Genomic DNA, 144,179 nt, shown 5'->3' with positions numbered 1-144,179 from the left:
TATTTGGCTACTAATGATGATATTCACAGTCCTTGAGTCTTGACCATTGGAGTGGCATGCTACAGCTAACTCCATGGTGGAAACAGAGAAGTCCTCCGCGCAGCACAAGAAGGAAGAGACAAAACTTCGGATGGCGCAGCTAGTGGAAAAGCACAGGAAATAAGAAGTAGCAGCTAAGGCCCAATCAGTGCGCGATGCTACGAAGTTGGCAAAGTAGCAGAAAACACCAGATGAAGAGCGCGAAGGACAGAAGTCACCTTCAACCGAACTAGAGACAGACACAGAATAAGGTGGTGTGGACTCGTAGATGACGTCCACCCAACTCAAACGTCTGCCACCACAAGAGCAGGTAGGGCCGTGAAAGAAAAACAAGGCCTCGAAGATATCTTTCGACCCTATCACCCTCACTGAAGGGGATTTGCATGATATCAGCAAAACGGTGAGCGATGTCACCGTGGAGGCCCTCTAGCAATTTGAGGAACAACACTAGTTGGTATTGGGGGCTCTCTAGACACAAATACAAGGGATGTAGGTGCACACTCCACAGGTTGGCACAACGTCCACCAGTGTCGCAGTCGACACTTCAGCTGCCAAGGAAATGTTGCGCACCAGGGTGACCAATACGATAGTGCTACCAGATGGGGCACTTACTACAGAAAAGGAAGCCGATAGACCCATGGTGAGTAGTTTAAAAGGAGTAGTATTGAACATGGCTACACTCCCTCAGGAGACGCTCTATCTCTTACAGGATGGAGTCATCACAAAACTTTGGGCCAGGGAGAGTCGCGCTCTACAGGTAATGAGCGAGCAACGCATCAACATTGAGTAGTTGAGACCACAGCGCAACGAGGTAGTGGAGTAGAACAAATAGATAATGCAGGTTATGGAGGAAGCTTGCCAAATGGTCCTGGAGCTGGCCATTCAAGAAGAGGAACCGGTGGAGGCGCGTGTCCATAAGCTAGCCACAGGGGTGTGCAATGCAAGAGCAGAAATGGCCAGGGTTTAGCTGGAGCTGAATCTGCAGATCGTAAAACCACAGTTGAAGGCTCAGCCTTCAACTCCGCTGAAGGTTAGAGAACAACGTACCACCATGGTCACAACAGCAATGGAGGTGGTTGACAATACATTGACAGACTGCACGAAGTTGTTCGAACAATCATTCGAGGTCCTAGCTGTTATCACTTAGGTTGTTCCCTTTGACTCCCAAGGGAATACGGCTGAGGTAACCACAAACCAATCTTTGGATTGCAGGTCCTAGCCTACCTGCAATCAGAGAGGGCTCTCTCTTTCTAATTTAGCTTTGTTTTGGGGATTTTAGGCTAGATATGAAACACTGAATTTTGTTTGAAGTTTGGTTGAATGATATTTTCTAAAGAGGGGCATGCAATACTCAGAGAGTTTTACTCCATTGGGCAATGGGAGTCCATGATTGTAAGTTGCTTGGGGTATGTGATAAGGATAGTGTTACTGCAGAGCCAGATAGGTATTCATGAAACAAACTTTTGATTTAAAGGAAAAACAGTAAGAACCGACACAATGAAAGGCAATGAAGATTTCTTTCACTATGTAAACGAGTATAAAGGGTTGAATATTTATTCAAGAGTAGTTAAGAATTCCTGAATAGATTTCACCATGTAAACTTAGAGAAAATGGGAGCACTCAAGAATTCCACATTTATAACTAGTTCTGAAGAAAACATAATTAGCAACAAAGATTGAGTTTAGGGTGCCTCAATGGAAAAATCCTAAACAATTCTTTTTCCTTACTGCTACGAGTATTAAACATATAATATAGATGGTTTCAGCAAACAGAGAAAATATAAAACACAGTTCAGAAGAAACTTATTGTATCATGAGATAACATGGGAATCCTGCGGTAGCCAACAACCTCATCACAACATGTCCAAGCAAAGCCAAATTGAACACACCAACAGCTTTTTGTATTCAACTCTAAGAAGGTACAGTGGAGCTCTCCAGAATAAAATCAACAACCCCAAATAAGTTATGTGTGGGGATATATATACAAAGTGTTTCACAAAATATCCTAAAGATGAGTCATTAACTCATAACTTTCTTACCAATTTTCAAAAATAGTAGATACAACAGTTATTGCCATTAAAATAGACAAACGACAGCTGTTCATTTCTGTCAGAGTTCTTTGACTTTGCAACCAACTGGGTCGACCGAGTGCTTGCATCCATTTTGAGGAACTTCGCCTTTTGCTGCTTTGCCATGGTGTGACTGCTTTTGCCTCGTCACCTGCACTCGTTTATTTGTGCCAAGTCATTATCCTTGTTATCCAGTTGCTCTTTCTATTGCCACCCAGGTAGATTGAACATGTGAGTCTTTTTGAAAAGGCTGACTCGAGAATGATCAAAAAAGAATCTTAACCAAAATTTGATTTATCAAAGTAATGTTTCTATCATGCCTCTCCACCAATCTTCAGTAGGCAATTGGTGTCTCTGTATTTTAATTAGAGTCTCATCAGCTTCAGTATATTTGTAGTAATTTGGAGGTACTTCAAAAAGGTGCTTGATCTCATGCTCAATAAAAAACAAATTTTCCAACTTTTCATAGAGAGTCTGCCCAGATGGGGGCCCTGTTTCCTCTGAACTGCTTGCGGATGCTGTTATTTGATTTGTTGCATAATTGTTGACCCTCTTGGCATAATTTTCATGTGATAACAACCTTCCTGCACTAGTTACCAAGCTGGGAAGACCTCTGTTATGCAATGCTGTGATTTTTGCAATAAATTCATTTACCTCTGTCTGCATTTCTTGACACCTTCTGTCCAATGTTTGCACATAGTTCCTCAAGGTAAGCACCCTCTTTATTAGTAATATGGTATCAGTTCTATCTCTGATACCCATTCTTGCTAGCTGAAGGCCAGTGCGATTGTTAAGCACTTGAATCATTCTGTTGGCTATTTCAGGAATATTTCCCAGGGATGCCCGGGCTCTTTGTCCTTCTGCTTTTGCCCTGCTTAGGAGATCCATTTTCTCATGGATAGTTTCGATGGACTGCCATTGGTCTGTAATGGATTGACCAATGTTGGCCAACAGAATCTTCTTGATTTCACTTATAATTTTGTCCAAAGTGAGCTCTTTTTCTAACTCCTTTATCCTTTTCTCAAGAGCTCTTATCTCCCTTACTCTTTCAGCCAAATTCTGCTTAGATTTGTCATATTTCTCTTCAAGCTTGGCTAATTTTTCTTTACCCTCTTTCAGTTCAGCCATCTGTACTTCTAGAGCTTCAAGCTCCTTCATCATGTTCTGCATGCTGAGGCTGGGTACCTGTTCTGATGCTGGTGCTGAGCCTGAGGGGCCTGCCTCCGATGTTTGCCCGGTGGGAGGAGCTGGTGGAGTTATTATTTGAGGAGTATCCTCAATATTTATGACTGCTGGTGGAGGCTGAGCTGCTTGCCCTTCTGGCCTTTGTCTTAGGGTCGCTTCTAAAGCACCCTCTATTTCTACCAATCTCTTATGTAAGGTCAAGAGTAGAGCAACCACATCTTGATATTTCTTTTGTTCTGCAACCCCTTCAGTCTGAGGGTGATGGGTAGGTGGTATCTTGATCTGCTTTCTCAAAGCTGCTATATCCTCATCCTTCTTCTTCATCAAGGCCTGCACACCCTTAGGATCATTTGGATCATGTCCTAGTTCTATAATAATTTCTTCGAAGGACTTGATTCTGTTGTCCTTGGCTTGAGATGATGCCTTTTCTAGCTCCAGCTGAGCAACAATACTGTGTAGAGAATTGTGTAACTTGTGTGCCAACAGAGTTTTATCAGCCAAGGTTGAGTAGACCATCTCCCCGGTTTGCTTGTGTAGCTCAATCTGATCCATGGGGTGGATGTCTTTGGCAAACACTTCCAAGTTGGTTCTGATGTAGTCTGCCGCTGATTGAGGATGCTGCATGGTAGGTCTAAAATGACTGAGAGCCATCTTCCCTTCTTGAATATCATAGGCTGACATGAGTCTCTCCTGATTGGTTGGTGCCATTATGAGCAGTTGGTTATAGAGCTGGTATCTAACCGGCTCATTCCTTGCTTTTATGTCTGTGAACTGCTTTTTTATACTAGATTCTGCCTTGGTTCGCTGCCTTAAAGAACTTACTTCTGGTCCTCCTTGCATTTCTTGCTCTTGCTGTAAGGAGCTAGCCGATGTTTCGATGCTAGGAGGGAGCATAGCATCAGTTGGTCCTTCAGGCATTTCCTCCTCAGAGAAGGGATTGAGTCTTTGCCTTTTCTCACCTTGCTGATCTATTGAAGTGGTGAGAGGAGTTTCCTCTTGCCTATCCCTTTTCCTCATTCTTTCTTCATTTGCAGGTGTCTGTAAAATTGTAGTTTCAACTGTTACCTCCTGCCTTGGAGAGATTTGCTCTTGGGTTTGCTGCTCTGTGGAGGCAGGCGCTTCAGCCATTTCTTCTTGCTGCTCTACTTGCTACTCCAAATTAGGAAGTGATTCCTCTTGTTGTACTTCTTTGCTTTTAGCTATGTTTGCTGCTTGACCATTTGCTTTGGCAAATTGCTGGGGAACAGTGGAAGATGAGGCACTTTCTCCAAGATGCCGAGGGGTTGGAGACCAAACCTGTCGAAAAATATTCCAAGTCAACTGCCTTTTCTAAATTCTTAATTGCTCTTTCTGCTAATTCTTCTTCAGAATAATCCTCCACTAATGTGCCTTCTTTCCACTCTAGTTGATTAGCATATTTTTCAATTTGTGGAATGCTGAAATGATCATAGGTAGCAAGCCTATACTTGATTCTTCTGAGGCTTATGAAATGATTAGGGTCATATGGTGCCCATTAGAAGCTTGTTTTGAGTTGGAGGCTTTTTAGGATCTTGTCCGCCTCTCCCCAGGCTTCTTCCCTCTTATTAAATATGAATGGACCCAGTTGGTGCTTAATTTTCAGCTGTGCTTTCTTATTTTTGCTATGAAAGTGTACCATGTCTGAATTGCCAAATTGCCGGAAGTACTCTAGGGCAAAAAGTCTCATGGGAACGTACTTTGGCAGTCTGTATGGGGCTAGCTCACAGCCATATATTCTGATAACTGTGTGGTCTTGGTAGAAGTACCAATCTCCAATGCTATAGTTCTTTGACAGCTGGAGGATCTTCTGTATTTCATCAGTGAGTCTAGGAGGAGGAGAACTCTGTAGCAGGGACAAGGCTGGATGAATGAACAGATCAATGAACTCACAGTAGTTGTATGGAGAGTAAAAGATATGGTGACAGACTGGTGTCCAGTATATCACTGACCTGCTGTTTCCTTTTGGACCCAGCTTTTTGAGAAAAATAGGGAAACTGTCAGGCTGATTGTATAATATCAAGTGATATATGTATGATGTAAATTTAAATACCCTCTCTCTCTCCAGATTCATGAATTGCTCATGAATTCTGTCAGGAATAAATGTGGCATAATCATACTGGACAGCAGGGGGCTGTCCTGGAGTGAACATGGATAGCATTACCAAGACTGTTTCATCCACATATTCACTGGTATTGTAACCCAGGATGTAGGATATCATATCCACTAGCAGCCTCCTTGTTTCATTGAAACAGACATGTAAATAAGGAGGAGGTTGCCGGGGCTAATAATCTGGCTGCATGAACAACTGGCCAATCCTTGTGACCTCTGAGCTGGGCAGCTTGGCACCTTGTTTGAGCAGAAAATTCACAGAAAGGGGCACCAGAGGTTTAGTTGGCTCAAAGCTTAGCATCTCATTTATGGATTGAGGAGTGATGTGAAATAAAATAGTCCCAGATGGAGCCAAAAATGCTCTTTGAGTGGGTTCATAGTGTTCACAACACTAATGGATGAATTCTGGGAACACATTCACTTGTGGAAGGTAATAGATGGGCAAGTTGGACTCCTAGATACCTATGTCATCAACACCACTTATGTGTTTCTTCTTCAGCTCACAAATGGTTTCTATGTGATATTTGTTGCTTATTTCAACCGTTTCTTTGATTTGATAATCCCGGTCAGCAAGGGCCAACCATTCTAGGTTCTTATGTGGAGCATTCAGAGGTGCAATGTTTAATTCCACAGGGGCCTCCATTGATTAGTTGTCACTTGGAGTTGAATTGTACTTGACTTTTGAACAAAGGTAACACTGAGCAGTGGATTTGAAGGATAAAGCAATTTGCGGAGAGGAAAAGGGGTAAATTGGGTGAAACAGAGGTAAAAGGATGCTGAGAGAGGTGAAAGGATGAATTATAATGCAGTGGTTCGCCTTGCGAAGTGAGGAATGCTTGACAGAGGGTCTGAGCCAAAATGGTGCAGTGAGTGCGGGAATTGAACGGGTATAGAGCCAGGACGCCCCTCTGATAAACTTTTAGTTTAGTTTTACAGTTTCAGGGAAATTGACTGGTTAATTTTGAACTTTTAACAGTGGAGGACTGCAAACTAGGTTGCGCAGAGGAATGGTAAATACCTGGCAATTACGCAGCTGGTGGGGTGATGACAGTGGTGAATCCGCGGTGGCAACAGCTCAAGGTTCAAATTTCTGGAGGTTGGCGAAAACGTCGTAAAATGATGCAGGCGGTAGGGGAAAAGTTAGGGAGTTATATAGTAAGATTAGAGGTTAATATGGATTTAATGGGTGAAAGAAGAACTAAAGGCTAAGCTTAGGAATTAAACTTGGTTTTGGAAGCATATGAGAGTGGGGAATGGTTTTACACAGGAAATGTGGCTTTCTTGTATGATGGAGACCAACACCTTGGCTTGATGTTGCTGCAATCTTAGAGTGATGTTAGGACTGGATGAGGAGATCCCACTGGTCCACTGAGGGGATGTTAGAAAGAAGTATTGTGAGGAATGATGGGGAAATTAGACATGCTTCCATACTTTGTTATCAAGATGTTGAGTAGATATCTCTATTCTTGGCAATATATGCTTTCTTTGTCAAGGCCAGCAACATGAAGGAAGTCAAGCTTCTGCAACCCCTGTCTACCTACCCATCCTAGTACCTAGCATTTTTTATTACTTCAAGGAGGGTGCATTTAGACTTGCAAACCCTCAATTGCTCTTTTCTTTTTCTTTTTCAAATGCCTTTCTATCTAAGACTACCCTTGTTACTTCCAAGGGCCCAGATTAAGCAGTTGGGCACCTTTATTCTCTACCTAGCTATTAATTTGCCAAGACTAAACTGTTTGGACAGATTCTCATTCTCTATTCTACAACATCAATTTAAATATGGCATGACCTAGATTACACTGTTGGATCACCCATCAACAAGTAGGACATGAACAAAATTGTTTACAGATGTGTTTTACACACAAATATGGAATCTTTGCATCATCAAAGCAGAACATATTTGGAATTTCCCCTGCCAATCATGATATATGAAACCTATTGGTATAGGAGGCTAACAATGGCTCCACTTGGGGATGGTTTTTCCGTATGAAAGACCAAGAACAGCAGGTCAGAATGCCTTGGTCCTTGCCCTCTGCCAAAATCAGGAACTTTTGCTTCCTAGATGACCAAAATTGGAGTTTTGCCAAGCAAAACAAAATAACTTGAAGTAGTACCTTTTCCCTTGATCATTCCCAAAATTTGTGAAACTGGAACTCTATTTTCCTGCTGAAAAAAAATTACTAAAAACAGCTACTAATGTACAAGGCAGCCTTGGGTTATATACATGGAAAGTAGTCAAAATAGTGCTTTAACATTCGGCCATTCACAGGGCCCTCCTCAACCACAGTGCCATCCAGATTTTTTAAGAAATATGTGTTGTTTCCTTGCACTGCTTGAATAACAAAGGGTCCTCTCCAGAGGGAGTCAAATTTGCCATGTTTTCCCTTGTCCTCTCTTCTTGAATCCCATCTCAGTACTTTATTCCCAATGAAAAAATCCTCTGCTTTGGTTCTTTTGTCAAAAATTTTCTTGAGTTTCTCTTGTAGAACCTGAACCCTATTGTACACTTGGTCTCTAGTCTGCTGCAAACAGATGGTTTGATTAACTCTTCTTTGTATATCATTGGGCTCAGCTAGAACTTCTTGTAGTAACTTGATGACAGGAGCCCCTAGTGATGAGGGAAACTTGGCCTCCATACCATAAACCAACTCATATGGGCTGGTCCCAATAGATCTCTTGGTCATCAATCTGTCTGCCCATAAGGCATTTACAAGCTTTTTGTGCCAATTTTTCTTGTTTTCCTCCAATATCTTCTTGATGATGTTAATGAGGCTCTTATTAGATGATTCAGCTAAACCATTGCCTTGAGGATAGTATGCTATGGAGTGGCCCAAAGTGATATGAAACTTATGGCAAAAGTTGACCATTTTTGTAGATCTGAAGGCAACAGCATTGTCTGTAATGATCTTTTCAGGGCAACCAAATCTGGACAAAATATTAGTTTCAAGAAACTGAATGATAGTGGATTCATTTGCTTGTCTGCATGGAACAGCCTCAATCCACTTGGTAAAATAATCTGTGGCTGTTAAAATCCATTTATGCTGACCTGAAGATGAAGGATGAATCTCCCCAATAAAATCTAAGCTCCATTGTTGAAAGGGCCTCTCTGTTGAAATGGGCTTAAGGGGTAATGGTAGCAATTTTCTTTTGCCTTCAAATACCTTACACTTATGACATGAAGTAACAAATTTCTTGACATCTGCAAATATAACAGGCCAATAGTAGCCAGCCGTTAATATCTTATCCACAGTAGATTTCCAATACAGATGTCCTCCACAATCCCCTGCATGAAAATCTCTCATAACACTGTCAGTTTGATTCATAGTTAAACAATTAAGCAATATTCCTTCGTGATTTTTCCACAATAAGGCACCATCTGCAACACAAAATTTAGAAGCTTTCATTCTTAGAAATCTGCTTTTAGTTCTGGAAAACCCTGGGGGAGCACACAGGTTTTGGAATACACAACAAATATCAGCATACCAGGGGGATCGTTCAAAGGCTATATTGATCTGTGGAGTCGCCAACTCCAGTTCATTGTCCAGTTCATTGATGTCTAAGGCCTGAAAATTTGTTTCAGACATTAATTTGGCTAAACCCTGTCCTTTTATCAGCTTAGTGGGTTTTATCTGAATATCATACTCAAGAATGCTAGCAATCCACTTGCCTCTTTTGCCTTCTAGCCCTTCTTGAGTCAATATGTTTTTTACAATAGCATTTGGCACATAAGCAGTGACATGAGAGTATAGAATATAAACTCTAAAATCTTTAATGGCCTTAACCAGGGCATAGGCCTGCTTTTCCATGATCTGATACTTCAAGGGTGCATCTCTAAGGGCTCGGCTGAAAAAGGCAATGGGCTTCTCATTCCCTTGATTATCCTTCTGCAGTAAAACAACAACGATAGTATGTTGGGAGGCAAAGGAGAAAATAATGAAATCCCTATCAAATTGGGGGCTTGTAAGGACTGGGGTTTGAGTCAAGGCGGTCTTGATGCCCTCAAAGGCCTGTTTGGCCTCCAACGTCCATTTCACTTTGGAATCTTTTTTCAACATGTGGTTTAGCAGCCTTATCAATTCTGCTAGGTTTGGGATGAATCTTCTTAAAAAGTTGATTTTTCCCAAAAAGGCTTGCAATTCCTTTACATTTCTTGGTTGTGGGACTTGTAGAATGGCTTGAATCCAGTCTGGATCAATTCTAATCCCCTCTTTTGAAATAATGTGGCCTAGCAGTTTACCCTCCTCTAGACCAAACAGAGACTTTTTGGGATTTAAGGAAATTCCATACTTCCTACATGTCATGAATATTTGCCTTAGGTGTTTAAGGTGCTCTTGGTCAGATTTTGAAAAAGGGGTGAGGTCATCCAGGTAAACAACTAGGAAATCATGTATCTCCTTGGCAAAGGTAATATCCATTGCTCGTTGAAAAGTAGCCCCTGCATTTTTCAGTCCAAAAGGCATTTTGACATATTTGAATGTTCCCCAAGGGGTTGTGAATGTTGTTTTATCCTGATCATCCGGGTGGACCAGGATTTGATTAAAGCCTGAAAACCCATCAAGTAATGAAATTCTTGAAGCTCCCACCACTCTTTGTAGGATGTGATCCATTTTAGGTAAGGGGTAATTATCTTTGAGGGATACTTGATTCAAATTTCTTAAGTCAACACAGAGCCTAATTTCACCTGTTTTCTTCCTTGTAGGGACAAGATTAGAAATCCACTCTGAAAATCTAATGGGTGCTATAATACCTGTTTCAAACATTTCTTGTACCTATTTCTCAATCAAAGGGAGAAGAATTGGGTTGATTCTCAGTTTCTGCTTGAAAGGCTTTTGATTTGGTTTGAGAGGAATAGTATGTTGAATGACTGAAGTATCATAAGATTTTAAATCATCATAACTCCATGCAAACACATCTTAAAACTCTTTAAAGAGGTCAACATACTTCGGCTTCTGATCAGGGGGCAAAGACTTTGATAATTTTGTTATCTTGGGCTTTTCAATTGTTCCAATGTTGCATTCCTCAATGGCAGCATTTAGGGGCTGCATCTTTGGTTTCGTAGGAATATCATTTGAGTCAAACATGTCTTCCAAAGGAGTCAGGCCTGTGGGTAAAAAATTGTCTTTTAATTCTATAACTTCAGCCTCTGCTCCTGCTATTTCATCAAGATTGATTTTTTTATGCTCTTGCACGTTCTTGTTACTAAAGGTTGTTGGATGAAGTATTTGGCTTGCTGTTTTAGCTAATATAGTTGTTTGACCTTGATTGCTTTGTTGTTGTGAGTCATTTACAACATCAGCATCAATATTTAAACTTGAAAATTCTTGTTGCAAAGTTAAAAAGTTGTTTATCTGTGTATCATCTTCAAATACTTGCCAGTCTTTGACATTGTTTGGGACAGAAGGTCTGTGCTTTACCTCAGCTATGAAACAGTGATTAGGCTCAAAGGGCAATTTACAAGTGCTAGCAAACGTAGCTAGACTATGTGCATGAAGGTTGTGAGTTCTGGAAATCTTGCCAAGTTGGAATTCAGTAAAAGTGTTGAGTATTTCAGTAGCAACAGATCTGTATGCTCTCAGTCTGCTGTCATTAGTGACAAAATTTCCTTTCATTTGTTGGATAATGAGGTCAGAATCTCCTAGAATTGACACTCTTGTTGCCTGTAAGGATTTGACTAATTTGAGCCCTAATAGAAGGCCTTCATACTCCGCCATGTTGTTAGTGCATCTGAAATTTAGCCTATAAGCATGACCCTCTGCATGATCGTTTTGCCTATTGTGGATCCATACCCCTGCTCCTGCTCCTAATTTGTTAACTGAGCCATCAAACTCAAGGTACCAAAGGATGCCTTGATCTTGGGCAGTATTAGGAGATTCAGTTGACTTTGGAATGGGCAATTGAGATTCTTGTTTTTTATGTGATTGATATTTTAAAATAGTTTCAAGGTTTTGGGAAACTGACTGCTCAATTGTGAGTGTTTCTTGTTCCATGACCAAAGGTTTATCATCAGGTATAGGGGAAGCATCATCATTAAACAGGATAAAAGAATCCATGTCAGAATGAATTGCATAAATAGGAAAGTTTTGGGGTTTATCCTCACTGCTCACCACATATTTCATCAATGTCTCTCTGTACAGTCTCTTTGGTTGCCCGAAGACTGATATGGTCGCATAAGACAGGTCTAATTGGAGGGATCCCTGGAGTTTGGCTCCCTAGGATCTTGACAAAAGCATCCCATACTTAGGTGGGATATCAGCTACAACCACATCCATCAGGATAGTTTTATTTGGGTATTGGACTAGAGAAACACACAAATCTTTGATTAGGCCCAAACATTTGACCTGGCTGGAGTCAAATGAGAATAAGTCCTTGTATGGTCTTGTAATGTCCAAGTTTAGTTTCTCCATTACAGATTTAGGCATGAGGTTATGTGAGGCTCCTGAGTCAAACATTGCATTGTGTAAAATATTGTCATGGATGTGTAGACTGACATAAAAGGGTAAAACTCCTGTGTTCATTGTTTTTACATCAACTTCTGGACCAAAAAGTAATTCAGGTGTATCATCCAATACATTTACATCATCTCTATTTTCAAACATTTTGAGGGAATTTTTAATTTGCTATTTATACACATCATGTTTGGCGAGTTCTGAGAGAGGAATGGTTATCTTCAGTTTGGCAATCTCTGCCTCGAGATCAAAGGGTTTTTCAGATTGAATTTTGATGTTATGAGTAACAGACTTTTCTTTTTCAACTGTGTTTTTAGTGACTTTGTCATGATTATCATTTTCCTGTTGGAGTATATCTGTTTTGAAACTTTCTGTGGGGTATTATCAGGGTTGTCTTGTGAAGAAGATGTTACCCATGGCTGCTTTTTTGCGGGAAATGCCTCAGTCACATCCTCTACTGTTACTTCTTTTGGGTATGGATTTATTTTGTCAACTGATTCTACAAGGATAGCCTTTTCCTTTATCATCCTGGGCTGTTTGGTATCCTTTGTCTTGGCCGGTTGAGGGACATCTATGATTCTGCTTCTTAACTTATATTGCTTGTGAACTTCATAGACAGCTGTGTCATAGCCTTCTTTGAAGTCAAATGACTCCCCTGACTTGGTTTGAAATTGTTTGGTATCATTATCCTCCTAGTCTTCTTGTGTTAGGAAAACCTGCTGCTCATTATCTAAGCCCATCAAGTTGATGTGAGTGTCATCTATTGGCTCATTCGACGTTGATGCTTCAGTAAAGTTTTCTTGGAAGGGAGGTCTTATATCTTGGTCCAGGCCAGCCCTACCAGCATTTGTGTTCTGGGTTTTCCTAAAATTTGGGCTCCTTGTAGTATTGGACTGTTGTCCTTCCCATGAAGCTCTTCTCTCTACACTTTCTACTCTGTCTCCTAGTCTTTGCATGCCAGTGATAATAGCATCAAGCTTTTGCTCTAGGGCTGAGGGTTCTTCCTTGAAGGTGGTTCTTCTTTCCATTCTGGCCCTATTTCTTTTGGCAATTAAGTTGGCTTCTACACTAACAACAAAATTTTGCATGTTTGCAAGAGTTTGAGGGGCTCTTTCCTTTAATTGGTAGGCCATATCTGGGTCAAATCCATCAGGGAATTTATACAAGGCAAGGTCGGGTGGCGGCCTTAAATTCTGTGGTATTGCATTGTAGACATTATTGAATCTGGCACAATACTCCAGGACAATCTCCTGTGGGCCTCTTCTAATTGTGTCATACTCAGCTAGTATGTGCAATGGGTCTTTCTTTTTCTCCCATCTGTTGGTAAAGGATTGATAAAGCTCATCAGGAGTAGTTATAGAATTTGCAGCAAGTGATCTGAACCAAGTTCTTACATCACCTATTAAACTTTGAACAAAAATTCTCATCCTCACACTGTCATCATCTATTTCATAATTCTCGAAATAGTCTTGCATTTTCTTGGTATGCTGAAGGGCTGTGGAAGAGCCAATGCTGTCAAAATATGTTATTTTGGACTGATAATCTTGAGGCAGAGCCCCAGGATTAGCAGGTAGTTGCAAGGGCGCATATCTATTAGCCATATTCACAGGGACAAAAGGAACAACGGGGACAACTGGAACAATGGGGATAATAGGGGTAACTGGAAAAGCAGTAACTGCTGCAGTGGTAGTGGTAGTATGTGGAGGAAATGGAGGTGTAGAAGGGGAACTTTGAGATGTGGATGATGAGCCAGGGGAAGGAGGGGATGAATGAAATAAAACCTTGACAGGGGTTGGAATGCAGACTGGGTTAACTGCTTCAGGAGTATTGTCAGCAAAATCTCCTATTTTCTCTTGCTTGCTCAGGATCTTAGGGATTAGGTTCGGATTTTCAAAAATAGCAGGAGGATTTGGATCTAGGTTGGACCTTGTATAACGAGAATTATTTTTGGGAGCCATCTTCCGAATATGTTTTGGTATTTTCTGGGAATGCTTTTAGGAGTAACAAGGAACTGAATGAATTTTTAAACAACTGTATAAAGCTTTAGGACTGAATAAAAGATCAACTAACACAGCTTTCATGTACACCCAAAGATGCGAAGCAAAGATAGCTTGTCAGATTATATATAGGAATATCGAGTAGGCAATAGTTTAAACATTTGTTTAGTCCCCAGTGGAGTCGCCAATAATGTTATCACTCAGGTTGTTCCCTTTGACTCCCAAGGGAATACGACCGAGGTAACCACAAACCAATCTTTGGATTGCAAGTCCTAGCCTACCTGCAATCAGAGAGGGCTCTCTCTTTCTGATTTAGCTTTGTTTTGGGGATTTTAGGCTAGATACGAAACACTGAATTTTGTTTGAAGTTTGGTTGAATGATATTTTCTAAAGAGGGGCATGCAATACTCAGAGAGTTTTACTCCATTTGGCAATGGGAGTCCATGATTGTAAGTTGCTTGGGGTATGTGATAAGGATAGTGTTACTGCAGAGCCAGACAGGTATTCATGAAACAAACTTTTGATTTAAAGGAAAAACAGTAAGAACAGACACAATGAAAGGCAATGAAGATTTCTTTCACTGTGTAAACGAGTATAAAGGGTTGAATATTTATTCAAGAGCAGTTAAGAATTCCTAAATAGATTTCACCACGTAAACTTAGAGAAAATGGGAGCACTCAAGAATTCCACATTTATAACTAGTTCTGAAGAAAACATAATTAGCAACAAAGATTGAGTTTAGGGTGCCTCAATGGACAAATCCTAAACAATTCTTTTTCCTTACTGCTAAGAGTATTAAACATATAATATAGATGGTTTCAGCAAATAGAGAAAATACAAAACACAGTTCAGAAGAAACTTATTGTATCATGAGATAACACGGGAATCCTGCAGCAGCCAGCAACCTCATCACAACATGTCCAAGCAAAGCCAAATTGAACACACCAACAGCTTTTTGTATTCAACTTTGAGAAGTTACAACGGAGCTCTCCAGAATAAAATCAACAACCCCAAATAAGTTATGCGTGGGGATATATATACAAAGTGTTTCACAAAATATCCTAAAGATGAGTCATTAACTCATAACTTTCTTACCAATTTCAAAAATAGTAGATACAACAGTTATTGCCATTAAAATAGACAAACGACAGCTATTCATTTCTGTCAGAGTTCTTTGACTTTGCAACCAACTGGGTCGACCGAGTGCTTGCATCCATTTTGAGGAACTTCGCCTTTTGCTGCTTTGCCATGGTGTGACTGCTTTTGCCTCGTCACCTGCACTCGTTTATTTGTGCCAAGTCATTATCCTTGTTATCCAGTTGCTCTTTCTATTGCCACCTAGGTAGATTGAACATGTGAGTCTTTTTGAAAAGGCTGACTCGAGAATGATCAAAAAAGAATCTTAACCAAAATTTGATTTATCAAAGTAATGTTTCTATCATGCCTCTCCACCAATCTTCAGTAGGCAATTGGTGTCTCTGTATTTTAATTAGAGTCTCATCAGCTTCAGTATATTTGTAGTAATTTGGAGGTACTTCAAAAAGGTGCTTGATCTCATGCTCAATAAAAAACAAAATTTCCAACTTTTCATAGAGAGTCTGCCCAGATGGGGGCCCTGTTTCCTCTGAACTGCTTGCGGATGCTGTTATTTGATTTGTTGCATAATTGTTGACCCTCTTGGCATAATTTTCATGTGATAACAACCTTCCTGCACTAGTTACCAAGCTGGGAAGACCTCTGTTATGCAATGCTGTGATTTTTGCAATAAATTCATTTACCTCTGTCTGCATTTCTTGACACCTTCTGTCCAATGTTTGCACATAGTTCCTCAAGGTAAGCACCCTCTTTATTAGTAATATGGTATCAGTTCTATCTCTGATACCCATTCCTGCTAGCTGAAGGCCAGTGCGATTGTTAAGCACTTGAATCATTCTGTTGGCTATTTCAGGCATATTTCCCAGGGATGCCCGGGCTCTTTGTCCTTCTGCTTTTGCCCTGCTTAGGAGATCCATTTGCTCATGGATAGTTTCGATGGACTGCCATTGGTCTGTAATGGATTGACCAATGTTGGCCCACAGAATCTTCTTGACTTCACTTATAATTTTGTCCAAAGTGAGCTCTTTTTCTAACTCCTTTATCCTTTTCTCAAGAGCTCTTATCTCCCTTACTCTTTCAGCCAAATTCTGCTTAGATTTGTCATATTTCTCTTCAAGCTTGGCTAACTTTTCTTTAGCCTCTTTCAGTTCAGCCATTTGTACTTCTAGAGCTTCAAGCTCCTTCATCATGTTCTGCATGCTGAGGCTGGGTACCTGTTCTGATGCTGCTACCTACGTTGTCCCTTCTGATGCTGGTGCTGAGCCTGAGGGGCCTGCCTCCGATGTTTGCCCGGTGGGAGGAGCTGGTGGAGTTATTATTTGAGGAGTATCCTCAATATTTATGACTGCTGGTGGTGGCTGAGCTGCTTGCCCTTCTGGCCTTTGTCTTAGGGCCGTTTCTAAAGCACCCTCTGTTCCTACCAATCTCTTATGTAAGGTCAAGAGTAGAGCAACCACATCTTGATCTTTCTTTTGTTCTGCAACCCCTTCAGTCTGAGGGTGATGGGTAGGTGGTATCTTGATCTGCTTTCTCAAAGCTGCTATATCCTCATCCTTCTTCTTCATCAAGGCCTGCACACCCTTAGGATCATTTGGATCATGTCCTAGTTCTATAATAATTTCTTCCAAGGACTTGATTCTGTTGTCCTTGGCTTGAGATGATGCCTTTTCTAGCTCCAGCTGAGCAGCAATATTGTGTAGAGAATTTTGTAACTTGTGTGCCAACAGAGTTTTATCAGCCAAGGTTGAGTAGACCATCTCCCCGGTTTGCTTGTGTAGCTCAATCTGATCCATGGGGTGGATGTCTTTGGCAAACACTTCCAAGTTGGTTCTGATGTAGTCTGCCGCTGACTGAGGATGCTGCATGGTAGGTCTAAAATGACTGAGAGTCATCTTCCCTTCTTGAATATCATAGGCTGACATGAGTCTCTCCTGATTGGTTGGTGCCATTCTAAGCAGTTGGTTATAGAGCTGGTATCTAACCAGCTCATTTCTTGCTTTTATGTCTGTGAACTGCTTTTTTATACTAGATTCTGCCTTGGTTCGCTGCCTTGAAGAACTTACTTCTGCTCCTCCTTGCATTTCTTGCTCTTGCTGTAAGGAGCTGGCCGATGTTTCGATGCTAGGAGGGAGCATAGCATCAGTTGGTCTTTCAGGCATTTCCTCCTCAGAGAAGGGATTGAGTCTTTGCCTTTTCTCACCTTGCTGATCTGTTGAAGTGGTGAGAGGAGTTTCCTCTTGCCTATCCCTTTTCCTCATTCTTTCTTCATTTGCAGGTGTCTGTAAAACTGTAGTTTCAACTGTTACCTCCTGCCTTGGAGGGATTTGCTCTTGGGTTTGCTGCTCTGTGGAGGCAGGCGCTTCAGCCATTTCTTCTTGCTGCTCTACTTGCTGCTCCAAATTAGGAAGTGATTCCTCTTGTTGTACTTCTTTGCCTTTAGCTATGTTTGCTGCTTGACCAGTTGCTTTGGCAAATTGCTGGGGAACAGTGGAAGATGAGGCACTTTCTCCAAGATGCCGAGGGGTTGGAGACCAAACCTGTCCAAAATATTCCAAGTCAACTGCCTTTTCTAAATTCTTAATTGCTCTTTCTGCTAATTCTTCTTCAGAATAATCCTCCACTAATGTGCCTTCTTTCCACTCTAGTTGATTAGCATATTTTTCAATTTGTGGAATGCTGAAATGATCATAGGTAGCAAGCCTATACTTGATTCTTCTGAGGCTTATGAAATGATTAGGGTCATATGGTGCCCAATAGAAGCTTGTTTTGAGCTGGAGGCTTTTTAGGATCTTGTCCGCCTCTCCCCAGGCTTCTTCCCTCTTATTAAATATGAATGGACCCAGTTGGTGCTTAATTTTCAGCTGTGCTTTCTTATTTTTGCTATGAAAGTGTACCATGTCTGAATTGCCAAATTGCCGAAAGTACTCTAGGGCAAAAAGTCTCATGGGAACATACTTTGGCAGTCTGTATGGGGCTAGCTCACAGCCATATATTCTGATAACTGTGTGGTCTTGGTAGAAGTACCAATCTCCAATGCTATAGTTCTTTGACAGCTGGAGGATCTTCTGCATTTCATCGGTGAGTCTAGGAGGAGGAGAACTCTGTAGCAGGGACAAGGCTGGATGAATGAACAGATCAATGAACTCACAGTAGTTGTATGGAGAGTAAAAGATATGGTGACAGACTGGTGTCCAGTATATCACTGACCTCTTGTTTCCTTTTGCACCCAGCTTTTTGAGAAAAATAGGGAAACTGTCAGGCTGATTGTATAATATCAAGTGATATATGTATGAAGTAAATTTAAATACCCTCTCTCTCTCCAGATTCATGAATTGCTCATGAATTCTGTCAGCAATAAATGTGGCATAATCATACTGGACAGCAGGGGGCTGTCCTGGAGTGAACATGGATAGCATTACCAAGACTGTTTCATCCACATATTCACTGGTATTGTAACCCAGGATGTAGGATATCATATCCACTAGCAGCCTCCCTGTTTCATTGAACCAACATGTAAATAAGGAGGAGGTTGTCGGGGCTAATAATCTGGCTGCATGAACAACTGGCCAATCCTTGTGACCTCTGAGCTGGGCAGCTTGGCACCTTGTTTGAGCAGAAAATTCATAGAAAGGGGCACCAGAGGTTTAGTTGGCTCAAAGCTTAGCATCTCATTTATGGATTGAGGAGTGATGTGAAATAAAACAGTCCCAGATGGAGCCAAAAATGCTCTTTGAGTGGGTTCATAGTGTTCACAACACTGATGGATGAAGTCTGGGAACACATTCACTTGTGGAAGGTAATAGATGGGCAAGTTGGACTCCCAGATACCTATGTCATCAGCACCACTTATGTGTTTCTTCTTCAGCTCACAAATGGTTTCTATGTGATATTTGTTGCTTATTTCAACCGTTTCTTTGATTTGATAATCCCGGTCAGCAAGGGCCAACCATTCTAGGTTCTTATGTGGAGCATTCAGAGGTGCAATGTTTAATGCCACAGGGGCCTCCATTGCTTAGTTGTCACTTGGAGTTGAATTGTACTTGACTTTTGAACAAAGGTAACACTGAGCAGTGAATTTTGATGGATAAAGTAATTTGCAGAGAGAAAAGGGGTAAATTGGGTGAAACAGAGGTAAAATGCTGCTGAGAGAGGCGAAAAGGATGAATTATAATGCAGTGGTTCGCCTTGCGAAGTGAGGAATGCTTGACAAAGGGTCTGAGCCAAAATGGTGCAGTGAGTGCGGGAATTGAACGGGTTTAGAGCCAGGACGCCCCTCTGATAAACTTTTAGTTTAGTTTTGCAGTTTCAGGGAAATTGACTGGTTAATTTTGAATTTTTAACAGTGGAGGACTGAAAACCAGGTTGCGCAGAGGAATGGTAAATACCTGGCAATTACGCAGCTGGTGGGGTGCTGACAGTGGTGAATCCGCGGCGGCAGCAGCTCAAGGTTCAAATTTCTGGAGGTTGGCGAAAACGTCGTAAAATGGCATGCAGGCAGCAGAAAGCTCTTCAAATGAAAAATGAGAAAAAACATGACTTTTGCGCGAAATATGGAAAAATCGATTTTTGGCGCTTTTTATGAATGACGTCAGCATGACGTCATTGGTCCGGTCAGGGTACGGTGGGATGACGTGGTGACGCATGACTGGGCTGAGGTGGACGAGTGACGGGGCGGCCATGTCGGATTGACGGATAATATAGGCGCTGACATGACCTGCTGACGTAACGCTGACGTGATGCTGGCATGGGCTGGAAAGGAACGGCGGTAAGCGGTTTTATCGGACCGCTTTTGGTACGGGCCCGGTATTTGTCGGAAGCCGCCCGATACAATCAGGAACTGACACGCGCCCCAGGGAATACGTCAGCCGACTGACAATTTCGGGCGCTAAAGGCCGGACGGCGGGGGTGGTCCGAAATCGCCGAGGACCGTCGGATGGGAGGGCCCGGATCCGACGGATGACGGACAGTGCAAGTGCCAGCACGATACGGCGGGATCCGGCGACCTTTTTTAATTATTTTTTGTTTTTTTTTGGTGAAATGCGCCGAGATATAAAACATTGGATAAACGGCTAGAGTGGGTTTTTTGCAAATTTTTAAAACCATCGAGAAGGAACATGAATTTACAACTTGTAAGGTGGGTTAGGGCTATTAAATCAACCAGATGTTAATTTAATCCCCAAATATAGTATGAACATCAATCTACATTAGATTTCAACTTTATTATACTTTCACTCTTTAGGGTATATGGCTAAATTGCCCAAGGGGAGGATATATACATATTTTGGGATTTTTTGCATAAAAAATGCTATAATACTAGGGGAAGGGGAAAAGTTAGGGAGTTATATAGTAAGATTAGAGGTTAATATGGATTTAAAGGGTGAAAGAAGAACTGAAGGCTAAGCTTAGGAAGTAAACTTGGGTTTGGAAGCATATGAGAGTGGGGAATGGTTTTACACAGGAAATGTGGCTTTCTTGTGTGATGGAGACCAGCACCTTGGCTTGATGTTGCTGCAATCTTAGAGTGATGTTAGGACTGGATGAGGAGATCCCACTGGTCCACTGAGGGGATGTTAGAAAGAAGTATTGTGAGGAATGATGGGGAAATTAGACATGCTTCCATACTTTGTTATCAAGATGTTGAGTAGATATCTCTATTCTTGGCAATATATGCTTTCTTTGTCAAGGCCAGCAACATGAAGGAAGTCAAGCTTCTGCAACCCCTGTCTACCTACCCATCTTAGTACCTAGCATTTTTTATTACTTCAAGGAGGGTGCATTTAGACTTGCAAACCCTCAATTGCTCTTTTCTTTTTCTTTTTCAAATGCCTTTCTATCTAAGACTACCCTTGTTACTTCCAAGGGCCCAGATTAAGCAGTTGGGCACCTTTATTCTCTACCTAGCTATTAATCTGCCAAGATTAAACTGTTTGGACAGATTCTCATTCTCTATTCTACAGCATCAATTTAAACATGGCATGACCCAGATTACACTGTTGGATCACCCATCAACAAGTAGGACATGAACAAAATTGTTTACAGATGTGTTTTACACACAAATATGGAATCTTTGCATCATCAAAGCAGAACATATTTGGAATTTCCCCTGCCAATCATGATATATGAAACCTATTGGTATAGGAGGCTAACAATGGCTCCACTTGGGGATGGTTTTTCCGTATGAAAGACCAAGAACAGCAGGTCAGAATGCCTTGGTCCTTGCCCTCTGCCAAAATCAGGAACTTTTGCTTCCTAGATGACCAAAATTGGAGCTTTGCCAAGCAAAACAAAATAACTTGAAGTAGTACCTTTTCCCTTGATCATTCCCAAAATTTGTGAAACTGGAACTCTATTTGCCTGCTGAAAACAAATTACTAAAACAGCTACTAATGTACAAGGCAGCCTTGGGTTATATACATGGAAAGTAGTCAAAATAGTGCTTTAACATTCGGCCATTCACAGGGCCCTCCTCAACCACGGTGTTGTCCAGATTTTTTAAGAAATATGTGTTGTTTCCTTGCACTGCTTGAATAACAAAGGGTCCTCTCCAGAGGGAGTCAAATTTTCCATGTTTTCCCTTGTCCTCTCTTCTTGAATCCCATCTCAGTGCTTTATTCCCAATGAAAAATTCCTCTGCTTTGGTTCTTTTGTCAAAAATTTTCTTGAGTTTCTCTTGTAGAACCTAAACCCTGTTGTACACTTGGTCTCCAGTCTGCTGCAAACAGATGGTTTGATTAATTCTTCTTTGTATATCATTGGGCTCAGCTAGAACTTCTTGTAGTAACTTGATGACAGGAGCCCCTAGTGATGAGGGAAACTTGGCCTCCATACCATAAACCAACTCATATGGGCTGGTCCCAATAGATCTCTTGGTCGTCAATCTGTCTACCCATAAGGCATTTACAAGCTTTTTGTGCCAATTTTTCTTGTTTTCCTCCAATATCTTCTTGATGATGTTAATGAGGCTCTTATTAGATGATTCAGCTAAACCATTGCCTTGAGGATAGTATGCTGTGGAGTGGCCCAAAGTGATATGAAACTTATGGAAAAAGTTGACCATTTTCTTTGATCTGAAGGTAGCAGCATTGTCTATAATGATGTTTTCAGGGCAACCAAATCTCGACAAAATATTAGTTTCAAGAAACTGAATGATAGTGGAGTCATTTGCTTGTGTGCATGGAACAACCTCAATCCACTTGGTAAAATAATTTGTGGTTGTTAAAATCCATTTATGCTGACCTGAAGATGAGGGATGAATCTCCCCAATAAAATCTAAGCCCCATTGTTGAAAGGGCCTATTTGTTGAAATGGGCTTAAGGGGTAATGGTAGCAATTTTATTTTGCCTTCAAATATCTGACACTTATGACATGAAGTAACAAATTTCTTGACATCTGCAAATATAACAGGCCAATAGTAGCCAGCCCTTAATATCTTATCCACAGTAGATTTCCAATACAGATGTCCTCCACAATCCCCTGCATGAAAATCTCTCATAACACTGTCAGTTTGATTCATAGTTAAACAATTAAGCAATATTCCTTCGTGATTTTTCCACAATAAGGCACCATCTGCAACACAAAATTTAGAAGCTTTCATTCTTAGAAATCTACTTTTAGTTCTGGAAAACCCTGGGGGAGCACACAGGTTTTGCAATACATAACAAATATCAGCATACCAGGGGGATTGTTCAAAGGCTATATTGATCTCTGGAGTCGCCAGCTCTGGTTCATTGTCCAGTTCATTGATGTCTAAGGCTTGAAAATTTGTTTCAGACATTAATTTGGCTAAACCCTGTCCTTTTATCAACTTAGTGGGTTTTATCTCAATATCATACTCAAGAATGCTAGCAATCCACTTGCCTCTTTTGCCTTCTAGCCCTTCTTGAGTCAATATGTCTTTTACAATAGCATTTGGCACATAAGCAGTGACATGAGAGTATAGAATATAAACTCTAAAATATTTAATGGCCTTAACCAGGGCATAGGCCTGCTTTTCCATGATCTGATACTTCAAGGGTGCATCTCTAAGGGCTCGGCTGAAAAAGGCAATGGGCTTCTCATTCCCTTGATTATCCTTCTGCAGTAAAACAACAACGATAGTATGTTGGGAGGCAAAAGAGAAAATAATGAAATCCCTATCAAATTGGGGGCTTGTAAGGACTGGGGTTTGAGTCAAGGCGGTCTTGATGCCCTCAAAGGCCTGTTTGGCCTCCAACGTCTATTTCACTTTGGAATATTTTTTTAACATGTGGTTTAGCAACCTTATCAATTCTGCTAGGTTTGGGATGAATCTTCTTAAAAAGTTGATTTTTCCCAAAAAGGCTTGCAATTCCTTTACATTTCTTGGTTGTGGGACTTGTAGAATGGCTTGAATCCGGTCTGGATCAATTCTAATCCCCTCTTTTGAAATAATGTGGCCTAGCAGTTTACCCTCCTCTAGACCAAACAGAGACTTTTTGGGATTTAAGGAAATCCCATACTTCCTACATGTCATGAATATTTGCCTTAGGTGTTTAAGGTGCTCTTGGTCAGATTTTGAAAAAGGGGTGAGGTCATCCAGGTAAACAACTAGGAAATCATGTATCTCCTTGGCAAAGGCAATATCCATTGCTCGTTGAAAAGTAGCCCCTGCATTTTTCAGTCCAAAAGGCATTTTGACATATTTGAATGTTCCCCAAGGGGTTGTGAATGCCGTTTTATCCTGATCATCCGGGTGGATCAGGATTTTATTAAGGCCTGAAAACCCATCAAGTAATGAAATTCTTGAAGCTCCCACCACTCTTTGTAGGATGTGATCCATTTTAGGTAAGGGGTAATTATCTTTGAGGGATAACTGATTCAAATTTCTTAAGTCAACACAGAGCCTAATTTCACCTGTTTTCTTCCTTGTAGGGACAAGATTAGAAATCCACTCTGAAAATCTAATGGGTGCTATAATACCTGCTTCAAACATTTTTTGTACCTCTTTCTCAATCAAAGGGAGAAGAATTGGGTTGATTCTCCTTAGTTTCTGCTTGAAAGGCTTTTGATTTGGTTTGAGAGGAATAGTATGTTGAATGACTGAAGTATCATAAGATTTTAAATCATCATAACTCCATGCAAACACATCTTGAAACTCTTTAAAGAGGTCAACATACTTCGGCTTCTGATCAGGGGGCAAAGACTTTGATAGTTTTATTATCTTGGGCTTTTCAATTGTTCCAATGTTGCATTCCTCAATGGCAGCATTTAGGGGCTGCATCTTTGGTTTCCTAGGAATATCATTTGAGTCAAACATGTCTTCCAAAGGAGTCAGGCCTGTGGGTAAAAAATTGTCTTTTAATTCTATAACTTCAGCCTCTGCTCCTGCTATTTCATCAAGATTGATTTGTTTAAGCTCTTGCACGTTCTTGTTACTAAAGGTTGTTGGATGAAGTATTTGGCTTGCTGTTTTAGCTGATATAGTTGTTTGACCTTGATTGCTTTGTTGTTGTGAGTCATTTACAGCATCAGCATCAATATTTAAACCTGAAAATTCTTGTTGCAAAGTTAAAAAGTTGTTTATCTGTGTATCATCTTCAAATACTTGCCAGTCTTTGACATTGTTTGGGATAGAAGGTTTGTGCTTTACCTCAGCTATGAAACAGTGATTAGGCTCAAAGGGCAATTTACAAGTGCTAGCAAACGTAGCCAGACTATGTGCATGAAGGTTGTGAGTTCTGGAAATCTTGCTAAGTTGGAATTCAGTAAAAGTGTTGAGTATTTCAGTAGCAGCAGATCTGTATGCTCTCAGTCTGTTGTCATTAGTGACAAAATTACCTTTCATTTGTTGGATAATGAGGTCAGAATCTCCTAGAATTGACACTCTTGTTGCCTGTAAGGATTTGACTAATTTGAGCCCTAATAGAAGGCCTTCATACTCCGCCATGTTGTTAGTGCATCTGAAATTTAGCCTATAAGCATGGCCCTTTGCATGATCGTTTTGCCTATTGTGGATCCATACCCCTGCTCCTGCTCCTAATTTGTTAACTGAGCCATCAAACTCAAGGTACCAAAGGATGCCTTGATCTTGGGCAGTATTAGGAGATTCAGTTGACTTTGGAATGGGCAATTGAGATTCTTGTTTTTTATGTGATTGATCTTTTAAAACAGTTTCAAGGTTTTGGGCAACTGACTACTCAATTGTGAGTGTTTCTTGTTCCATGACCAAAGGTTTATCATCAGGTATAGGGGAAGCATCATCATTAAACAGGATAAAAGAATCCATGTCAAAATGAATTGCATAAATAGGAAAGTTTTGGGGTTTATCCTCACTGCTCACCACATATTTCATCAATGTCTCTCTGTACAGTCTCTTTGGTTGCCCAAAGACTGATATGGTCGCATAAGACATGTCTAATTGGAGGGATCCCTGGAGTTTGGCTCCCCAGGATCTTGACAAAAGCATCCCATACTTAGGTGGGATATCAGCTACAACCACATCCATCAGGATAGTTTTATTTGGGTATTGGACTAGAGAAACACACAAATCTTTGATTAGGCCCAAACATTTGACCTGGCTGGAGTCAAATGAGAATAAGTCCTTGTATGGTCTTGTAATGTCCAAGTTTAGTTTCTCCATTACAGATTTAGGCATGAGGTTATGTGAGGCTCCTGAGTCAAACATTGCATTGTGTAAAATCTTGTCATGGATGTGTAGACTGACATAAAAGGGTAAAACTCCTGTGTTCATTGTTTTTCCATCAACTTCTGGACCAAAAAGTAACTCAGGTGTATCATCCAATACATTTACATCATCTCTATTTTTAGACATTTTGAGGGACTTTTTAATTTGCTGTTTATACACATCATGTTTGGCGAGTTCTGAGAGAGGAATGGTTATCTTCAGTTTGGCAATCTCTGCCTCGAGATCAAAGGGTTTTTCAGATTGAATTTTGATGTTATGAGTAACAGACTTTTCTTTTTCAACTGTGTTTTTAGTGACTTTTTCATGATTATCAATTTCCTGTTGGAGTATATCTGTTTTGGAAACTTTCTGTGGGGTATTATCAGGGTTGTCTTGTGAAGAAGATGTTACCCATGGCTACTTTTTTGCGGGAAATGCCTCAGTCACATCCTCTACTGTTACTTCTTTTGGGTCTGGATTTATTTTGTCAACTGATTCTACGAGGATAGCCTTTTCCTTTATCATCCTGGGTTGTTTGGTATCCTTTGTCTTGGCAGGTTGAGGGACATCTATGATTCTGCTTCTTAACTTATATTGCTTGTGAACTTCATAGACAGTTGTGTCATAGCCTTCTTTGAAGTCAAATGACTCCCCTGACTTGGTTTGAAACTGTTTGGTATCATTATCCTCCTGGTCTTCTTGTGTTAGGAAAACCTGCTGCTCATCATTTAAGCCCATCAAGTTGATGTGAGTGTCATCTATTGGCTCATTCGACGTTGATGCTTCAGTAAAGTTTTCTTGGAAGGGAGGTCTTATATCTTGGTCCAGGCCAGCCCTACCAGCATTTGTGTTCTGGGTTTTCCTAAAATTTGGGCTCCTTGTAGTATTGGACTGTTGTCCTTCCCATGAAGCTCTTCTCTCTACACTTTCTACTCTGTCTCCTAGTCTTTGCATGCCAGTGATAATAGCATCAAGCTTTTGCTCTAGGGCTGAGGGTTCTTCCTTGAAGGTGGTTCTTCTTTCCATTCTGGCCCTATTTCTTTTGGCAATTAAGTTGGCTTCTACACTAACAACAACATTTTGCATGTCTGCAAGAGTTTGAGGGGCTCTTTCCTTTAAGCCATATCTGGGTCAAATCCATCAAGGAATTTATATAACGCAAGGTCGGGTGGCGGCCTTAAATTCTGTGGTATTGCATTGTAGACATTATTGAATCTGGCACAATACTCCAGGATAGTCTCCTGTGGGCCTCTTCTAATTGTGTCATACTCAGCTAGTATGTGCAATGGGTCTTTCTTTTTCTCCCATCTGTTGGTAAAGGATTGATAAATCTCATCAGGAGTAGTTATGGAATTTGCAGCAAGTGATCTGAACCAAGTTCTTACATCACCTATTAAACTTTGAACAAAAATTCTCATCCTCACACTATCATCATCTATTTCATAATTCTCGAAATAGTCTTGCATTTTCTTGGTATGCTGAAGGGCTGTGGAAGAGCCAGTGCTGTCAAAATATGTTATTTTGGACTGATAATCTTGAGGCAAAGCCCCAGGATTAGCAGGTAGTTGCAAGGGCGCATATCTATTAGCCATATTCACAGGGACAAAAGGAACAACATGAACAAAGGGGACAACTAGAACAATGGGGATAATAGGGGTAACTGGAAAAGCAGTAACTGCTGCTGTGGTAGTGGTAGTATGTGCAGGAAATGGAGGTGTAGAAGGAGAACTTTGAGATGTGGATGATGAGCCAGGGGAAGCAGGGGATGAACGAAATAAAACCTTGACAGGGGTTGGAACGCAGACTGGGTTAACTGCTTCAGGAGTATTGTCAGCAAAATCTCCTATTTGCTCTTGCTTCCTCAGGATCTTAGGGATTAGGTTCGGATTTTCAAAAACAGCAGGAGGATTTGGATCTGGGTTGGACCTTGTATAACGAGAATTCTTTTTGGGAGCCAGCTTCCAAATATGTTTTGGTATTTTCTGGGAATGCTTTTAGGAGTAACAAGGAACTGAATGAATTTTTAAACAACTGTATAAAGCTTTAGGACTGAATAAAAGATCAACTGACACAGCTTTCATGTACACCCGCAGATGCGAAGCAAAGATAGTTTGTCAGATTATATATAGGAATATTGAGTAGGCAATAGTTTAAACATTTGTTTAGTCCCCAGTGGAGTCGCCAATAATGTTATCACTCAGGTTTTTCCCTTTGACTCCCAAGGGAATACGGCCGAGGTAACCACAAACCAATCTTTGGATTGCAGGTCCTAGCCTACCTGCAATCAGAGAGGGCTCTCTCTTTCTGATTTAGCTTTGTTTTGGGGATTTTAGGCTAGATATGAAACACTGAATTTTGTTTGAAGTTTGGTTGAATGATATTTTCTAAAGAGGGGCATGTAATACTCAGAGAGTTTTACTCCATTGGGCAATTTGAGTCCATGATTGTAAGTTGCTTGGGGTATGTGATAAGGATAGTGTTACTGCAGAGCCAGATATGTATTCATGAAACAAACTTTTGATTTAAAGGAAAAATAGTAAGAACCGACACAATGAAAGGCAATGAAGATTTCTTTCACTGTGTAAACGAGTATAAAGGGTTGAATATTTATTCAAGAGCAGTTAAGAATTCCTGAATAGATTTCACCACGTAAACTTAGAGAAAATGGGAGCACTCAAGAATTCCACATTTATAACTAGTTCTGAAGAAAACATAATTAGCAACAAAGATTAAGTTTACGGTGCCTCAATGGAAAAATCGTAAACAATTCTTTTTCCTTACTGCTAAGAGTATTAAACATATAATATAGATGGTTTCAGCAAACAGAGAAAATACAAAACACAGTTCAGAAGAAACTTATTGTATCATGAGATAACACGGGAATCCTGCAGTAGCCAGCAACCTCATCACAACATGTCCAAGCAAAGCCAAATTGAACACACCAACAGCTTTTTGTATTCAACTCTGAGAAGGTACATCGGAGCTCTCCAGAATAAAATCAACAACCCCAAATAAGTTATGCGTGGGGATATATATACAAAGTGTTTCACAAAATATCCTAAAGATGAGTCATTAACTCATAACTTCCTTAACAACTTTCAAAAATAGTAGATACAATAGTTATTGCCATTAAAATAGACAAATGACAGCTGTTCATTTCTGTCAGAGTTCTTTGACTTTGCAACCAACTGGGTCGACCAAGTGCTTGCATCCATTTCGAGGAACTTCGCCTTTTGCTGCTTTGCCACGGTGTGACTGCTTTTGCCTCGTCACCTGCACTCATTTATTTGTGCCAAGTCCTTATCCTTGTTATCCAGCTGCTCTTTCTATTGCCACCTAGGTAGATTGAACATGTGAGTCTTTTTGAAAAGGCTGACTTGAGAATGATCAAAAAAGAATCTTAACCAAAATTTGATTTATCAAAGTAATGTTTCTATCATGCCTCTCCACCAATCTTCAGTAGGCAATTGGTGTCTCTGTATTTTAATTAGAGTCTCATCAGCTTCAGTATATTTGTAGTAATTTGGAGGTACTTCAAAAAGGTGCTTGATCTCATGCTCAATAAAAAACAAATTTTCCAACTTTTCATAGAGAGTCTGCCTAGATGGGGGCCCTGTTTCCTCTGAACTGCTTGTGGATGCTTTTATTTGATTTGTTGCATAATTGTTGACCCTCTTGGCATAATTTTTATGTGATAACAACCTTCTTGCACTAGTTACCAAGCTGGGAAGACCTCTGTTATGCAATGCTGTGATTTTTGCAATAAATTCATTTACCTCTGTCTGCATTTCTTGACACCTTTTGTCCAATGTTTGCACATAGTTCCTCAAGGTAAGCACCCTCTTTATTAGTAATATGGTATCAGTTCTATCTCTGATACCCATTCCTGCCAGCTGAAGGCCAGTGCGATTGTTAAGCACTTGAATCATTCTATTGGCTATTTAAGGCATATTTCCTAGGGATGCCTGGGCTCTTTGTCCTTCTGCTTTTGCCCTGCTTAGGAGATCCATTTGCTCATGGATAGTTTCGATGGACTGCCATTGGTCTGTAATGGATTGACCAATGTTGGCCCACAGAATCTTCTTGATTTCACTTATAATTTTTTCCAAAGTGAGCTCTTTTTCTAACTCCTTTATCCTTTTCTCAAGAGCTCTTATCTCCCTTACTCTTTCAGCCAAATTCTTCTTAGATTTGTCATATTTCTCTTCAAGCTTGGCTAATTTTTCTTTAGCCTCTTTCAGTTCAGCCATCTGTACTTCTAGAGCTTCAAGCTCCTTCATCATGTTCTGCATGCTGAGGCTGGGTACCTGTTCTGATGCTGCTACCTGCGTTGTCCCTTCTGATGCTGGTGCTGAGCCTGAGGGGCCTGCCTCCGATGTTTGCCCGGTGGGAGGAGCTGGTGGAGTTATTATTTGAGGAGTATCCTCAATATTTATGATTGCTGGTGGTGGCTGAGCTGCTTGCCCTTCTGGACTTTGTCTTAGGGCCGCTTCTAAAGCACCCTCTGTTTCTACCAATCTCTTATGTAAGGTCAAGAGTAGAGCAACCACATCTTGATATTTCTTTTGTTCTGCAACCCCTTCAGTCTGAGGGTGATGGGTAGGTGGTATCTTGATCTGCTTTCTCAAAGCTGCTATATCCTCATCCTTCTTCTTCATCAAGGCCTGCACACCCTTAGGATCATTTGGATCATGTCCTAGTTCTATAATAATTTCTTCGAAGGACTTGATTCTGTTGTCCTTGGCTTGAGATGATGCCTTTTCTAGCTCTAGCTGAGCAGCAGTATTGTGTAGAGAATTTTGTAACTTGTGCGCCAACAGAGTTTTATCAGCCAAGGTTGAGTAGACCATCTCCCCGGTTTGCTTGTGTAAGTCAATCTGATCCATGGGGTGGATGTCTTTGGCAAACACTTCCAAGTTGGTTCTAATGTAGTCTGTCGCTGATTGAGGATGCTGCATGGTAGGTCTAAAATGACTGAGAGTCATCTTCCCTTCTTGAATATCATAGGCTGACATGATTCTCTCCTGATTGGTTGGTGCCATTCTGAGTAGTTGGCTATAGAGCTGGTATCTAACTGACTCATTCCTTGCTTTTATGTCTGTGAACTGCTTTTTTATACTAGATTCTGCCTTGGTTCGCTGCCTTGAAGAACTTACTTCTGCTCCTCCTTGCATTTCTTGCTCTTGCTGTAAGGAGCTGGCCGATGTTTCGATGCTAGGAGGGAGCATAGCATCGGTTGGTCTTTCAGGCATTTTCTCCTCAGAGAAGGGATTGAGTCTTTGCCTTTTCTCACCTTGCTGATCTGTTGAAGTGGTGAGAGGAGTTTCCTCTTGCCTATCCCTTTTCCTCATTCTTTCTTCATTTGCAGGTGTCTGTAAAACTGTAGTTTCAACTGTTACCTCCTGCCTTGGAGGGATCTGCTCTTGGGTTTGCTACTCTATGGAGGCATGCGCTTCAGCCATTTCTTCTTGCTGCTCTACTTGCTGCTCCAAATTAGGAAGTGATTCCTCTTGTTGTACTTCTTTGCTTTTAGCTATGTTTGCTGCTTGACCAGTTGCTTTGGCAAATTGCTGGGGAACAGTGGAAGATGAGGCACTTTCTCCAAGATGCCGAGGGGTTGGAGACCAAACCTGTCGAAAATATTCCAAGTCAGCTGCCTTTTCTAAATTCTTAATTGCTCTTTCTGCTAATTCTTCTTCAGAATAATCCTCCACTAATGTGCCTTCTTTCCACTCTAGTTGATTAGCATATTTTTCAATTTGTGGAATGTTGAAATGATCATAGGTAGCAAGCCTATACTTGATTCTTCTGAGGCTTATGAAATGATTAGGGTCATATGGTGCCCAATAGAAGCTTGTTTTGAGCTGGAGGCTTTTTAGGATCTTGTCCACCTCTCCCCAGGCTTCTTCCCTCTTATTAAATATGAATGGACCCAGTTGGTGCTTAATTTTCAGCTGTGCTTTCTTATTTTTGCTATGAAAGTGTACCATGTCTGAATTGCCAAATTGCCGGAAGTACTCTAGGGCAAAAAGTCTCATGGGAACGTACTTTGGCAGTCTGTATGGGGCTAGCTCACAGCCATATATTCTGATAATTGTGTGGTCTTGGTAGAAGTACCAATCTCCAATGCTATAGTTCTTTGACAGCTGGAGGATCTTTTGCATTTCATCGGTGAGTCTAGGAGGAGGAGAACTCTGTAGTAGGGACAAGGCTGGATGAATGAACAGATCAATGAACTCACAGTAGTTGTATGGAGAGTAAAAGATATGGTGACAGACTGGTGTCCAGTATATCACTGACCTCCTGTTTCCTTTTGCACCCAGCTTTTTGAGAAAAATAGGGAAACTGTCAGGCTGATTGTATAATATCAAGTGATATATGTATGAAGTAAATTTAAATACCCTCTCTCTCTCCAGATTCATGAATTGCTCATGAATTCTGTCAGCAATAAATGTGGCATAATCATACTGGACAGCAGGGGGCTGTCCTGGAGTGAACATGGATAGCATTACCAAGACTGTTTCATCCACATACTCACTGGTATTGTAACCCAGGATGTAGGATATCATATCCACTAGCAGCCTCCCTGTTTCATTGAACCAGACATGTAAATAAGGAGGAGGTTGCCGGGGCTGATAATCTGGCTGCATGAACAACTGGCCAATCCTTGTGACCTCTGAGCTGGGCAGCTTGGCACCTTGTTTGAGCAGAAAATTCATAGAAAGGGGCACCAGAGGTTTAGTTGGCTCAAAGCTTAGCATCTCATTTATGGATTGAGGAGTGATGTGAAATAAAACAGTCCCAGATGGAGCCAAAACTGCTCTTTGAGTGGGTTCATAGTGTTCACAACACTGATGGATGAAGTCTGGGAACACATTCACTTGTGGAAGGTAATAGATGGGCAAGTTGGACTCCCAGATACCTATGTCATTAGCACCACTTATGTGTTTCTTCTTCAGCTCCCAAATGGTTTCTATGTGATATTTGTTGCTTATTTCAACCATTTCTTTGATTTGATAATCCCGGTTAGCAAGGGCCAACCATTCTAGGTTCTTATGTGGAGCATTCAGAGGTGCAATGTTTAATGCCACAGGGGCCCCCATTGATTAGTTTTCACTTGGAGTTGAATTGTACTTGACTTTTGAACAAAGGTAACACTGAGCAGTGGATTTTGAAGGATAAAGCAATTTGCAGAGAGAAAAAGGGGTAAATTGGGTGAAACAGAGGTAAAATGCTGTTGAGAGAGGGGAAAGGATGAATTATAATGCAGTGGTTCGCCTTGCGAAGTGAGGAATGCTTGACAGAGGGTCTGAGCCAAAATGGTGCAGTGAGTGCGGGAATTGAACGGGTATAGAGCCAGGACGCCCCTCTGATAAACTTTTAGTTTAGTTTTGCAGTTTCAGGGAAATTGACTGGTTAATTTTGAACTTTTAACAGTGGAGGACTGAAAACTAGGTTGCGCAGAGGAATGGTAAATACCTGGCAATTACGCAGCTGGTGGGGTGCTGACAGTGGTGAATCCTCTACGGCAGCAGCTCAAGGTTCAAATTTCTGGAGGTTGGCGAAAACGTCGTAAAATGGCATGCAGGTGGCAGAAAGCTCTTCAAATGAAAAATTAGAAAAAACATGACTTTTGTGCGAAATATGGAAAAATCGATTTTTGGCACTTTTTATGAATGACGTCAACATGACGTCATTGGTCCGGTCAGGGTACGGTGGGATGACGTGGTGACGCATGACTGGGCTGAGGTGGACGAGTGACGAGGCGGCCATGTCGGATTGACGGATAATATAGGCGCTGACATGACCTGCTGATGTAACGCTGACGTGATGCTGGCATGGGCTGGAAAGGAATGGTGGTAAGCGGTTTTATCAGACCGCTTTTGGTACGGGCCCGGTATTTGTCGGAAGCCGCCCGATACAATTAGGAACTGACACGCGCCCTAGGGAATATGACAGCCGACTGACAATTTCGGGCGCTAAAGGCCGGATGGCGGGGGTGGTCCGAAATTGCCGAGGACCGTCGAATGGGAGGGCCCGGATCCGACGGATGATGGACAGTGCAAGTGCCAGCGCGATACGGTGGGATCCGGCGACCTTTTTTAATTATTTTTTGTTTTTTTTTGGTGAAATGCGCCGAGATATAAAACATTGGATAAACGGCTAGAGTGGGTTTTTTGCAAAATTTTTAAAACCATCGAGAAGGAACATGAATTTACAACTTGTAAGGTGGGTTAGGGCTATTAAATCAACCAGATGTTAATTTAATCCCAAAATATAGTATGAACATCAATCTACATTAGATTTCAACTTTATTATACTTTCACTCTTTAGGGTATATGGCTAAATTGCCCAAGGGGAGGATATATACATATTTTGGGATTTTTTGCATAAAAAATGCTATAATACTAGGGGAAGGGGAAAAGTTAGGGAGTTATATAGTAAGATTAGAGGTTAATATGGATTTAATGGGTGAAAGAAGAACTGAAGGCTAAGCTTAGGAAGTAAACTTGGGTTTGGAAGCATATGAGAGTGGGGAATGGTTTTACACAGGAAATGTGGCTTTCTTGTGTGATGGAGACCAGCACCTTGGCTTGATGTTGCTGCAATCTTAGAGTGATGTTAGGACTGGATGAGGAGATCCCACTGGTCCACTGAGGGGATGTTAGAAAGAAGTATTGTGAGGAATGATGGGGAAATTAGACATGCTTCCATAATTTGTTATCAAGATGTTGAGTAGATATCTCTATTCTTGGCAATATATGCTTTCTTTGTCAAGGCCAGCAACATGAAGGAATCAAGCTTCTGAAACCCCTGTCTACCTACCCATCTTAGTACCTAGCATTTTTTATTACTTCAAGGAGGGTGCATTTAGACTTGCAAACCCTCAATTGCTCTTTTCTTTTTCTTTTTCAAATGCCTTTCTATCTAAGACTACCCTTATTACTTCCAAGGGCCCAGATTAAGCAGTTGGGCACCTTTATTCTCTACCTAGCTATTAATCTGCCAAGATTAAACTGTTTGGACAGATTCTCATTCTCTATTCTACAGCATCAATTTAAACATGGCATGACCCAGATTACACTGTTGGATCACCCATCAACAAGTAGGACATGAACAAAATTGTTTACAGATGTGTTTTACACACAAATATGGAATCTTTGCATCATCAGAGCAGAACATATTTGGAATTTCCCCTGCCAATCATGATATATGAAACCTATTGGTATAGGAGTTTAACACTAGCCACCCTGCAAGAGGACCTGAATGTAGAGAACTTAGAGACAAAGGCGCACGAGCTGCAACAGAAATACAATGAGGTAAAAGGGACTGTGCAGACAGTTGCCCTTACACAAAGGCTTGCATGGATGCAGCAAGCAAAGGAACTCAAGGAATAGGTGGACGACGCTCAGCACAAAGAAGCAGTCTTGAAAGCATGCATACAACCATGGATCGATGAGGCTTATACAATTACAGCCTCCATTGAAGCAAAGCTCGCGCAACTGCAAGCAACTTAGGAGAATATTTAGGGCAGTAGTTCAACAACAACGGTCATCGAACAGTGCATGGAGGAAGTCTAGCAGGCAGCCGCTCAGTGCGCTGCCGAACTTGCAGCGATCCAAATAAAGCTGGGAGGTCTTCGCGCTAAGATCTCCACACCTACAGAGTGACTTGAGGGCGAGTCACAATGTTTGTGTTGGGGGCCTATTGGGCACGGGATCCCCCAAGGGCAGCTTTGGGGCTCAGAGCCCAGATTTTGGTCCAATTTTGTAATTCCAATGTGAAGACTCTGCATTTTGTGGGTGTGGAGCGCGTAGTTGTTAAAGAGTCATAGGGTTGTCCACCCTTATTTTGATAATGTAATGTCGGCTGTAGAAGACCTACCCATGGTCCGCGGACCATGGAACTGTATAAATAAAGTGAACCTCTAAGTATTTAAGGCATCTAAGATCAAATAATGAAGATGTATGCGAGATAGCTCTGAAGTGTAAGTCTAAGTTTTGGGTCGTAGCGTAGGTAGAGGATCTGCAGTTGAGTGCACAAAGGCCTAGAAGTCCACAGCTAAGTGTGCAGACCCATGCAACTGAGTGCGCAAGGTGAGTCAAGTCTGTAATCATCTGGAAGTATTAATAAAGAGAAGTTTCTATTAATTATGCATCTTTATTTCCTGTTTATGCATCTATCATATTGGGTATGAATTTCACTTCTAATGCTTATATGATGCGCGAATGTGTATAACTATATTAGTTAAGTGAATGCAAGTAAGAATATCTGTTTACGTGAAGATAATTAAGATCTATAAATAAGATAAGTAAGATACTTAACATAGTTTAGGAGATATCGTTGTTCGCTGCCTTAGCAGCGCGAAAGGACTTTAGCCCTTGGTTAGGGCTGCGCAGAAGCCGATTGTAACAAATTGCGAAGGTACTAAAGGGTGGAATAGAGCGCGAAGTGACCTGCGTGAAGGCAGGTATAGTTGGAATAAACCAACATCACAACCATCTCAAGGGTGTGGAAACTTGGTTCTAGCATCCCCCCATACAGCTTCGGGTGAGACTTCAGTTCGCGCTCCGCGGGCTGATGCCAAAAGGGCCAGTAGTATAGGGATTTGTTTGGCTACCTAACGCTGAATCCAGGTCAGGCCCCCATAAGCCAACAAATGGTTCCATTGCCAAGACCAGAATCTGCATAAGAAATGTGTGATGTCGTATCATTGGAATCCAACTAAGAAAGAAATCGAAGGTTGGTTGGATAGAAGAATTCACAAGTTCACGGCGCAGGAGAACAGAAACCCGCGACTATCAAAAGAAGAGTGGCTAGACAACTACCTGTATACGGAGATCCATGAAATATTTTTCACGTCCTTCCCTACTGAGCTATACGAGTGGATCACGAAGCTAGCAGATAGCCAAGGAAGGTTGAAGCTTGATGGTCTTATTGAGTGGACCCCAGAGCTAGTGCGAAGGTTGGAAGCGTCGGAGGATAAGATCGCGTGCATCGTCAATCATTGGCTCGATCGTATTATAGGAGGATTTGTTATTGAGTTCGCGGTCGACACCTCACTCAGCTATAGTGAGGCAGAGTGACGCTTTCTCAAAGTACCGCGAGGTAAGTACGTAAAATCTTTGAATACTTGGATTAAAATATTGTTGTGCAAAAAATGGGTTCTGTAGTTACCTTGATGTTCGGGGCTACGCAAAGCAGAAAGGTTTACAGGAACGAAGGAAATAAGGGTCCAGAAAATAGCCCCTTGATTTCACCTCCACGAGGGGATGAGGAAGAGCTCGCGAAGGTCTCTCTGTGAAGTTCTATTCATCTGAGAAGACAAAGAATTTCGCGAATAACACCCTCGCCCACACCACCACCGACTTCACCGCCATCACCTCCATCTTCGCCCGTACCAACTCCACCACCACCGTGATTCAGTATGGCAAACACAGTGAAGTTGCCTGTGTTCAAAGGTTTGGGAAATGAGGATCCAGACCAATTCTGGTTTGTTGTAAGGGTTGTATGGGAAGCGCAAGGTGTTATAGATGACCATATAAAGAAAGCGACACTAGTATATTAAGTACTTCAACAATAACCCGAATGCGAGAGTCGCGGATATCCAAACAACACTAAATAGAGAATTTAGCAGGCCTAAGTCTGAAGTGCAGTCAATTGTGGGATTTAAAGAGATCATGATGCTACCAGGCAAGACTCCTTGGGAACTAGATCAGAGGTTGAAATGTATGATCCGTGAAACCAATATGACTCTGATGGATGGACAACATCGCGAGTGGTTTGTATCTTCGCTACTACCACACTTAAGGAGTGCACTATCGTAGCAGAAGATAACGACTCAGGCAGAGGCCCTGGAAATTGCCATCAGACTACATGAGACACCGATGCAAAATCCTAACCTAGGAGTTCAGCAGATCCACGCGCAGCTGAAGAATCTTTGCCTTGAGATGTAGAGTCTGAAACAGGACAGGACGGTTCGATTAGAAGTGCGCGAAGAAGTATGGTGTGTAATGCAAGAGTTGGGGTCATGACAAGGACCATTGTCCGATCTTTACAAATTACCTTGTAGGAGGAGGATGGATGCCTCTAAGGCTGGAAGCTCAAGTAGGACCTAGCGTAGCACCTACTCTATGGTGCACGATCTATCAAATAATCGGAAAACATGCCACAGATAACAACCAGTTGTTACAAAAGTATACACAAACTTCGCAACATTTGTTCTGTATCTTTTGTAGTTTGGTGGGACATGACGAGCATATTTGCAGAAGCTATGAATCAACGATGGATAAAACGCCCGCCTACAGGGTTCAGGTTGAAATGTGGCCCCTTGACCAGAATGCAGGAATGGCACGGATAGGATTTCAGGGGCGCGGACGAGGCCGAGGTGGAGGAGGACCTGGTAGAGGTCGCAGACAATTGATTTGCTATAATTGCGAAGGACCAAGACACTATGACCGTGATTGCACTTATCCATCACGCCTGTCATGCAATTATTGCACGCTGTTTGGTCATGAGACAGAGGATTTTTCTACGCTGATAGCTAGGATACATGACAAAGGAGAACTATCACCTCCCCTAACTAAGAACCTGCAGATGATGAGGTCTGTGCTGCACGAGGAAGATCCGAACATGAACATTGTGCTCCGAAGTGGAATCATGACAGGAGATGACAAAGGGAAACAACTAGAAGACAATACTTTGGTTTGCAAAGCCTCGATGAAAGAAGCCGAGTTTGATTTAGAGTGTGCTCAGGAAACCTTCATGGAAGCTAAGAAGAGCTTCGCTGAGGCCTCCACTTCAGGAAGCAAGGATAAACCGGAGCAGGAGATGGATCCCTCCATGCTCACAACTTTCCTGGAGGCCTGTATGAAGTTACTGTGCGATAGTAAGGTTGTGAAAGGGTTACAGGAACTCATCAACAGATGCGCTGGGACCGCGCCAGGAGAACTGCGTGTAGCCCACAAGATCAGAAAGCATAGATAAGGAAAGGACATGAAATGAGACTCACCACGCAGATTGGAGAATACAAATTGGATCAAGTCATCCTGGATTTGGGATCAGATGCGAATGTTTTGCCGAAATAGACATGGGAGCGAATGGGGAGACCTGCACTACAATGGTCTCCAATTCAGCTAAGGATGGCGAATCAGCAGAAAATAATACCCATGGGGCGATTGTAGGGAGTAACCATGGATATTGAAGGAGCGAGCGCGCTCACGGATTTTGAAGCAAAGAGATTGTTGATGACAACAATCCCTACCCCGCGTTCCTGGGAATTGACTGGGCTACTGATATGAACATGGTAATAAATCTGAAGAAGTGGAAGATGATCTTTGAGAATAAATCACTGCGCATAATTATACCCCTGGACCCTGCTGAAGGATCGCGCTATATGGAGCCAGTCCATGACTATGAAAATGATGATGATCTGGACTGTATCTATAAGATAACAACGCAAGACCAAGACTAAGTGAATCCCACCGCGGATGGGAAGATTACACGGTAGCGCGAGAGCTCTTGCACTTCGGATTTTGATGAAGAAATAGAATGATGGTAGAGTCAGTTACATGAAATAACTACACTGAATTGCAATTTGATGACCAGGTCATTGCACTGTGTGTCGACAGAAGTAAGATATCTGCCTACTTGGGCGCGGGATCCCCGAGGGGTAGTTTTGGGGCTTAGTAGCCAGAAGAAAGTACTTGGGTTAGCAAAGCCCCGGCGAAAGAAGCCGTGTTTGATTTGGATCACGCTTGGGAAACCTTCATGGAAGCTAAGAAGAGCTTCGCTGAGGCCTCCACTTCAGGAAGCAAGGATAATCCAGAGCAGGAGATGGATCCCTCCATGCTCACAACTTTCCTGGAAACTTGTATGAAGTTACTGTGCGATAGTAATGTTGTGAAAGGGTTATAGGAACTCATCAACAGATGCACTGGGACCACGCCAGGAGAACCGCGCATAAGCCGCTAGATCGAAAAGCATAGACAAGGAAAGGACATGAAATGAGACTCACCACACAGATTGGAGAATACGAAATGGATCAAGTCATCCTGGATTTGGGATCAGATGCGAATGTTCTACCGAAATAGACATGGGAGTGAATGGGGAGACCTGCACTACAATGGTCTCCAATTCAGCTAAGGATGGCAAATCAACAGAAAATAATACCCATGGGGTGATTGTAGGGAGTAACCCTGGATATTGAAGGAGTGAGCACGCTAGCGGATTTTGAAGTAAAGAGATTTTTGATGACAAAAATCCCTACCCCGCGCTCCTAGGAATTGACTGGGCCGCTGATATGAACAGGGTAATCAATCTGAAGAAGCAGAAGATGATCTTTGCGAAGAAATCACTACGCGTAATTATACCCCTGGACCCTACTGAAGGATCGCGCTATACGAAGCCAGTCTGTGACTATGAAAGTAACGATGATCTGGACTATATCTATAAGACAACAATGCGAGACCAAGACTGGGTGAATCCCACCGCGGATGGGCAGATTACATGGGAGTGCGAGAGCTCCTGCACTTCGGATTCTGATGAAGAAATAGAACTATGGTAGATTCGATTACATGAAGTAACTACGTTGAATTGCAATATGATGACCAGGTCGCTGCATTGTGTGTCAATAGAAGTAAGAGATCTAGCTACTTATGATGGTCTAAATGAGGTAGATACCTTCTTGGATGCATTTGAAAGGGAGGTGCCAGAAAAGCAACGCTTCCAGGCCTTGGACTAGATACTGCGCGCTATGCCTGCGAGATGGTGGGGTACACACAAAGAGAGTTTTGATGATTGGCGCGAATGTAGGAGAATGATGAGAGTCTAATTTGGGAAGCCTAAGATGTGATGTATAGAAAAGCATTATGGGCAGGATGATCTATGGATGCATCTGGCAAAGTGGACGCAACCCTATGGAGAAGAGCCCCAACCTGTGCAGATGCACATGTACTCTGCGGTAAAATACCTGGTCAATAAGCATGTGTTGGGGGGGCAAATTTGCAGATGGCTCTTAATGTTGAGAAGACATTGTGTAGGAAGAGCAATCGCGTAGAAGATTTTGTGCGCAGGGTTTTGGTGGCCAACCCTTCATCAGGATTCAAAAGCATATTGCAAAGCGTGCGACGTATGTCAGATAATAGGTAGGCCATCGCGGAGGGACGAGATGCCTTTGAATCCACAAATGGCGTTGCAACCTTTCGAAAAATGGGCAATAGATTTTGTAGGACCCATCAAACCTCAAGGAAAGACAAGCGCGAGGTATATTATTACTACAATGGAGTACTTGACTCGTTGGGCAGAAGCGTAGCTGGTGAAGGATTGCACATGCGTGACGGCCGTGAAGTTTCTATTTGAACATGTACTGACGTGATTTGGATGTCCGAAGATCTTGATGAGCGATCGTGGTACACACTTCCTGAACGAGATGATCAGTGCACTAACGAAGGAATTTCATTTGTATCACCAAAAGAGCACACCTTATCACCCACAGGCTAACAGGACAGTAGAAGCATTCAACAAAGTATTGGAGATCGCGCTAACCAAGGTATGCAATGTGTAGTGAATTGATTGGGACCTATGCATACCTGCAGTGTTATGGGCGTATCGGACGACATGCAAGAAGCTGATGGGAAAAACACCTTTTATGCTTGTCTATGGAGTGGAAGCTGTAATGCCTATGGAATACATCGTGCCTAGTCTGTGCATAGTAGTGCTCATAGGTATGATGGATCGCGGAGCCCTAGAGGAGAGGCTCGCGCAATTGGATGAGCTTGAAGAAGAACAATTTTTGGTTGGATTTCACCAACAGATCCAAAAGTAGCGTGAAAAGGCATGGCACAATTGACATATTAAGCTGCGCACCTTTAAGGTGAATGATTTGGTGCTGTTGTATGATAGTAAGTTTGATAAATTTCCGGGGAAATTCACAATGCATTGGCTGGGGCCGTATGTTATTAAGGAGATTACCGACGGTGGCGTGGTCCAGTTGGTTAGGCTGAATGGAGATCCCTTCCTAGGAAAAATGAATGGCAGTTGTTTGAAACCATACACAGGTGGCCTGGCCATCTGACTAGCTTCCAGAAGCATAGTCTTAGCGCTCCAGGTAGCTGAAAGGAAGCATGGGACTATAAACTACTCTGCTTGGGAACTGAATGATGTCAGGACTGCACGCAGTAGCGAAGTGTCACAGGGTTTGCGATAGCATGAAGATAGCTGCACTGGCCCACAGGTCGGACGGAAAGTGATCTTTAAAGCACTATTCATGATTTGATGCATGGTTTGAGGTCAAATGGAGTGGGCGACAGGCATTTAAGGCGAACTTTATGGGCTAGATTCTTGAAAATCTACCACCAATCTAACATTAATGGACTTAATGTGGGGGGAACAGTTGAATTCAAATTCAAAAGCCCCTATAAATTACAAGTGGCTGTCCAGCGAACAACACTTGCAATTTGGAGAATTGAGCTGTTGCGCTATCAACTGTGTATGTAACTTTCGAACTTTGAGGCTTTGAGAGCAAGTTCAGTGTTTGAAACATTGTCTCCTGACTAGAATGATGTCAGCATCCAAGGAAGCCATGGACACAAGAGTAGTGATAGCCGAGGGAGCCGCGCAGGAAATTGCGGAAGTGGAAGCCCCAGAGAGCGCTGGAATAATCATTGACGTCCCTAAATCACCGCGAACATAGAGACCTAAGAAGGATAATCAGGGCATGATACCGGTGCGCGTCTTGCCCCGAAATCCACTGAGGACCAATCTCACGTTGCAGGAAAAGGGGAAGGCCATTAATCTGGAGGCCGATGAGGAGGAAGAATTTGAAGAAATCCTAGTGGAGGAGGAGGATGTAGAGATGGACGTTGAAACCCAGGGTGTGAACCCTATGACACGATTACCTGAATATGTTCCTCCGCACAAGGGTAAAGCCAAGGTGCCAAAGGATATAGATGAGAGCAAGAGCTCTCTGTAAACTTCGCTACTCATAGATTGAGGGACCGCACTTGGGATGGGTTCCCATGTTGAAATTTGAAGATTGGGACCTCACAGACCATGAGAAGTTCCCGCATTTAGTGACTACAAAGCTAATGAGCCAGAAGATAGATGCGCCAGCTGGAATGATTGAATTGGAGCCGCGAAAATGGCTCATAGGTGTCGAGAAAGCAGGGTTGCTAAACCTGCTCTGGGTGCTGCATTACCACCATGCCCCAGTGACTGTTTTCGTCATCAGGCAGCTTCTCTGCTTGGTGCATGATGGGTGCTTGTGGCTAGAGGAGCCCATCCCCATCATAGACCATTTGATTCACCAAATTACACGGCTACCTTGCTCAGGGGAGGATCCAACAAACATTTCAAAGGGAAAAGGTGGCGAGTTGGCGCTCGCGGAGGCAATGAAAAAGAAGTTTAAGTTGGAGAGGAAGAAGTGAGGGTATGCCATCTCCAGCATCAATAACCCTGCAATCAAGGTCGTTACACAGATATTGGCCGAGAAGGTGATGCGGAAGTGCTGCGCGGATAAGGTGCCAACGCCAGTGGTTGCACTAGTGGTGCAATGCGCAAAAGGGGTCTCGTTCAACTAGGTGAACTATCTATGCGGTGAGTTCCTTATGAACTATCGCGAGGCACAGGAGCAGGGAAAAACATTTCATTATGCATGGCTCTTGTTGTCGATCGTATTGGTGGCATATGAGCTACCTGAAGATAGCCAGTTCCCTTGGGTTGTGCTGGACCTTCCAGAGGCAGTGAAGTACGCTTCGTTGTGGGTGACCAAGGACGCACAGTGGATCAGAGAAAGCAAGATATTTTGGGTGCTAATGGAGATGAACATCCAGATGGGGATCAATAGCAAGCTGCGGTTATCGCTCATCGTCTACAATAGTTTGCAGAGCTTTGCAGAGTTCAAAGCAGATATCCACCATGTCTTCATTAGTGCATGGAAGGACCCTACTAAGACATGGCACGATTTACTCTATTTGATGACTGATGATGTGATATTCGTAGTCCTTGAATCTTGGCCGCCGGAGTGGCACACTCCAGCTGACTCCGCGGTGGAAACAGAGAAGTCCATTTTCAGCGCAAGCAGGAAGAGAAAAAACTTTGGATAGCGCAACTGGTGGAAAAGCACAGGAAATAAGAAGTAGTGGCTAAGGCCCAGGCAGCGCGTGACACTATGAAGTTGGCAAAGCAGCAGAAAACAACAGACAAAGAGCGCGAAGGATAGAAGTCACCTTCACCTGAACCAGAGACAGACACAGAACAAGGTGGCGCGGACCCGCAGACGACGTCCACCCAACTCAAATGTCCATGACCACGAGAGAAAGTAGGGTTGTGAAAGAAAACAAAGGCCTCGAAGACATCTTTCGACCCTATCACCCTCATTGAAGGGGATTTGCATGATATTGGCGAAACGGTGAGGGATGTCACCATGGAGGCCCTCCAGGAGTTTGAGGAACAACACTAGTTGGTATTAGGGGCTCTCTGGACACAAATACAGGAGTTGCAGGTGCGCACTCCACTATCTGGCATTGTGTCCACCAACCTCGTGTAGGTTTTAACCCCGTACATAAATTACCTGCATAAGAATTCTAAAACACAAAAAATAAACAATGCGAGAGCATAACACATAAAACACATATACACAGAGATTTTCCCCTGGATCCCAAAACTGGGACTACCAGCTTGATTTTTCATTATTTTCCTTTCAATGTTACAATACATATTTATACATGCTGAAGCATCCAATACCATGGACCAAAAACTATTGCGTCTAACACCATGGACCGAAAACCATGTGCAAAAATCATGCAGAAAACCATAGGTAGGTCTTCCCCACCTACCATAGGGTCCAAAAAACAAAATTCTCCAAGGTGCTGCCCCGGAGCCCATAGAGGGTGGTTACCTGCACCCGTCAAACCCGCTTTGACCCCCCCGCTCCGCAATAGGCATAATGAAGGGGGTGCTCCGCCCCCCCTCTAACCCCCGGTTAACTACGTGGGCTAGTCGTGGAAAGAATATAACACAACCCAACATCTTGCAGTCGGCACTTCAGCTACCGAGGAAATGTTGTGCGCCAGGGTGACCAATACGATAGTGCTACCAGATGGGGCACTTACTACAGAAAAGGAAGCCGATAGACCCATGGTGAGTAGTTTAAAAGGGGTAGGATTGAACATGGTTGCGTTCCCTCGGGAGACGCTCTATCTCTTGCAGGATGGGGTCACCGCAAAACTTCGGGTTAGGGAGAGTCACGCTCTACAAGTAATGAGCGAGTAGTGCATCAACATTGAGTAGTTGAGCCTGCAGCACAATGAGGCAGTGGAGCAGAACAAACAGATAATGCAGGTTGTGGAGGAAGCCTACCAAATAGTTCCAAAGTTGGCCATTCAAGAAGAGGAACTGTTGGAGGCACCCGTCTGTAAGTTATCCATAGGGGTGCGCGACACAAGAGCAGAAATGGCTAGGGTTCAGCTGGAGCTGACCCTACAGATTGCAGAACTGTAGTTGAAGGCTCAGCCTTCAACTCCGCCAGAGGTTAGAGAACAACGTACCACCACAGTCACAACAGTAATGGCAGAGATTGGCAGTGCAGTGACAGACTACATGAAGTTGTTCGAACAGTCATTCGAGGTCCTAACCACCCTACAGGAGGACCCAAATGTGGAGTGCCTAGAGACAGAGGCCCGCAAGCTGCAACATAAATACGATGAGGTAAAAGGGACCGTGCAGATGATTTCCCTTACACAAAAGCTTGCACGGATGCAGCAGGAAAAGGCGTTCAAGGAACCGGTGGATGCCGCTCGACACAAAGAAGCGGTCTTGAAAGCGTGCCTACAACCATGGATCAACGAGGATTATACAATTATAGCCTCCATTGAAGCAAAGCTTGTGCAACTGCAAGAAACTCAGGAGAGGATTCAGGGTAGTAGTTCAACAGCAGCGGTCATCGAACAACACATGGAGGAATTCTAGCAGGGAACCGCTCAGTGTGCTGCCGACCTTGCAGTGATCCAAACAGAGCTGGGAGGTATTTGCGCTAAGATCTCCGCACCTGTAGAGTGACTCAAGGGTGAGTCACGTTGTGTTGGGGCCCTGTTGGGCGCGGGATCCCTCAAGGGTAGTTTTGGGGCTTAGAGCCCAGATTTTGGTCCAATTTTGTAATTCCAATGTAAAGACTCCGCATTTTGTGGGCGCGGAGCACATAGTTATTAAGGAGTCATAGGGTTGTCCACCCTTATTTTGATAATGTAATGTCGGCTGTAGAAGACCTACCCATGGTACGTGGGCCATGGAACTGTATAAATAGAGCGAAGCTCTAAGTAGTCAAGGCATCTAAGATCAAATAATGAAGATGTATGCGAGATAGCTCTGAAGTGTAAGTCTAAGTTTTAAATCATAGCGTAGGTAGAGGCTCTATAGTTGAGTGCGCAGAGGCCTAGAAGTCCGCATTTGAGTGCGCGGACCCCTGCAGCTGAGTGCACAGGGTGAGTCGAGTCTGTAATCATCTGGAAGTATTAATAAAGAGAAGTTTCTATCAATTCTGCATCTTTATTTCCTGTTTATGCATCTGTCATATTGGGTATGAATTTCACTTCTAATGCTTATATGATGCGCGAATGTGCATAACTGTATTGGTTAAGTGAACACAAGTAAGAATATCTGTTTGCGCGAAGATAATTAAGATCTGTCAATAAGATAAGTAAGATACTTAGCATAGTTTAGGAGATATCGCAGTTCGCTGCCTTAGCAGCGCGAAAGGACTTCAGCCCCTGGTTAGGGCTGCGCGGACGCTGATTGTAACAAATCACGAAAGTATTGAAGGGTGGAACCGAGCACGAAGCGACCTGCACGAAGGCAGGTATAGTTGCAATAAACCGACATCACAACCATCTCAAGGGTGTAAAAACTTGGTTCCAGCATCCCTCCATACTGCTTCGGGTGAGACTTCAGTCCGCACTCTGCGGAATGATGCCGAAAGGGCCAATAGTGTAGGGATTTGTTTGGCTACCTAACGCTAAACCTGGGTTAGGCCCGCATAAGCTAACAACCATGTGGAGTGATGATTTCATATTGGAGGTCGGCGTATTGTAGGTTGAGGAGGTCGACACTTTGTAACACTTGACACTTGAAAAAGTTTTGATAAGGGGTCTTTGATATTGGGCTAGCACACGGTCACAAAAACTCAAAGAACTAAGGGTGTTAAGCGCTTAATAAAGGAAAACTAGTGCTCGATGGGAACAAAAATGCTCTAGCACCTCAAGGCTAAGGGGCAGGTCATGACCCTCGGTCCTATGGTGAGAAATGTGGGAAGGGTTAAGTGGAATATGCTCATCACATCAGAGGTCAGAAATTAGAAGATTAGAATATTGCACCACTGTGAAGATTGCGATATGGAATTTCTCCAATAAGCATGGTACAAAAAGTTAAAGGTGTATGGGTCGACGGCTGTAAGAGAACAAAGGAGTTGGTCTCAGGAGTAATGGTGACTGTCAAAGATCGTTGGGTCAAGGAAGCAAGGACCACGATCTGCAGGAAAGAGTGTTGGGTCTGCCTTGAAGTGATACAAGCCATCTCTGTGCTCCGACGCACATCTTCAGTGAGATAAATGGAGGTATGGGACTCAAGAAGCAGTGTGTAGGTCACATGAGAATTAATTTCTCAGCATGGAGCTCCACGCAACTAGGCAATGAAAGACTCCCAGGTCAATCTCTATTTATGCACCGTGACAAGAAACCAAGAGTTTACCACTCCTAGCTCCAGAGAGTGGGGTATTCAAGCAGTTAAGGCAAAAGCGATAGGTGAACCGACCGAACAACTAAAGAGGAACATCATGGAAAAGACGTGGCTTGATCGGTGGCCATAACAAGAATTGACATGGATATATTTTTCTATGGTCATCATTAAGTTTTCCCATATTTTTTTATTTTATACTTTGTTGCATTTTAAGGAAGCAATCAAATCTGTTGTAATCATTTTGGGCAGCAGAGCCATCGCATGCTGAGACAACTAGTCGATTAGACTACTGGAGCTTGGCTGAAATATTTTGTAACTATTGTTCAAAGCTCCCCTCTCCTTATAAATAGAGGGAAGAAACACTTAAACAAGGTTCAAAATTTTTTGAAAGAACTTTTGGAAATGGCCTTTTCCTGTTTTCATGAGGACAATGTTATGAATCTCGATGTATGTATGTTTCTCAGAAGATTAATACAAGATTTTTGGTGATTCCAACTTATTAGATTGCAGTATGTTCTTCTCCCTTTTTGTTTTCATATATGTTAAATATTCTTCTCATATTTCATGTCACGTAGCTGCTAGACATATTTCTCATTAGATGCAGATTCATTTTGATCAAGTTATTGATGGAAAATTCCTGTATAAGATTCATTTCGATCAAGTTATTGATGGATAATGCCTGTATTGATGTGGAAATTAAGTCTTTAAAAAGTGCTCCATGTATCTTAGCATTCCATAAACATTCCCTTTCTCTCGTTTCTCTCTAAATCCAGATATATAGAATTCTTAAAGTTTAAGCTCTGTATGATGGATTTATCCTCTACTGTATTCTACCATTACATCTATCTTAACAATTGATTTGCTGCAAGCTCTCAATCTGATTTGGCCACCACTGACTGAGGATTATTTCCTATGTATTCTTGCATGTACGCTGGTTCATATATTGTATCTTTATGAATGGTTCTGAATCAATCCTATTTGAATTACTTGTGAAAAACTATGGTGCTAGAAGTCCTTAAGGAAAATTTGATAGCAGTAATTAAGATGTCCTAGGCACTGGTCTCCTATCAACCCAGAGGTTATCTCTAGGAGTGGCAACATCTTTCTGGCGATGTTGTCGAGGAACGAATCAGAATATTTTTCTCTGGGTACGATAATTTTTACATTCCCTCTGTCGGGTGAGCAAGGGAAGTGTGGATTGAAGATCTCTCACCTTGGCGACTCCATTTTTTGAATCTTATTGTAAACACCTTGGCAACTCCACTATTTGAATCTGATTGTAAACACCATGGTGACTCCACTGTCTATATCCTTATTTGGTCATCTGTCTTTCAAGTGGCATCATACTCGCTCTAATGCTAAACAGTGAAAAACTTCCCCTACATTTGAACTTGAGATCACTCACCTAAAGGAGTTTTTGAAATGGCCATTGTTAAAGTTTAAGCTCTGTATGATGGATTTCTCCTCTACTGTATTCTACCATTACATCTATCTTAACAATTGATTTGCTGCAAGCTCTCAATCTGATTTGGCCACCATTGATCGAGGAGTATTTCCTATGTATTCTTGCGTGTACACTGGTTCATATATTGTATCTTTATGAATGGTTCTAAATCAATCCTATTTGAATTACTTGTGAAAAACTATGGTGCTAGAAGTCCTTAAGGAAAATTTGATAGCAGTAATTAAGATGTCCTAGGCACTGGTCTCCTATCAACCCAGAGGCTACCTCTACGAGTGGCAACATCTTTCTGGTGCCATTGTTGAGGAACGAATCAGAATATTTTTCTCTGGGTATGATAATTTTTACATTCCCTCTGTCGGGTGAGCAAGGGAAGTGTGGGTTGAAGATCTCTCACCTTGGTGACTCCATTGTTTGAATCTTATTGTAAACACCTTGGCGACTCCACTATTTGAATCTTATTGTAAACACCATGGTGACTCCACTGTCTATATCCTTATTTGGTCATCTGTCTTTCAAGTGGCCTCATACTCGCTCTAATGCTAAACAGTGAAAAACTTCCCCTACATTTGAACTTGATATCACTCACCTAAAGGGGTTTTCAAAATGGCCATTCTTGCATTCTTGGCCAACAAATTTGCCCCACTAGATTTTTCTTCTATTGTTGGTTATCCCCATCATGTCCCTTCAGTTCATGAATGGTATACCTATTTTCCTAGATTCAGTGGAAACACAGATAGAAGGCTAGACCAACACCTCAAGGATTTTCATGAATGCATGGAACAACTGGGTATTGTTTTTGAAGATGTGAAAATGAAATTTTTCATGTATTCTTTAGATGAAGATGCTAGAGTTTGGTACAGAACAATACCTCATGGTAGCATATCTTCCTTAAAGAGCTTTCACATAGCATTTAATCTTTTTTGCAAAAGATTATATCCACCGGGTGCTCTGTTTGAAGATTGTTGTGCACATTTTAATGTTGAAAATATTTATGAGGTTAATGATCTTGCTGAAGATGCTTGTGGGGCTTAACTCCAAGAAAACATACTTGCATCAAGAAGCATCACCCAGTGATCAAGAAAGGGAAGAAGGAGACATTATCAAGCTGCAAATAAACCCTCAGAGATCTTATTCTGCCGAATTTGATGATTCTCCTTCTTATGATTTGTATGACTCTGATGGGATGTTGAGAAATGTAGGAATACAACAGTCCCAGTCATGGGAAGCTGCACAAAAAGAGGAGGCCCACCAGGAGGTTAATAAAGAGGCTCTAGTTTATGATCCACATCCTTCAAATGGAGAACAAGTTTAAGAAGCTGATATTAAAGTCGATAAAGATTCTTCGATCTATGATTCAGATGATTCAAAGGAGGATGAGATTGTTGCAAACTGTCAAAGGGATCTTCTTACAAACAAGTGGGGAGAATATTACCAACAACAACTCCTTCAAGAGGAGCCCAAAGTTGAAGAGCCCAACAATGTCGATGGTTGCCTATTACAGAAATATTCCTCCTTGGAAACTGTTCAAGAAAGGGAGACAACCATAAATGTTTCTCATCAGTTCCATGATCCAATAGTTGACTATATGGCATCTTTCTTTGGTTAGCAATCGATCTCAATTATGGAGTTCATGGAGGATATTAAAAGAACTGAGCATCAAATATCAGTTTGGGGGCAGTGGTGCATGCCTGTTTTAGTTATTGACTTTTTCAAGAGAGTAATGACATAAGGCCTAGTACTCAGATGTTGGATTGGTATCATTGGAAGGTTGACCTCACTTGGGTGAATTGAGCCCTATGCATAAGTAGGGGTTGTATACAAATAAGATCACTATGTGAGTGTTTAATTTCTAGTTCTTAGAGTTTGTAGTTATGAATTTCAATTTATGAGGAAAGGACTCCTAGTAAATAAAGTTCCATGGAGATTTTTTGGTTTTATAAGTTCAATCTATTTTCAACTCCATGCCTAGTGGTGAAGACTACTAGTTTGCAGGTTCTCAGCACCTTGCCAACAAGGAACTATCCCCAATTGGAGCCAATGTTGTCACTTACTGCAAAATTTTTCGAATGGTGCCAAATGATGTCAAAAGAATGCAAAAGAGTAGAGACGCTTGCATTCATCCTCCAAGACACAAAAGGACTCAATGCCTACATCAGACCCACTCCATTGGAAATTTCTTTGAACAAGCTTTCCAACGATATGTGGAAGTCCAAAAATGGACTCCTAGATAAAAAGATATGGTCTACTGAAGTTTCAAGGATTGAAGCCTTAGGAAGGTCCATAATATTGGAGATCGCATATTAGAGGTCCAGAGATATCGATGATCGCAACATCAGAGCATCAGAGATATTGATGATTGCATATAGGAGGTCAGTCATACCAGCGCATCACCACATCAAAGCACTAAGCATATCGGCGCATCCCATATCGAAGGTCAAGAGACATCGAATATTGGCAGTCACAACATCGGAGCTTGGAGGAGATCAACACATCAGAGCATTAGGCATATCGGTGATCGGAGAATCAGAACTTTTGAATGTGAGAAAATTTTAAAATTTGCAACATGGATAAAGCGTTGATAGTGTTAAAAACTGCTAGGAACACTGATAAAGGATTAATAAAGAATTTCATCGCAAAACCAAAGGTGGGCAGGTCCTTTTCTCTCTCCTCTAGCGGGACACGTGGTGACATATGATTGGTTCCGATCAAGCTACAGTGGCATCTGATGTCAGCATGATGTGGCAGTACAGAAGGACATGTGGTAGGCAGTTTTGGCATTTTGAGGGGGCCTAAGGGGACAAATCTATGTGAAACGTGTCACCACTCATGAGGTGCCATGTGGAGCGATGACGTCATATCAGAGGTCGACGTATTGGAGGTTGAGGAGATTGACTCTTTATAACACTTGAAACTTGAAAAAGTTCTGATAAGGGGGCTCTGATATTAGGCTAGCACACGGTCGCAAAGACTTAAAGAACCAAAGGAATTAAGCACTTAACAAAGGAAAAATAGCCCCCGATGGGAACAAAAACACTCTAGCACCTCAAGGCTAAGCGGCAAGTCATGACCCTCGGTCCTATGGTGAGAAATGCAGTAAGGGCTAAGCGGAAGGATATCATCACATCAGAGATCGGAAATTGTAAGATTAGAATATTGCACCACTGTGAAGATTCTGATATGGAATTTCTCCGATAAGCATGGTACAAAGAGTTAAAGGTGTATGGGTCGGCAGTTGCAAGATTGAATGCGGGAACAGAGGAGTTGGTCTCAGGAGTAATGGCGACTGTCAAAGATTGCTAGGTCAAGGAATCAAGGACCATTATTCACAGGAAAGAGTGTTTGGTCTGACTTGAAGTGATACAAGCCATCTCTATGCTTTGACACACATCTTTAGTGAGATAAATGGAGGTATGGGACTCAAGAAGCAGTGTTTAGGTCACTTGAGAATTAATTTCTCAGCATGGAGCTCCATACAGTCAGGCAATGAAAGACTATCAGGTTGATCTCTATTTCTGCACTGTGATAAGCAACCGACAATTGAGCGCTCCCAGCTCCAGAGAGTGGGGAATTCAAGCAGTTAAGGTGAAAGTGATAGGTGAACCGGTCGAACAACTAAAGAGTAACATCATGGCAAAGACGTGGCTAGATCGGAGGCCATCACAAGAATATGCATAGAGATATTTTTCTATGGTCATCATTCAATTTTTCCATAGTTTGTTATTTTGTACTTTGTTGCATTTTAAGGAAGCAATCAAATTTGTTGTAATCATTTTGGGCAGCAGAGCCATCCCACGCCGAGACAACTAGTCGATCAGACAGCTCGAGCTCAACTGAGATATTTTGTAACTGTTGTTCAAAGCTCCCCTCTCCTCATAAATAGAGGGAAGAAACACTTAAACAAGGTTAAATTTTTTTGGAAATAACTCTTGGAAAGGGCCTTTTCCTTTTTTCATGAAGATAATGTTATGAATCTCAATGTATGTATGTTTCTCAGAAGATTAATATGAGATTTCTGGTGATTCCAACTTATTGGATTGGAGTATGTTCATCTCCCTTTGTGTTTTCATATATGTTAAATATTATTCTCCGATTTCATGTCACGTAGCTGCTAGACATATTTATCATGAAATGTAGATTCATTTTGATCAAGTTATTGATGGAAAATGCCTGTATAAGATTCATTTTGATCAAGTTATTGATGGAAAATGCTTGTATAAGATTCATTTTGATTAAGTTATTGATGGACAATGCATGTATTGATGTGGAAATTAAGTCTTTAAAATGTGCTCTATGTATCTTAGCATTCCATAAACATTCCCTTTCTCTTGTTCCTCTCTAAATCTAGATACCCAGCCCTAGAAATCAAATCCATACAATGGTGGAGGGGGGCACCAGTGTTTAGCGCCCCCCAAGATGATAAACATGAGCTTTCATGTTCCTTGGTGTAGGGAATATCAGAGATAAGCCAACCTTGACTTAAGCCTGAACCAGAGCTCGAAGCCCGAAGCGGGTGCGTAAGCATGGCTCGACTAACAAGAAAAGAAACTTCCTATTGATGAAGCCAAAACTTATGATATTGAATCAGTTTATGCTTTGTATGATGGATTTATCCTCTATTGTCTTCTACCATTACATCTGTCTTAACAACTGATTTTCTGTAAGTTCTCAATCTGATTTGGCCACCACTCACCGAGGATTATTTCCTGTGTATTCCTGCGTGTACGCTCGTTCATACATTGTATCTTTATGAATGATTCTTAATCAATCCTATTTGAATTACTTGTGAAAAATTGTGGAGCTACAAGTCTTTCAGACAATTTTGACAGCACTAATTAAGAAGTTGTCTCGAGGAGTGACATCAAGTAGTATACCCAAACCCACTTCTACGTATCTCTTCATGGATTTCCATTTCCTGTAACAGAACTTTATATGTGGGCATAAGTAATGATTAAGAGCTATCCTAATACTAATGATATTTTTGGAAGAAAATCTTACTCCTGACAAGTCGAAACTTGAATTCTCCAAGTGATATATAGCAATCATCGGGATTTATGCCTATGATTCATTTTTCCTTAAGTCAGGAATAGTTCCATTATGACTATCCCTCTTTGTAAGAATAGAAATTGTGGCTCTGTACAAGGTAATTTATTGTGCGATGGCCTTGGAGATGAAATTGAGGGAAAAAGTGCACTGACAACACCAAGAGCATACTTGAGGATCTATGCTGAGACCCCCTGTCATGTATGGACAATCCCAAAGTCCATGTAAGAAACATTTTTTTCCTTTTTAATCCTACAAATCATTCGGCGCAGCTAGAACATAACCTACAACCTTCATCTTCCCAGACAACCTATCTAATAATGCATATGTTTCTTGTATTTTTGTGTGTGATTTGTCTCTAACATAAAGAAGTATGAACCTGTGCCTTGAAGAATGGTTTGTCATATACTAATTTACATATTGATTATACCCATATACATAATAACCAAGACTACCACTTCCATTGCCATACTCAAAAGAGTAACCACAGTAACGATCAGTAGTGTAGACCAACTCTGAAATTTGATTTACCGAAACATAGTTGTTTTGTATTGATGATCCAATTTCACACGAAGATCCTCAATGCTAAATAGTCAAGAGATTCGAAATCATGTGATTCAATCCTGTGCTGGAAATGAACTACCAGATGTTTTGAATGCACCATGTTCAATATTAAGGGTTCTACTAGAGGTTGCCTCACACATCCCATATAATTGTCTCCACTCATTCGAAAAAGAACAATTTCATACATGGGTTTAACCCGCTTCACCACAGAAGGCTGAGAAATTGGGAGCCCAAAGAGCTCGGTTGAAACACTCCCCTTTTTCTTTTCTTTTTTATTTGTCGATCATACATAAAAATCATACCTCATAATTCTCATCACGCTCCACTCGACATGCCTAGTCTCTTAGGTTCCATTTCATTAATGCATATTGCCTATATTAGGAAGAATACCCAGATAAATTTAACCTTCTCGAATGGTAATTAAAAGAACGATTGGAATTTGTCCAACGTAGACTGAAAGTCACTCTACATTGCCTCTTAGGACACGAATTCTCCTTGTTTGAATATTCTCCATAAGTGGTTTCCTCCTGGCAGATCTAAATTGATTCCAATCCTGAAAGAGATTGTGTCAATTCAATTTTCACCATGGATATTACCATGAGTTCACTGAGGTGCTTCATTTCAAATACCTCTGACATCTATTGCTTGATTTCATCACCTGTAATTATCAAATCATCTACATATACTGAAATCAACACGATGCACCCTTGTTCATCTTTCATGGTGTAAAGATTAGGGTCATTCTTACTTCTATTATAGCCAGCGTGCAGAAAAAATGAATCAATTTTTTCATACCACAACCTGGGAGCTTGTTTTAGTCCATAAAGTGCTTTCTTCAATCTATAGACTAAATGTTCTTTTCCTTTCTGGACAAACCCTTCCGGTTGCTCTAGATAAACCTCTTCTTTTAGTTCTCCATTCAAAAATGCAGATTTTACATCTAGTTGGTGCATCATCCAATGTTTCTTAGTAGCTAAAGCGATTAACATTCTGATAGTGTTCAATTTAGCTACAGGGGTGAAGGTTTCTTCATAGTCTATCCCTTCTTTTTGTGAGTACCCCTTTGCTACCAACCTAGCTTTTAGTTTTTCTATAGTTCCATCTGCATTAATCTTCGGTTTATATAACCATTTACAACCTATGGTCTGTTTTCCTCTAGGAAGTTCAACCAATTCCCAAGTGTTATTTCTGATTATTGAATCATATTCCTGTTCCATGGCTGTTTTCCATTCACTACATTCATTTGCTTCTTTATAACTAGATGGTTCAACCACATTCATCATACTAGTTATAAAAGCATTTTCCCTATATCTTGCAGGCATTTGAGCTTTCCTACCTGATCTCCTGAGTGGTGGGGTGGTGGTTTCAAACCTTATTTGATCATCATTTATTTCTTCCTGCTGCTGCTGTTGTTGTTGTTGTTGTTGTTGTCATTGTTGCTGCTGTTGTTCATCCTCTGCCTTTGTCTGCTACTGACCCTGATTGTTCTCTGCTTCTTCTTCCAAAAAGTACGGAATGTCCCATTCCTCATAGTGCTCATCAAGTTCTTCATTATTCTGCTCATTGAATTTAACATTTGTACTACCAAAAATCTTGTGAGTAGAGGGATTAAATAATTTGTATGCTTTATATGACGAACAATACCCTATAAAAGTACATCTGATGGCTTTTGAATCTAATTTTCTTCTATCTTCCTTTGGAATGTGGGCAAATGCTTTAGATCCAAATATTCTTAAGTGTTTTACTGTAGGCTTATATCCATATAATGCTTCAAAAGGAGTTTTAGACTCAAGACTTTTTGTAGGACTCCTATTTTTCAAATAAACTACAGTATTCACTGCTTCAGCCCAAAAACCATTTGAAAGATTCTTACCTTTCAACATACTTCTAGCACATTCCACGAATGCTTTGTTTTTTCTTTCTATTACTCCATTTTTCTGTGGAGTATGGAGTATTGTAAACTGCTGCAAAATTCCATGATCTTTACAATATCTGATAAGCTCATCCTTCCTGTATTCTCCCCCTTGATCAGAGCGAAGAATTTTTATCTGTTTCCCTGTTTGTCTTTCAATCATATTTTTAAACTGCTTAAAGTATTCGAATGTATGGCTCTTCTTACTTAAGAAATACACCCAAGAAAACTTCGTACAGTCATCAATAAATAGTAGGAAATACAGTGCACCTCCTAATGATTTTGTCTGCATGGGTCCATAAAGATCTGTGTGCACTAATTCAAGTATATCCCTTTGTTTCTTTTCTACTCGAGTAGGGAATTATTCTCTATGCATTTTTCCTAATGTGCGGGCATCACAATCATTATGTACGTGCTTTAGCATAGGAAGATCTCTTATCATTTCCTTCTTTTGTAGTGACAACAAATCATTGTAGTTGATGTGGCCAAATCTCTGATGCCAAAGCTCTTCTGTAGTCACGCTCACTGCTATCAATGCTCGAACTGGTGCAAGTCTCACATCCAACTTGTATAGACCTCTGTTTGGATTCTTGTAGCAATTGTCTTCATGCCATCTAGCGAATCTTTTATATAATAGTTAGATTTAAAGAATTCAACTTTCAGATCTTGAACTATAATCATGGATACAGAAATCAAGTTCTTTGTTATACAAGGCACATACATAACATTATAAATTTGTTTAATATTACCATTAGGTAGAATGACAGAAACTTTCCCACATCCTTTGATTTGATGACTTCTGTCATCACCTAGGTAAATCTGCGCGCCTTCGTTGATTTCTTTAAAATCTTCAAGCCAGTGCTTATTCCCTGTCATGTGTGTTGACACTCCTGAATCTACATACCAGATGTCTGCATCAACATTTTCATCACGATTTGCCATGAATAATCTGAAATTATGCACCTGATCACCATTCGCGAGATGACCTGCATGTCTTTTCTGCTTCTGCTATTCTTCATGATATTTCTTTTTCCTACACTCCCTGGCAATATGACCCAGTTTTCCGCAATAAAAACATTTAGTTTCAGAGTAGTTCTTATTCGGATGCATACCTTGGGTCTGATTCGGTCTTTTGTGTGAGTTTGCTCCGTTTTGTTGTTGTGGACTTCCTTTCCCTTTGAAGAAGTTTTTCTTCGCCATCAATGCAAGATCGGCACTCTGGGGCTTCAGAGACGATCTTCTTTCTTCTTCCTGCATCAATATTCCTGTCAGCTCTTCAAATTTCAGGATTTTCTCTCTGGCATTGATCCTAGTGATGAACATTTGGTAATCATCAGTGACACCATTCATTGTAATAGTTACAAGATCTGTATCATCAATTGTATGACCAATGTCTGACAATTTGTTCTTCAGATCCTTGATCCTTGCTACAAATGAAGCAATTGTTTCATTCTCCTCCATCTTCAGGGATAGGATCTTACTCTTGAGGAACAAAAGACGATTTGAATTCCTGATCTCATACAACTCCTTTAGAATTCCCCAGATCTTGTTAGCTGTCTTACATTCTCTAATGTGAGGTATGATGCAGTGTTTCACTGACATCTTCAACAATGTCCTTGCTCTACCTTCTCACTTTTCCCAATCTGGGATCGATGCTGATCCAGCCGCGGGCTCGGCTCATCCCCATTCGCGATCGTCCAAGCACTCTGCACTTCTAGCAGAGTCTGCATCTTGAATTTCCAATTTGCATAATTGGAACCATCAAGCTTGTTATGCTCATTCAAGCATGCTTCAAACATATTGTTATTCATCTTGGCGATTTAAAAAAAAATTCAACAGGTAAAAGATGTTAAATTTACCCCAGATTTGTGACAGAGACAGATCATTGTTCTTCGCAACACACCTGCAGATCACCGTGGCTTCCTTCTCAACCTCCAGACAACCTTCTGTTGTCAGCTACAACCTTGTTCTTGGCTTCCCCACGCAGCTTCTCTGACAGCTACAACCTTGTTCTTGGCTTCCCCACGCAGCTTCTCTGATTTACACGATCGTCGCAGATATGTCTATCTTTTCTGCGACGTCGTCGTAGCTGTACACGAAATACCTGCGATGGAAAAGATTAAAAATATGCGTGAAGGAGCTACAGTGCACTCGTCGCAGAGGTACACTCACAACCAGCGACGATTTCGGATTCGTCACAGTTATCCTCCTCACAACTGCGATGATCTCGGTTCAAAGAACCACCCACCAGCCAGCGTACAGGTTCCTCAACCCTGACGCTCTGATACCATGATAAAAATGGTAATGTTTGTATTAAAGAAATAAAACCCACTGGTCAGCTCTACGAAATAGAGTCTGAACCTACATTGTTCATGCACATTACACATTAAATAGAAAACATGGTTTTAGGGAAGTTAAAAGAGCATCCTAAGAAATAGAAACTAATTCCTATCCTGAGGTTACGTGAACCAATTCTACCTATTCTAGGATATTCTCCATTATCTTCAACACTGCTATTATTAATATTATTATTAAAAGATTGTAAAGCCACATTCCCTTTCACAGATTTTGGGAAACAGTTTTCTAACTTTGTTTCAACTCTGCGCTCTCTACGAGACTTCTATTAAGCCACCAGAAATGGACCCGAGAGAGGATCCGGCGAATATATCATTAGGGTTTTGATAGTGATAGCTCAATAGAAAATCGATCTCTTAAAAATTTCGATATCGAAATACAAAAAAATAGGAACTATGTACATAGTATTCACCAAAACTACGATTGATTCCCAGCAAAGGAAGGCTTTGCACCTCATAGACCTTTTAAAAAGCCATTAGGTTTGATTTACTCCACCACATTTCAACTACAAGGTTTAAATCTGAACATGCCACTTCTGATCAAGAAATGAATAAATATGCACCCAACGGTGGTCTGAAAATAAATGGCTTAATCACCTAGTATTACATTTTGAAAAGAGAAGTCTCGAGGGTTGCATGGTGCAATTCGATGGTAAACCTATCTACGATATTGACAACGAATACAATACTCTACGATATTGACAACGAATACAATACTGATCTTATGGGAAATTTTAATCCCCGAAAGCATGGGCGTCTCCTGCTCTCGCTTTCAACAATGAGACACATTTGGAGGCAACAAAACATATGAGATCCATGGCATACCACCTAATCCTAACTGTTACGAATCTTTGTAACCAAATTAACAATTCCATGCCATATACTATAGTGCTCGCAAAAATTATTTAATTGGACCTTAGTGATGTTATTTTCGAGGAGAGTTCTCATTGTGTTGGTGCACCAACGAAGACTGGTAATAGTTATTTAAATTTTGATGTTGAAAACCTACAATATCCCTAAGATTACCTCAAGGACAATGTAATTGGAGCTACAGCCGTGTCTTTTAGTGTCTGTCATGCAAAGCATTATCAAAAGCAAAGTTTGCAATCTTAACATGGCGTTCGATATCTAACAATGAATTTTTAGGCTTAATATCACAATGAAAAACACCATGCCTCCTCTACACCATATGTGCCCCAACACCTCATTCTGCATTAATCACTATACATAAGTTCCTCCAATGGGAACATAAATGTTCACCGGAAATGATCTTAACAGGTAGAACCAATTTCAAGACAACAAAATTTATATCTAAAGGTTATAATGCGTGCACCAAATCACTCATAAGATAATGCATGGAAAATGCAATTTTCCTTTGACAAAGTCTTGATTGCTACATCCACACAAAGATAACACAAATATTTTAACGCCTTAGCAATGAGACATCTCCTTTATTATAGCGACAGTTGATAAAATTACCAAATAGATTAAAACGTTTCAAACATCGGTGACATAAAACTCAAACCCCGTGTTGCTTCCATGGTTAACACCGTCACCAATTGAGCACTGCCCAATTCCTCACACATTGTTATCTAAAACAAAAAAAATATTCTATTTCCAGCAATCATCATGCCCAATTTTAACTTACTCACTTTATTGATGCATCATTGTTATCTAGAAGAAGATATTTCATTCCGAAATTATGTAAACAGTTATTGTACACTATGTATTCTTTTTTCCCAGTTTATGAGACACCATATAGCAATACCAAGGAAGGAATTAAAACATGTATTCCACAATTTTCAAGTAAGTACAACCATAAATTAATGGGAAGTTGTCTATTATTTCGTGAATTTAACCCGTGGCTAAATTTCACACGAAAACTGCCAAATTCGAGATTAATTCCTCGAAAACTCTATCAGATACCTTGTTGTGGTACCTCCTCTCAAATTGATGGGATTTTTTTTTGTCATTTCACCATTGTGACTTTTTTCAAACACAGGGTAGAAAATTTGTGAACTTGCAATTTTTGGGCCTAGTTTAAACCTAGCGCTGAAACTTGGCTTTAATACCACTCTGTAATGTCCTCGGTACTCTATCGGGAAACACCGCCCATCAAATACTACTATAACCTTTAGTATATAATTGTGGAAGTGTTCAAATTAGTTTTCTTCTAGCCTGAAAACTAGACCTATCAATACAATTAAATATGCATTGCAGTACATTACGCCATATAAGCAAAACCGAAGTTAGGATTACAATCAATAGTCCACAAATTATAATGCTCCGCACACACATAGAAATGCAAGATACAAAAATACCTTAATTGTACAACTTAGGGTTACATAATGAGGCACAAAACATATGACATATATATATATATATATATATATATATACCCTAGAATTAGGGTTTCTCCCTATTTTAACTCAGCAATATCCATCATAGATATATAAACTCGTACATGTAAATCAGAGATACTTATCTGTATAAAATGAGCCTGACTGTTTCTGACTCTCCATGTTCCACCCATCCATAGACCTAGTGGTTCATAACCTCAACCGTTGGGTCACCCTCGAGCTAGGATGACAACTCCAAAGGCAACGGTAACCAAAGAAATATCCATGCCTCCATGACCAAGGTGCCAACCTGACAGTCACATTGCTCCAAGGCTCCAAACACCCTCCAAGCTAATTACCACGGTGCTAACCCAATAGTCATGCTACTTCAGGGCTCCAGGCATCTTCTAGACCATAAACTGATATTGAGTTCCCACCAAAAGTCCATGGACACTAAGCCATAGACAAGGTCAACAATCCCTTGGACCACCAAGCTCCCGGAGCCAGCATTGGAGCTCACATCATAAACAAGGTGCATCCATACAACAAAATTAACTTAATAATGGTGCCTTGACTAGTCCAGAGTCCAACCCCAGGACTCACTAGCCATCAGTGAATCTCAGATTCCAACTCGGACTCACTGACTAATTCCCCCTCTAGTCATCCATCGTTGAGCCCCTTAATTTGTAGGTAAACTTAACCTTTTATAACTGAAAACAAACAACATTTTCCTTTTTATTTGGACTTGCACCCCCCATACTCATCTCCATGGAGTGGGCTCCACAACCAGCCTTATTTTATTATTATTATAATATTTTATTACATTAATTACAATCCAGGATCTAAGGCCTCATAGTTGTTACAAACTTATCAATATCGGAGCATGCTCGCCCCACAATATATTTTACTTCATTACATGGGTATGCCAGCCTCATAATATCATTCCAATTCACCCACTTAAATAATAATATTTAATTAAATTATGAACAACGGGGATATTACAAAATACAAGTGGAGTCACCTAGTTGGATAACCTTGTAACCTTTGTTGCTACCTTTTGAAGTAGCATTGTATCAAATATAATATGCTTACAGATTTGATTTTCCTTGTGCACTCAAGTATATTGGAAGCCCTATATGAACTTGAAACTTGACTTAAACCTCTCATCCATCCTATTGCTATAGAACATGTAGAATAACACTTGAGGATATTACTCTTCCATACCAAAGAATCATTTAGTACGGCTAAGGGTACACTTTATTCTCTTTAGTTGGTACCATGAAACATGACGAAGTACTATTGTTGGAAACTCTTTGATATATTAGATAGTTATAGCATTTGACACACCATTGTCTTTTGGAACTTATAAACCCTATCCTAGACAACATAGGTAGTAAAATTTCTACATAATTTAGATATTAGGTATTTTATCATCCCATTAGTGTAGTATTACTTAGACAAGAGTAATACCCGTATCATAGTTAAACAAAAAAAACATTTAGTTATTGCTAACACCAATGTGGAAGACATATCTCACGAATCTCCCAATGTGCGACATTGATCATGTTGATATAACTCTATAGCAATTTTTTTATTGGATCCAACCCTCTTATTATTTTTTACCTATCTCAATAAAATCCTTGCATTGGTATAATTCTCAAATAATATTTCTACTGGACCCAAAGATCCCATGGTTGTTGGTAAGAACTCTACCATGGATACTAGGATCGATATATTTGACACCAAGACTAATAACACCAACTTCATTATCCAAGTACATTGTACCCAAATATTTGAAATCAACTCCAACATCTAGACCTTAAAAATCAAATTGCTCTAACCATAGATATGCAAAAATAATGCAATCAACCAAGAACTCATCTCTTATGCCAAGAGACCAATTAACAAGAATAGAAATGGGATCCACATAGTAAGGAATCCTCCAAGGACAATGTGCATCATAATAGCTCACCTTTTGGATAACAAAATGTGGCATGAATACCATAAAGTGGATATGAACAAATTTGATGGTTACTAACCAACCAGGTGGTTTCCAAATGGAACATTATTTCTCCTTCCAAGGTATAGCTAATAACCTAATGAAACTTAGAGTGGGAGTGTTATACTTGGATAGAAAATATTAGCAATGGTGGAAATCGAATAAAAAATCCTATGGAGGGTACGTTTCTTGGGCCTAATTCATTATAGTCATCTACGCACAATTTGAAACAAACACTCATTATTTGGGAAAGCATGATTGAGTTACACCAAATCGACATTGTAAAATTTTATAAAATCCTTTGACCAATTAGAAATATACATAGATTACATGACCAATATGTTTTTTTAAATAATGTTTCATTAGTGGCATGAAGGAGATGATGTAAGCACAACTCTACATGGCTAACCCAATGGTTTGGTTCAAGGCATCTCAATGCACTAGAGAATCTCAAGTGGTGGCCTATGCTCAAAACAAAAACTCAATTTATTACCAACTCCTACCCCTCTTTAACATCTATAAAACCCCCCTTTGTATCTTACAAATCCAAAATTTGACCCAGGGAGAAGTTGTAGAACACTAATAAATCTAGCTTTGTTGTAATTGTGATGAGATCTATTTCAAAAGGAACAAATGTAAAGAACAAGAAATGTTTGAAATGGATGTGTCCCACCAAGACTAATGAAGACATAATATAAGATGACATTAATAAGCTAGATTTCATAGAAACCACCACTACCCATCATGAAGAAAATTCCCTAGGTCCTCCTCACGAGGAACCTCAAACTGGGTATCCACGCTTTATCTAAAATTTTAGCTCCCTAAACCATGAACTTGATTGGCTACATTAAACACCAAAAGTGATTACCTTGATTGATAACAACAACACCCAAAAATTATTGAGGAGTTGCAAAACAAACCCATTGTTATGTAAATGTGATGCATACTTTTCAAATTATGAATCTAATGTAGGTATGCTGAAATGTGATGGTAAGTGTGAGGATGCAAAACTTCAAATGAGGGACTATCAGCTCAAATCTCACATGCTTGGTATTGACACGGTAGGTTGTAATGTAGTGTTTGATGCATAATGGTTATGCACTTTAGATCATATTACCATGGATTTCAAGGAATTATACAGAGCTTCATTACGGATGGTCTTCAACATACACTCCAACTTGGGCTTATGTTTGGATTCCCTAAAATTATCATCATTGACCATATGGAGAAGCTCTTGAAGAGAGGCCACTCATGAATTAATTCCCTACTTAATTCCAGGTTATGGAAAACCCCCCATAGGAAATTCCCTTGATTTTCAGTTGATCATAACCAAACATCAACATGTATTTGAAACACTTTGTGACTTACCCCCTTCATGTGGTTAGCACAATCATCATATCTTGTTGATTCCAAGTGGTCAACCACCCAATATGCATCCTTATAGGTACCCTTTTGCACGAAAAAGTAAATTGAAAATATTATTCTCCCACCAATCCTTACTCATTCCATGTGGTTGTGGTATTGAAGAAACAAGGAAATTAGCACATGTGACTTGATTTCCATGCTCTCAATAAGTTGACCATCAAATAAAAATTTCCTATCCCAATTATTGATGATATTTTGTATGAACTTCATTTCAGTAGATTGTACCTATGTTTAAGATACCACCAAATATGAATGAAGAAAGTGGACATCCTTCAAGTAACATTTTCTACACATAAAGGCCATTATGAGTATCTAGTGATGCACTTTGGGTTTTACAATGATACATCCCTCTTTTGGAGCCTCGTGGACAAAATATTCAACCCTTCTTGCATAATCGCGTGCTTGTATTATTTGTTAATATTTTGATTTATAGCAAAATAGAGGAAGCACATTGGAGCATGTTGTGTTAGAAATTATATATTACAAAGTAATGGAACACATAAAATATTGTGTAAATACAAATACATAATCACATAAAACAAAAGAGACACAGATATACATGGTTCACCTAATTTGTGCTACGTCCACAGAGAAATAGGCAGTCCTTCCTTTTATATTACCCAACAAAATGAAGAGATACAACCTATATAAGATCTTTTGTAATTTCCTCTTCGCTCTCACACAACCTCCTCTCTCTCTCTCACTCAGAATGTTCATACACAACCACAATACAATTCCCTCATATAACCCAAGGGTTTCCTTCTAGGAAAAAAACCCTAAATTAACATAACTTCTACTTTCAGATCATTTTCCTAATGAATGACCCAAATTGACTACGAAATTACAATATTTTACAAGACAATTTTTCATCTATTTTTAGGTTTGGGGGCGCTGCCCTTGAAACCTTGCCAAGGGGGGGGGGGGGACTCTTTAAAATTAGTCATATCCCCCCTAGTGGTTATCGTAAGAGAGGTGTTGCTTCCCCATTTAGGAACTAGGGTCCAACGTGGTGAGACCTCTAAATCAAGAAGATAATTAGGCTCCACACCCAACAATCTCCCACTTGGAGACTGATTATAGAAACACCATCGCTGCTTCATTTGCTAGAAAGTTCTTCCACTTTTGACTTGGTTGTTTCTCATCTTCATCATCATACTTGAAGACCAATTGAAACTAAGCAGAATCTCAATTTCTCCCTGGTTACAACTTTTGTTAGCATATCTCCAGGATTCTGGCTAGTGTGTATTTTTTCCAGCGTCAACTGTCCATATTCCAACACTTATCGTATGAAATGGCACTTGAGTTGTATATGTTTAGTCTTGGGATGAAATGATAATTTTTTTGTAAGATGAATGGAATTATATCTGTCATTGTATAACATGCTCATCTGCTTCTTCTTGCCTAATCCATCCATAAGCCTTTGTAACCAAATAATTTCTTTACTAGCCTATGTAGCAGCAACATACTCTACTTTCGTTGTTAACAGTGAAACATTTTTTTTCCATTTTGAAACCCAACTAGCAGTTGTTCCACCTACATTAAACACATACTTTGTGGTGCTCCTCCTGTTATATCTATCACCTGGCATATTTGCATAAACATATCCCTATAGAGAAATTTTTGAACCACCAAAGAATAATGATTGACTTGTGGTACCTCTCAAATACCTAAGAATCCATTTCACTGCCATCCAATGTTATTTTCCTGGATTGTTCATATACCTGCTTACAACTCCCACTACATGCGCAATATTAGGCCTTGTGCATACCATTGCATACATTATGCTTCCAACTGCTACTACATATTGAATGTTTTACATATAATCCATCTCTTCCTGAGTCTTGGGACACATCTCCTTACTTAGTTTGAAATGGATAGCCAAAGGTGTACAAATTGGTTTTGCATTCTGCATCTTTCCAACACATTTTCTATGTATTCACTATGAGACAATGTTAATTGTGAATTTCCCTGTCTCTAGCTATTCTCATACCAAGGATTTGTTTTGTAACTCCCAAATCCTTCATTGCAATTGAATTTGCCAATTTTCCTTTGAGCACATTTATTTCCTGCATGTTAGACCCTGCAACAAGCATGTCATATACATACAATAACAATATAATATAGTTTCCATCATTTTTCTTTTTAAGATAAACACAATGGATTTTTAAGATAAACACAATGGTCAGAGTGACATCTAGTATAACCTTCTTCAGACACAAATTGTCAAATTTTAGATACCATTGCCTTAGAGCCTATTTTAAGCCATACAAGTTCTTCTTCAATTTGGACACTAATTTCTCCTTCCCTTTGACCTCTACCCTTATGGTTGCTACATATATATTCCTTCCTCCAAATCCCCATGGAGAAAGGTTACCTTTACATCTAACTACTCAAGATGCAAATCTTTGCTACTACTAGACTTAAAATAGTTATGATTGAAGTCATTTTAACAACAAGAGAAAAAATTTCATCAAAGTCTATACCTTTCTTTTATTCAAACCGCTTCACCACAAGTCTAGCCTCATACATTTATTTACCTCCATCATCTTCCTTCAACTTGTAAACCCATTTATTTTGCAATGTTTTTTTACTTGCAGGAAATCTGACCAAGTCCCAAGTCTGGTTATGAACCAAGGAGTCCATATCTTCTTTCATGGCTACCTCCAATTCTTCCTGATTTCTATCTGCATTTCTTCTTCATAACATTATGGTTCACCAGAATCAGTGAACACTACATAATATAATGAAGGAGAGTATTGTTCAGGGGGTCTACTTATCCTGGTGGATATTCTAACACCACTTTTAGGTGTTTGAGGTGCTTGTTGTTTTTTTGGTTGTGGTTGTTCATCATTATGATTTTCAGGCACCTTTACTTTTTTTATGATCTCATCAAGCACTTTGTCTTCTTTGTTTTCTTTTTCATGTCTCTTTCCCTGCATTCGATCCTTATACAAGACCTTTTCTTTGAATATGAAATCTATGCTCCTAATAATTTTGTGATTTTCATAATCATATAAGCAATAACCAAAATCGTTTACACCATATCTAATAAAGGTACATTTCTTTGATTTTGCCTCAAACTTTGTTCTATTTTCTATATTGATGTGGACAAAGGCTTCAAACCGAAATTATTTAAAAATGAGTAATTTACCTCTTTACCTATCCATTCCTCCTCTGGAATACCACAATACAAGGAACTTGAAGTCCCTTCGTTTATTAGATAAACAAGAGTATCTACAACATCTGTCAAAATTTTTAAAGGAAACCTTGCATGAAATCTCATGCACCTTGCACGCTCCGTGATTGTCCTCTTCATCCTTTATGACACACCATTTTCATGTGGTGTTCCTGGAACTGTCTTATCTCCGTGAATTCCACACTCTGAAAAATAGTTATCAAACTATTTGTTGCAGTATTCACCTCCATTGTCTAATCTAAGACACTTCAAATTCTTTCCTGTCTCATTCTCAACCAAATATTTACGTTTCTTGAAAGTATCAAATACATCATATTTGTTTGGAGTACAATAAATCTTGGTTTTCCTAGTTGCATCATCAATAAAAGTAACATAATAGTGAGATCCACCGAGAGATGATACCTGAGTAGCTCCCCATACATCCGCATGCACAATCTATAATTTTTTGCTCTTATTTTCCTTCCCAACTCTAATAAATCTGACTCTCTTTTGTTTTCTATAAACACAATTTTCACAGAATCCAAATCAAAATGCTTCAAACCTGGGAATACATTTCTTGAGTGAAAAATTTCCATCCCCTTCTCACTCATGTGTTTGAGCCTATGATGCGAGAGTGTCGTATCTGCTCTTGTGGATGTTAAAGCACTAACAGAATTAGAAATACTATTTCATAAATACAATGTACCAACATTTTCTCCTTTTTCTATTACTAGGGCTCCTTTAGTGACTTTCCAGGTTTTGTCTGTAAAACTAGTTACACAGTCGTCACCTCCCAATTCCTTGTTGAAAATAGATTTTTCTTCTCATCTATAACATGCCTTGTCTCCTTCAATAACCATTGGTTTCCATTACATTTCTTTATAAAATCATTCCCCATTCCAACAATTTTACAGGGCTTATCATCACCCAGACGAACTTTTCCAAAATCGCCTTGAACGTAGTCATGAAAATGTTTCCTATCAGGTGTGGCATGGAATGAGGCCCTTGAATCTACCATCCAAGCATCAATAATATTTTCTAATTAAAAAATCAAAGCATCTTACAACACATCACCTATCACATTCACTTCATGATTGTTCTCTTGTTGTCCATATCCTTATTTTCCCTTCCGAGATTTGCAATCTTTCTTCATGTTTCCTTTCTTCCCACATTTCCAGCACACTATCCTTGATCTGGACTTGGATTTACTTGTTCTTGACTTACTATGATTTCCTGGGCTCCTTCTTCTTTTAATTTTTCTTCCCCTAGTCTCTGCAATCAAAGCATTACTTGATGTCTCATCGGAGATTTTCCGTCGCATTTTCTCGCTAAGGATAACACCAACAACATCATCAAACTTTAAAGTATTAGATCTAGAGATAGAGTTACTAATGGCCGTAACTAATCCATTCCAAATTTCTGGCAATGGGCACAGAAACAATATGTCCCTAACTTCAGCATCAAAATTTACCCCTATAGAACTTAAACTGGTTGGTAACCGTGTTAAATTCATTTAAATGATCAACAACAGATCCACCTTCTGACATCTTCATATTAAATAGACACTTCATAAGAAATACCTTATTTGAAGTCGCTGATTTTTCATGTAGTTTTTCTAATGCTATCACTAAACCTTTTGTTGTCGTTTCCTTTGAAATGTTGAATGCTACCGACATTTCCATACATAGCCATATTGTTCCTAGTGCATTTCTGTTGAGAATCTCCCATTCTACGTCCGTCATACTCATCAACTTCTTTGTTTTTCTGCTCAATGGTAGATACAAATCTTTCTGATACAGATAATATTCCATCTATATCTTCCATGGCTGGTAGTTTTGGCCATTAAATTTCTCGACCCTAAACCTAACATCTTCCACCATTGCTCCCACTCGAATTAGGAACCCTTCTCTCTTGTGAGTTTATTAGCCAAATAGACCTTTAGCTTTGATACTAGTTGTTATAAAATGATATATTACAAAGTAATAGAACACATAAAATATTATGGAAACACAAATACAGAAATGAATAAAACAAGAGAGACACATATATACATGGTTCACCCAATTTAGGTTACATCCATGGAGAAACAACTAATCCTTCCTTTTATATTATCTAGCGAAATGAAGAGATACAACCTACAACAAATCCGCTATAATTTCCTCTTTGCTCTCACACAACCTCCTCTCTCTCTCTCACTTAGAATGATCCTACACAACCGCAATACAATTCCCTTATATAAACCGAAGGTTTGCTTCTAGGGAAAAAACCCTAAATTAACATAACTTCTACCGTCATATCATTCGCCTAATGAACAACCCAATTTGACTACGAAATTGCAATATTTTACAAGGCAATTTTTCATCTATTTTTAGCTTCAGGGGTGTTGCCCCCGAAACCCCGCCAGGGGGGGCTCTTTAAAAGTAGTCGTCGTCCCCCCCCGACGGCTATCATACGGGTAGCGTTGTCATCCAATTTAGGAAATGGGGTCCAACGCAGCTAAGACCTCTGAATCAAGAAGATAATCAGGCTCCACACCCGACATGCTAAGAAATCCTTATAACTCCTTTAGGATAATTAATTGTTCCTTAAATGTTCCACACACACTTTTGGCACTTTAAAGGTTGAATAATTGGTTCATAATGTTAGTAAGGACAAGGTGCAAGTGGATCCCAAGAAAATTGAGGCTATGAATGATTATGCACACCTTGAGATATTGAAAATGTTAATGGGGTTTCTTGGAACTTACAAGGCATTGTAGGAAGTTTGTGAAGAATTATGGGCAAATTGCAACACCCTTAACTATCCTATTAAAAAGGAATGCCTTTGTATGGGGTGAGGACCCCCTAAGAAGGCCTTTCCATCTTTAAAGGGATGACCCTGAAGGCTTGAACACTAAGAGAGAGGAGATAAAGCACAAAATATTTCTTGAAACTATTCTAAAAAAACATTAATATGAAAATACACACACTGAATACATCACAATATATGAAAAGAAAGATATAACATGATTATTGAGGAAAACCTTTAAAACTACATCGTGTGTACAAATATTTCCTTTTCAAAAGGTGGGGGGTTGTTTATATATATATATATATATATATATATATATATATATATATATATATATATATATATATATTATATATATATATATATATATATATATATATATATATATATATATATATCTATATCTATATTTGGTATTGCTTTAAGTTACATTCTTTTATCATTAGATACCATGGGTAGATACCACTTTCCACTTGGATCAATCCTGCCCCCTTAAGAAGCAATGGTCCGCATTAAATCAAGTTCCCTCATGAGGAGCTTCTACGAAATGTGGCTCCTGGTGAGCACATTGCCTTAATGAAGAAGATATGAGCCATTGAAGAGAATATTGTGGTTAACCCATAACAGTGGGTTTGTCGATAAACCATAACCAAGGGTTGTTGAAGATAAGGGTTTTGTGTGATTGACCCATAATTGTGGGTTTGTGGATGACCCATAACCAAGTGATTACAATGTTCCAAGTTCCAGTGAAGAAAAGAGTTTTGTGTGGTTGACCCATATTCATGGCTTTGTCGATGATCAAAAATCAAGTTGGTGATGGAAAGTTTGGAGAAGGGTTTTGTGTGATTGACACATAACTATGGGGTTGTGGGTGACCCATAACCAAGTGTCGTTGAAGATAAGGGTTTTGTGTGGTTAACCCATAACCATGGGTTTATGGAAGAACCATAACCCAATGATTATAATGTGCCTAAATCCAATGAATACAAGGGTTTTCTATGGTTAACCCATAACCGTGGGTTTGTGGATAACCCACAATGAACACAACAATGAAGTATAACATATATAATGTCTTATGTGCTTTATCACTTTGAAACATTCATACAAATCCAATCGAAGGCCTATTGATGGTTTTTCCAAAAGAAAGACCAAATGCATTCCTGATAGAAATCCTGATACTTCGAGGTAGATATGAGACAATCAAGGTAGTCAACAATGGCTTCCTGTATCAATGGATGGGTAGTATAAGCACTAAAATTCAACATAAGTATAGCCATGTTTAGGACTCTGAAAAGGAATAATGTAATGGACTCTAACAAATTCCTTGTAGTAATCATTTGGTAATTTTTGGCATCCATCAAGTATGGTAGCAAATGGAATAGGAATATTGCTAGTACATTTTTTCATGACCTCAAATGTTTTCTCCTAGTGTGCAACCATTTACCTATATCTATTCGAAAAATGTGATGATAAATCAGAGTGATTGATTTTGTTAACATCATGGAGTTTCCTATCCAAATGATATGTGAAATACACCGAATAAGCAACCCGAACATATAAGGATGACTTGAAATGCTAATAAATCTAGTTTCCCATGAATATATATTAGGTTGATCCAGTCTTGCACCCTCCAACAAATTAAATGTTAAGAGACAAAGAAAAATGATGGATATAAAAGAAAAAATACAAACAAGTTGGTGTACCCAAGGGACAATTTGGAATGTAGAGAGATAAAGAAAAAAAGAGGGATATAAAAGACAAAAACCACACAAGTTGGTGTATCCTAGGGACACTTTGGACTTGAAATAATTTCACCGCATTGCATATGTGATTGATAAAATAAACCACTGTAGTGGCTACTGGAGGAAGTGACACTCCCCTTGGCTACAAAAAAATGTTGTTGTAATTTCATTTCCCACAAATTCGAATCCACGTTGCACAGTGCTATAAGATTTGCTCAACCCCACCATCAAAGATATTGTTTGCTTGCCTAGGATCAATCATGGTCCCCAAACTTGAAATCAGGAAATGGCACAAAATATCCATTATATTATGGCAACGAGATGGTCTTTAGGTGGCCTTGACTATATTTTATTCCCTCAAATCCACTAAAGCACAGTAAGTTCATTGAAATCCAAAGCGGAATCCATCTCAAACAACCTTCCCATTGAGCACACAATGGGTGGGAGAAGCATATATAATTGGTTAACATCATCGTCTCATGCGAAGGCATCCATATTACCATCAGTGGAGTTAATCATTCCTTTCATCCTTTTGGAGAAAGACTATCATCCATTATTTGGACTAGGTTACTGTTATCAAACTCACAGAATTGTTAAATTTTTGACAAAATTACTATTATGTTTATCACAACTATCTAGTTCTTCTTCAATGGCTGCAAATTGACCCCTTTGCAAATATGAGATTGAAATGGACTCAAACCTTGGTTTCCATGGAGTTTTAACCTTCTCTATACCACTGATCTGAGAGGCTTGAAAGTCGAGTGAGGGGAGAAAATGTAACAACCCTGGTGAAAATTCCATGTAATAAAGGTTAATAAAGGCAAAATAATAACTACAGAGTATGGGACACTTATTCCAAGTTGAATGTTGGGAAAAAATTCCTAGTGTGGGTGTTCATTTGGCTTATTATGGCTAAGGAAATTGGCAAAGGCAATGGCTAAGGCATTTGGAAAGTAAAAGTGGCATTAATTAGCATTTTATTTATGCCAAAATAATAAAGGTTAGGAGAAAAGAAAGGGGAAAAGTCACAGGTTTCATGTGAGGAAGAAAATGAAGGAAAATAATGGAAAATGAAGAAAATAGAGGCCTAATTAATAAAAAGGCTTATGAGGATTAGTTGGTACCTTTTTGTCAGTGTTACCTTTTGTCAGTTCAATTTTGGAGCTCTCTCTCTATTCTCTCTCTCTCGCACTCTTGGACACTTAGAGTTTTCTTGGAGCATTTCAACATTGGATCAAGAAAGGCAAAGGAGGAAAAGAGGAAGCAGAGATCAAGCAAGGAAGAGCAGGATCAAGCAACTATAGCAGTATTTTTTGTTGGTATTAATTTGCATGTGTTGTTTCCTTGCTATATTTGGCATGCATGGTGTTTCATGTGTGTTCTTAGTTCTCTTTCTATCATTGGCATGGGTTTTTCCAGGTGTGACAATGTTTTTTAGCCTAGCCTTTCCATTTCCGGATAGCCATGGTGTGATGGGGTTCTCATGTTTTGGTTGAGTTGGATTGTTGGATGGATACAAAGCCAAGTGAGATGGATCTTTGAATAAAAGAATAGATGGCCTAGTAATCCTTGAACTAGAATGTGGGTTATAGTAAAGACAGATTTTTTGTTGCCTTGGTGGGCCTAGGAATCCTCGACTGGTGAATGGTGGGATATATGGTAAATCCTAGAGTTGGATGCTCTCCATGAAGCCTAGTAATCTCAGGATAGGATATGTGGTAAATCCTAGAGAGTGGAGTCTTGGTTAGGGCCTAGTGATCTAGTGTGGATTGCGGTAAATCCTAGAGACTAGGAGATAGGACAATTCCTCACGGTGTAGGTGGTGAAATCTGGTGGCATCCATGCTTGTTTTGGCCTAGTGATCTAGTGGAGATCATGGTAAAGCATGTTATTGCATGTTTATTATTTTGGCCTAGTGATCCATAGTGAATTGCGGTAAATATTGGTTTCTATTTATGAGGTGAGGTGGTTTAGCCTCCGGATTCTCTGGTCAGTTATTTTGGTTTGAGTGCCACATTCATGCTTGGAATATGGGACGGAAGTGATTGGCTAAAGAGAGATTTGGCTCAGCCAATCTACGGTTGGGTGGAACGTGGTAGTCCCATACCGGGTTGGCTTTTTCATTCATTAATAAGAGGTTCTTTCCTTGGTATCTTATGTGTAAATGTACTTTTTTATATGTGGATTATATGGCTAATGTATCCTTGATATTTCTGTTGTTATTATGCTGGTTATAAGCATGCATTATGATGGTGATGATGTATGGATCTCCTCATGTTTTGATTTGTAAATGAATGAACAATATGTCTATGACCTAATAGATGATAACGCAACTAATGATATAAGGGAAAAATGTTTCTTAGTGATTCTCACATAAGTATGAGACCCCTATGCTCATATCTGTTGTTTATACCTATAGATTACATAGTTGTGACATGTTTGATGAAATTCCTATCATGGCTAGTAGGGGTCATCAATCTCCAAGTGGAATCAAGAACTATCAGAGAGAGGACACTAATCAAAATCCCAGAAATTGACTCACCCCCCTGCAATCATCTATATATGGATCCCTCATCCAAGAGATCCAGAAGGCTGGAATTTTGTATCTTGTAAGGAAGTGATGTTGGTTTTTTGGTGGAATATCATAATGTTGGGTGATCTAAGCTTTTCATGAGGTGAAGCAGGGCTTTCATGCTGGGAGGATGACGCTAGGTCAGAACAATTGGTTGTAATCCTCTTTGCTATTCTTGATATTAATAAAGCTATTCAAGTTTTCCTCTGCATTCTTGTATGTTTGATGATATATGCATTTGTGTGGTTAATATATATTTGGTCCTATATTGTTTATGATTGTAGATCTCTGTTCTTCGATAGTATTATGCTGCTTTGATTCCACAGGTGCTCTTTGAAGCTGGGTAGACGAAGGCAAAGTGGCAAAGATCTGTCAGAAGGGAGAGGAACCAAGCAAGGAACTAAGCGCAAGACTGGGGTTGGTGTCCTTTGTTCCCCTCTTATCTACTTCTCATAAAGGAAAGCGAAAGTAGTTTTAGTTTGTTTGTTTCTAAGATAGCTACCAGTCTTAGTGGGACTAGCAGCTCCGACTGGACACTAGATTTCCCGATAACACAATGGCAACTCTGCTAGGGGGCGAATAGATTATTTGCTTGTCTATATTTGTTTGTTTTATAAACTTACAGACGGAGCCTGAAGTCAAGCTAGCTAGTCTTCGAACTGCATTTGCTATGCAAGTGCAAAGTAGATCAATGCTGCTTCAGTCTATCTCCAGGTTTTGTTTATAAACTGAACGATTGATTTTCAAACATTCTAATTGCCCTGGTGGTGGCTCTAGTAACCTCATTAGATCAACCCCTGTGATTTATATTTACTGAACATCATTAGCTCGGCCTAAATCCTTGAACTGAGCCGCAAACTGTGACTCGGAACCCAGTTGAAGTCTCGTCCTTGGACCATTGCACTTTCTCCTCTTGGGAATCAGGATGCATCGCACCTCCCGTGTGCAGTAGGTGCACTGCATCGCACTTTCCCTGTGTGCAGGTGCGCTGATTAGACAAGACCTCTTCTGCCCTCAGATTTTGGTTTTTGTGTTCACTCTCTTCAGCTTTATTCAGGAGTTTTGTTGTCTGCGATCAGTATACCACTGTAGAAACTCCCTTCTTTTGCATGATTCCGCCTCCATAGTACAAAGAATTATGAATGTTTTTATGTATTGTGTGCCATTTACAGTTCTCTTTTACAAAAAGTAGCATAATCAAACTGTCATATTTTGATTTGAAAGTGTCGCAAGTGTCATTTTCAGTCAAAGAAAAGAATTCTATTTTTCTTGATGGTCAATTATACAGTTACTCTTGTATTTGATTTGAATTAGTAGCTTTTCAAGTGTCGAAAGTAGTTTTCAATTCAAAATATCAAAGTGTCAGCATTATCTTCCTTTCGTTTTTGAAGAGAAATTTGTTAGTACTGTCGCTTTGAAAAGATAATTCAGAATTGAACTTAGCATTCTTCTTATCATTCACACATTAAGAAAGATGAAAACAAATACATGCATGTGCATTTTCATTTAGACTACTTGTTGGTTTGATTTAGCACAGTGCATCTAGTGTGTGCTCTCTTCTCTATGTTGAAAGAATATCATCTCTCTTTATTTAGTAGCTAGGATTTTCATTGCAAAAAGAAGATTAAACGATTGTTTATCATCGTAGATTGCATTTTAGGAATTGTATATCTACATCACGTGGTGAACCTGAAAGGAAAATTTCTTAAGAAAGATCAAATATAAAATAAATTTAATGAACCTAAAAACGCTTTGGAACCTAACGCACAACATCTAGAAGTCTAGGCTAGAGACGTATTCTAGCGTCGTAAAGCCCGGTAACTGTCGCTTTCACTGTTGGTTGGGTGATTCCTCCTCTTTGAGACGACAAGTGCCAGCACGGACTCATGCTCCCACGTACCGTCGAGTATATATTGGGAGACCACAATAGGCTATATCCTTTATCCATAGGAAGCCGTGTCTGCCGCCCTATCGATCACAATGCACTGAACACAGCATTCGGGAATAAAAAGTATTCTCCAGTTTTGCGATTGGTTTGGTAATCCCTCTGTCTAGATTTCCAGAGTAGTCTCTTTCATTCCTTTTCAGACTCCTTAAAGGAAAAGGTCCATCTGAGCACTTGTCACTTTAGGCTCATTAAAAATTGAAGGCGACTAGAGTCATCTTTTGTTTTTTCTCAACTCTTAAAAATTGAAAAAACAAGTTGTGTCAAAGCGTCTAAAATTTATTTTAATCGGAATAATATCACCATTCCCATGTTGGTCTTAGGTTGAGAAAAATGGAGTCCACCAACCAAGGATTTCCCCTTGGAGGAAATCCTAGTCCTTTCTCCTCTTGGGGAGATGTTGGTGCACCTCATATGGCCACATTGTCACTTCCAGGATTGACGATTGGCTTGCCAATATGGCTCTTCTCGACCTCCGTCGTTCATAACACCGTGATTCCTGAACAATCGAGTCAACAACTGGATGATACTAAAGTTACCCCCCAACCTTCTACTTCGTCCGATTCTCCCTCTCCTCCTTCCTCTTCGCTTGATAAAGCTGGTAAAGCCAAAAATCAAGTAACTAAGAAGGAGAAGAAAGGGAAGAAGAAGAAGGAGCCAAAGGCAAAAAGGGGTAACCAGGCATCGTCTAGTGAAAATCCGCACACTGCACCGTCCAAGCCTAAATCTCCATGTGTCATTTGCAAAGGAGACCACTATCATCGAGATTGTCCTTGCATCCCTCAGATCTTAAGGGACTGGTCTCCTCGTCAATCCGATGTCATCAACCTTTGAAGATCATTTCGAAAGTACACCATCAACTAGTGAAAGCGAAGCATTTGGACAAAAAAGGAAATGTAAGTTTCCTTGTAAACTGTGTGAAGGCGATCACGTCGTCCACCGTTGTCCCTTCCTAGACGAAGCTAAAATAGTCTTGGATGATGTCCTGCTTCACCGCTACGGCTTCCTCCTGGATACAAGAAACTCTTGCCGAGTCCATCACTAGTTGAAAATCCGACCGACACGCCATTGTGGTCGGTCGAAGCATCTATCATTGAAGATAAAACCGCTGAATCCATACCAGATGAAATTCAAAAGGTTGAGGCGGCAGTCAACCCGGTCTTGTCTTCGGAAGGTCCATCTTCAGATGACACAATCATTGAAGAGAATGAGAATGACACCGTTCAAATTCTTTTCGTAAACACAGACTCTGATGAACATGGGGTAGTCTACCCGTTCCTTTACCGCAGGAAGGAAGTTTGTCAGAGTCATATCCAGCCGTCTATCCGGTCCCACCTCCAAGCAGCCTAGTCGTTTCCTTCGATTGGAATCTACTAGGCAGACCCCGGGTACTGGCTAATGTACCATTCCGAATCATTGTACAAGCTTACAAAATGATCATGGTCGGTACCATCATAGATGAAGGGGCTTCTGTGAGTATCCTTTCCTCAACTGCTTGGGAAGCACTTGGCTCGCCATCGCTTCTGCCTGAGATGAGAAATCTGACAGGCTTCGACAAAGGAACCAGTCGATCGTTAGGGATCCTTCCCAATGTGCCCATAATGTTGAGGAGGAAAACCGTTTACATGAACGTAATGGTAGTCCAAGGACCTCTAGATTATAATCTACTCCTTGGACGCGACTATATTTATAGCATGGGAGCCATTGTCTCCTCACTCTTTAGAGTAATGTGTTTTCTGCATGAAGGCCGAGTGGTCAAGCTTGTAGACCAGCTTTCGTTCCCCGGCTCACACATAGCTAATAGTCAAATTCCATCCCTAAATGGTCTTTTCACGCAAGGAATGTCTCATCAATCTCCAGTTTGTCCACCTGAAGAGCGTGAGTGATTCGGGAGGACATGACTGAAACTCGGGGAGCATGCACCTTGGTCTGTTTCGGTAGGAAAACCTTGGGTATAGGGTAGGTTTCCGCAGAGGATATATGACTAGTCTGACACACCCATCCGTTTAGGAAAATGGGATTAGACTGGAATAAGATTCCTTCGTCAAAGTTATGTGAGTGGAGGCGACCGTGCCACTCACCTTTGTCTATTTCGGTAGACATCGCCAAGGAAGTGTTTTGTCTGCAACGCGGATGGAGCAATCTTATGGTAACCTGGAAACTCTACTTCGCTATGCCTGGGGGCATGCAAACCTTTTTGACTGAAAGTAAAGAGCAACCATTTATTTTCTTAGTTTGTAGTTTCTCAACCCTTTAAAATCATAGGATTGGTTGTTCCTAGCTTGCATAATGAAAGGATCCGGAGCAAAGTTTCGAATGGTGCAAGCTCCCTAAAAATTGAACCTATCGATAAGACATCCTTATTATACGACTGGCACGAGCAGTTTTTATGTGAAGTTCAAGCTCGTTAAAAATTAAACCTTAGCAATGAGCAAATGTTTCCCCCAGAGTTTAAGCTCATTAAAAAATGAACCAATTTCCAGTAAATAACCATTGTGAATGCATTATCATCAGCTTTTGAGCCCTGGTCATGTTCTTACCATCACCTCCACTCTGTTTTAGCCGATCATTCACCTCCATTTGATTGTTTACCCCTTTTGAGGAACAACTGCGACGAGTGATCCTGTTAGCCATCCTTGTGACACTGCCGTGATTGGAAAATTCCAAACCTTACCTGGAATCAGTTGCTACCTGAAATTATCACTCGTTCCTCAAAAGACGAGTCTTATTTAAGCTCTTTTCATCTGACTCGTAAAATATGAAAATATTGTTGAGCAATTGGCATCTCCAGCTCGTTAAAGCGACCAGAAGTGCTATCCCTCCTCTAAATTTTAATCTTTTTGGACCCGAGGGATTATTACACAAAAGGATTGAGCGCTTGTTTTGTTCGGCTCGTTAAAATTACCAAAAATTCATCCCTTTTGTATTATGTTATACTTTTTCGGACTTAAGGGATTATATGACGAAAAATTATTATTGGAGTTTCCTTTACGTCCCTTTCAAACTCTCTAAAATTGAAAAGGACAGAGTTATATTTGTCATTAAACTCGTTAAAACCAAATAGCGACAAACTTGTCCATTCAGACAAGAATGAGTTTCACTGTCGCTAGGCTCGTTAAAACATAGCGATGGGTTTTCCCGAAGGGAAAATTATAGAACAAGCATATGTTATCCTCCTAAAGCTTGATAAAAATAAAGAGGTACTGGTCAGCAATGACTGGGGAAAATTGGGAAGAAAACTTGAAGAAACTTTATTGGTAGCAAGTCGCTCTTGAACATGACACTTTCGCTCCACATCCGAGTCGGGTTGGGTTGTTCCGTTCACCAGTCATATCACCATTGGTCCACTGCACCATCCATATTTGGGGTTAATGTTAGAAAATTATATATTACGGAGCAATGGAACACATAAAATATTGCAGAAATATAAACACAGAAAACGCACAAAACAAGAGAGACACAGATATACGTGGTTCACCCAGTTTGGGCTACGTCCACCCCGAACAGCTAGTCCTTCCTTTCTATTATCCAGCAAAATGAAGAGACACAACCTACAGCAAATCCGCTGTAATATCCTCTGTTTTCTCTCACAGTCTCACCTCTCTGTTTCTCGCTCACAGAATACACATCTATCACACAGCCTCAAATACAATACCCTCATACAAAGAGAGGGGTTGCCTTCTAGGGCAAAAAACCCTAAACTAAACATAAGTTCTACCGTCAGATCATCTTCCTAATGAATGGCCCAGATTGACTAGAAATTACTATACTTTTACAAGGCAATTTTACAGCTGTTTTTAGCTTCGGGGGCGCTGCCCCCAAAACCCCCCGCCAGGGGGGGGCTCCCAAAGGTCGCAGCCGCCCCCCCCTGGACCCCCCCTGCAGTGAACATTTTACGGGCGGCGTTGCCGCCCCCATTTCGAGCTGGGGTCCTATGTGGCGATACCTTTGAATATAGAAGATAATCAGGCTCCACACCCAACAGTTAACGCTACTAATCCATGTTAGTGTCGCCAGTATGCTCAAGAGAAGTCGCTCAGATAATTCACCTGTGTCTCATCCGCTGCAATACATTCACGCTCCATTCTTTCATGACCGCCACCCTGAACCCTGTATCATCAGATCGTTTTCACCTCCAAAAATAATTTACTCCATTCCATGTCATAGATATGGGATTCATTAAGGCCTTCCTACGATGGGTCGCTTCTTGTCGACATCAGCTCATTATCCAAGAAGTCGACTTAGGGACAACCCTTTCAGTACTTTGAAGCTTGCATGCCTCAATGGAAAGTTTCTCACTTCCAGCGACAGGTTTACATCAATGGCCTTCGACCGAAAGATTTTGTGTGGTGTTCGACGCCAAGTCCCTTTTCACACCACGCAAATTGTACTGTAGTACCTTGAGGGTCATCATCATTATCGGTGATTCCTCTCGCGCCTATTAATAGCTTACATCATTGGCTGGTAATCAGGCGATGTCTTTCCATGTTCGACTCCAGAACATCTTTCACATGGATCGACTTGTACTCTGAGTGAAGATTGGATGAGTTTGAAGACCCCAGATCTAGTTTCATCCATCCGGGCTGCGATATATTCAGGAAAATAAAGACATCAAATTTACATCATTGCTGCACAGATGATCATCCAAATCAAAGGATGATGACTCTATTAGAATCATCAGTCTGCCACACAGACGGTTGTCTGTCTTATGTACATGAGAATGAATTTATAAAGCTGAGCATGGGAATGCCCGCCTCAGCTAGATCATGAAAAATATTGTGAAGATAATTATTGTATTGTATCTTATTACAGGTCACCTTCCAGCTCGAAAAAACTTTGGATCCTCATGATAAAGCATTTCACCCGACGTCAAAAGATTAACAACCTCATGCTTTAGGGGGCAAATGTTATAGACATTTTTGGGCACTGCAACCCCAATCATACATGTCCATAAACCAAGGGATCCTAAGTCCCTAAAAGTGTTGCTTCACACCCTAAAGGAACAAGGTCAACTGATTACATCATCTCCCAGAAGTTCTCCACAGAAAACTGCTCAGAACTGGTCAAATCTGGACCATACAGACTGCCTAGAGCAGAGGGTGCGATGTATCTCACCTACCCAGTGTAAAGGGTGCAATGCATACTGGAAAGCCCTTCTGTAGGGTGTGATGGGCGAGAGTAGACAAATGGCAGAGACAGTTTGCAAGGTGGATCGTCATGGAATCTTCTAGAAACTTCTCCTATGACACTTGCGTCTCTGAATTCGCCCAGGGATGAGTAAGAGATCATCAATCTCCAAGTGGAATCAAGAACTATCAGAGAGAGGACACTAATCAAAATCCTAGAAGCTGACTCACCCCCTGCAATCATCTATATATGGATCCCTCATCTAAGAGATCCAGAAGGTTGGAATTTTGTATCTTGTAAGGAAGTGTTGTTGGTTTTTTGGTGGAATATCATAGTGTTGGGTGATCTAAGCTTTTCATGAGGTGAAGAAGGGCTTTCATGCTGGGAGGATGACGCTGGGTCAGAACAATTGGTTGTAATCCTCTTTGCTATTCTTGATATTAATAAAGTTATTCAAGTTTTCCTCCACATTCTTGTATGTTTGATGATATATGCATTTGTGTGGTTAATATATATCTGGTCCGATATTGTTTATGATTGTAGATCTCTGTTCTTCGATATTATTATGCTGCTTTGATTCCACAGGTGCTCTTTGACGCTAGGTAGACGAAGGCAAAGTGACAAAGATCTGTCAGAAGGGAGAGGAACCAAGCAAGGAACTAAGCACAAGACTGAGGTTGGTGTCCTTTGTTCCCCTCTTATCTACTTCTCATAAAGGAAAGTGAAAGTAGTTTTAGTTTGTTTGTTTCTAAGATAGCTACCAGTCTTAGTGGGACTAGCAGCTCCGAGTGGACACTAGATTTCCCGATAACAGTTGTGATTATGTTTATATATGTATTACATTGATTTGGTTGATCTTGTAGATGAGATATCCTCCCCGAATTATGCTAAGGTATGTTGGTTTATTATGATTTGTTTTAGCTGACATAGTATGCCTTGCAAGAAAGAGATAAAACATGAATAGCAAGATGGTAGACTAAAAATATTCTCTCTATGAATCAAATGAGCAACGTGGTGTTGGGCACTCTTCTAATTTAGTTGAAACATTGAGAAGCTTGAAGGAAGAAATACGAAGTTGTAATGCGAACAATGACAAAATCATGTAGGCAAAGAGAAAAAAGGAGAGGTTAATGCAATACTCCTTCAAAGTTTGTCAGAATTGCAGAAACAAGGTCCACTTTTGATCAACCATGGGTAGGAGGAAAGAACTAATGGGGCATATGGCGATAGGCCTCATGGTGGTCGCAGGTCGAATATAGATGGCATATTGTTCGATACTCCAGATAGGAGAGGTGATGGTGATATACGTGGATGTTGGTGGCCAACCACCTATTCCACTTGGATCCCCACCACTGTCTCTTTCAGTTTTTTAGTTTCCTTAATTGTAGCACAATTTACTATTTTTGGCAGATTTTTGGGTCCTGGACTTCCAGAGTCATTTTGAGGCCCTAAATGATGTTTATTGGGAAAACCGTGGCAAACAATGGGGCTTGAATACCACTAAAAAGTTGTATTCCTCGAATATATCTTTCTAACGAGGTATTGTGCGCATCAAATAGAGATCGTATGCCAAAGTTACGACCCCAGAAAGTTGATGTACCAATTTACCCAAACAGGGCCCATAGTTTTGGTGCTTCATCTCCTAGGGCTAATTTTTTGGATGTTTAGTGTTTTGCATTATTTATCCATAATAAATAGGCCTTAGAGCTTCATTATAACATATTTCAGATGCATGTAGCTGCCACATATTATCTCAGAGATAAGCTACCATCGCCAAATCTAGTCTTATTTCCATTATGTTTGTAACTAAGCACATTTCAGTATTTGATATTAATGAAATGAAGTGTTATTTATGCTGCATATCTATATTTATGATTATATCTGTAATTTGTTGTGTTCCTATTTAAGTTCGAATCAGTGGTATCAGAGTGATATGCTCTTTCTCTATTTTTCTTTGCATCTCCCCAATGAGGTCGGGATATAAGGAGTTAGGGCTTGAAATGGTCAAACCTTTACAAGGCCAGCCTTGCAAACCCTGATAGCCTCCCATGGCAAAAGAGAATAAATACGATGGGTTAGCTTTCAAAATCTTGCTCGAAGAAGCCCTCAAGCGACAAAGGAACGCGATGATGGAAAACTTTGCCCAAGTCCTTCAACGACTACCCAAAGGCACCGGATCTCCTTCCAAAAGCTACTCTGGAAGCACCACATCCTTTAAGGTACAAGTTAACTTTGACATCCCTATATTTGAAGGTCAGATAGATATGAACGATGTAGATAAATGGTTAAATCTGCTAGAAGGATATTTTTTTGTTCATGATTTTTCTAGCCAAGAAAATATTACTTTTGCACTTCTCAAAGATGCCCCCCTCATCAATGACTCGTGGAAAACCTACTGTGAGAAGAAGGACAAAATCACACCTCACTATTTTCAGTTGCACCCACTTAGAATTCATTCTGGGATGCCATCAAGGAGTAATACTACCCTGTCGGGAGCTATGAGGATAAATACATAAAGTGGAACACACTATGGTAGGGAAGGGACCAAGACGTGTCAGAGTTTACCAATGTTTTTCATACCCTTCGCACGAAGTTGAGTATCAAGGATTCTGAGTGAAAATTGGTACTCAAGTACAAAACTACCTACACAGGTATATCCAGGATGAGATGGAGTTCATGGACATCTCATCGCTCGGTTCAACGTACCGATACGCTGTTAAGATTGAGTAGAAGTTTAAACATAAGAAGCGAGACTTTGGATATGTGAATCCGAAGCAAGGGAAAGGTTCCCTCAAACTGCAGAGAAAAGCACAAAGCCAAGGTGGGGCAACCCAGTATGACCCGCCGAAGTCGCAAGTAAAGAAAAACACCACGAAGACAAAGAAGGACACGAGAAAGTGGTGTGACTTCCATAAGAATTCCACTTATAAGACAAGTGAGTGTTGGACCAAGCAGACATTGGTGGCTAAGCTTAAGGCTTCTGAATCAGATGCATGTTCTGACTTTGAGTCATAACCCAATAAGGGAAATGACAAAGGAAAGCATATAATTGATGTGGAGCCTAGTGCCACTGTGGCCACCACTAAGATCCAAAATGTTGAGCCTGAATATCCAGAGAAGGTGGAACACCTCTTCCACTCACAGATGTGGGTGAAGGGTTCTCCGCTGCAGTTCATTGTCGATAGCGGGAGCCAAAATAACCTCATTTCAGCAGAGGTTGTGAAGTGGCTAGGTCTATTGACTATAACACATCCACAATCGTACACCATCGGGTGGCTTCACTAAGGACGAGATCTCCACATCAGCCCGCAATGCCACCTTCCCTACAACATCAAGTCCTTCATGGATGAGGTACTGTGTGATGATTCTCCTCTTGAATTTTGTGATGTATTATTAGGACAACCATACTTGTGTAAGCGACATGTTGTATATGAGTCTAGACCTCGCTTTGTTATTATTTATTTCGGTAATAATTTATACAGGATACTGGAGGTAGCCCCACCTATCACCATCTCTTTGATCTCTACTAAGCAATGCAGTATGATTAAGAATAGGAAATTTGTTTTCTTTTTGATTCACTCTCAAAGTAAGGGGAAGATTGTAGACACATCCATGGCCCTCGGGAAGGGTTCTCCATGCAACAGGAGCAGGTGGATACGGTCGTGGATATTAGGTCAAGCATTTGATCGATCTAACTCCTAGAGAACCTTGACCAAATGGGTCAATATATCATCGCTCCATTTTGGAAAATGAAGAGATCAAGTGGTAAATCCAGGAGTTGCCGCAAAAAGGGTACATTTGGCCAAGTTCCTCGTCTTGTGGGATCTTGCAAACCATGATATCATATCGGAATATCAGGTCCCTAAGCACATTTTGGTCAAGCCTCTAGACACTATTGGACACTAAGCTCACCAAGTTGACTGCCTTCCATCCCCAAACTGATGGCTAAACGAAGATCGTCAATAGGATGATAGTGCACATACTCCACATGTACAACTCCATTCATCCATGAACCTAGGATAAGAGTGTTTCCTATGTGAAACACAGTTATAATAGAGCTCTCCATATCTCGACTAGTTGTGGTCCCTTTCAAGTGGTTTTAGGATTTCAACCATTGTGTCTGATTAATGTTTCCATGCCTCATGTGACTATACATGCAAAATCCCACATGTCTTGTTCGAGGCTGATAAAGCGACTAGATTTATTGAACGTATCCAACACATCCACCAGCAGGTTCATGAAATCTTGGAGAAGTCAAATGCCAAGTACAAGCAGCGAGATGATCAACATCGGGTGCCACACAATTTTCAAGTGGGTGACAAAGTTTGGGTGCATTTGCAGAAACAGTGCCCTACCGAAGCCCATCGAAAGCTTAGACTACTCCGATATGGTCCTTACACCATTACCAAGGTTGTGTGAGACAATTCTTTTGAGCTCAACATTTCCCCATTCCTTGGCCTACACCCAGTGTTCAATGTGGATTGCCTTCAACCATACTTCCCACCATTACTAGACACATTAGACATTGCAAAACAAATCACACCAATAGAGTTAAACCCAGAATGCATGGAACAAGCCACAACTGATCGTATTATGGACACACAGGTCAAGAACAATCGCCAACATAAGATCCAACTATGTCGTGTTGTCAAAGCCGGTTAACTCCTGCACCAAGGCAAGTGGCTCACCAGGGACCAAGTTCAGTAGAAGTTTCCCCATCTCATGGAGGCACTCAACGCAATGGGGACCATTAATTCCTAAGGGGGAAGGAATGATCTAGGTGGATATTGGTGGCCACCCGCATATTCTACTTGGAACCCACCACTGTCTCTTTTAGTTTTTCAGTTTCCTTAATTGTAGCATAGTTTACTATTAATGATAGTTTTCGGGTCTTGAACTTCCGAAGCCATTTTGAGGCCCTAAACGATGTTTTTTGGGAAATCCAGGGAAATAATGCGTATTTTTTTTCCACTTGAAATTTGTATTCCTCAAACAAATATTTCTAATGAGGTATTTTGCATGTCAAACAAAGATCGTATGCCAAAGTTACGACCCAGGGAAGTTGATGTACCAATTTACCCAAAGTGGGCCCATAGTTTTGGCGTTTCATCTCCTAGGGTTAGGTTTTTGGATGTTTAGGGTTTTCCATTATTTCTCAATAATAAATAGGCCTTTGAGCTGCATTGTAACATAGTTCATAAGCATGTAGCTACCACATCTCGTCTTAGAGATAAGCTACCATCACCTGAGCTAGTATTATTTCCATTATGTTAGTAAGCATATTTCAGTATTTGATATTAATGAAATGAAGTGTTATTTATGCTTAATTTGTTACATTCCATTTTATGTTGGATCAGATGGATATAGGTATTATTCTAGTTTTGGTTCTGACAGGCATCATGATCGTCATCGTTATCACGCTCACAGGATGAGTGATAGTGGATACTTTCCAGATGAATTTAAGAAAGAAAATCCACCTAATTTTGATGGAGATTTGAATAAACCGGAATATACAAAGGCTTGGATACTTGGGATGAAGAAGTTATTTGAGTTGCATGATTACACAGATAATATGAAGGCCAAAGTAGCTATCTTCAGCCTGAGAGGTAAAGTAGATATCTAGTGGGAAGATGTGAAGTGGGTCAGAGACATCAGGTAGAGGACTTGAGTTGGCATGAGTTCAAGAGGATTTACAGGAAGAAGTACTTGTCAGAAATGTACTACGACGGTAAGGCCAAATAATTCTATGTGCTTAAGATGGGATCGATGACAAATGAGGAGTATACAACCAATTTCCTGGAGCTATTAAGGTATGTATCGTATCTTAAAGATGAGAAGGCTAAATTTCATCAATTTGTCAGTGGATTGCCATTAGCATTTAAAAATTGGATTGAGTATGATGAGCCTTGATCACTTGAGGAGGTTATTGGGAAATTGAAACATTGTTATGAACAGTCAAAGCATAAGAAGGAATCTCAGCAAGGATGGAAAAGGAAGAATAAGGATAAATTTAAGGGTAAAAGGCAACCGAAAAGAACAAGGCCTCAAAATGTAGAAGAGAAAGAAAATGTGGCACCACAAAAGAAGTTCAATGTAGCTAGACAAGGACTTGGATCACAACAACGACTAGAAGGTTGGAGCATTGTACATGTGGTAAGGAGCACCTTAAGAGATACTTTCCACATAATCAAGGTGGTAGGCCTCAGATCTATAGTGCACAGGAGGCACAAAATGTTGGGGATGTTGGATAGAGCATTCCTCGTATCTATGCAGTGCTAGAAAACAGACATGAAAACCATCAGGCATCTATCATTGAGATTGACGGTAAGATTTTTTATCAAGTTGTTTCTATTTTGATTGACCCCCCTGGATCTAATTATAGTTATGTTAGTCCTGAATTTGTGGATAAGTGTGGTTTGAATAAAAAAATGCACACTGAACATTGGTTAGTGTAGTTGGCTATAGGTACAAAGAAAAGAGTTCATCATTGGGTAAGAGCTTGTGCATTTGAGTTAAATGACATGTCTACATCAACGCACTTGAACGTATTGTTATTGGGATCATATAGTATGCTATTGGGTATGGACTGGCTATACCGTCATAGGACCAAGGTGGATTGTTATGACAAAGCCATTGAGTGCTTGGATGGAGATGGGGAACCAAGAGTCTTACAGGGAAGAAATAAAGCCACATCAGTTAGGATCGCGACAGCTATGCAGGCCAAGCATAGTCGCAGGAAAGGGTTTGTGTTATTTTCAGTACATATCTCTAGTGACAAAGGTAAGAAAGTTGAGGATGTAGATGTCTTGATCAGGTACCCAATTCTACAACATTTTTAGGATGTATTTCTTGCAGGTATTTCAGACTTGCCACCTCATAGGGAAGTAGAATTTTCTATTGAGTTGGTGCCAGGGGCATCTCCAGCATCAAAAGCACCTCATAGGATGAGCACACCAGAGTTGGTAGAGTTAAATTTGCAGCTGAAAGAGATGCTTGACGAAGGATACATTAGTCCAAGTGTATCGCCATGGGGTGCACCATATTTTTTGTGAAGAAGGAAGGTACTCTTAGGCTATGCATTGACTACAGGTAGTTGAACAAAGTGACCATCAAGAATAGGTATGTGTTGTCGAGGATTGATGACTCGTTCAATCAATTGAAGGGAGCAACATTTTTATCGAAGATTTATCTGAGATCTGGATATCATCAAATATTCTTTAAAGAAGAGGAAATCTACAAGACAACTTTTTGAACCAGATATGGGAATTAGGAGTTTGTTGTAGTTATATTTAGTTTGACTAATGCCCCAGCTACCTTTATGTGTTTGATGAATAGTGTGTTGCATACCCATTTAGAAAATTTTGTTATTGTGTTCATTGATGACATATTGGTATACTTTAAAAAAATGAAGAAGAGCATGTCAAGAATTTAGCAGCAGTGTTGAGATTGTTGAGAGAGCATCAGTTGTATGCTAAGCTCAACAAGTGCAGTTTCTTTCAGACCAAGTTACCTTACTTGGGACATGTTGTATCCAAGGAGGGCATAGCAGTGGATCCAGAAAAGGTAAGAGTTATCATGGAGTGGGAAACTCCCAGTGATGTGGATGAGGTGAGATCTTTCATGGGGTTAGTAGATTATTACAGGAGGTCCATTAGGAACTTCTCAGATATTTCTTATCCTATCACATCATTGTAGAGGAAAGGTAAGAAGTTTGGATGGACAAAGGAGTGTGAGGCCAGTTTCGAGCAGCTTAAGTAGTTATTGACACATGCTCCAGTGTTAAAGATACCAGATCTGAACAAAGATTTTGTAGTATGTACAGATGCTTGCAAGAGAGGACTTGGTGGAGTCCTTATGCAGGAAGAACAGGTAGTGTTCTATGAGTAATGGAAACTGAATGATCATGAGTAGAACTACCCAACACATGATCTTGAGTTGGTAGCATCATACATGCATTGAATATGTGGTGGCACTATCTTCCTGGCAGGAGGTTTGTATTCATGAGTGATCATAGTGGTTTTTGGTATCCATTTGACCAATTGAATCTAAATGGGAGGCAGGCTTAGTGGTTTTCCATGATCAGTGAGTTCGAATTTGAGATTAGGTATATCAAAAGTAAAGAGAACAGGGTGGAAAAAGCTCTTAGCAGGAAGATACAACTAAATCACATAGCAACTATGAGCTCTTATGGGACAGATTTATAGGATAGGATCTTGTAGAAAGGTCAACAGGATGACAGGTATATGGATATTGTGCACATGTTGTAGTAGAGTAAAAGTACAAGTACAGGTAATGGTAATGGTACACATACAGGTATAGGTAGTCGTATGAGTATAGGTAAAGGTATAGATGCAGGTGCACAAGATGTGGACTATCGTCTCACGGAAGATGGATTGGTTAGATTTAGGGACAAGATATATGTGCCAGAAAATAGTGAGCTGAAGAAGGTGATCTTGAGGAAGTTTCATGTGAAACCATATTCAGATCACCTAGGCTATCGTTTGACATTGATCGTAGTGAAGAATTTTTATTATTGGTCGAATCTAAAGAAGCATGTAGTAGAGTTTGTGTCTAGGTGTTTAGATTGTTGTAGGTGAAGGAAAGGTGTAAGCATCCAAGTGGATTGCTACAACTGATTGTGATTCAAGAATGGAAATGGGAGGTCATTTCCATGTACTTTATCACAGGTTTTCCGAGGAAGGTGAGACAACATGATTCCATCATGGTTGTGGTGGACAGGTTGATGAAGGTGTGCACTTCATTGCAGTGAAGTCTACATTCTCACATAGAAATGTAGCATATATATTCATTAGAGATGTGGTTAGGATGCATGGGGTTCCAAAGAAGATTGTATCAGATAGGGATGCTAAGTTTACTTCCAAGTTTTGGAAGGAGTTGTTTGCAGGTTTAGTGATAAATTTGGCCTTTAGTACAACTTATCATCCACAGACTAAAAGATAGACAGAAAGGGTCACTAAAATATTGGAGGACATGTTGAGGATGTATGTGATGAATCAACAGTGGAAGTGGAAAGAGTATCTTCCACTAGTATAGTTCACCTACAACAATGGGTATCAGGAATCCTTAAGGATGAGTTCATTTGAGGCATTGTATGTGTGGAGTTGCAATACTCCCATGAATTGGAGTGATCTGATGAACAGGGTGTTGATTGGACCGGACATGTTGGCAGACATGGAGCAAGAAATGTAGGTAATCAAGAAGGATCTAAAGGCAGCACAAGATAGGCAGAAGAGATATGCAGATTGGTATGGGGTGTTCAAGGAGTTTCAGGTTAGGGAACAAATGTACTTACACATCAAACTAAAGAAGATCTCCTTGTGGATTGGACCATGTGCCAAGATGGCACCCTAGTTTTTTGGACCTTTCAGGATTATTGAGAGGATTAGGTCAGTAGCCTATCGACTTTCACTTTCTCCGACAATGAAAGTCCATGATGTTTTCCATGTGTCATTGCTTAAGAAGTATGTTAAAGATGTTGATCATTGGATTGACTGGTTTGTAGCCAAAAGGATGATTCCAGTCGGAACTGCGGTGTATATTATAAAGAAATATGCTAATGATCCGGAACCAAGCAATTGACCGGGTTAAAGTGCAGTGGAAACACTTTTGGCCCAACAAAGCTACAGGGGAGATGGTGGATTAGATGCGGGCTATGTATCCTTCATTGTTTTCTAGTTGAGGCAAATAAATTTTGGTATGATGTTTGGTATATGTATTGGCATGTGCTTGGGTGATGTTTTAATATATGTACATATGTATGTGGATGTAAATACCGCCATGAGCTAAGTTATAAAGCTCCAATAAGCAGTACGGGTGTCATGTTATTATGATGTTATGTTGTCATGTTGGTTTGCTTCTCAGTAGGATGATCATTATAAATATTGTATTGAGCTATGTTATAAAGCTCCATGGGAATTATGTTTGATTTTCAATAGTTTGCTGAGGTATAGGTGTGGTTGAACATTGAGGATGGTGTCCCCCAAGGGGGAGGGTTATGTAAAAACCCTAGTGAAAATTCCATGTAATAAAAGTTAATAAAAGAAAAATAATAACCATGGATTATGGGACACTTATTCCAAGCTGAATTTTGGGAAAAACATCCTAGTGTGGGTGTTCATTTGGTTTATTACGAATAAGGAAATTGGCAAAGGAAATGGCTAAGGAATTTGGAAAGGAAACGTTGCATTAATTGGAATTTTATTTATGAAAATAATGGAAATTAGGAGAAAAGAAAGGTGAAAGGTCAGAGGTTGTATGTGACGAGGAAAATGAAGAAAATAGAGGCCTAATTGATAAAAAGGCTTCTAAGGATTAGCTTGTTATAGAAATATTTGGGCACTATAACCCCAATCACATATGTCCATAAACCAAGGGCTTCTAAACCCCTAAAAGTGTTGTTTCGTACCCTAAAGGAACAAGGTCAGCTGATTACATCATCTCTCAGAAGTTATCCATGTAAAACTACTCAGAACTGGTCAAAACTGGACCATAGAGACTGCTCCATGCATAGGGTGCGATGCATCTCACCTATTACACATGGGGGGTGTGATGCATACTGGAAATCCCTTTTGTAGGGTGTGATGAGCGAGAGTAGACAAATGGCAGAAGCAGTTTGTTAGGTGGAAACCCAGAGAATCTTCTAGAAATTGCTCATATGACACTTGCCTCTCTGAATTCGCCTAGGGATGAGTAAGAGATCTGAAATCTCCAAGTGGAACCAAGAACTATCAGTGAAATGACACTAATCAAAATCCCAGAAGCTGACTCACTCTCCTGTAAACATCTATATATGGATCCCTCATCCAAGAGATCCAAAGGCTGGAATTTTGTAATTTGCAAGGAAGTGTTGTTGGTTTCTCTTTGAAGACATTGTTGGGTGATCTTGCTTTGTATGAGGTGAAGAGGGCTTTCATGTTGGGAGGATGATGTTCGATCAGACAGCCTGGTTGTAATCCTCTCTTCTACTACTTCTATCAATAAAGCTATTTGAGTTCTCCTCCCTATGCTTGTATATCTCTGAATCTTGTTTGTGTATGCATTTATATGGTTAATGTACATCTGATCCTACATTATTTATGGTTATAGATATCTATGCTTTGATGGTATTTTGCTTCCTTGAATCTACAGGTGTTCTTTGAAGCTGGAAAAGAGAGAAAGGAGTGGCGAAAGCTCTATCAAAGGAGAGAGGAAACAAGCAAGGAGACTGGCGAAAGACCGAGGTTGATACTCTCTACTTCTCTCTCATCTATCTCTCATAAAGGAAAACACAAGTGACTTTAGTTTGTTTGTTTCTAAGATAGCTACCCATCTTAGTGGGACTAGCAGCTCTGAATGGACACTAGTTTTCCTGATAACAAAATGGCGACTCTGCTGGGGATCGAATAGTTTGTTTGTTTTGTTACTATTGTTTGCTTTATAAACCACAGACGGAGCCTGAAGTCAAGCCAGCTAGCCTTTGAACTGCTTTTGCTATGCAACTGCAAAGTAGATCAATGCTGCTTCAGTCAATCTCCGGGTTGGTTTATAAACTGAACATCTAGCTTGCAAACATCCTAAGTTCCCTGGTGGTAGCTCAAATAACCTCATTAGATCAGCCCCTATACTTTGTGTTTACTGACAATCATTAGCTCAGCCTAAATCCCTAAACTTCGCTGCAAATTGTGAGTGAAAACCAAGCACAGTCTCGTCCCTGGACCATTGCGCTACCTCTTCTAGGAAATATGGATGCATCGCACCTCCCTGTGTTGCAGGTGAGATGCATCCCTGTTTCCCTGTGTTACAGATGCAATGATTGACTAAGACTGTTTCTACCTCGAGATTTTGGTTTTTTCTTCATTTTCTTTAGCTTTATTCAGTAGTTTTGCTGTCTATGATCAGTATATCTCTGTTGAAACCATCTTCCTTTGCATTATTCAGCCTCCATCAAAAGGAATTGTGAATGTTTTTTATGTATTTTTCATCATTTACAGTTCTCCTTTGCAAATAGTAGCTTAATCGAACTGTCATCTTTTGATTTGAAAGTGTCGCAAGTGTCATTTTCAGTCAAGAAAAAGAGTGTCACAAAGCATTCCTCTTTTAGATAGTCGATTACACTTTTGCCATTGTATTTGATTTGAATTAATGGTATTTCAAGTGTTGAAACCAGTTTAAGATTCAAAATCGCAAAGTGTCGTCCTGACCTTACTTTCATTTTTTGAAAAGAAAATTGTTAATAATGTCGCTTTGGAAAAAGATAGTTCAGATCTATACTTTGTTTTCTTTTTGTCATTCTCACATTAAGGAAACTGAAAAACAATACATGCATGTGCATTCGCATTAAGACTGCATGCTGAAGTTGATTTAGGAAAAGTGCATCTATTGTGTGCTCTCTGCTCTATGTTGAAAGAATTTCATTTCTCTTTCCTTAGTAGCTAGGATTTTCATTGCAAAAAGAAAATAAACGACTGTTTATCATCTTAGATTGCATAATTGTATATCTACATCACACGGTGAACCTTAAAGGAAAACTTCTTAAGAAAGATCAACTGTAAAATAAACTTCAATGAACATAAAAACGCTTTGGAACCTAATGCACAACATTTAGAAGTCTAGGCTAGAGATGTATTTTGGCGTCGTAAATCTTGGTAACTATCGCTTTCATCATAGGTTGGGTGATTCCTCCTCTTTGAGACGACAAGTACCAGTATGGACTTGTGCTCCCACGTACCGTCGAGTATATATTGGGAGGCCACAATAGGCTACATCCTTTATCCTTAGGAAGCCATGTTTTCTGCCTTATTGATTGCAGTGCACTGAGCACAACATTCGGGAAGATTGATTGCCATACCGTAAAAGGTGTTTTGCAGTTTTGTGATTGGTTTGGTAATCCCCTCTGTCTAGATTTCTAGAGTAGTCACTTTTGTTCTTTTTTAGACTCCTTAAAAGAAAAGTTCCATCTGAGCACTTGTCACTTTAGGCTCATTAAAAATCGAAGGCGACTAGAGTCATCTTTAGCTTTTTCTTGACTCTTAAAAATTGAAAAAGAAAGTTGTGTCAAAGCATCATAAAATTCATTTAATTCGAAATAACATTTTCCCCTTTTTATTTTGAGTTGATCAAGTAATCCGCAATCGTGGAAGAAAGTCAATCAAAACCCCATCATTTATGGAGATTAATGAGTCAACCATCTTTGACTCTGGAAACGAAACCATTCCAAGCCAAGCGATCTCATTTAACTGGGTCAAAGTCCCCTGGTTTGTTTGAAACTTGTGTTTCAACATCCTCAGAGACTCCAGTTACTCCAACTATTTCTGGTATCCCTGCCTCTACAAAAGAAGTTCCACAGTTACAAGAGGACACTAGAACTGATCCTAGTGTAACGGTAAACACATCTATTCCTAAACCAACTCCATCTGGGACTAATTCAGAAGGTGTCACCCTTCCTACATCTGTCGCTGCAGAGTGTGTACCTTCTTCGGCACCAGAAATATTTTACGAACCTGATGATCTGCCTCTTCCACTTGGACTGATTGCGATAGAAGAGATTGTGGAGGATCTCCCATCTAGTACCCCCTTACATTTTGGAACTGGGATCCACCGATATCCTTCTAATTTAGAAGATAGTCAACCTTCATCGCAAGTTCCTGTAGAATCACTAGGAAGTCTTTTGGATAGACTCAATATGTCTGAACAACCATCGACATCTAGGACTGTGTCATCTGATACAGCAGTAGCAGAACTTCCTGCCACTACTCCGACAATGTTCGTTGGTGTACCATCTGTCCCAACTAGCTCTCAACCGCTAGATGGAGTCCACCCAGGGACTGTTTTGACAGTATGGTTTGTTCCCGTTTGTTCATCCGGAATAATATTTGGAATTTCTTATGTTGAGTCTCAGCAAATTGATCCTCCTCAACAGTATCAATTTGGGCAGTCCAGTCTACAAGGACCATTTTTTCCTTTGAACACTGGATTTCCGCCATATGGGGGGCAGTATGCCTTTTCATTATTCCCTCCAGGAGAACAACCATATGAGAGTTCACAACAAAATTTGGGTCAAGCTGGAATTGCATCCAGTGGTTGGGTGCCAATACTGCCTCAACAACCAAGAGTTGTATATTCAATGCAACCAAATCTACCTATGTCAAATATTCCCACTACACCAGCTATTGTAATGGTGTCGCAAGTACAAGCGCTACCTATTGTATGTCAACCTCAAGTCTCTCAGGTCATAATACAACAGCCTCTTGTCTCAATGACTCAACCACAATCGCCAATTAGTGGCTCCTTAACTGAAGCGACTCAGGCTCAAACGGGTACTATCACCCCTCATCTTGGTCAAACATCCAGTATTGGACAACAACAAATGGTTTCACAACCATGGCTAGTGCAATATCAACAACTGCAATTCCAGCAAGCTTACCGAGGACCTGAGCAACAAAGCTTTGCGGGTAATGGGCAACCGTATATTCAAAATGGTCACCATCAATCATATCATAATGGTTATGCCCATCAACCTTATCAAAGTTATCAGCGTCAAATACATTATGCTGGTATGCAAAGACCCACTACTCAGGTGATCCCATCTTATCCTGGGTATGCTTCGCCAAACCTGAATCAACAGTTGCCCTTCATCGCAATGTTGGAATTACCAGATCTAAATCGGCTAACAAATGATCCAATTGCTTACACCCCTTGGTGGCCAGCGATTCCTCATAAATTTCCATCAGATATTCCTAAATTCAATGGAAATCCGGGTGAAGATCTGTCGAATCATGTGATGACTTTTCATCTGTGGTGTTCATCCAACACTCTCAATGATGATTCGATTAGGCTTCGCCTTTTTTAGCAAATGTTAACTGGTCCAGCGACAAAATGGTACATCGAATTTCCTAGAGCTTCATTCGATAACTTTAGTGCCCTTGCCACAACCTTTTTAACTCATTTTCAGTTACCCATAAGGTACGAAATAGGAACGGAGCTTCTTACCAATTTTAAGCAAACGACAGCCACTCACATATCTGATCATATTCATGAGTGGCGACGTTGTCATCGAATGGTAAAAACATATGTTCCTAATTAGCTGTTAGCTGAATGGTTTATTAAGTCATTGTTACCTTCTATTACAGAAGATGTGGCTAAGGGGGGCATTGTCACTGAAGAGCAATTCATTGCTCGTGCGCAATATCTAGACTTGATTTACACTCAGTCTGGTATGCTCTATGACAAAATTCCTGATGCTCCTAAACCAGAGTTTTCCATTCCTCCTCCTCCTAAATCAAGCAAAGACTCTCATGCTGACGAAGGCTACATCTAAGAAGGCCCGTATGGTTTCTGGTCAAAATGCAAATGAAGAACTTCTTGCCTCGGAGGTTAATGCCGTGTCGACTGACAAAGGCAAAGAACTGAAGCAACCAGGGGGCAAGAAGAAAGGGAAAAGCAAAAAGAAGAAATAGGACGATTCATCTCCTAAAAAATCTTCTGCAAACCCTTATGGGCAGAGGAAACCTCCCAGGCCATGTCACATATGTGATGAGGACCATTGGATGAAAGATTGTTCGTATAAAGCTAAGATTAAGAAATTCTTTAAGAGTTCAAAAACCTCAGCAGTATTGACTGATTCGTTTCCAAACCCAAAAACCAGTCTGGTTGCTAAAGACAATGCTTCCTCATCCCAAGTGCTTATGTTGTCCATTTCGAAACAGCAAAATGATGCTTTGATATCGACAAGGAATAGAGATTACGGGAATCCACAGCTATCGAACAACAAGGCTACAGATCAACCTAGTAGTTCGACAACAACTTCAACAGAAGTTGTGCCACCCATCATTCTTGAGCTAACAATAAAGCCGCCAAAGGGAGTAGTACAAAAATCGACATTTAATCCTTGTGCCCAAGCAGCACAGAATTATAATATAGTAGATGATCTGGCCCAATCTCCGTCTGCTATGTCGACACTTGAAGTACTGCAAAATTGCCCCTCCCAAAAGCAGGCTCTATTATCAGCAATAGGTGGGATTGACCCAGCGGATTCCAATCTAGTGGCCTTTAACCATAAAGGATTTGAACCTTAGTTACCAGGTCAACTCGCTTTCCTCATCCAAGAGAAAGCCCTCAACAAAACTGTTCATCGAACAATTATTGATGAAGGGGAATCTACCTACATTATGTTAATGAGTTGTTGGAAAACTTTAGGATCACCACCCTTGTCAAGATCATCAATGACATTAAAAGCATTCGATGGACGAACATACACCCCGTACGGGATTTTAAGTAACTTGCAAGTTGAACTGGGGGGTAAGACAGTAGAAATTGACATCGAAGTTATCGATGGAAACCTTGATTACAATATCCTACTAGGAAGACCTTGGATTTATGCTATGGTTGTTGTTGTATCAACTTACTTTAGAAAGATTGCATTTCCTTTCCAAGGAGGAATTACAATTGTTGATCAATAAATCTTTCTCCCCAACAGTTCACAAGTTATAGGAAGCATTCCAATGATCCATGGAAGCTCTCATTCACTTCAAAATGTCAGAGTAGGCCTACTGAAAGACCCTACCTTGATGGGTACTTTTTCCCTACCGCCTCCGAGTAATCTGGCGGAAGTGGAAACAGTAGGAACCTGAAATATGATATCTTCCATTCAAAAGATTTCTGAACATTTTATTAACATGGATCATCAACAGGTTTTGCCTCCAAGCCTAATAGAGATTTTGTAGCAATCAATTTTCTCAGCCTGGGCGGCAAATCCAAATCAACGCTCATCAAGTGTTTGGGTAGATAGGTCAAAGGAATATGGCACCTCTTCAGATCCTTAGTCACATGTACATTCTATAGATGAAGGAATTATTCAGTCAATGATGATAGGAGAGGTACCATGGGAAGATTACCACCATCGTTGCCATCTTCTGGATTACAACGAAGATTATTCCGACGACCTTGATCATCCTTCAGTTTTTTATTTTCTATCAAATATTGTAAATACGGTGGCTTCCGAGTGGAATTTGTCCAATATTGAAGAAACTATCGCCATAAATATCTCAATCAAACCTAATATTGTAGAGAATATTCATGTCATAAAATCTTGTTCTTCTTCAGAACTCGAAATATATTGTGCTCTCTTTCATGAATTCAGAGATGTCTTTGCATGGTCATACAAAGAAATTCCAGGCATTGACTTGAGCATAGTTGAACATGAAATCAAGATGTATCTATATGTCAAACCAGTAAGACAACGGCTTTGGCAGGTGCACCCGAAGAAAGCCGCTGCCATCAAGGCAAAAGTTGAGAAAATTTTACATGATGGTTTTATTTACCCGGTTCCTCTAACTAATTGGGTATCGAATATTGTTCCTGTGATGAAAAAGCAAGGAACGAATAGAGTGTGCGTTGTTTACAGGGATGTAAATCAAGCTTATCCAAAGGACAACTACCATACACCCTTCATCGACCAGATAATTGATGAATGCGCCAGATGCGAAATATTTTCATTTATGGATGGATTTTCTGGGTATAATAAAGTAAATATCTGCCCACAGGACCAGTCAAAGACTGTATTTATATGTCCGTGGGGCACATTCGCCTACCGCAAATTACCTTTTGGTTTAAAGAATGCAGGGGCAACTTTTCAGAGGGCTATGAATTATGCCTTCCATGACATCAAGAACATCGTTCAACCATATCTCGACGATCTTCCAGCTCATTTGCGAAAGCGGACTGATCATCCGCGGCATTTGAGAGCTATATTTCTACGTTGCCAACACTACAAGATACAACTCAATCCACACAAGTGTGTGTTTTATGTCAGTTCTGGTCGTTTACTTGGCTTCGTGGTTTCTAAGGACGGAATTCGACTCGACCCATGTAAGGTTCAGGAAATCATAGATATGCCTCCACCTTCAAATTTGTTTCAGATTCAGAAACACCAAGGGAAAGCGAACTTTCTGAGGAGATTCATTCCAAATTATGCTAAACTTGCTAAAGGTTATACGCATCTTTTGAAAAAAGAACTACCCTTCAACTGGAATCAGGTTGCGCAAGCTTCCTTTGATGCTCTAAAGGAATCTCTAATAAAAGCATCATTAATGTACGCTCCTGATTATCAAAAAGACTTTAACCTGTATCTAGTTGCAGCATATACAACCATCGCAATGGTTTTAGTTCAAGAAGAAAATGGAATTGAACATCCCATCTATTATTTAAGTAGAAACTTAAATGATACAGAAAGCAAATACTCCTTTGTTGAAAAGCTGGCTCTCGCAGTTGTTCAGGCAATACAAAGATTTCGACACTATATCCTCTTTCCCAAAACTACCATTTTATCAGATTGCAACCCAATGACTTACATTTTGTCGCGTTAGTTACTTGGGGGCAAATATTCAAAATGGATAGCTATTTTGCAAGAGTTTGATCTGGAATTCGTAAAGTCCAAATCAAAGAAATCTCTAGTTTTTGTGGAGTTATTATGCGATTTCCCATCGTCGTCCAACAATTCAACATCCAAAGCAACAATCATGGATGAATCTTTGTTTCTGATATCGTCAAGCGATCCATGGTACGGAGATATAATCATCTATCTCCAAACCCAAACATACAGGCCTAATACCTCTCGCTCTGAACAAAGACGTACTCGATACCAAGCAAAAGACTACATGATTGTTGGTGATACGCTTTACCGTCGTGGTATCGATACAGTTCTGTGAAGGTGCCTCACCCATGAGGAGGCCGAAAAAGTCCTAAATGATTGTCATTCAGGCACGTGTGGGGGGCATCAATCTAGTTATGCTATGGTACAAAAGATTTTACGAGCAGGTTACTTCTGGCCAACAATGTTCAAAGATTGCATAACCGCAGTTAGAAGTTGCCATGCTTGTCAAATCTTTGATTGCTAAACTAGAATACCACCTGCCCCTTTGCAACCAGTAGTTGATGTTGGGCCATTCGCCAAATGGGGCATAGATTTCATGACATGTAACGCCACCTCGGATAGGGGGCATGGGTATATCATAGTTGCAGTTGACTATTTTACGAAATGGGCTGAGGCAATGCCTACATTAAACAACAACGGCAAAATGGCTGCTCTTTTCTTTTTCAATCATGTAGTCTCTAGGTTTGGTGTTCCACAGGCTATAGTCATAGATCATGGATCGCATTTTCGCAATCACATGATGGTCGAATTGGCTGCCAAACTAGGACTGTCCCACGACAGTTCTACTCTGTATTATCCGCAAGCTAACAGACAAGTTGAGGCCATCAACAAAGTCCTAAAGTGCATGCTGCAAAGGATGATTGGAGTCCACAAACGGAGTTGGCACCTAATCCTGTACTCAGCCTTGTGGGCATACAGAACCTCGGTAAGAAATGCGACCGGGTTTACACCCTTTCAGCTGGTGTATGGCCTGGAAGCCGTCTTACCAATTCAATGTGAGATTTCATCTCTCAAGCTCACAATCGACCTTCTCCCCGGAACTTCAGAGGAAGAGGCTCATTTCTTGGAACTAATCCAATTGGATGAAACCCGTCGTGACACCACCTTGGCTAATGAAGCCCATAAGAAACGAGTTAAGGCGCAGTTTGACAAAAATGTCAAACCCCGTGTCTTCTCAGAAGGTGACCTGGTCTTGCTTTACGATTAGGAATCCAATAAATTAGGAGCAGGTAAATTCCAATCTTTGTGGATGGGTCCCTACATTGTTAAACGAGCATTAGCAAATGGATCCTATGAGCTGGTAGATTATGATGGAATTCCACTTGCGCAACCCCGAAACAAGTTGTACCTTAAGCGTTACTATGCTTGACTAAGTGTAGTAACCTCTTTATATGCTTTTGTTACATTTTCTTTTCGTCAAGAGTGATCTTTTTGGTTAGGTAATCCATTCTTGCATTTGTTGCAGATGTTGAACCTATTGGAATCATTCGTTGGATATGCCGATGGAACTAGTCGTAGTACGCGGAACCTATATTTTGCGACCTGGGCCATTTTTTATCCAAGCGGCGAGTTAGTGAGTTTCAGAGGAGTATGTATTGGTCGATCAACGAACAACATCGCTGAGTATAGCGCGTTGATAGAACTTCTCTCTGATGCCATTGCACGTGGCATACGCTGACTTTTTGTCAGGCTAGACTCACAACTTGTCATCCTACAGCTTACTGGCATATATTCTGTTCGGAATCCAGCTATCTATCGTATGTTCCTAAGGGTCAGGATTTTGGAAAGGCAGTTTGATTCTATTTGATATCAACACATTTCCAGAAACGTAAACACATTAACTGATTCATTAGCAAATTATGTGTTAGATAGACATTTGCAGCATTTATAAAAGAAAGCATTTCAATCAACATTTGCATCAGGATCATATAACTTAACCAAAATAAAGCTTCGAAAATCAAAAATATATATAACTGTTTATAGTTTATCAAAGATGTTCTGTGTCTAAGAAAAAATCAGTCACATGACCCAAAAACTCAAAAATGCAGAGAAGCACCCTAGACTAATGGTGTTGGTGATAAAAAGTCACCGCCTGTGCGATCATACGTAAGAGCCTAGTCCATCAACTCGGCACGCCAATAGTATGGCGCTATCATCTCAGAGGTAACTCGTCGGTCCTCACATCCTGGATACCAAGGGTGAGACCCTCGATATGGTCCTGCAAAATTGCAAGGGTCTTGGCTACGTCCAGATCACGGAGGACAACCCTCCCTACAGCCTCTCCTACTGGAACAACAGTTGCTACCCTCAGACGCACTGCTAGTCGCACGAGTCCAATATTTGCACGAATATATGAGCTCGATTAGTCTTGATAGCATTTAAAAGACATAAGAACATTATAGAAAACATAAACAAGGATATGGTCAGATAATTTACCTATAACACCCCACTGCTCGCTAGCCGGCAGCACCAAATCTGGGTCACCTCGGAAATCCATCCCAGCATATGGATACTCAGCAAAGACCATCTCCTGAAAGAAGGCATCAGAGAATGAAATCTGTGACTGACCAACATGTCTGGCCATAAGATCGACCCATCTCTGCATCTGTGGTTCCGTCGGTACTGATGGTCTGAGTGAAATGTACTGTGGCTGCATCAGTGGGATCTTCTCCAAGGCAAAGGCGGTGAGAATAGAACCATAACCAAAGTTCTTAGATCTTTCGTTCTTCACCTTTTTGAGTTGTTCTTTTATAACTGGAAGTACTGCATCACACTAGTTGAATATCTTTGGTTCAAGGCATTCCAGAGCATACTTCATATAGGACCTATTGGCCAAATGAAGAGCCGCACTACCAGCCAATCTAGCAATGGTGAATAAGATTGTCCTCAAGGACCGGTCAATAACATCTTGAATACTGATCTTGCTGTCCCTACTCGGCTGAGATCTATCTCTGTAGAATCGACGGATATAATCCCTCACAAATTCACCTCCCTGGGCGGATCTTGATAGTGAGAGAGGGGCACCACACCTCGATAAACCGGTCAAGAAGTAGATATCCTCCACTATCAAAGGGATGGATTTACCTTGAATCTGGAACACTTGGTTTGTAGGATCCCATGCATCAAGAAAATATTGTAGCAAATTGATTTGTTGCCTCATGTTGGATATGCGAAAGAATTTGAGCAAACCACAGTTCCGCAAAGCAGTCACCGTACCTAGATCATGTAAAGCAACCATGTACTCTTCTTCATGCTCGTGTTCACGCCATGTAACAACCATCTTGATCCAATGAATCTTTGAAAAACAAACAAGAGAAGAATTAGGGTCCTAATTTAGGCAAAAACAGGCAAAATTTCCATGAAAAAGCAGTGCATAAACTTTTCCTTTTGTGCCCATCACACCCCAACTGTGTACTAGGTGAGATGCATCCTGACTGGCTAATGGCCAGCTCAGTATGCATCGCACCTTTTGATATACATTGGGTGCGATGGGGAGAGAACGAATTGTTTAAACCCCAAAGGCCCAGAAGAACAGGAAAGCATGCTCAAAATCAGAAAAGGAAAGAATGCAATTGAAGAGCTCTGGGTTAGCTCCTACCTGGTCTAGACGACACCGAAAATAGTCCACAGAATCTCCCAGAATAAACAGGTGAAAATCAAAGGGGAAAACACCTCTAGAGCTCCAAAAATCCCAAATTTGAATGAAATGGTAAAAATGAGAGGTAAAAACTATTTTTATGTTACTATTTACGTAGTTCGAATAAAATATGGTTGTTTAACTCATTTTTTCAAGCATGTATTCACATTTCTAATCAATTTGATGGAGTAATTGAACAGGCAGCACAACCGTCAAAAGAACATAGTGTTAATGGTGAAATCAATGTCTCTAACTATTATCACGAGCAGTTTTATGCAAAGTTCAAGCTCGTTAAAAAATAAACCTCGCCACGAGCAGTTTTACGCAAAGTTCAAGCTCGTTAAAAAATAAACCTCGCCATGAGCAGTTTTACGTGAAGTTCAAGCTCGTCAAAAAATAAACCTAGCAATGAGCAAGTGTTTCCATAGAGTTTAAGCTCATTAAAAAATGAACCCCACCTCCGGTAAATAACCATTTTGATCGCATGACTATCAGCTTTTGAACCTTGGTCGTGTTCTTACCATCACCTCCACTCTTTTTTAACCGATCATATGCCTCCATTTGATTGTTTACCCTTTTGAGGAACAGTTGCGATGAGTGATTCTATTAGCCACCTCCTTTACACTGCCATGATTGAAAAGTTCCAAACCTTACTTGGAACCAGTTGCTATCCAAAACATTACTCGTTCCTCAAAAAGCAAGTCTCCTTTAAGCTCTTTTCATCTGACTCGTAAAATATGAAAAGATTGCCGAGCAATTGGCCTCTCTAGATCATTAAAGTGACTGGAAGTGCCATCCCTCCTCTAGATTTTAATCTTTTTGGACCTGAGGGATTATTACATAAAAAGATCGAGCACTTTTCTTGTTCGGCTCGTTAAAACTATCAAAAAGTCATCCCTTTCGTATTATTTTACACTTTTTCGGACTTAAGGGATTACATTACGAAAAAGGACCACTGGAGTTGCCTTTCCATCCCTTTTATACTCTCTAAAATTGAAAAGGACCGAGTTATCTTTGTCATTAAACTCGTTAAAACAATAGCGACAAACTTGTCCATGCAGACAAGAGAAAGTTTCACTGTTGCTAGGCTCATTAAAAAATAGCGACAGGTTTGCTCGAAGGGCAAATTATAGAACAAGCATATGTTATCCTCCTTAAGCTTGACAAAAATAAAGAGGTACTAGTCAGCAATAATTGGGGAAAAATGGAAGAAAACTTGAATAGCTTCATTGGTAGCAGGTCACTCTTGAACATGACACTTTCACTCCGTCACCATGATTGAGTCGGGTTGGGTTATTCCATTCACCGGTCATATCACCATTGGTCCACCGTACCATCCACCTTGGGGTTAACGCTACCAATCCATTTTAGTGTCGCTGATATGTTCAAGAGAAGTTGCTCAGAGAATTCACCAACCTAGCTAACGTCTCATCCACTGCAATACCTTCACTCTCCATTTTTTCATGACCGCCACCCTGAACCTTGTATCATCAGATCATTTTCACCTCCATAAAAATCATTTTCTCCATTCCGTGTCGTAGATGTGGGATTCATTAAGGCCCTCCTATGATGGGTCACTTCTTGTCGACATCAGCTCATTATCAAAGAGGTTGACTTAGGAACAACCCTTTTAGTACTTTGAAGCTTGCATGCTTCAATGGCAAGTTTCTCACTTCCGGCAACAGGTTTACATCAATGGCCTGCGACCGAAAGATTTTACGTGGTGTTCGACATCAACTCATGTATTCACACCACATGAATTGTACTGCAATACCTTGAGGGTCATCATCATTATCGGTGATTCCTCTCGCTCCTGTTAACAACTTACATCATTGGCTGGTAATCAGGCGATTTCTTTCCATGTTCGACATTAGGACATCTTTTCACATGGATCGACTTGTACTTCGGGGGAAGATTGAACGAATTTGAAGACCCCAGATCTAGTTTCATCCATCCGGGCTACGATATATTTAGGAAAATAAAGACATCAAATGTACATCACAGTTGCACAGATAATCATCCAAACTAAAGGATGATGGCTCTACCAGAATAATCAGTCTGCCACACAGACGATTTTCTGTCTTATGTACATGAAAATGAATTCATAAAGATGAGCATGGGAATGCCCGCCTTAGCTAGATCATGAAAATATTATGAAGATAATGTATTGTATTGTATCTTATTACAGGTCACCTTCCAATTCGAAAAACCTCAGATCCTCATTATAAATCATTTCACCCGACATCAAAAGATTTACGACCTCATGCTTTAGGGGGCAACTATTATAGACATATTTGGGCACTGCAACCCCAATCACATATGTCCATAAACCAAGGGCTTCTAAACCCCTAAAAGTATTGTTTCATACCCTAAAGGAACAAGGCCAGCTGATTACATTGTCTCCCAGAAGTTCTCCATGAAAAACTACTCAGAACTGGTCAAAACTGGACCATACAGACTACTCCAAGCATAGGGTGTGATGCATATCACCTATTACACATGAGGGGTGCGATGCATACTGGAAAGCCCTTCTGTAGGGTGCAATGAGTGAGAGCAGACAAATGGCAGAAGCAGTTTTCTCGGTGGAAACCCAGAGAATCTTCTAGAAACTGCTGATATGACACTTGCCTCTCTGAATTCGCCCAGGGATGAGTAAGAGATCTGAAATCTCCAAGCGGGACCAAGAACTATCAGTGAAATGACACTAATCAAAATCCCATAAGCTGACTCACTCTCCTGTAAACATCTATATATGGGTCCCTCATCCAAGAGATCCAAAGGCTAGAATTTTGTAATTTGCAAGGAAGTGTTGTTGGTTTCTCTTTGAAGACATTGTTGGGTGATCTTGCTTTGTATGAGGTGAAGAGGGCTTTCATGCTGGGAGGATGATGCTAGATCAGACAACCTGGTTGTAATCCTCTCTTCTACTACTTCTATCAATAAAGCTATTTGATTTTTCCTCCATATGCTTGTATATCTCTGAATCTTGTTTGTGTATACATTTATATGGTTAATGTACATCTAATCCTACATTATTTATGGTTATAGATCTCTATGCTTTGATGGTATTTTGCTGCCTTGACTCTACAGGTGTTCTTTGAAGCGGAACAAGCGAGAAAGGAGTGGTGAAAGCTCTATCAAAGAAGAGAGGAAACAAGAAAGGAGACTAGCGAAAGACTGAGGTTGGCACCCTTTGCTTCTCTCTCATCTATCTCTCATAAAGGAAAACACAAGTAACTTTAGTTTGTTTGTTTCTAAGATAGCTACCCGTCTTAGTGGGACTACTAGCTCTGAATGGACACTAGTTTTCCCAATAACATAGCTGGTACCTTTTTGTCAGTGTTACCTTTTGTCAATTCATTTTTGGAGCTCTCTCTTTATTCTCTCTCTCTCTCTCACTCTTGGACATAGAGTTTTCTTGGAGAATTTTAGCATTGGATCAAGAGAGGCAAAGGAGGAAAAGAGGAAGCAATGATCAAGCAAGGAAGAGCATGATCAAGCAACTACAACAAGATTCTTTGCCAGTATCGATTTGCATATGTGGTTTCCTTGCTATATTTTGCATGCATGATGTTTCATGTGTGTCCTTGGTTCACTTTCTGTCACTGGCATGGGTTTTTCTAGGTGTGACAGTGTTTTTTAGCCTAGCCTTGCAATTTTCGAATAGTCATGGTGTGATGGGGTTCTCATGTTTTGGTTGCGCTGGATTTTTGGATGGATTCAAAGACGAGTGAGGTGGATCTTTGAATAAAAGAACACATGGCCTAGTAACCCCTGAACTAGACTATGGATAGCGGTAAAACCAGATTTTGTGCTGCCTCAGTGGGCCTAAGAATCCTAAATCGGTGAATGGCAGGATATATGGTAAAGCCTAGAGGCGGGTGCTCTCCATTAGGCCTAGTAATCCTGGGATGGGATATAGGGTAAAACCTGGAGAGTGGAGTCTTGGTTAGGGCCTAGTGATCCAGTGTGGATTGTGGCAAAGCCTATAGACTAGGAGACAGGAAAATTTCTCACGGTGTAGGTGGAGAAATCTGGTGGCATCCATGCTTGTTTTGGCCTAGTGATCTGGTGTGGATTATGGTAAAGCCTAGTTTCTATTGATGAGGGTGAGGTGGTTTAGCCCCGGTATGCCTTGGTCGGTTCTTTTGGTTTGAGTCCCACATTCATGCTTGGAATATGGCACGGGGGTGATTGACTAAAGAGAGATTTGGCTCAGCTAATATATGGTCGTGTGGAACATGGTAGTCCCATACCGAGTTGGCTTTTTCATTCATTAATAAGAGGTTATTTCGTTGGTATCTTATATGTAAATGTATTGGTTTATATGAGGATTCTATGGTTGATGTATCCTTGATATTTGTGTTGTTATTATGTTAGTTATAAGCATTTATTTTGACAGTGATGATATATGGCTCTCCTCATGTTTTGATTTGTAAATGAATGAACACTATATCTATGACCTAATAGATGATAATGTAGATAATGATATAAGGGAAAAATGCTTCTTAGCGATTCTCATATAAGTATGAGACCCCTATGCTCAAATCTATTGTTTAAACCTATAGATTACATATTTGTGACATGTTTGATGAAATGTTTGTCATGGCTAGTATGGGTCCAGTCTAGTCCTTGTTGATGTTTATGCAAATGTATCTTTGTTTCACTGTGAAATTCCATTTATGAACCTATCATTGAGTTTTGGGCAGTGACCTAGGCTCCAGGCCTGAAAAGGTGGCACAAATATTGGAGTCGCAGGCACAAGATTGAGGAGACAATTCCCCAGATGCACCCATGCCTTACTATGGGAGTGATTGAAGCCTCCTAGATGCACCGTTGTCCATATCAAGGGAGGGTCCAAGGGTTTAATGGTCTAAAAGCTCAGTGGGACCCAGGGGCTAGTCATGGGGATGATTGGGAAGGCTTCTAGGAGTCTTATAGCATGTATAGAAGGTATATATTGTGGGTTTTGTTGATTCCACTTCCTTAAGGTCACTTAGGAGGTTGAATCCCATTATAGTGGCCTCTTGTTGCAAGTTTACCCCAGTTGGTCAGTTACTTGGGTAGATGTGGGATGGGGGTTTTACAAAGAAAGCACAAAATATTTCCTAAACCTATTCTAAAACAACTAAAAATATGCACACTTAATACAACACACATATGAAAAGAAATATAAGTCTTTATTAAATGATGAACCTTGACAGCAACAATGTGGTGGACAAATTTTTCCTTTTCAAAGGGGAGGCCCCTATTTATAGTGTTTTTTTTGGGTGCTCCTTTGCATTACATTCTTTTATCATTAAATACGTTGGGTGAATACCATGGGTGGATACCACTTTCCACTCGAATCAAGGGTGCCATGTGTACTACCCTTGTCTTATATATGCCTAATTTCACTGAGAATTTTGTCTTGGAATGTGATGCTTCTAATAAAGGTCTTGGAGCTCGAGAAGGGTATCATTTACCATTCACCAACAAACAATTGTATGACAAATTTTTGGGAAAGTCCATCTATGAGAAAGAGAATATAGCCATCCTTCATGCAATTAATACTTTGTTGTTGTATGTTATTTGGTGGTTCTTTTAAGGTTTTCATTCCTCAAGCAACATAAGTGGGCCATTAAGAGGCTTGGATATGATTATAAAATCATATATAAGAAAGGTAAAGATAATGTGGCGGTTGATGTCTTGCCTAGGAGATATGAGAATGGTGTATCTTTATTCACTTTATCCTTTACCTATACTATATTGGCTCATTGAAGCTTGACAAAAATGTTTGGAAAATGACATTATGGTTCAACTCATTCAAATACTTTAGGAGGACCCAATCCACATAAGGGACATTCTTAGCAGTAGGATCCCTTGTGGTATAAAGGGAACATTTTTCTAGTACTAAATTATGGCTTAAAACAAAGAGTACTAGATGATTTTCATTCATCACCTACTACAAGTCACTCTAGCTTTTATAAAACCGATTAATGAACTAAGTGCTCTTTATTTTGAGAAGAAATGAAAAATGATACCCACACTTTTGTAGTTGAATGTGACACTTATTAGAGTAATCATGGTGGGATGGTGGTTGAATATAGAGCTCTCAAGGGAGATTCATCCTGGTGGCAATAATGAATATCAAGAGTTCAATGTCATTGTTTCAGCACATTCCAGATATCATGTATTCGCCCATCTTCTCAAGGCTTCTCAATATGCTAATTCACTCGGAAAAAGAGATTCCAAAGCAATTGCATGCAAAATAATGGCTGCGTTTATGGGTTTTGGTCAATGGTAGCTAGGGTTTCAGAATGTAGTTGTCTCATATCTACAACTCAGAGTGGAGGCTATGATGTGTCTCTTGCTTCTATTGCTATGCGCCCTTGAAAATATATTGTCGTGACCCCTATAGCCTCTTTCCTCACCTCAATTTTGTCCAAATATCATCCTACACCTTATCTAATGACAGATCTTAGCAAATAAAAAATTGAAGAGATGTATGCAAACAAGTAGAAGATGTGCGCAACATAGGGTCTTGGAATTTTGGCTTCACCATCGATAGGGAAGGGCATGTAATATGGTTGGAAGGTTGTATAATCAAAGTTGGATGTATTCAGCAAGGATCTATTCATATTGAAGTAGATCTAATGGAAAATCCTCATGATTCATTTATGTCAGGGTTGGTAGGGGGTCTTGAAGATCTGTTTTAGCTGGTAGGATTTTAGATTTTTGTCAATACCCTTAGCAGAAACTCGATTCAAATCTGGGTCTCTGGATTAGTTTTTGGGGAATAATTAAAGAAACTGGTTGAGGGTTAGTTGGGTGATCAGGGATAAAAAAATATGGTAAAAAATCAAATTTCTCAGAATCGCCCAAAACTGGTGCCAAATCATATATTTTGTCATTCAGGTCCTAAGGACACTTGAATTGCCTCAATCCTACACTGTATGTGAACGTTATCATGTTCTGAATTTTTTGGCAAAGAGCTAAAAAGTCAACTTGCAGGGTTAAACTGTGAAGGTCGTACAGTGAAGTCATGATGACATCAGCATGCTAACTGGGATGTATAATGAATAGGTGGACTAATGACAAAGGGGCACATGTCGCGATGTGTTTGGGTGAAACTTGGTGTGGTGGACCAATCATAGATCACCACGTGGGACAATTAGAGGATGCCAAGTGGCCCTATGTGTAGAAATTTCACCTGTAGAACAAACCGATATATGCAATGTCCTAAAGCATAATACTTGTTCTACTTCTACAAAACATTAAGCGAAAGCATAATCGAATTCATGAGCAACATCAAGTAGAAACATGCATAACTGATCAAGAGAAATAATCACACATAACACAAGATATATCCAAGGGAAAGCACCAGCATAAAACCCCAACCATGTATTATCAATCAAGTGGAGATCCTCAACACCATACAACAAGAATTAGCTCAATAGATATCATGTTCTCTCTGTAATCAGAAGATCTTGATGATCTTCAATCAAAAGATGAAAATCATGGACTACCTAGGCCTCAATATATAAGCCACAAGTCCTCCAATCTCCTATAATACGTATTTCTCTTAGAAATAGATCCTTCTCCATGTAAGGAATACTTACTAGAAATATCCAAGCATCTGATAGCACACTGTCCCACATCTGATCTCAACTGGGTCTTTGACAGAACTGACATGCAACAGTTATCCATAAGTGAATTCTCAGTTATCTAAAATAATAGTTGTCACATGCATGCAAGCATTAACAAACTATATTTTATTATTTTAACAACTTGTTAAAATAATCTAACTAGACTTGACTAGTTAGAACTAAGTCAACTGATTCTCTCATTATAGAACTCATACTTATTCCCTCAATCAATGGAGGAAATTAAGGATAAATTCCTCAATTAGTGGTACAACTCATGTGCAGGCTCACAAAGACTTCAAATTCGAATTTCCTTAACTAATTAACTCAAATGAATTAATTAATTAATATTTCCAACTGTTGTTAAGACCAAAATTAATTTTACTTCCTATAGATAGACTAGGGACTGCTATAAATAGGAAGGGACCCACAAATGCTATTTTTAGAACTTTCTATTTTTATCAGTTTCACCTCTCACCCAATGTGGCAAATGACCTCACTGGCCAAACTACTATTTTTAGACATGCTATTTTTAGCAGGTCTATTTTTAGCACATTCTAAATTTAACATTTCTTGTTGCACATTTCTCAACACTTCCTCTCAACAAGAAAGGTTTCCTCTCAAACCCGATCTTGTAACTCTAGAATGTTCTGCATGCAACGCATCTACCTGGTCCACTTGCTCCAACAACACTTGGAACTAAAACACTCCCAACTGACCACTCTGTTGGGCTAGGAACATACTCTGATGCTGAAGCTCTACCTGCTGCTGACAAGTGCTCCCTCTTTGACATCTGCACTACTGCAACATCTCCATGCATCTCGCACCATTGCACACCTCTCTGTGCGACCTAGCACTGTGCAAAACACTTGTGCCTCTCGCATTGTTGCAGCCTGCTAGCTATGTGCTGTCCTAGGATTCCCTGCATTGTCGCTCTCTCTGTCGCTCCATCTGCATTTGTCTCTATCCAATTAGTCAGTTCCTACTACTCCACATCGGGGCTCCTGTCGCAAGGTCTCATCCAAGAGGTTGGGTACCTCAAGGATACTACCCCTCCTCCTTGGGACGATCACTCTATATCGCCCCACCTCCTACCTGGAGGTATGGCTGCATGTGATCCCTCGGCCCACCTAGCTCGAAGTTTCCCCCTACTGGAGGTCTCTGCATGAGTAGATGTCTCTACTTGATCTCCACTCAGCTTCTCTAGTTGTGGCTGCTCCACAACCTCCTGAGGATGCTTCACCATTTGTGGCACCTCCACAATTGTCTGAGACTTCTTCTGGCTCTACATGTTGAGAGGTAATATACCCTCCCTCTCAACCACTAGGTCTCCATCAGTTGTCTTTCTGCTCAAAGATTTGCATGCATCTTGAACCTCGAGGGCATACAGGTTCTTGACCCGTGAACCAATCTGCTTCACCTGTCTAGTGATGATGTGTCTAAGGAAAACCTTTCCCTTACTGAAGACTACATCATAGCCTTTGTCTTCCAGCATTGCGATTGACACCAAGTTTCTCTTCAGTCCTGGTACATACTTGACATCGATCAAGGTAAGGCGATCTCCATGCTCCCTCTGAAAAATAACCGTGCCTACACCTGAGACACTATATTCTCATCATTACCCATCGCTATGAGTCTCTAGAGATATTTCTCCTCCAAAGTATTGAACAAACTCTTATCGCCGGTCATGTGGAAATAAGCTCCACTGTCAAGAAACCAACCACTTCCCACCATGGATGAAACCATGCATGCGAAGAGTGTGAAATCCAACTCAAACTGTGAAGCAAGTGCCTCACCTTCAGATCCTTCCCCGGATCCCTTCTTGGATTTCCTCCGTGGACAATTTGTAGCATAATGGCCCACCTCATGACAACGAAAGCATCACACTTTCGATTTGTCAACCTTCTTCCCATCATTGGAAGAACTGGATTCGGAAAGAGAAACCTTCTCCTTCCCCTTCTTCGCCTTACTCGCTAAGGCAGATTTCTCCTCATCATGCGTGGATGAAGAACTGTCTCTGGTGCTCCGTCTGATCTCCTCCTTTATCAAATCTGACCATAGTCATTCCCAATCTAGTAGTTTCTCCCTTCCATTCACCGAGCCCTGGTAGCTATGCCAGCTCTTAGGAAGGCCAAGGAGTGCTAAACTCACCATATCCTCATTCGATGTCACGACCCCTACACTTGCAAGCTCAATCCTGCATGTGATGAGCTTGGTCAGATACATAGAGATCATCTCATCCCTTTCACACTTGATCTTTTGAAGTTTGTCCTTCAGTGCCAACTTCCTCTGATCACTGCTATTCTGATATAAATCTTTCAATGTTTTCCACACTACATGCGGAGTCTCCTTCCCATGGAGGCTTGAGACAATGTGATCTCGCACTCCCTCCAAGAGAATTCCCCTAGCTCTAGCCACACACTTTCTCCATTCCACCTGCTATGTCTTGTCAGTAGGCTTAGGGATTTCTTGATCAATTAAATCCTTAAGACCATTATCTTCCAAAACTGCCTCCATGCGATCCTACCAAGCTATATAGATTGAGTTGCCATCAAGGGCATACTCAAGCCTCAAACCATAGAATGCCATCGATGAAATAGATGTGATAAGAACTTGAGATCTATATCCCAAATAATAAACTTCGAATTTCTCATGCTAGTATATTGTTCTTACTTGATCACCTATGCTCCGATACCATGTAGAAATTTCACCTATAGAACAAACCGATATATGTAATGTCCTAAAGCATAATACTTGTTCTACTTCTACAAAACATTAAGTGGAAGCATAATCGAATTCATGAGCAACATCAAGTAGAAACATGCATAATTGATCAAGAGAAATAATCACACATAACACAAGATATATCCAAGGGAAATCGCCAGTATAAAACCCCAACCATGTATTATCAATCAAGTGGAGATCCTCAACACCATACAAAAAGAATTAGCTCAATGGCTATCATGTTCTCTCTGTAATCAGAAGATCCTGATGATCTTCAATCAGAAAATGAAAATCATGGACTACCTAGGCCTCAATATATAGGCCACATGTCCTCCAATCTCCTATAATACGTATTTCTCTTAGAAATAGATCCTTCTCCATGTAAGGAATACTTACTAGAAATATCCAAGCATCTGATAGTACAATGTCCCACATCTTATCTCAACTGGGTCTCTGACAGAACTGACATGCAACAGTTATCCATGAGTGAATTCTGAGTTATCTAAAATAATAGTTGTCACATGCATGCAAGCATTAACAAACTATATTTTATTATTTTAACAACTTGTTAAAATAATCTAACTAGACTTGACTAGTTAGAACTAAGTCAACTAATTCTCTCATTATAGAACTCATACTTATTCCCTCAATCAGTGGAGGAAATTAAAGATAAATTCCTCAATCAGTGGGACAACTCATGTGCATGCTCACAAAGACTTCAAATTCGAATTTCCTTAACTAATTAACTCAACTGAATTAATTAATTAATATTTCCAACTACTATTAAGACCAAAATTAATTTTACTTCCTATAGATAGACTAGGGACTGCTATAAATAGGAAGGGACCCAAAAATGCTATTTTTAGAACTTTCTATTTTTAGCAGTTTCACCTCTCACCCAATGTGGCCAATGACCTCACTGGCAAAACTGCTATTTTTAGACATGCTATTTTTAGCAGGTCTATTTTTAGCACATTCTAAATTTAAATTTTTTTTTGCATATTTTTCAACACTATGAAAGGTCGCCACATGGCTCATTCCTATTGGTAAAAAGATTTATAAGGGTATACTGACCTTTGCAAGGTTCGACCCCTCGACCTCCCACACAGTAGTTCATTGCTCTACTGCCACACCACATGATTGATTCTTGTTATATGTCTGTCACCGATTATATTTCTTAAGAGGTTGTCAAAAGTTTAGGGGGAGGGGCCAGGTCTGCATGCCCATCTCGACTGACCCTAGCCCCGGTTACATGTTGTCGCATATGTCCAACAAGAGAGCAATGATAGAGGGGGTGAGGAGTTGAGCCCCAGGCCCTAGTGCCATGCATCACCCATATGACCCGACGAAAATTAAAATAGGTGCAACATTTAATTGGAGGGCAAGAGTTTAGGCCCCGACCCCTAGTCACATATAACAACCCAGAATTGATGGGGTATAGGTGGAGGGCTCGATGGAGGCCAGGGTAGGCACATAGCCCATTGTTGGGCCACGTTGTTAAAAATATGATTGAAGGCAGAGGGCTCATGCCATAAGGGTAGGTGTGTAGCCCGACCCCTGGCCACATGACCACCCACTTGCCCAAGAGTGGGGCTAAACCTTCAACACTAAGGGTTACTGGCACATTTAAGGAGGCATCAATTTGCATGGATTGTGGTGGGAATTCTGCCGGTCCCAGGAAAAATTGTCACTCGGCTGATTTTGTCTCACAATTAGCAGTTTTTTCCATTTTGTAGGACAGATAACAGGGAAATGGAGAAAGGGCCTAACTTGGTCATTTTTCAGTCTTTTTGAGCCCAAGAAAATCCTATATAAGGGGTTTTTGGGTGTTTTTAACTCAATGGAAACATTATTTTTGTGATTTGAGCTTTGTATGTTGAAGAAATTGCAGAGCCAAGTCTTTTTGTGTTGCAGACAAAGATTGTTTCATGGATTTTTGTGTCCATATGGAGACATTTTTTAGCATGGAAAGGGTTTAGGAAGGGATTTTCCAGCCTTACAAATGCATCTACAACAATTGTTTCTCCATTAGAGCAGCCATTTTTAGTCTATTCTCAATTTTTTTGTGAGAAAAGACCATTTCAACACTTATTTATGAAGCAGTTGAATTTTATGCTTTTGATCTCAGAATGAGCACAAGGACTTGTTGCCACATTCAGTGAGAGATTATTTTTCATTTTTTTGCTATAATTTCTTCAATAAAGGGAGTCAACTTGAGAATGAGAGTTCTCTCGAGGAGAACATTTCTTTGAAGGAGAAATAAGTGCCACTCTAGATGGAGGCTTACTCTATGAGTCAAAGATTTGCGATGTACTATTTTTGTTGTTGAGATCAATAAAGCAACCTAGCGATTGGAGTAGGGCTTGGAGATCTAGCCCAGGAGGGGTGAACTCCATTATCACATGGTCTTTCATTTTAACATGTTGGATTCCATATGATTTTATTTCATCTTCAATTTCATTGAAAAAATAACTATTCACAGTTGAAAAAGTTGCAAACTATGTTAATGTTTAAAGATCTAAATTTATCTTGAAAAGTGTCAAAGGATGATCGATTTCCATTTTCATATCATATGGTATCAGAGTAGGTTATGACCAGATTGTAAGCATGGGAAAAATTTTGTAGAATGCAAGGCTCCTAGAACTAGAAGAAATGAATTTTTCTCTCCAAGAGGAGAACATGGAACTAAGAAGATTGTTTGAAGCAGTAGAGGATGAAAATAAGAAGTTGCACCTGATGTTGTAGAATTTCATTAAAGAGAAAACTGGGGAATGTTCAACAACTAAATCTTCCCCTAAGACTCGACAAACTTGTGGTCATGGGATGATTGATGTTTGTACCCTTTGTCAAATGAAGAACACTACTTATATGTTAAATCACAAGAGTGGTTTTCTTGAATCCTCATCTACCACTTCATCTACAAAAGAGAAGAAGGAGGAGATGGCTAAGATCTAGGAAGAGGACCAAGAGTCTCAATCAGAAAAAGAGGTAAAAGATACTTCTTGTTCAATTCATTCTCTTAACAATGATCATGCTTCTTCTACATCATTTATGAAACATACCAAGGGTATTGGTATGAATTGTTGACCAAAATGGGTTACAATGGTAAGGGTCTTGGAATCAATAGTCATGGAATTATTAATCTTATTGAGGTGAAAGCACAACCTCAGCATGAAGGATTATGCTATGTTCAAGAAGAAGTTGGAGAATGCTCCAAAATTGCAAAGTCAAGGAATTATTCAAGTGTGAAATTCGTGAAGAAATAATCCTTGCAGTTTGAAGGAGAATCATGTCATGATGATGATGTTGATGGAAAAATATCTCCAAAGAGAGATGAGCACTTCAAAGGAAGAACTAAGTCAAGTTCTCCTCGCCAAACTCATAATCAAAAGGACCATCATAAAAGGTATAAACATCTTGATTATTCAAAGGCTTTCTATGACTATAAACAACATGATGATTTAAATAAAATGTTGTGGACTGGATTCCCTTGCACTTTTTGTCATGCACCTAACCATTGTGTAGCCAAGTGCCAAAAAAGGAAATCATTAATCAGGAAAATGAATATGTCAATTGGAAGTGAGACTAGGAAGGAAAATCCTCTTCCAAGTTCAAAGAAATTATTGCCAAGAAATGCTCATAAAAACTTTTGTACTCATTGTAATATAAGTTGGCATTAGATCGGTAAATTTTGGAAGTTGCATCCACATATGCATCCAAATAAGGATAAAAAGGTAATGAAATCACCTGAGAAATAGAAGGCAGAAGAACGTGTGAGGCACACAATAACCATATCTGAAGCATCTCTAGAAGAAAGAGAAATGCAAAAAGAAAACTCCCTAGTTTAGTTGGGTAAGAAATGGTTGAACTATTTGTCTAGTTAATATTGCATTTATTTTCATCTCAGATGTTGCATATCCCCATAGTTGTGTATTTTGTAAAAGTGATGTTGTGAATAAATCATGACTTATATTCAACAATGTTTTCTTTGGCATTTGATTTTATTATGGCTTTTTGTTAAGATAATTTGTATGGGAATTTGAGATTCAAATTCATGCCATATTGTAAGGGATGCATTTCCTTCATGGATATTATGATAAGCATCCTAGACTTTGGGATGAGAAATTGCATTACATCCAACATGCTACAATCGTGTTGAGTATTCATCTATGCAAGTACTTCCATTTGAAGCTTGTTTTGGTTATTTTTCCAAAGTCTCCTTTGTATTTTATCTTTGGTAAAGATTTTGTAGTTGATGGACATAGGGATGTGGGAAAAGCCAAACATTTCATTGAACAAATGCAGCTAATGCATCAAGGAGTACAAGAGCAACTTGAGGAAAGAAAAACCAAGTACAAAGCAAAGCATTTCAAGCATCGGTTTAATCATGATTTCCAAGTGGAAGATCAAGTTTTGATGTATTTCTCCAAGGAAATATGGTCATGAAGAGAATATTCAGATTCCATCTATTGAAGATTTTGCTCTTGAATCTTTAGATGGGTTGTAGGAAGACTCAATTTTTGACAAGAGAATCAGGACTTCACATAGAGGCAATTTGGAGTATCTTCGAGTGGGGCTCAAAGGAATCAATATAAGTAAATTAAGTGGATTATGATAGGGAAAGTGAAGGAGTTGTATCGTCACTTACTTCCTCAGTAAAAATAGGCTTTTGGTGGTCTGAAAGCTTCCCAACAGGGAGGAATGACTAGGGATAAAAAATATGTTCAAAAATCAAAGTACTCGGAATCACCCGTAATTGTTGCCAAATTGTAGATTTATTTGTTTTGATTCCAACGATGCTTGAATCATCACAATATGATACCTTACCCAAAATTTATTGAATTCTGAAGTTTTTGGTAAACAACTAAAAAGTCAACTTGCAGGGTTGACTAGGTTGCTAACTGTGCAAGTCGTACAGTGATGTCATGCTGACATTAGCATGCTAACTAGGACATACGGTGGATAAGTGGACCAATGACAGAGGGACATGAGTCATGATGTGTTTGGATGAAATTTGGTGTGGTGGACCAATCATAGGTCACCACGTGGACCAATCAAAGGGTGCCATGTGGCCCTATGAAAGGTCACCACGTGAATCATTCCTATTGGTCAAAAAAATTATAAGGGTCGATTGACCTCGGTAGGGTTCGACCCCTCGACCTCCTACACAACATTCCATCACTCTACAACCACACCACATCATTGGTTCTTGTTATATGATTGTCACTGGTTATATTTGTTAAGAGGTTGCCAACGGTTTTAGGGGAGGGGTCAGGCCATAGGGCTTGCTCGACCGGCCCTGCCCTGGTTACATGGTGTCGCACATGTCCAACAACGGAGTAAAGGTAGTGGGGGTTGGGAGTTGAGCCCCAACCCCCATTCCCATGTATCACCCATATGACTCCATGATAATTAAAATAGGCACGACATTTAATTGGAGGGTAGGAGTTTAGGCCCTGACCCTTGGTCACGTATAATTTCCCAAAATCGATGACATATATGTGGAGGGCTCGAAAGAGGGTAGGGCGAGTGCATATCCTAGCCCTGAGCCACGTCATTAACAATATGACCGAAGGCAGAGGGCTCGTGCCGCAGGGGCAAGCACGTAGTGTAACTCCTAGCCACATGACTGCCCACGTGCCCGAGAGCAAGGCTAAAATCTTGGCACTAAGGGTTATGGTTGCATTTAAGGAGGAAACAATTTACATGAATTGTGGTGGGAATTTTTCTACTCCCAAGCAAAATTGTCGCTCAGCGATTAGTGAAAAGGCGAATTTTGTCCCACATTTAGCAGTTTTTGCCATTGTGTAGGACAAATAGCAAGGAAATGGAGAAAGGGTCTAACTTGGTCATTTTTCAGTCTGTTTAAGCCCAAGAAGAGTCTACACATGGGTTTTTGGGTGTTCTAAACTCAATGAAAACATTATTTTTATGATTTGAGCTTTATATGTTGAAGAAATTGCAGAGCCGAGTCTTTTTATGTTACAGACAAAGATTGTTGCATGGATTTTTTAGGCCATATGGAGACTTTTTTAGCATGGAAAGTGCCTAGAAAAGGGTTTTCCAACCTTCCAGATGCATATGTAGCAACTTTTTCTTGATTAGAGAAGCTATTTTCAGTCTATTCTCAATTTATTTTGTGAGAAAATACCATTTCAACACTTCTTTATGAAGCAATTGAATTTTATGCTTTTGATCTTAGAATGAGTATAAGGACCTATTGCCAAATTTAGCGAGAGAGTCATTTTTATTTTGTTGCTATCATTTATTTGTTAAAGGGATTCAATTTGCGAGTGAGATTTATCTGAAGGAGAACGTTTCTTTAAGGGAGAAACAAGTGCCACTCTAAATTGAGGTTTACTCTATGAGTCAAATATTTGTGATGTGTTCTTTTTGTTACCTAGATCAATAAAGTGACCTAGCCATTGGAGCAGGGCTCGAAGATGTAGCCCAGGAGGGGTGAACTCTGTTATCACATGGTTTTTCATTTTAACCATGTTGGATTGCATATGATTTTGTTTCATATTTAAGTTCACTGAGAACTTGACTATTCACAGTTGGGAAAGTTGCAAACTAAGTTTAAACGTTTAAAGATCCAAATTTATCTTGCAAAGTGTGAGAGGACGATCAATTTCCATTTTCAGATCATTGGGGGCTATTGTATCATTACAACATATTCTTTACGAAGGGAGATAATTGCAACATTCAACCCAGCTAAAGGATTATGGCATTGCTAGAAACTCTACCTTTGTTTTGATGTTGAGGTTGCATGGGGGTGCCCTAGGATATAGGAACCTAGGAGGTTGGACCTCCTATAAGGATGTGGTGCGGGGAAAATCCCCTACTCCACTATATCTTCGATAATACAATCCTAGACCTTAAATTATTTAACAACAACAACAAGTGCTTGGCATGCAGGTAAATTCAATAGAGGTAAATCATCCTTTTATGTTGTTAAATCTAGGGTAGTGATTTGCAGCTTCAATGGTTTTTGGCCCAAGTTTGATGCTCTACATAAGTGGGATTTTACAACTTGGACCAAAAATTGCAACTTATACCTATGCTCAAAAGGTTTCTTCATTATTTAGTTTGATACCTAGGAATATTTAGAGAGAGTATTGAAAGAATGAACCTAGTTTTGGGGTAATGTAGGGATCTTCACTACCCCTTGGTTTCCATATTTTGATTCCACAATAATGGTGGTCTCAAATATCCTAGTGTGCGTGAGGCTATCAAATATTCCCCTTCCATTCTGGCATCATAAGGTCCTTGAGGAAATTGGAAACACCTTGGGGTCATTCAAAAATATGGACCCCGAGAGAACATAGAAAGTGTTATTTGCATTCACTAAAATTTGTGTAGAAATAGATCTATTGTCAAGGTATACCTATTCACATTAAACTAAAACCTAAAAACTTCCAATGGAACCAACTACTGGATTATGAAAATACAACATTTAGATGTTGATTTTCTACCAACCATGATACTTGTAGGATAATGACATCAAGAAAAAAGACACCCAAAAATGAAAAAGGGGCAAGCTTGCAAAAGAAAAGGATGACAACCTACCTTCTGATCTCTACCTTATGAAGGAAGGAGAAGGGGAAATCATAGAGAACCCTCCATACCCAGAAGAAGGGGGTACTCAATTCTAGAATGACAATGCAACCCACAAGCATAATGATACATAATCAAAAGAAATCCATGAACCAGAACAACAGAAAAATGTGGCACACAAAAAGGATGGGATGGTGTGCATAAAATGAGTTCATGTCTAAGAAAGTTCAGATTTATAAAAACAACACCCACTAGAAACACCTGTGAGTGATTTGGCAATGGTTCCTATTGACCATCCTATATGGGGATGGTAGAATGTCTAGGGAAAGAAAGGAAAGAAAGAGAAGATAAGATATTTTTATATAACTTAATCTTCTTGGTTATATTTTCTAATTTTAAATTTTCTCCCTGCTCTTGATTGTAAGGTTGCACATACTGAATTCTTTTAGCATATGCAAAATGGAATTTTGTTCCTTTTTTTTTTAAATTTGAAATGAAATTATAGTTTTTCCCCTTTGGAAAAATAATGGTGGAATGGTGAAGCTTTTAAGGGAATTGAAACCACCATTTATATTAACCACTATTTACAATGGCATTTAATAGATTTCGTAGTAGGCCTCCTAGAATCCAACCATAAATCAATCATCATGGTGGTAGTTGATTTCCTTTTCAAATATGCACACTTTTGTTCCTTATTTCACCCATATATGACTTCCACAATTTCTCAAGTTTTCATGGATTATATTATTAAGTTTCACAGGACATCCATTTCCATTAGGTTAGATAATGATCCCACATTCATTAGCGAATTTGGGCAGGAGTCATTTAAATTGAGGGGCACATAGTTGTAAATAAGCACAACTTATCATCCCTAAATAATGGTCAAACATGAGTGGTCAACAAGTGCTTAGAAACATATTTGAGATGCATTGCATCTGACAATAACACCAATAGGTACTATGACCACCCCTTGTAAAATGGTAGTATAATACCACTGATCCAAATGGGATAGGTGGGTGGCCATTGCTTCCTAAGTGGGGAGGAATGATCCAGGTGGATGTTGGTGGCCACCCACCTATCCCATTTGGACCCCCACAACTGTCTCTTTCAGTTTTTCAGTTTCCTTAATTATAGCACAATTTACTATTTTTAGCAGTTTTTCGGGTCCTAAACTTCCGGAGCCGTTTTGAGGCCCTAAACGACGTTTTTTTGGAAATCCATCGCCAGCGATTTTTCTGATAAAAATCGTCTTTTCCGTCGTAGTCCTCGGAGAGATCTTTCCAACGGGCTATCATGCGCGTCAAACGGAGATAATACGACCAATTCGCGACCCCGGGAAGTTGGCTGTCCAACTCACCCCAAAACGAGGCCCACAATTTGGCGTTTCATCTTCTAGGGTTAGGTTTTGGAATGTGAAGGGTTTTCCATTGTTTCTCAATAATAAATAGGCCTTCGAGCCTCATTGTAAACACAGTTCGAAACAGTTCAGAGGCATGTAGCCGACACATCTCTTCTCAGAGATAAGCTACCATCGCCCTAGCTGGGTTATTGCTATTTGTAAGCATATTTCAGTATTTTACAGTGATGAAATGAAGTATTATTTTCACTGCATCTCTGTTTTTATGGTTATCGCATCTTTGTATTTATGGTTATCTCTGTAATCTATTGCGTTCCTGTCTAAATCCGGATCAACCACTTATCATGGTGCTACCAAAATGTCACGATATGAAGCTATCTATATCCAAAAACCATCCTCGAAGGCTTCTTATTTACCAAGCACATACAAGGTTAAAAAAGTGGATTGCGCTTTTAACAATGGAGAGGCCATTATCCACACACTTAAGGATAATTTGGCTATTGCTTTGAATAGAATAAAGCAACAAGTTGTCGACATCACTTTGAGTTTTCTTTTGAAGAAGATGATCAAGTGTTCCTCTGTCTTCATCCCTATAAGAGGACCTCTCTAAAAAACAAAGGCGACAAGAAGTTAGCACCAAAATTCTATGGACTCTATCAAATCCTCCAATGCATTGGTCAAGTTATCTACATATGGACTCTTCCTTCCCATGATGGTATTTCGTGTGACATGTTTAGGTCACAGTTGAATTGCCAAGTTCATATTAGCTTTCAAAAACTAGATGAAGAGGGATCTATTTGGTTATAGCCATAACTAACATAAGCCATTGGAGAGTTCCAACTATGGCAACACACTATCCAAGTCTTGATACAATGGAAGGATATGCAACCGAAAATGCCACTTGGGAAATAACATCAATTTTACAGTACTTTGTGCACCTCCACCCTTGAGGACAACACTACTTTTTTAGAGAGCGAGGGGAGGGGGCATGTTAGGATCCTACCCCTAACCTTTATACTTTGAGATACTTAGTCAATAATTATATGAGACCATTTTCTTTGAATAAGGTTGATTAGATAATTAGTGGATAATTACTTAATGTAAAAGGGTTACCATCACTAAATAAAGCTCAGTAGGTGGTTTTTTATGAACATGCACCTGGTTTCTTATCATTTATAAGACACAAGATTCATAATATACTTGTTATTCATTAATAATTGGTCCACCACAAGTAGTTAGGTTTGCTAGTAAGAAACTATTTATATTTTTGTCAATAACTATTGTTGTATTAAAGTGACTATTGTTGTATTAGAGCTTTGCTAAAAAGAGGTTTACCTTTTAAAGAATCCCACAAACATTACTCTTTTATTTGAAATTACTACTTTAAAAAAGTTATATTTCTACATGTTTATTCTAATTATCTCTTCCACACTTAAATTATTAATATTGTACATGTTTTATTATTCTCTTGGTTAAGTACATTACAGAACACTAGGACATTCGCATACAATTTTAATGAAGCCTTGCATGTTGAGGCATTATTAACGTGAGCAAATAAGCCATGCTAACTTCAGAGGCTTACTCGATGAAAGAGCGTAATCAAACCTTTCTCTATTAAAATGGCAAGCCTTTCTATTATTCATAAGGACTATAATCTAGGGTTTATGGGTTTAAAACGAAATGCAACTCATATGTAATGCACACATATAACATGAAATCATCTTGATGAAATGACCACTCGATAAATTTGTTAAAATTTAATATACATTGAAATTCATTAAAGTTAATCAGATATATTAATAACTTTAATCAAACTAATTTTTGAATTTATTTAATTTCTTTATCTTTATCTTTTGATCTAATATAGTTTTTGAGTCAAATATAGCCGCTTCCTGGTCAAAGATAGTTGTTGAATGATCTGCTCTCTCTATTTAAACTGTTGCCATGGTCTAGTTCTTCAACTTGTCTTGACAATGAACCACACTTATTAGTTCAATTCATTTGATATAATTTTCGTCAAAAAAATCTTCTCAACATTGAAATTATTCTCAATTTAATATTGTGTACATATTAAGTCAATTATATTAAAGAATTGATATATAATTAATTAATTGATTATTATATATAAAAGCTTAACTAATTATACCTATTGACTAACTTAGGCTTCAATAAATTATTCAATTATATAACTACTAACTCATTTGATTTTACACAAACGATTCTCTCTTAAATGTTTCGAACGTTTGTTAATTAAATTCTAATATAAAATGGTTTATATTTTAATACCATACTTTGTTACATTCCTTTTCTCATCTCCTCTATATATGCTTTGGTAGGTTTAGATGAATTTATTTATATTTTATTATTGGTTATGACGTTTAGACCACCATGTAATTAGTAATAAATGTCTTAAATGCCTTGTACAACCATGTAATTAGTAATAAGAGTTGTCTATAATGCGACTTTTTGAGATTCCGGTGACGGAATCCGGCGGAAGAAATTGAGATGAAATCATGATTTGTTGCAGTTAAAATGGTTTTTTAACTGCATATTCGGATTCAGCACCCTGAAAAACCCCTGGGACGCTTTCATTGTGCAGAAACTAGTTATCAAACTTCGATTTCAATAAATTACTGCCGGATTTTCACCGGAAAAAATCGCCGGAAAGACTTTCAAAAAGTCGCGTTAAAGACTACGGCGTAATAAATGTTTAAAATGCACTGTACCACCATGTAATTAGTAATAAATGTTTAAAATGCATTGTACCGCCATGTAATTAGTAATAAATGTTTAAAATGCATTGCACCACAATGTAATTAGTAAACAATGTAATTAGTAATAAATGTTTAAAATACATCGTACTTTTCTTCATAAAACAATGATTTAATTTTCCAGTGTATTGATTTAGGATAAATATGAAAAAGAAAATAGAATATTAAAGAAGAAGAAAAAGGCATAGTACTTCTTTTTAAGAATACAAGAAGGATTTCATTATCCACTTTACAAAATTTGGCACATAAAAAGTTAAAATAAGAGATTGAGAGAATCTATAAATTTTGGGGAATTTATTATATGTTGTTGGTAATAATGTATTTATATTTATTTTTTAAGATTGATTGATTTTTTAATTTTATTTTGAGAATCGAGAATAAATTATATTAATTCGTTTGAAAAACGGATTAAATCTTAATGATAGGAAATGAATAAATAATTCTGTGGGTATGGTCATTCTCTTCATTCCATGTTATTTGATACGATTGAATAAAACGAAAATAATGTTCTAGTTTGGCAGACACAGAAATTTAATTAAATTAATACATATTCATGTATGGTTTCAAGGGATCTGTGGCGCAATGGTAGCGCGTCTGACTCCAGATCAGAAGGTTGCGTGTTCGATTCACGTCGGGTTCAGTTAAGGTCGTCAACTGAGAATGTTTAAATGTTTGTTTTCCATTTTGTGGCACACCTGCCAACATTATGACGTGACTTTGTGGTTTTACAACACCTAATATTGGTGATCATACCACGCCACTTGAACTTGAAGTTAGTATTGTTTATGGCTAAAAAAACGACGTTTTAACGATGTATCATATAAAATGTAATTATTTATTTTAAATTAAGAGAAATTAATATACGTTTATTATTGTGATGAGGTGTATTTGAAGACCATTGAGGTGTTGTGTCTATACAATTAAATTCAAAAAAGTTGATCCATAAATTAGTCTATTTATAATCTAATGATTATAATAATAGCAATGCATAGGGTTACTAAAAATGTTGGATTCTTTTATGCAAAATTTTATGAAGTTTTACATTATTTTTTTTTAATTGTTTGGCATTATTAATTGATATTTTGGTTAGAAGTTATTACTATAGTTTATTTGGAAAATGGGGAAGATGTCATAAATTTGGGGGGTGTTGTTGAAGGCAATGTAGTTAGAACATACTAAATTATGAGAATAGAAAGAACATACACATTATACACATAAGAATATAGTTTCGAGAAGGAATTACAACTGTCTTCTTATTCCAATTTTATGTATATTTGTACATAGTAGATATGGTTGGAGTAGTTGTACCCGCTCCAACCAATCACTCATACATTTACCTTTTACCATTTATTACATGCATTTACTCATATAAGTATAATAACTTACATAAGCCTAAGAGGTCCCTCCAACATGTCTCCCACCCTTAATGCTTTGCTCATCCTGAGCAAGGATGCAACAATGTCTTTGACCTCTACTTCTTGTAGTAGTATGGTTACTATACATCAACCATGCACATTGGTCTGCATAGGTAACTCAACCACAACAACCACCAACTAGATAGGAAGATACATGTATACAAGGTTCATTTTGACTTGTACTTGCTTGATGACTACATATTGCAGATCTTGACTCCTCAATCGTTCTCTATAGCCATTCTACCATCGAAACTGCTACTCCAACTAGGAATCATTGAGCAACACTTCTCTAATTCGAGGGCCTCTCTTTCCTCTCGATGGGTGAGTCTAGCATGTGATTGTTTATCTTGGAAGTTTTTCATTCATAGATAAAATTAGTAAAAATATGCACATCAACCATCCTACTCTATGCCACTATCACAACCCAAGTTATGATTATGTAATTTTGATATCGGGGGGCTCAATCAATATAGTCTCATGTTGTCATCATCTTATCTGTTCAACTCTTTGTTTGTATGTTAAGTTTGTATGGTCTTGTTCTTGAATGCATCTTGTTGGAAATATTGAGGGGGGGGGGGGGGGGGGGGGGAGGGTGAATCCAAGTTTCAGGAATTATTACAAATTTATATTTTCATTTGCATTCACCATTCAATTATATATGCATCATCAAGAAACACATAAACAAGTCATAAACATCATACACAAGAACACATATATTTTAGGTGGAAACCCATAAAGGGAGAAAACCGCCATTCTTCTTCTCTTAAATATTTCTTTACATATGTTCACTGGCACCAACCAATAGGAAGCACCAATCCCTTACATTGTTTCACTAACACCCACTAGTAGAAAAGCACCCACTCCCTTCACTGTTTCATTCGCACCCACTAACAATGGCACCCACCAACATGAAGCACCCACTCCCTTGCACTGTTTCTCTGGCACCCACCAGTAGGAAGCACCGACCCCCAAACCAATGTGGACCTCCTTTTCATCCATTTTCAAACTGGATCCACTCCCTTTAACTTCAAATTCAATACAAAGTCTTACGCAACCACACTCTCACACTTTTGTCATCGACAACACTTATTTTGCAACCACAATAGTACTTTCAAGATTACACCATCAATCTCGAAGAGAAAAATCAATAGGCTTGTCACAAAGTCAAATTATGAGTACAATAATTAGACCAATATTGGTCCCTGTCAACAATAGCTAATTATCTTTAGAAATCATCAAATGACATATCTCTTGAACTTCGCTTCTGCAAGAAAAACATCATTAAGTGCCAACAATCACTCATGTGAAGAAATCGATACTAATCTTGGTGAACAACTTGTTATCAACAATAAATTAGTCGAAACCCTCATCAACAATAGTTGCAACAAATTCAAGAAAAAGTAGTTGCAAAAAATTCAAGAAAAAGGTCCCTATCATCAGTAGTAGCATTCATACCATTATTGTATCATTTTTTAGCAACTCAAACACAACAATATACTCATTTTCATCAACAACACAAACTTAAATTTCAAACTCTGATCTATATGACTACCTTCTGCATCAATACTATATCCTTTCTAGAAGTCTGCTACTAATTCTCAAACTTCATTTCTCCATTTAATAGGACAACAAGTAATTAGATCTTGCTGAATCAAAAATTGGGTAATCATGTCATATCTCAGCAACACAAATCCTATATCTAGGCAACAATTTAACAATAGTCCTCATTAAGCTCACCACAAAAACCAGCAAAGTACTGACTCTCAAAAATAATAACAAACCAAGCATCTCATCATTACAAATTTCTCATCAATAGACCTAATCACACAAATTTTCACATCATGCACACTTGTCACACAACTCAACAAATCTATGTAGCACAAATACCTAAACCCTAATCAACATGTATCTTGATCTCAACAATAACTTACACAATAAAAAAATCCCTGCATTAGCCTTGTCACATATTGTTTAACACTATTTTGGACCTATACCCTTAATGAATGGTCTAAGCAGCCCTCTAATGGTCAATACCCAATGTGTATACTTTGTCATAGAATCAAAATTCAATAATACTGCATCAAACCTCTAGCAATATTTTACCCTATCACTTATCAACCTTTGAACCACTGTATGCATATTTTACCTTCTTGTAACATTGTCCCTCAAACAAATGACTAGGTAGTACAAGCATACCAGTCTCATACTATATTAGATTAGCAGACTTAGTTAAGCCAATCATGAGATCCTTAATTTCTTGGTAATTAATTTAACTATGTTCATGTCATAAACAAGATTGACCCTTATTATTTGCAAGAAATAAGAATCATGCTGACAAAACTCCATTTATCAAAGGCAAATTGTGGTCGTGCATAAGTTTCTCAATAATTTTTCCCTTCATATTGTAAACAATATTTGGCTAAAACATAAAAAGATGGTATTCTATAAGATGAATATATGTATTTTTAATGACTCAACGTATACCTTACATCACCATGGGACACAATGAACTAGTTCACACTTGATGCTATCTGATCAATCACATTTCTTAAAAAGAACATTGTAATAATTTTTGCACAGGATCCCTCTTTTGCACATATTATGGAGATACGAAATCAAATATAACATCATCAACATATCGGGTCACATAGATCTGATCATCGTCTCACATAGCCTTCCCATGATCTTTGCACAAAGAGTCAGAGGCACACTTTGTTGTTACAATACTCGGACCACACCATCACCCTCAAGCTCATAGGCACATTCTATGGTCAATAGAAATAAGTTGTAATCCACCTTCATCACACGAGATCTAAATAGAGAATACTTTAATATCCGCTGGACCATATCACACTTATAAGTCACATAATTTTGTAAGTCAAGTCATAAGCATTCAACTCTTGTGGATACCTTAGTCACATTAGTAAGACGGTGAATATAAGTCATGGCCATCATCAATGCCCCAAGACAAAGAAACTCTCATAATATACCTAATCACTCAGATATGAGGGAATGAAACCATGACCAATTCACACTACAAAATATCACCACTTTCTTGAGATTAATTGCACTAAGTCATGGGTAAATGCACAAATTCACGACTCGTTCATTGCACTGGGTCATAAACATATTGCTTCAACGCACATTGGACCAATACACATCACTTAGATCACTTGATCACACTTTAGACCAAACCATGAGTTATGCTCATTAAATATCAAACATGTTCATTCGATCACCAAAACAAACAAAGAAGGAATTACAAATTAGGACATAACTCTTGTGCACCAAATCCCTTCAATCGGACCATCTTGCTACCATATACTTGGGACAGAACACAAAAACAAATAGAAACCATTACTCATTCATGTGATAAAGCATCACTAAATAGGAGGTGCCCTCATCACACACTAGATTGATGATGCATTCATTGCAGTAGATCACATCGAAACACTGACGTACCAAATTGAAGGTGCTCTCATCACACACTAGATAGATGATACCTTCATCGCATCATATCACACTAGAACACTAATGTACTAGATCAGAGGTTCCCTCATCACACACTAGATAGATGATACCTTCACTGCATCATATCACACTAGAACACTAAAGTACCAAATCAAAGGTTACCTCATTACACACATTGTTCAACATATCACCAAATACTCTGCACCAGAACAAAAAAGGATGCCAATTCCTTGATCATTTGATCCATATAAATCATATCCCTAAGGTCATCTTAAAATAGGGACTAAATAATCTGAATATTTAACCAAAAACTCGACAATAGGCAAACATAGCTGGCATCAGCAATATGCAAAATTGCCCAGATTTATGATTTAGGTTCTGAAAAGAATTTTTTTGGAATCAAATTATGGGTTACAGGTCCAAATTATATGAATACCCCCTGACATTGACTTGAATAATTATGAAACCACCCATGGATGCATTTTTTTAAAACTAGCAAATGTTCATACTCATGGAATCTCATTTACAGATTTTGTCAAACAGATGGCATGCAAGCTTGAATCTACAACCATGTATAACAAATAGTAACACATAATTAAGTTATAAATACCTATGTGTTTCCTATATGTTTTTCTCAATCATTTCATCTACTGTAAGTGAATTGAAGGGTTTTGAGATTCATCAAGCATTATTTTCATTCAATCATTCCTATAAACACATGGCATGCATCTCGAGCTGTTGTAATACATATAGATAATCACTCCAAAATAAGAGTTAACCAGTGATGATTCTTTCAATGCATTATGTATCCTTACTTTTTATCTACATTTCAAATATTGCAAGCACATAATGACTTAAATTACCTCAATTATTTTCTTTGAAACTCTTGGCTGCAATTATTTCCAGTTTTTTGTTTTAAGGGCCGATCCAATGATTCCTTCAGGTATACTTTGGATATGTGTCTATTTCCTTACTTCTCCGGTAGGATGCAAGTTGCAATTATTCATGCATAATTATTTGCATATATAATAAGAATAATAACATTTCCAATTCATAATTTTTTCCAAACACATGGCAACGTGTCCTCAAACCCTTTCTAAAACATGCCTCTAATTACCTATTTTAATTAAAATGAAAAAAAACCATAACTCACGAAAAACTTAGCCAACTAATTTGAAAATTCTTTGTTGTAATTACCTTTAGTGATATTTGGTTTTCCTTTCTCAAATGCTACAATACCAAGGTTAGTAGAATAAACTACACCAATAATAATTCCAACTTAAGATCTAAACATCCATACATATAGACCACTCTTATTCTTCAGTTTTAACTAGCCATAAGATTATAGATAACATAAGCTTAAACCAAAATTAGATGCTTACAACAATTTCTATTTCTATTTCTTTTTTATGCTAATACTATACTAAAATTTCAAAACAATCAAATTTATACCTAATGAGATATTCAACTTCAATCACTGAGAATGTGATATGTCTTTGATTCCTTAACCAACTCATTTGAAACATCTAGTTTTCCACCCAACCATATCCAGGGAGAACTTCTCCCCCTGGAACCCCTAATCTGTAAGAGCTCTCAAGTAGTACCAAAATATAATAGTAGAGATATATACAAGGCAAGATGAGGAAGATAAGTTTCATTTCCTCTCAATACCACTCATGGTCAACTCCATCAAGTAGAGCTACCTAGTAATTTAGTTTAGGAATTTCAGATTCATTTTGAAAACATTTGGCTACTTTCCCGTACTCTCCCTCTCACAATCCTCTTCAAGTCTCTCCAACTCTTGGTATTACAATGTACCTCTTTTTTCCCCAAGTGAGAAGACATGAGACACATATATAGGAGGAGTAAAAAATTATTGTCATAAAGGAGGAGTAATATGAATGCCTTGAGGAAATGTAACATATTCCATTTAGAGGAGTGTAACTCATGCCATTAAGGAGAGGTATGCATGCCTTAGTTAAGGAGAGTGTAACATATGCATTAAAGAGAGTGTAAGAGGAATATTTTATGACATGATTTTAATGAGTGTAAGAGGAATATGTTATGTTTGTAATGCATCATTAAGAGAGATAGTTATGTAGAGCCATGAGAGTCATCAAGGAGAGAGGTGTGAAGTGATTGAGGTGATGAAGGTGACTTGTAATTCATTTTAATAATAATATCATAGTCTCATAAAAGATAATAATAATATTATTAATATTGATGATTAAGTCAAGATTGAACTATTAGGATTGATTAGTGATAAGTTAAGTGATTTTCTTTCAACTATATTTGATTGCTAATTGATGCAAGCTTATATATTGTTTTTGGAAAGTCATACTTAAGATGATAGACATGAGTTTTTATTTTTAGAAAGTCGCCCTAGAATTGTCAAAAATTAGAATCTATTAAGGAAATTCATCCCTAAGCTGCCCATGAGTGGTATTTTTCTGCTGGAGAATAGGGATTACACGTCCCTATTGCATGCATCTCTGTGACTTAGTAGATTGAGGACTCCGTGCCTTGATCTACTCCAAAGATCCAATATTTCACACCTTGATATTTTTTAATATTCAGGACTCCGCACCCTAAATTTTTTATTATGAATCCAAGACTCCACGACTTTATATTTCATGGATTTAGGACTTCACGTCCTAATTTCCATGGCTTATCATCTACTCTGCCTTGAAACTCCATGCTTCACCGTAAGGTATTAATTGTGATATCATACCCATCTGATGGTTCGTTGGTAAGGTCTATTTTGAAGACTAAGAATTGTGTATGAATTTCGTAGTCATTTTGGTTTCGAAGAAATGACTTCCATAGTCATTTATAATTTGTACATCCTTGTTTTCAAATAACCACATCCTTCTTAGTACAAGATTAAGCATATATAATCATAGAAATCATGTATCATGACTTCCACAATCATTTATAATTTGAGCATCCTTGTTTACAAATAACCAAGTCCCCTTCCACATCCTGCTTAGTACAAGATTAAGCATATATAATCGTATAGATAATGTATCATCCATAAATCATAATTAACCATATGTTCCATATAACCATGATCATCCATGGATCTATGTGTCTCAATCTTGGATCACCATCCATGCCATACACCTATGTCCAAACTAGGATACCAAAAGAGAAAACATCGATAATACACACTTAACCAAAATCAGTCTTTATCATAAGAACAAAACAACCATGTGACCCTAACCAGGTCTATATCATACAAGCATATACATAATTCTAACATGCATAATATTTATATCACTGCATCAAAATCACCCTCTCCAAGTGTCACAAAACTAAACTTGCCGAGGTGGGACACTACATACTCCCCCTCTTGGATTAAACTTGGTATGAAGTTTTCTAAAATCTAATCACATTGTCCATGAAGACAACCATTCCATTATTAATCAAGTACCATGTATAGTCATGCCATACTAGATATATTTTGACATACACCACAATACATACAATATCAAAACAATCATCTAATCAAACATATTATATATAGATACTATTATCTATAAATGATATAACATATAAAACATCTACTCATATAAATGACAATGATATCACATTACACATGATTGTATTTTCCCTATCGAATGCATTAAGAATTCAATAATCTTTCCCCTGTCATTCTCTTAGGTTTCTATGGAAAAAATTATCACCTTATGGATTAATGTCTCCCGAGCCTTCAACTTCTTTTAAATTAAAACAATGCAAAGACCTCACCAATTATGCAAGCTAACTTGCATTCTTCATGGTTACTCAACCAATGGTAAATGGAAAAGAAATAAATTGTTTCTTCTTTTTCTAATCAAATTTAACCTTCCAATCGTAATATTTTCTGCAGACTTTGGCAAAAAAATGCCTATTTATAACAATTTTTTGGAAGAAATACTGGTTTACCTTGAAACCCATAAACTCAAATACCCATATTATTTGCTCTTTCTTCATGTATGCCTTTCCCAAAAAGGGAAAATTATGCTTCACCAGATATTCGATGGGTTGTCATCCAGTTATCATGAAAATAACTTGTTTTACAAAAATATCTTGAATTAGACAAAAAATTGAAATAACTTGTTTCTTCCACAATATGGGATAGAAAACTACATCGGTTCTTTGTCAAGACTGAAATTAGGATTATGTGGAAACTCATCAAAAGTGTGACTCAAAATGAGGGTTGTTATCAGATACACCATCATGAAAAACCTATTGCTCTTCTGCAAATCTACTAACTAAAAACACAGTTCATTTGAAATAAGATCAACCTAATCGAATACACAATTTTTTTATATGAGTAATAAAGCACATAGAGAATGGAACTTGTCACAGTGGAAGTAATTTCTAGGCCCATTAAATGCACATACAACCAACAAAACTCTTTGAATGATTCTCTAAATAAAGTGATATCTAGAGAGGAAATATCAGAAGGAACCTCAAAATCTAGCAAAGCGAACTCCTGTAATATTTTCAAGCCATTTTCCTCTGATACTAGAAATCTATTTGCATTTGAAAAATCTAACTGCATATTTAGAACTGGTAGCTTCAATATCCACCTAAATGTCTCCACACTCAAAGAAATACCAGTATCTTTGGTTAATAATATAATTATTTTTGTTGCCAAATCAAACTTATATGTGCATAAATAAACTATTTCACCAAAATAAAATACCTCTGGAATGCATGCAACATTCGTTATTCCGGTAGACTAGATCTTATCATTGTTCTTCTCCTGCACAAAAAAATTCACATATCACTCATATGTAGTCGACCACTGAAATCTCTGATCGATAAATGCAAGTGAGTTAATAATATCAATGCAAATAACTTCTTTCCTTCCCCTTGAAGCCATTTCTACAGCAAACTTTGAATTTTTTTTGTCAACCAGCAATGCTTTCAATGCACTATAGGTATAAATCAATGATATGCTAAACAAGCACCACTTGTTACTACTCTATCTGTGAAATCCCTTCTATAGGACATTTCCAATATATAACAACTCATTATAGAAAAATATGCATTTATGACAAATAACAGAAATAAATTGCATAATGTAAACCCACCACATTTATGGCCAGAAAATAATATAAATTTCGAGATTTTTAGAAAACCGGGCACATTTTTTTTTTTTTAAATCATATTACACTTGTCAAACTGCAGGGTTTTTCGCTACTAGAATAATTGTTGATACTGTTAAATTCTCTGCGTTTTTCCGTTTTTGAAACATGTTTTTATTTTGTATGTGAAATGTGTTTTATGAAATAAAATGAAATTAAAAAACAACAAAACAGATATTGCCGAAAAATAACACAAATAGTTTAAAAATCAAATCTCAAAATTCAGAAATCAATTACTCCATGTACAAAACAAATTAAATGTGAATATTTTCTAATAATGATAACTAGTTTACATGTTATCATTAATCACATCCACTACTATATCGATGTCAGTGTAGAGGTAGTAGAATTTATGCTTTTGATTACGTGTTGATCCATCCGTTTTGGCAAATGGGTACCGAACCGTTAATGTTGTTCTACCGTCTACGAAAATGGAAAAACCATACTCTGCACAATGAAAGCATCTTGTTTTTTGTGTTTCTTGTTCTTCTCCTTTCTTTCACTTCTATATAACGCAATTTTTCTAGTCTGCCTCTTTTCCATATGTAATATACACCTCTCGCATTGATTACAATTACCAACAAAACTTCAACTATAAAATTATTATTATTATTATTATTGATTTACTTATTACAATTGGTAAAATTTATTATAAAATAATGTCATTTAATTAATAAATCTCATAGTGAAACATGTTTCTATATATAGCATGAGTTATATAAATACTTAATTTCGTAGATGCATTTGTTCCTTGCAAAGCCTCCATACGTGCACAACCACTTTCGCAAAACTAGTTTTGTATCTAGTAATGTTGAATAAATACTCATTTAGAATTGACTACTGTAACTTTTATGACTTGCAACATAAGCTTTAATATGGGTTTCACACAACAAAAATCTTCCCACAATAAAACATGTTTCTATGTTCAGTAGGTCTTATTTAAAAACTTATTTGCTTTAAGCAAACAAACTGTATATGTCTATAAGAAAATTACTTATAAAAATTGGTTTACAATTGACCATTGCAAAACAAAGATCTCATAGTTCAATGTATAATTATTATTATTTATTATTATGATCATATGTTATTGTGCATAGATTTCACACCAAACAATTTCCCCTGCATTATGGAAATTCTTATCTTGATTCCTGCAAAATGAAAATTGCATACAATGAAACACTGATGTGTGCCATTTTTTCTTTTCTACATGCATTCATAAATAAATATGGCTGCAACAAAATAGTAATGCTTTATAGCCCAACAACCCTCAATAATTATCAACATAATGAATTGTATTCAGATTCAAATGCTAGTGACAACAAATGCAATAGATACAACTTCACATGTAAAACATAATCTAAGAATTATTGAAATAATTGGTAAAAAGTTTGAGTATTAGAACATAGTAAACATAAATGCATTTTAATTATTATTCATTACAAAACACTAGATAATATATAAAAGTGCAAAGAAAATAATGGTAAACAAATGTTCAATTATTGTTTTCTGTATAATGTTCGAGAACTCAAGTCCATACAACATCCCATGTCAAACACTATCTCACAATTGTTTACATAATTAGAAAACGTAGAAAACATAGTAATCAAAATTAAAATAAGTTATGATCACAAAGGCATCATCCAGGAAATATGCTATATTGCATAAACCACTTATAAAAATGTCAATAGTTTAATTGCAAAGGTGTACCAATAACAACTGCAATTGCAATCCCGTCAACTACAATATCCAAAAGTCATATGCAAGAGATGACAAGGAACTACATTTAGGAATTAGAATATTCCATTCATAGTGCATTCATAAGATCTAAATAGTTAAATGCTTTAATGGTAAAAAAAAATGTTCCAATGCATTAAAACACTTACAATATGCAAAAGCTCTGATATTCTTCAACTCTCAACTATTTGCCTCAATTAGGGTTCCTACAATAAGTTCCTTCACTTTAGCTTCGATGGATTCTTTCATTGGAGCAATGGTAATGTCCCTCTTAACATGTTCATTGAATATCCCCTCCTCAATATCTTTTTCTTCTTGTTGCGATTGTAAAACTGAGGCAGAGTACTCTTTTTTAATAGTAGCAAAAGTAATTACCTATTTGCTAATTTCCTCTGCAGTAAAATTAGTTATATCATCGAACTTTGTTTCATGCGATTGTTTTAACTTCACCAAATCAACCATAATATTCTCCTTTGCAATTAAGCCAAATTCATATATCATAGACGGACCATTTAAATTCTAAATAATCACTATAGCCTTGAAATACACATCTTCTCTTCAATTTTCTTGTGTTTCCACACTAAAAAATTATCTCTTCCAATGTTTGGATTTTCCCATATCATGAGGCCTAGATCTGCCTCATCCAATCATCATCAAGTAGTCCTTGTTTATCTCTTTCTAGTTCTGACAGTGAATCAAGCTTATGACAAAATATAATAGGTCACTGTCCATGAATTCCCTATCTCCCTCCAACTCACTTTTGACCAATTCGACAAAAGACCTTGTTCTCCGCTTTAAATGTCGAATATCAAAGAAACTTGCCATGCAGATCCAATTATCCACAATTTTTTAGATATATTATTAATGATATATGATTTCACTGCACTAAGAGGATTGACAAGTTTCTCAAACATATTAGATATGTTAGGTATCGCCAATGGAGTATTTAGTAAAGGACCCACGCTCAGATCATTTCTACCTCTTTTATTTTTTCCTTCAACTTTTTATTCTCTACTTGTCGTCAACCAATAGAATCTGCAAGCACTTCACCACCAGCTTGATGAAAGTTCTTCAACCCAAGCATTGAAAACGAAGATATATCAACATTAAATTATGTCTGATCAACAACCTTTCTATTGGAAAGTTGTATTCTTTCAATCTCTTAATACCCTTGTCATAATTTTCTTCCTGCAATGTAACAAAATTTTCATTGAAACTAATGTCCTCTTCAGCAATTTCCTCCATAATTCTCTGATTTTCTTGCAAAGAATTACTAACCAAATCAAGTAGTACAACGATATCAACTTCCATTTCCATCATTTCCTTAATAATCTCCGCTTTAGGCGCACTATTGCACCTAAATGATTCAATAGTCTGTGCTCGTTCTGGAGTTACTTTATGAGAACACACTTTGTCGACCTCGCCACCTGATAGCCTATTGACAACCATTTTTTTCACTTTAAGTACTTTATTTTTTTTTTATTTTTTTTTCTAGTAGATGAAGTTGCATCAATACTTGTGTGGAAGATTGAGATTGGCCCACATGATTTGTGCCTCTTTTCTTAGGTCTTTCTCCTATCGCGATGATCTCTTTTCAGCAACTTGTCCAACATCTACTAGCATTTTTTTATAAACACTGTGACTTTTATCACCCTGCTCTCGACTTCTTAGAAACAAGTTCTCGTAACTCATAGACTCAAGGTGATTCGTGAAAATTATTCCTCCATCAAAGCCTTTAGCAGATTCAACTTCACTTAAGTTGAAAGCATCCAAAGACTTTGCAACAATGAGAGTGTGATTCGTATTCTTCATAGTCATTTTTCCAATAGTAAACAGTACCTACAAACTTCAACAAAAAAATACATATCTAGACAAAGATTGGTAAAAGCAATAGCCTATCTTCAAAACCATAAATTCGTATAATGATATTTCTTTCTCTTTCCTCATATTCCCCCTTGCAAAGTAAAAAATTCATATTCCCCCTTGCAAAGTAAAAGATCCTTGGCCTCTACAAATATTCAAGGAGCCTCTTGTCCAATTACCATACTATACACTTGTCTCATAAACACATCCTAAATTAACAAAAATTTAAAGAAGCTTCATGCTTCCACAATATAGGATACTAGAACTACATTGCTTCCTCAGTAAACATGAATATATGATTCCAGGGAAACTCGTCAAACATATTCCTTGACATAAGAAGGGTTATCAGATATGACATCATAAAGAACCCATTTTTGTTGGGTAATCTATGTAACTGAAAATATAATTCATTTGAAATGACACAAGCCCAATCAAACATACAATTATTTGTGTATGTCTCATAAAGCACGTAGAAAATGCATTTTAGAACATGTGATGTACTTTTTAGCCCTACTACAATGGAAAACAACCAACAAAAATCCCTAAACAGATGCCTAAACAAAGAAATATCTACAATAGAAATATCAAAAGGAACCTTAAAATTTGTAGAAATGAACTCCCGCATAATGTCAAATTCACGCTCTTCTACATATAGGAAACTATCCGCAATGAACAATTCTAAATACTTGTTCAATTTTGGTAACTTGAATAACAAACTGAATACATTGGGATTTAGAGAAACCTTTATCGCTCCTAGCTTAATTTCCATATTTCTGAAATCATTATTATCTGCACATAGATAAACAACTTCTTCAAAATTAAAGACGTCTGGAACACACCCAACATTCACCAATTCGGTGCTCCAAATATTATTATCTATTTTTTCTTCCATTGATAGATTCACATATCACCTATAAGTTCTATACTAGCTAAAGTTATCATCGATCTCAGCAAGTGAATTAACAATATCATTGCAAACAACCTCTTTCCCTCACCTGCTACCCATTATTCCTTTGTAGCAGAGGAAAACAAAAAACATTGTCAATGAATAATGTATTCAGATCCCATTCCATTATACAATTCCCCGTGTTATCAGCGTATTCCCCCCCCTAGATTAGTGACCCTTAGTACTCATGGTTGTTTGACTTTTTCTATACTTGGCACATACTTTTTTTCTAGTTTGACCCTTAGATGCATGGATGGAGGCCTATGGGAGCGTGTGAATCCTCCTAGATGCTCCCAACCCTTATTTATGGGAGTGTCCAAGGTTTTTTTCAGTTATTTTTGTGTCAACAATTGGGGTTGATTTCTAGAGTGCCTTAGTCCCTAAGAGATCAATCTGATTTGTCACCTACTCGAGCAGGCTAGGACTCATCAGTTAGAAGTTTCCATGAATTCTCGTCATCCTTAGCCTCCACATACATCCTCTTGGGACCTTTCTAATTCTACCTATTTATATTGATCATTTGAGAGTGTCAAATTAGCTTGGAGAGACAGAGTTTTGGAGAGCCAAATTTATGGGCTAGAGATCTTGAGTCTATGCTACCATCTTACTACTAGTGAGAGAGCTTGTGAGGTCTTTTCTACTTGTGTGTTTCTCTTCATGCCAATTTCCTTGTCATAGTGGGGAAACTTTGCCAGATCATGGAAAGGAAGCTTTGAGGCGAAGGTATAAGAATTGTAATATGTTTTTCATGATTAATGGAAACACATGTTCCTTCCTTGTATGAATTTGTATTCAACATACTATATGGTTGATTCTATTACTTTTTGATTTAACGATCTTCCAAGGAAGGTCACTTGTCATCTCTATTTGGTTGTGATTGTGTGTAGGGATTGAGATCAGACATGGATGAGGTAGATCGCTTGAGTGGAGCACGAGAATCTACGTCAGATTCAAAAACCTTCCCCAACCTGCGAGGAGGATGTGTGTGCTCTTATTTCCTTGTAGTTTAGAACAGACTGCTTGATGCATGATTCATCATTTGGGATTGGGATTTTCTTATCTTTCTATTGGTCTTTATTTTTCTGTCTAGTGATCTAATTTAGACACAAGATCAAGGAGCAACAACTCCTTACAAATTTAGATGCAACAAAAGTGGTGCTTTCAGTGAGATCCTACTTAGTTTGTGTCTTCATTGCCTCCGCTTTTGATCGATTTATCTCTTGTCTAGTTTATTGAGTTTTCTCCTATTTTTTCGACACTTTTTGGCTATTTTCATGGATTACTTTTAGTATATTTTTCTTTTTTCTTGGATTTTGCATGAGTTTTTAGAGAATTTTTAATTTTTTCCAAATACGCTCCCACAGGGGCTCATCTATGCGTCTAGGAGATTCCAGATGCTCCCTTGAAGTTAGCGAGCGAGCGTCCGACTGCTATGTTCCCTGTGTTGTGCGTGCATCTAGGCTTTTAGCCCTGAAAAACAAAATTTTCTTTCTAAAGTTTTTTCTTTTATTCTTACTCAGTCTCAACCTTCTTCTTATTGGCTGGATCTAGTCTAGATCGATTTTTGTCTGCTTGATTTCCTGAGATTGGTCATTCTTCATTGAGAGGAGTTTTTGTCTTTGATTGGGCATTGATCTTCTTGTCTTTCACTGATTTATTGGAGATTTGTTTGATCTATGGTTTGTTGTTGCTGATCAACTGTTGTGTGTGTCTGATTTGATCCATTTTGATCAGTTTATCCAAGGTCTTCCATTACCCTTTATCTTTCAAGGTGTTCTTGAAGTTTTGTTGGATGCTTTGGGTTAAGGCTTGATTTTTTCCTCTAGATCTCATTTTCATATCTGATTGGCTATTTTCAGTGCCTGTTTAGACCTGATCTACATTTTACTTTTAGAATTTTATGGCTTTTTCTCACTTTTGTCACTTCTTGTTGGGTGATCTCTTTCCTCTTTTGGTCATTTTCGTCACAATTGGTGGTGTTGTGATTGGTTTTGTAGTTGTCATCTAGAAAAGTTATTTTGAGTGTGTTTTCATTGCTTTGTATCACCCTCATTTGATCTTGTTTAGGCCTTCCTGCCTCTAGGTTCTGGTTTTGACCTTTGTAGAATATTGTCCTTAGTTGAGCCTTTGTGTTACACACCTAGCGTGTTGAAATTTCCTTCCTTCTTTCAATTTTGGCTTTCGGTTTGATTACTTTGAGTGTGTTTGTTTGATTGGCCTTTGTTTTCCTAACTATGACGCCTTTGGAGTGCTTTGCGTTCTTTCTTGGGAAATTTTCTTTGGCCTTTTCTTGGTTACTTTGATTTTCCTTCTGGTTTGTTTTTGGGTCATTAATTCACAAATTTTGGGATACTTTTCATTTAAGAGAATTTAGTGAGAGGTGCATCATAATAGGCATTGGCGTGTTATGAAAACTCTTACCATCTTGTAGTTAGCATTCATCAAAGAGAAAATGAAAATTTCATATAGCTGCATTAGGGTCACTAACAAAGAGTCATTCACACCATCTCAGTTTCACGCCGCATCCCATTTGTGTAAATAACATCCACTTAAAATCTTTGTGATAATAAAATTAACTAGATTCATCTTTTATTTTTCCTGGTAGTACACCAACACTAGCTTAGGCTAGGGTCTTGGAGATAAGAGTGTGAGATCACTGCTCCAAGACTACAAAATCAACTTAACAGCTTGTGGTAGGGAGTTAAATCCATTTGTAGTAGTGTGGTATGGGAAGACCTCCTCACAAAAGGGTCAAGTACGAGGTCACACTTGGGCTAGGTGGGGTGACATGACCCATTTCACTTAGTTTCAAGTGGTGCGATATAGTGGAATTTTCATGCATACAAATGATGTGATGAGTGTTTTCTATAACACTTGGGGACGACTTGGGAGGTAACTCTAAAGGGGGTTTCAGCCTTGGCTCCTTTTTGGGGTTCAAGTGTCCTGCCCTTGTGTGTGGATTTGTCCTACGACTATCCCCCCAGGTCCTGTTATTTTTCGTGGTGACCATAGTGGCCTATCTTCTTAGGGCTCATACACAGGTGCATGGTCAGGGTCATATTCTGTGCACTTGGGATAGATATTAGTCATACTCTCTCGGTCTTGTCATGGGGGTGTTCCACATCTTGTGAGGGTACTTGTGCCGAGTTTGTAGCTAAAAGGGTTGGGAAGTAGGTCTTTAGTATAATTGTTCCACTGCCATCTTCTTTGTATTCTGGTTTGTGTGTTTTATCTTTTATCACATTTCTAGTGTGTGCTGTTTGGTCCGAGTCAATAGTTTTGGACTTAGGGTGTTTGCACTAACATAATCGTGTTTAATTTATAATTTATCACCCTGGGTGAATTTGTTCGTCAACAGTCACGTTGTCTTCACGGTTTTCCTCCTGAATAAGGTGGACTTACTACTCCTGCACGAAGAGTGCCTCCAGATGCTCAAGACTTAGACCAACACAGTCTTAGAGTCTATACCTGGTCCTTCTGCTACTGATCTTATCTCTGTTGAGACTTTGGCAAATGATTCTACTTCTCCTACCAATCCACCCTTAACCGATCCATCAGGACCTGTGTTGTTGCGGCTAAACCCTGACGGTTCTACACTTGCTTATACTTTTGCACCTTTTTCAATTATCTATCCTATGGCAGAGTTTGAGATCTCCTTACCTATTTCATCGGTAGTTTCAGCTGCGATGTCATCATTACCACCTCTTAGCATGGCTATATCTACTCCTTCATCC

At 39.3% G+C, this 144,179-nt stretch overlaps 1 non-coding gene and 1 pseudogene across 1 annotated transcript; one reads left to right on the top strand and one right to left on the bottom strand.

Annotated features, from left to right (window-relative positions):
• Positions 1-71,642: 71,642 nt before the first annotated feature.
• LOC149258179 (15-cis-zeta-carotene isomerase, chloroplastic-like) lies at positions 71,643-139,085 on the bottom strand (annotated as a pseudogene).
• On the top strand, positions 126,447-126,518 carry TRNAW-CCA (transfer RNA tryptophan (anticodon CCA)). Its single transcript has one exon. It is a non-coding gene; the product is annotated as a tRNA-Trp (tRNA).
• Positions 139,086-144,179: the final 5,094 nt, after the last annotated feature.

This window comes from Pinus tabuliformis, chromosome 6, assembly GCF_031772625.1.
Source record: "Pinus tabuliformis cultivar Carrire ecotype Pingquan chromosome 6, CPIR1, whole genome shotgun sequence".
In the NCBI taxonomy this organism is placed as follows: domain Eukaryota; kingdom Viridiplantae; phylum Streptophyta; class Pinopsida; order Pinales; family Pinaceae; genus Pinus; species Pinus tabuliformis.
This window is presented reverse-complemented; position numbering and strand designations above follow the sequence as displayed.